The sequence below is a fragment of the Pongo pygmaeus genome, chromosome 6, assembly GCF_028885625.2.
Source record: "Pongo pygmaeus isolate AG05252 chromosome 6, NHGRI_mPonPyg2-v2.0_pri, whole genome shotgun sequence".
Classification (NCBI taxonomy): Eukaryota; Metazoa; Chordata; class Mammalia; order Primates; family Hominidae; genus Pongo; species Pongo pygmaeus.
The window spans coordinates 142,587,469-142,730,429 of NC_072379.2; the positions used below are offsets into that span (position 1 = coordinate 142,587,469).

At 43.7% G+C, this 142,961-nt stretch overlaps 6 protein-coding genes and 2 pseudogenes across 14 annotated transcripts; 4 read left to right on the forward strand and 4 right to left on the reverse strand.

Moving 5' to 3' along the window:
• The first annotated feature begins 253 nt into the window (after window positions 1-253).
• Window positions 254-11,222, forward strand: ZYX (zyxin). Of its 4 annotated transcripts, none has more exons than XM_054494389.2 (10): window positions 254-1,495; window positions 1,643-1,865; window positions 2,334-2,533; window positions 2,679-2,771; window positions 2,887-3,414; window positions 8,346-8,466; window positions 8,616-8,785; window positions 8,874-9,052; window positions 9,962-10,082; window positions 10,680-11,222. In XM_054494389.2, exons 2-10 carry the CDS (start codon window positions 1,658-1,660, stop codon window positions 10,782-10,784), a joined length of 1,725 nt encoding a protein of 574 aa, XP_054350364.1. In that variant the 5' UTR covers window positions 254-1,495; window positions 1,643-1,657; the 3' UTR covers window positions 10,785-11,222. The 4 variants fall into 4 exon arrangements, with proteins under 4 accessions (XP_054350364.1, XP_054350363.1, XP_063523993.1 ...); XM_054494388.2 differs by having other exon boundaries at window positions 1,646-1,865; XM_063667923.1 differs by having other exon boundaries at window positions 1,165-1,495; window positions 9,962-11,222.
• On the reverse strand, window positions 11,178-29,082 carry EPHA1 (EPH receptor A1). Of its 6 annotated transcripts, XM_054494387.2 has the most exons (19): window positions 28,926-29,082; window positions 27,810-27,877; window positions 21,418-21,699; window positions 19,743-20,145; window positions 19,348-19,503; window positions 18,691-19,035; window positions 18,411-18,538; window positions 18,010-18,160; window positions 17,651-17,747; window positions 17,377-17,435; window positions 16,454-16,579; window positions 15,386-15,571; window positions 15,188-15,249; window positions 14,875-15,081; window positions 14,261-14,410; window positions 13,776-13,969; window positions 11,722-11,877; window positions 11,511-11,637; window positions 11,178-11,291 (listed from the first exon to the last, which is right to left on the reverse strand). In XM_054494387.2, the coding sequence occupies exons 1-18, from the start codon at window positions 29,005-29,007 to the stop codon at window positions 11,559-11,561; spliced, it is 2,931 nt and encodes a 976-aa protein (XP_054350362.1). In that variant the 5' UTR covers window positions 29,008-29,082; the 3' UTR covers window positions 11,178-11,291; window positions 11,511-11,558. The 6 variants fall into 6 exon arrangements, with proteins under 6 accessions (XP_054350362.1, XP_054350361.1, XP_054350359.1 ...); XM_054494386.2 differs by having other exon boundaries at window positions 11,178-11,637; XM_054494384.2 differs by having other exon boundaries at window positions 13,776-14,410.
• A 9,274-nt stretch (window positions 29,083-38,356) lies between these two features.
• On the reverse strand, window positions 38,357-41,270 carry LOC129040213 (importin subunit beta-1-like). The gene is given in 3 exon segments (XM_054494390.2): window positions 38,357-38,864; window positions 38,866-41,095; window positions 41,098-41,270. Coding segments are annotated over 3 exon segments (2,607 nt in total). The 5' UTR covers window positions 41,237-41,270; the 3' UTR covers window positions 38,357-38,626.
• Window positions 41,271-58,962: 17,692 nt separating this feature from the next.
• Window positions 58,963-59,901, forward strand: LOC129040214 (taste receptor type 2 member 62). Its single transcript, XM_054494391.1, has one exon. The coding sequence runs from the start codon at window positions 58,963-58,965 to the stop codon at window positions 59,899-59,901; it is 939 nt and encodes a 312-aa protein (XP_054350366.1).
• Window positions 59,902-65,349: 5,448 nt separating this feature from the next.
• TAS2R60 (taste 2 receptor member 60) lies at window positions 65,350-66,306 on the forward strand. The gene has a single exon (XM_054494392.1). The coding sequence runs from the start codon at window positions 65,350-65,352 to the stop codon at window positions 66,304-66,306; it is 957 nt and encodes a 318-aa protein (XP_054350367.1).
• A 39,586-nt stretch (window positions 66,307-105,892) lies between these two features.
• Window positions 105,893-106,816, forward strand: LOC129040216 (taste receptor type 2 member 41). Its single transcript, XM_054494393.1, has one exon. The coding sequence runs from the start codon at window positions 105,893-105,895 to the stop codon at window positions 106,814-106,816; it is 924 nt and encodes a 307-aa protein (XP_054350368.1).
• A 9,647-nt stretch (window positions 106,817-116,463) lies between these two features.
• On the reverse strand, window positions 116,464-117,039 carry LOC129041640 (olfactory receptor 2F1-like; annotated as a pseudogene).
• Window positions 117,040-133,218: 16,179 nt separating this feature from the next.
• Window positions 133,219-134,170, reverse strand: LOC129041642 (olfactory receptor 2F1-like; annotated as a pseudogene).
• Window positions 134,171-142,961: the final 8,791 nt, after the last annotated feature.

Below are 142,961 nucleotides of genomic sequence, written 5' to 3' on the forward strand. Positions count from 1 at the left end.
GTTGCTTCACCTGATATCAGGGGTGCATGGCAACCAGATCTGACACCAGTTTCAGCTTAGATCCTGCCTTTACCTGGGTGTGACCCAGGTCCATCTCTTCAGCTCGGCCTCTGCTTTCTCTTCATAAACTTTTGGGGTTAGTCCTCGGATGATCTCTAAAACATGGTCCAGGTGCTCCTTGCCAGTAGAGTGTAGCCGGATTTGGAGGGACGGGACACAGTGTGAACAAGAGGAAGGCCTCAGGAGGCAGTAAAAGCTGACAAGAGAGAAAATGAAGCGCCTAGGAGTGCATATTGGACTAGCGGGCGAAAGGCCATGACTCCTTAGTTTGAAGAAAGAACTGGGGCCGAGATTGGGTAAGTTTCCCAGTGCAATTAAAAAAAAAAAAGGACTACAAGAATTACCCAGGTCCGGCTTCTTTCGTGTAGCCTGGGGCTGAGTCGCAGTCTGAGAAATCCGGTCGGGCCAGTAGGGGGCTCCACCAAGCGCAGTCTCAGAATGCCCAAGAGCCCCACTGTCGCCCAGGGTCTCCTAGAGGAGTGGGTCGTGGTGGGCGCTGAAGAGCCGTAAAAGACAAGCAGCCCGCGTCCGCGTCTATCCTCCCGGGTCTCCAGTCCGCAGGCGGCCGCCGCCTCGGCCCCGCCCTCCCACCTCCATTCCCCGCCCCGCGGGCCCGAACGGTCCCTCTCGCAACCGATCTGCTGGCTGGGACGCGGGGGATGCGAATTCCTAGAAGCCTTAAGAGGCTGCCCAGCGTTGGAAGTTCGTATCCCCGAGAATGCTGGAGGTTCCGGCTCACACACCCCTCCGAGCACAGAGTCAGCTGGGGGGTGCTGGGAGGGAGAACGCCCCGCTCCTCACCCCCCATCCCCGTGCACCCTGGAGCCCAGCTCCATACGTTCGGCCACCCCAGGCGGATTCGGAGGTGGCCGGGTAGCGGGTGGTGGCAGGAGGTGAGCGAGTAACGGCAGGCCCGAGAGAGGTCGCTGGGCCGGGCCGGAGGCGCATAGGGGCTGCGTGGCTACCTCGGCGGCACCCGCCCCACCTCCGCCGGCTAAGCCCGGAGGGGGACGGTGAGTCAGATCTCGGGCACCCGCGGGTCGGGCGGGGAGGGGGAGGCAGGTCAGGAAATGACATCAGAGGCCTGTGCTCAGGGAGCGGGGGTCTGAGCCGGGCTGGGGCGGCGGGGGCGGCAGTGAGTGGGGTGGGGGCGGGCGGACCTCGGCGGAGCCTCTGGCCTGAGGCAGGATCAGGGCCCCTTCCTGGGGGAGTTTCCTGCCTGGTCCGCCCTTCCCCGCTCTCCCCGCCCCCTCTCCGGGCCGCTCCTTGTATGGTCTGGGCGCCGCTCTCTCCCCGCCCCCTCTCTTCTCCCTCCCTCCTCCTTCCGTGTGTCCCTCCCCGCCCGGCTGGAGGCTGCTCCGGACCGGGACGCAGAGTCGGCGGACCCAGCGCCTAGGCGGCCACCCGAGACGCGGCGCGCACGCTCCGGCCCGCGGTGAGGCGCGGGGAGCGGCAGGGCGGCCCCACGGGGAGGGGACGCGGGGCGCCGGGAGGGGGCGAGTGGGGGTCGCCAAGGGGAGCTGGGACCGCCCGGGGCTCCTGAGCCCGGCTCCGCGCTGCGTAACCCGGCGACCCACCCCAGCAGCCCGGCCCGGCCATGGCGGCCCCCCGCCCGTCTCCCGCGATCTCCGTTTCGGTCTCGGCTCCGGCTTTTTACGCCCCGCAGAAGAAGTTCGGCCCTGTGGTGGCCCCAAAGCCCAAAGTGAATCCCTTCCGGCCCGGGGACAGCGAGCCTCCCCCGGCACCCGGGGCCCAGCGCGCACAGATGGGCCGGGTGGGCGAGATTCCCCCGCCGCCCCCGGAAGGTATGCGGCGGGGCTTGGGGAATGGATCCCGGCAGGAGCCGGGGTGGGGGGCAGTGGTTTCGGGAATTTGGGGATGTCTGGAAAGGTTGTTGCCGAGGGGGCTGGGCGCAGCCACCCTGTCCCGAGCAGATGTTCTTACCTCATCGTGGAGCTCGTGGCTGGGAGCCAGGGCTCCTGGGACCGTTCCAAGTCCCCCGCCTGGGGGTGGGAGGCGGGAATGTGGGGCACGAATCTTCCCCTCCGGGTCCGTTTTCCGAAGTGTAACGGGAGCTGCACCACTCCTCGGCAGTGCCCCCGGCCTTTCCTGACCTGGTACTCCCAGGGCGCCCTGTGCTCCTCCTTTGCTTCCCCACACGCTCTAGGACCCCTGAGAGAGTTCTTGGGTTAGGGGTTAGAGCGGTAAACTCAGGGGAGCTTGGGTGAGGGGTAGAGGGACCCCGGCCGACGTCTTTCTCCTTCCTACCCCAGACTTTCCCCTGCCTCCACCTCCCCTTGCTGGGGATGGCGACGATGCAGAGGGTGCTCTGGGAGGTGCCTTCCCGCCGCCCCCTCCCCCGATCGAGGAATCATTTCCCCCTGCGCCTCTGGAGGAGGAGATCTTCCCTTCCCCGCCGCCTCCTTTGGAGGAGGAGGGAGGGCCTGAGGCCCCCATACCGCCCCCACCACAGGTACGGAGGCCTGGGAGGGGCGGCTGCACTGGACACCCCCAAGGAGAGGAGAAGAGGGCCCTTTCTTCTTACCTCCCCTGCACCTCTGCCTTGGGGGTGGGGGGATAGAGGCATGGAATAGGTGCTCTGACCTCTGACCCTCTAGCCCAGGGAGAAGGTGAGCAGTATTGATTTGGAGATCGACTCTCTGTCCTCACTGCTGGATGACATGACCAAGAATGATCCTTTCAAAGCCCGGGTAAGGGACCGGAGAGTAGGAATAGCAGGGCTCAGGGCCAGAGAGACTGGGTATAGAACTAAGGAGGATGGTGTCCTCCTGACTGCATTTCTCTTCCCTCTCCCACCCCTTGCAGGTGTCATCTGGATATGTGCCCCCACCAGTGGCCACTCCATTCAGTTCCAAGTCCAGTACTAAGCCTGCAGCTGGGGGCACAGCACCCCTGCCTCCTTGGAAGTCCCCTTCCAGCTCCCAGCCTCTGCCCCAGGTTCCGGCTCCGGCTCCGGCTCCGAGCCAAACACAGTTCCATGTTCAGCCCCAGCCCCAGCCCAAGCCTCAGGTCCAACTCCATGTCCAGTCCCAGCCCCAGCCTGTGTCTTTGGCTAACACCCAGCCCCGAGGGCCCCCAGCCTCATCTCCGGCTCCAGCCCCTAAGTTTTCTCCAGTGACTCCTAAGTTTACTCCTGTGGCTTCCAAGTTCAGTCCTGGAGCCCCAGGTGGATCCGGGTCACAGCCAAATCAAAAATTGGGGCACCCTGAAGCTCCTTCCGCTGGCACAGGCTCCCCTCAACCTCCCAGCTTCACCTATGCTCAGCAGAGGGAGAAGCCCCGAGTGCAGGAGAAGCAGCACCCCGTGCCCTCACCGGCTCAGAACCAAACCCAGGTGAGGGATGGTGATAGGACGAGGCACAAGGCTTGGGACCAGGGCGCTGGGGCGGAGCTGGGTCAGGAGCCAGAGCATAAGCATAAGGTGATTGGAGAGTCAGGGTGGACACGGGGGTGGCGGGATAGGAATTTTCATCCTCTGGGGTTAGCCTGGTGGAACAATGGTAAGAACATGCTCCTCTGGAGGAGAGGCCTGGCTGGGTGTGGGGCTGGGTGGGGCCTGGCTGGGACGGCGCAGAGAGCACAGGCTCTGAATTAGGAGGATCTGGTGGACCTTTCCTTGTGCCTTTACCCCAGAAAGTTAAAGGGAGGGATGAGATCACCAGTTCCACCTTGGTTTTTCCCATTCCTGGGTCTTGAGTTAATCTCCCTGCTCCTCTGAGCACTCTTTCTGCCTGAGGGCTTGGAGATAAGAGACAGCCCCAGTAAACACTGGTTGAGCCAGCATCCACCACGTGCCAGGCACTGTGTTCTGTGCCCAGGAGGGTAGGACATGGGAGGGAAGAGATCTCTGCAAGAAGCTCAGCCTTCAGTTGTCAGATGGACCTGGAATAGAATTCTTGGCTCAGCTTCTCTCAAATCCTTAGACTGGGCAAGTTAGGTGAACCCTGAGCCTCAGTTTCTCAATCTTTAACATTCTCTACTCCATACAGTGGTTGTGAAGATTAGGTGAGCTAATACCTAGAGAGTGTTGGGTTCTGTGTCTAGCACAGGAACTCTCAAAATAGAAGAGCTATAATTACAAAATGGTTCTTGCCTTCTAGTTCAGGAAATAAGATCGTCCAATTTCTGGTGACGAAGATGACCCTGATGGTCACCTAGTCCAAGCATCCATAGAGTCCACTGATAGTGATGATGTCTGCCTACACTCAGACACAGCATAGGAAGAAATGCCAAGGGCCAGTGAGCTTTGCAGAATCCTGTGAGTCACAGGCACTCAGACCGGGGAGTCAACTCGGGGCCTGGCAAATTAGGAAAGGCTTCGAAGGATGGGCAGGACGTAAGAATCCAGAGAGGAGAGGGATGTTTGGAGAACAGAAAGTGGAAAGTTCCTGTAGGAAAATGATAGAGCTATACTTGGAGAGGCAAGCGGGGCTGGAGGGCGTAGGAGGTGAAGTGGCTCACCCAAGGAGCTCTTGAGCACTGGAGAGGCATTCATGATTTTTGAGTAGGTGTGGGGTGGGTCAGGAGTGCTGGTGAAAGCAGTGTTTTTGAAAGCTTTCTGGAAAGTTTCGCCAGCAGAGATGTGTATTCGAGGGAGGTCAGTGATGGGTGTGAGTTCACTCTTGGACAATAGTAATGTTAGCTGCAATGAAAATTAAGCCCCGCATGTGAGAGCTGTGTGCTAGAGCTGTCGGGAAGGCACAGCCTCCAGGACTTAGCAAGGGATGAGCAATTGGAAGACAAGGGTGAGGGGAAGAGGAAAAAAAAAAGTCTCCAGCGCGATTTGGAGATTGGGGTGTGGGCGGATGACAGGATTGCTGACAAAATAGAGAAGTCCAAAAGGGGAAATGGTTTGGACGGGAAGAGGAGGGGTCCAGCTGTCAACGTTTTGAGCAACAGGTCCCAGGAGGACTTTCAGCTGGGGCCGTCATTCAGCTAGAAATTCAGGGCCAGCTTTCAGGAGAGGGCCAGAGATGTCTAGCATGGTAGTGGGGCACAGTGACACTGTGATGCCGGAGGGTCAGGGTCGGAGCTGAGGAGCTTCCCAGGGAGTGCAGACAGCAGGGACCAGGAGGAGCAGGAAGAAGAGTCAGGAGGAGAGTCAGGGCGTACTTGGAGAAGAGAGCTGAGCTCCTCAGCGGGGTATTTGAGGGAGTGAGGACTCAAGGCTAGAGATTAGACTGTTGGGAAATCGTCAACGGTCTTGGGATGGCCTGTTTGTGCCCTGTGGTGGGAACACAGCGTGAGGAGTTGAGGAGAGAGTGGGTGGTGAGAAGTGGGGCTGCTGGTGTAGCCTGGTCTTAAAAGGACTAAGGGAAGGACTGTGTGTCAGTGGTGTGAGTGTGGTGTGTGTGTGTGTTTGTATATACATATGTGAATATATGAGTGGCGTGTGTGTGTGTTAGTGTGTGGGTGTGGGTATGGTGTATGTGAGTGTATGTGCATGTGTTAGCATGAATGTATGAGTGGTGTGTGATGTGTGTAGTGTGATTGTGTGAAAGTATGTGTATATGAGTACATGTGTGCATGTGTGAGTGAAGGTGTGTGCATGTGTGAGTGGTGTGTCTGTGATGTGTATGGTGTGTGATTGTGGGTATATGTGTGAAAGTATGCGCAGGCGAATGTGCACGTACATACTTTCACACATATACACACAAGTGGCGTATGTGTATATATGTTAGTGAGTGGTGTGTGTGAGCATGTGGTGTGGTATATCTTTTTTTTTTTTTTGGAGACGGAGTGCAGGCTGTCGCCCATGCTCACTACAACCTCCGCCTCCCTGGCTCAAGCGATTCTCCTGTCTCAGCCTCCCAAGTAGCTGGGATTACAGGCACGTGCCACCTCACCTGGCTAATTTTTGTATTTTTTAGTAGAGATGGGGTTTTACCATGTTGGCTAGGCTGGTCTTGAACTCCTGACCTCAAGTGATCTGCCTGCCTCAGCTTCCCAAAGTGTTGGGATTACAGGCATGAGCCACCGCGCCTGGCCTGGTGTGGTATTATCTGAATGTGAGTGGCGTGTGTGTGTGGTGTGGTATATGTGTGAGTGTGTGTGTGTGGTGTGGTATATGTGTGAGTGTGTGCGTATGGTGTGGCATATGTGTGAGTGTGTGTGAGTGGTGTATGTGTGTGGTCTGATGTGTGTGTGCATGTGACTGGTATGTGGGTATGTGTGAGGGTGTGTGTGTTTGAGTCTGTGGTGTAGCGTGTGTGGTTTTTGCAAGTTAGGGGAGAAGGGCTCAGGTACTGTGTAACCCGGGGAAGCAGGTGATGGAGGGTGAGTGTTGTGGGAGAGCAGGGGCAGGCTGCTTCGGTCCCTGGAGGAGATCTTGGTGATGTCTCCTCCCCCAGAGGCATCCCAGACAGCAAGGACAGAGTGGTTGCAGCGTGGATAGGAAGGACGATGAGGGAGCTTAAGCTGGCTGGCTTCCATGTCCTCAGTCATGTGGGAGGTGAGGTCGTGGTGCGAGCAAGGGGACGAAGCAGGTGGGGGCTCAGGAGATGGAGAGGTCTGGAACAGCTGCTGTGGGGAAGGCCGGGCTGGAGGTCGTGCGGGTGCTGCAGTGTTGTGAGCTCACTCTGCAGTGTTCAGCAATCTCTCCACTGCTTTCTGCAGCTTGGAAGCAGAAACAGGAAGCGGGTGGTGGTGTGACTTGGGGTTGGAGACTGGTCCGGATAGCTGCGGGTGGCTGCAGGCGCCCGGAGGGACAGTGAACCTTGTAGGGGTTAGATGGTCATGGGACCAGGCTGGGGCATGGTGGACAAAGTCCAGGGGTGGGTTGCGGGCGGGGGAAACTAAGGCTTTTCTGGGTTCACGTAGTAGGTGTGGATGGGGAAGAGGAGAGGCAGATAATCGCTGGCAAGAGACTTGGAGGTAAATCTGAGGTCAAGGATGTCCCATGATGGACGATGACTGAGAAGGATGGAAGTTTGGTTTGAAGCGGTGGCATTGGTGCAGGCTGGCAGAGGGGACAGTTCTGGATAGAGTGTCCTGATGAACGGGGATACCCATGGGAGGTGATGCAGATGAGGATTCTGTGCTTCTGAAGGAGGAGCCAGGCATTTAGAATGGCACTGGAGAGCAAGGACTGACTGAGCCCCTTCACTCTGTCCCCAAGATGCCAGGAAGGGAAGATTGGAGGAGACAAAGTTGAAGTGAGTGTTCCAGGGAATGAGTCAGTTAAGAGACGGTAGGATCTTAAGGGAAAATGGCTAAGATCTGGAGAGTTGGACTTATATGGACGCATGCTTCACTGGGCAGAAAGGACGCAACTGTGGGTACAGATGGGGGTCGGGGTGAGGGCCGGTGAAGCCAGGGCTGAGGGGAGAGGGGCTATGGGAGGAGGTAGCAGGGGGGCTTTGGAAGTTCCGGGTGTTATGGGAATGAAGGCATCTGCAGGTAGCACACTCAGTGATGGGGCCACGGTCCTGGGTAGGCTTTTTCAGACATGGAAAAGACTCACCCAGTGCACTTGCTCCTGTGGGCGTGTCTCCTGGCAGTGCTGATGCAGGTCAGACAGCCCTTCCCGGAGTTCTCAGGGTTACCTCTCAGGGTTACTGGCAGCACTGTCCTTAACATCCACCCCCCGCCCCAGTCCCCGGGATCCCCTAAATGGGAAGGTTGGGCTGGCCTAGGGGGTGGCCTTTGGACCTTCTCTGAGGCTGCTGGGGAGGGACCTGAGTGAGGTAGTTCAGAAGCCCCTTACTCGAGGGACAGGGTCTCTGTGTGGGGGTGGGGCTGGGTTCTTGCAGACAGCTCAGTGGGTTTAACCTGCAATTCCTGCCTGTGTTGTATCCTCACGCTGACAGGGGCTGCTCAGCAGCAGGCAGGCCGGGTAGGTGTGTGTGCGCGTGTGTGCACGCCGTTGCGTGCCCGTCCCATGGGGGCGATGTCTGAGCATGCTCTGTGGAGTTGATGCATGGCCCTGGAGTGTCCAGTGCTTCAGTGACCTGAGCTGCTGTGTGCGTGGCCTCCGTCCGCCCAGTCATTCTGGCCTGTCTGTGACCGCTCAGGGGGTTTGGGCAAAGCGGGTGGAAATGTCTTGCTGTATGAGATCCAGGCTCAGGTCCCCTACCCCTGTTATTTGTGTGGTGCTGGGGATGGCGGGGGTAGGGGGACGAGGGAGAAGCTTTAAGGGTCAAGCCTGAGCATCTGGGACACGAGCTGGGAGCTAAGTCCTCATTGGAAGAAGCCGGGTAGGCTGGCCTGGGAGGGTTCTTGGAGGCAGCAGCCCTCTAGAGTGTGAGGAAAGTGTTGGGATTGCAGGTGCGCTCCCCTGGGGCCCCAGGGCCCCTGACTCTGAAGGAGGTGGAGGAGCTGGAGCAGCTGACCCAGCAGCTAATGCAGGACATGGAGCATCCTCAGAGGCAGAACGTGGCCGTCAACGGTGAGCCCACCCCACCGGGACACCCCCACCCTGCCCCCACATCATGGTGGGGGCCAGGGCTGTGGCTCCACTCCCTATCCAAGCTGGCTGATCCCTTGCAGCCCTACATACTTCCTTCTATTTACTGCTGTCTTCTTCGGCCTTCCTAGAACTCTGCGGCCGATGCCATCAACCCCTGGCCCGGGCGCAGCCAGCCGTCCGCGCTCTGGGGCAGCTGTTCCACATCGCCTGCTTCACCTGCCACCAGTGCGCACAGCAGCTCCAGGGCCAGCAGTTCTACAGCCTGGAGGGGGCGCCGTACTGCGAGGGCTGCTACACTGTGAGTAGCGCTGTGCTGGGCAGTCGGGCCCTGGAAGCTTGCTGTGGGGTGCCGGTTCCCTGCCAACCTCCTCCTGCTGCCTCCTCAGGACACCCTGGAGAAGTGCAACACCTGCGGGGAGCCCATCACCGACCGCATGCTGAGGGCCACAGGCAAGGCCTATCACCCACACTGCTTCACCTGTGTGGTCTGCGCCCGCCCCCTGGAGGGCACCTCCTTCATCGTGGACCAGGCCAACCGGCCCCACTGTGTCCCTGACTACCACAAGTGAGGACCTTGCCACCTGCCTTCTGGGTTCCCGCCGTGCTTGGTCTGGTAGCCCGGCTGCTTGCTACCCTAGCCTCAGGACAGCCCCAAACCCCTGGTGTTGTTTTCTGGTCCCACGTCCTGTCTGTAGACAGCAGGGACCAAGTCATCTGGATGTAGCTGTCCAGGGGCCTTAGGCCCGGGCATCGAGTCCTGCTGCTGGCTGGTCCTTCCCTCGCCCTTGATCACTGAAGCTTATTGTGGGTGTATGTCAGCATTTCGTGAAGTGTGCTGGAGCGACTTCATCTCGCACACAGGCTGGGTTCTAAAAGTTCTTTTGGAGATCAGCTGTATGGATTTCTGGTTTCTCCCCAGAAATAGTGTTTAGAAGGTGGCTACTTTCTCAGGCTGACCCGCAGAACCTCAGTGCAGCTGTGGGAACTGCAGAATCTGACCCCCACCTCTGACAGAGTGTTTGGGTAAACACTTTCAGGATTCCATCTGGGGTGGCCACAACTTCACATCCCTCCACAGGGCCAGGCAGTCAGGGCAGAGGCACCGTGCGTGGGGTGGGAGGACTGGGGGAAGGTGAGGGTCAGGGACCCAGGATGGGATGGGAGGGGTACCTCAGTGCTGGCTTTCTGCAGGAGCTGCAGTGTGAATGGGACAGTAAGGATCGAGTGGGAGAGAACACCGTGGCAGGTGTGTGGGAGACTCCCTTGCTTTGGGAGAGTGACTGGTGAGGCAGGAAATTCCCTTTGATGAGGGCCAGTCATGGTGGCTCAGTCTTAGGCCCTTCTGGTGAGCTTCCTCCACCTAGAGATGCAGGGCAGAGAAGTCTGCTTCCTTGCTGCACAAGCTGGCTTATGCGTGCGCACACCGGGGATGAAAGCCCTGGCTAACTCGGCTGGCCCTTTCTGCCCCTTCCAGGCAGTACGCCCCGAGGTGCTCCGTCTGCTCTGAGCCCATCATGCCTGAGCCTGGCCGAGATGAGACCGTGCGAGTGGTCGCCCTGGACAAGAACTTCCACATGAAGTGTTACAAGTGTGAGGTCAGCCATCCCTCTGGACTCCTTGGGCAGGTTCTGACCAGGAGGTGGCGGGAGATGCTGCTTACTAACTGGGTGGTGGAAAGCACCAGCATTCAGGAAACAGGGCTGTGATTTTGAGGGTGGCTCATGGTGGCACCCCATCTGTCCTGCCAGAATGCTTCCTGCCACTGCAGGAAATGGGGCTGTGGGGCCTCTGAGGTCACTTTGAGTCATGGATAAGCCAAGAAACGGGACAAGCCAATAGAAGGGAAGGGCATGGTGTTTTACTGTGGTAGGGGATGGGGAGATAGGAGCTGAGAGAAGAGGTCTTCGAATGGAGGTGAGCCAACCTCTATTTTATTACAGTGATGGTGGGCAGGGCAGCAAGCACCTTGGAAGCAGCTCTCCCCACTGCTTGCCCTCTTGCAGGAAGGTCCTAGTGGGTGACTGGAAGTAGGATAGGGATGGGGAGTTGGATGTGGCTGGAAAATGCGATGACACCAGCTCTGAGCCATGAAGCATCTTTCTAATTCCAAGATGGGGCTGCATGGGGTGGGGTAGGGTGGAGCAGAGCAGGGGCCTTCCGGTCCAGTGCCCCTCACCCTTCCTTCTTCCCAGGACTGCGGGAAGCCCTTGTCCATTGAGGCAGATGACAATGGCTGCTTCCCCCTGGACGGTCACGTGCTCTGTCGGAAGTGCCACACTGCTAGAGCCCAGACCTGAGTGAGGACAGGCCCTCTTCAGACCGCAGTCCATGCCCCATTGTGGACCACCCACACTGAGACCACCTGCCCCCACCTCAGTTATTGTTTTGATGTCTAGCCCCTCCCATTCCCAGCCCCTTCCTAGCATCCCAGGTGCCCTGACCCAGGACCCAACATGGTCTAGGGATGCAGGGCCCCCGCCCTGGAGTCTAGTCCTCGCCCATCCTGCAGGGATTGCCCACCGTCCTCCAGACACCCCACCTGAGGGGGGCACCAGGTTTAGTGCTGCTGCTTTCACTGCTGCACCCGCACCCTCGGCCGGCCCCCCGAGCAGCCTTTGTACTCTGCTTGCGGAGGGCTGGGAGACGCCCTGACCCTCCAGGACATTCCCACCCTCCCCCATGCTGCCAGGTTGTAGCTATAGCTACAAATAAAAAAAACACCTTGTTTTCCAGAATTCTCAGTAGTCAGCTCTTTTGTAGTGCCTACAGCCCTCATGGGTGGGATGGAGGCAGAAAATCAGTTCCTGTTTATTTACAAAAATATATATGTATATGTATGTATATATATTAACCCCTCAACTCCCTCCCGTGATCATCCTTTTACTTCTACCCCCACCTCCCTTTTAAAACAAAGAGGTTTTCTGGGGTGCAGAGCAGGGTTCTCCTGAAAGTGGGCAGAAGCAGCACCAATAGCCTAGTCTGGCAGGTTGTGGGAAGGGGCGCAAGGAGTGACCACGAGCGACCTTGGCCCCGTCCTTGCTCCCTGATTGGGCATGGGATGAGAGGAGGGCTCAGTCCTTGAATCCCTGAATACTGCAAAGAATGCGCTTCTGGTGCCCGGGCAGTGTGATTCCCATCTGCGTCAGGTCCCTGTGGGCAAGGAAGGGTGGGGGCATGAGTCCGGAGGCTCCACCCCCGCAGCCCTCCCCTGCCCAGACAGCTCCAGCTCCTTACTCAGCGGTCAGCTCCAGCACACACTCCATGGTGTCCAGCCCAGCCGAGTGGAAGTGCAGGATGTAGCGTTTCATGCGTATGGACTCCAGCCACTCAGAGACGCTTCGATACGGGATCCCATCTGAGCCGCTCAGGCTGGGCAGGCGGAGAGTCACCCTGTGGGATATGGGCATGTCAGTCACAGTGGGTACAGGGGCTGATCTGGTTGGCCTTAGCCTCTGAGCATCAGCAGCCAGCACTGAAGTTCGGTGTCTGGGCACAGAGATCATCTAGACTGTGGATTGACCCCACCATTATCTCTGAGCCCACTTCCTGGCCTGTTTCCTGGTGTGCTCACAACAGTGGACTGGCTGACAGTCCTGCTATGTCGACAGGCCTATAGAAAGGGACTGTCCTGGGAAGCCCCAACAGAAGGGGATCACCAGCCGGTCTCCTGCTGGAGTGGCCGGTTCTGGGCACCTGACTGAGGGCTGGTTAGGACATGGAAGTCTCCTGTCTGAGAGGAAGCTGAAAGTAGGAGAACAGAGGCCTGGCACCTGGGCGTGGTCCTGCCTTTTTCCATAGTGGCCGCTTGAGTTCTGGGAGCAGTCCTTCCTCATCACCTTCAACTTCGGCTGTTATTCTTGCACTCTGACACCCACAATACAATGAGCGTTCCTGTACTAAAGCTCGCCAGAGCCAAAAACCATTAGCAAAGTAAATCTGCTGGGGGAAAAAATATCCAGCATTCCAGAAAGATTAGCACATGCAGTCTCCAGTGTATGAGGGAGTTGTGCTCCAAAAGATAGTTTCAAAAGTTGGAACTTAGAGCGTGTTTTCTCCCAGAAACAAGGTTATATATGGTGGTTGGATACAGAGGCCAGTTGGCCAGGCTGGCTACCCAATAAAGCACTTGAAGAACAGCCTTGCCTGCTTCCCCAACCTGAGCGCTCCCCCACACCCCCATCAGTTCATTCTCTACACTCAGGCCATATTTTTGGTAAAATGCAGCTCTGACCACGTCCCCCCCGTCCTGTGGACAGTTTTTAAGAATTGGTTCTCCAGGCCAGGCGAGGTGGCCCACGCCTGTAATCCCAGCACTTTGGGAGGCCTAGGTGGGCGGATCATGAGGTCAGGAGTTCGAGACCAGCCTGGCCAACGTAGTGAAACCCCGTTTCTACTAAAAATACAAAAATTAGCTGGGCATGGTGGTATGTGCCTGTAATCCCAGCTACTCAGGAGGCCGAGACAGGAGAATCACTTGAACCCTGGAGGTGGAGGTTGCAGTGAGCTGAGATTGCGCCGAGTTACTCCAGCCTGGGCGACAGAGGAAGACTCCGTCTCGGGGTGGAAAAAAAAACAACTCTGCACTCGTGGTAAAGTCCAAACTTCTCAATAGGGCTGGTCCTCTTTGTGCTGACTGGTTGTCTCTCCAGCCTCATGGCTGCTATTCCTAAACACGATGCTGCAGTCATCCTGCACTATCTGCAACCTACAAGCCCTCCGCTCCCCTCAGACTAGCCATGTGATCCAGGAGCCTTCCCAAACCCTGCAAGGCTGCTCCTGCCTGCCCCACCCCAGCCTGGCTGCCCAGGCTCCCTGGAGCAGGTACCAGGTAATAAGTGCAGCTGTATCTCCAATGTCCAGCAAACAGCTTGCACCAGTAGGTCCTCCAAAACTTCATGAATGGATGACCCTTTCCTTCATATGCAGAAATATTTCTGTGGGGAAGGGGATGCATCCCAAGAATGGGCCACAGTACAACGCAGTGGGATTGGCAACGATGGCTCCAGGAGTGTCCTAGGTGAGGCAGCCTGAGAAGGGAAAAGATGGGCCCCCCCACCCCTGAGCCCAGGTGAAGTGAGGGAACTGGGGCCCAGCAGTAACTGATTTTCTGCAAATATGCGTAATCTAAAGCTGACCTCTTGGACTCTCCCCAAGGGCACGTCTTGCCTCATACACTGGACTTGGTCCAGAGCTCCCCAGGCCCAGCACTCGGAGGATGTGGCTGAATGCCTATTTCCACTCTCCTAGCGCTGCCTCTGGGTTCCCTATTCCTTCCCCCGCATGGTTACCTGGGGTCAAAGTTGGCAATGGTCCGCAGGGAGTGGGGGTTGGCAAGCAGTTGCTCCAGATGTGCCTGAAGCTTCTGGAAGTGTGGCCGGCGGGCACGGTCATATGCCCAGCAGTTCTTCATGAGCTCATACAGAGGGGCAGGGCAGTCCACAGGAGGGGGCAACCGGTACCCATCCTCAATGCTCTTCATAACCTGCACAGTGGGACAGGAGGATGCTGTAGAGTAGCGAGCTAACCTGGAGGCCCATGAGAAACCGACGGTCATACAAGATAATTGCAGTGGAGATCCTAGGCAGGATGGGAGGAGGTGGGAGGAGTAAAGAGAGCAGGGCATGAGGTGAAGGACCAGAGGAGCCAGGAGTACAGAAAAACTGAGGGTCACGAATAAATGAAGATATCTGCAGGAAAAGGCCACGGGAGGACCTTGGGAGGGAATAAGAGGTGTGAGTTGAAGATGAGATGAGGAAGAATATTCTGGGCTCACCTCCTGATTGCTCATCTCCCCATAAGGCTTGTCCCCAAAGCTCAGCACCTCCCACATCACAATCCCAAAGCTCCACACATCACTGGCCGTGGTGAAGATCCGATGGGCAATGGCTTCAGGGGCTGTCCAACGGATAGGGATCTTTCCTCCCTAAGAAGGCACATGGGTCAGGGACGGAAAGTTATGGTGTCCACCTGAGCACGAGTCTTTGTGCTTCTTTTATTGTATTTTTATTTTATTTTTTTTGAGATGGAGTCTCTCTCTCTTGCTAGGCTGCAGTGCAGTGGCGTGATCTCGGCTCACTGCAACCTCCACCTCCCGGGTTCACGCCATTCTCCTGCCTCAGCCTCCCGAGTATCTGGGACTACAGGCACCTGCCACCATGCCCGGCTAATTTTTTGTATTTTTAGTAGAGACGGGGTTTCACCATGTTCGCCAGGCTGGTCTCGATCTCCTGACCTCGTGATCCACCTGCATCGGCCTCCCAAAGTGCTGGGATTACAGGCGTGAGCCACCGTGCCTGGCCAAGTCTTTGTGCTTATATACACGTGACTGTATGAATGGCATGTTATGGGGCAATGTGAATGTGCACTGGGTTTGTACCGGTTTCTAACCTGGGTTTCGTATGTGCCATCAAAGTCATCCAGGAGGCGAGTCAGGCCAAAGTCAGACACCTTGCAGCACAGGTTTTGATTCACCAAGATGTTTCTGGCAGCCAGGTCCCGGTGGACATAATTGTGATTACTGAGGTAGTTCATGCCAGATGCTATGCCCTGCAGCATGGCCACTAACTGCCCAGGGACCAGCTGGTCCTCCCGCTCCTGCAGCAGGGTCAGTGGGTGAGTCAGAGGATGGGCCAGGTCTCCTCCCAGTGCCCAGGGCACCATGGTGCATCCCCCTCCCCAGCTAGTCCTCTGCCCTCCTCACCCTCAGGAAGGCATCCAGGGCTCCATTCTCCATAAATTCTGTGATGATCATGATCGGCTTTCCTAAGACACAGACACACATATCACACTCAGAACCAGGCTTCCTGCCCTTGGCCACACATCCTCCCTCCACTTACAGTGGTTTCGCCCCTCTTTCCTGCATTTCCCGCCCCCAGCTGAGGGAGACCACTGGTCATACGCTTTGTGACAACGCCTTCCAGATGCAGAATATGCGGGTGGCTAAACTGGCCCATGATAGTTGCCTCTCGAAGGAAGTTCCACCACTGGCCACCTGGGGATGTGTCTTTTAAGGTCTTAATGGCCACAGTCGTGCAGTCCTGGCTGGGGAGCCTCAGGGTCCCTCGATACACTTCCCCAAACTCTCCTGGGTAGAAAGAAAACAGGCTGTGGCCGGATGCACTGCAGGGCTCCTCCAGGGGACAGGCAGCAACCCCTCCAGTCCTCCGGCCCTTTTCTTTTCTGGAGAATCAGAAGCATGGAATGCCCTTCCTGGGACAGGGCGTGGGCTGTCCTTCCTGGGGAAGGTCAGAGTCTGGAGCTGGAGTGCAATGCCGTGACCTATTCACCACTGTCTCCCAGTGTTTGCACAGTTCTTGGCTCACAATAGGCGCTCGGCAACCGCAGGGTGAATGAACCCTGTGGAGCGGGACTGGGCTGTGCTCATGAAGAGCAAGCCAGTGCGGGGCTAGTACTCAAGTGGCAGGGACACTGGCTATGGCCGCCTCTCTTCTGTGAGCTCCTCTGGTCCCAGCTTGCCTGGCTCAGCTGCACAATTGGCAAGGACACCACCAAGCTTTGTTCTCCACTGAGATCCATTTCCTCTGGTGACCCAAGGGAACAGGGCAGCCCAAGGACACTGGGCCTCTGATGGGGTGGAATGCCAGGCTAGGGAGGGAATGACTCCTACATTTGGGCATCATCAGAGAACATCCGGACCCTCAGCACAGCAACACCTCTGTGGATGAAAACAATGTATTTAATGCCCTTTATCAGAAACTCCAAAACCACAGAAGCAAGTGTGTAGGAGACAGGGGTTGCTCCAGGGCATCTGATGAGGGGTTTTTAACAAGAACACAATGGTTCAAAGAGGATACAGAGCAGAGCAGAGAGTGAGTACATCTGGAAACTCTGGGACCAGAGAAGCCAGCTGGGCTCCCCAGGGAAGCGCTGGAAGGAAGGGGCCTGCTGGTGGCTCTGTGCTGCCCCACACGGTGGGGGGCCTGCTGCGGTGCACAGCAGGACTCACCTTCTCCTATGACAGTGTCCACCATCAGCCACGCTGGATCGAGCTCCTGGGTAAAGTCCAAGGCTCCCTGTGCAGGGTCCTCGTATGCCTGGAGGTCCACATAGGGCTTCAGCCACAGCTTGTCCTCTATGGGCAGAACATGAGGTTGGGGAGTACCAACATCAGGGCTCAGGAGTATGGGGGTCAGGAGAAGGGCCAGCAGCAGACCACACACTTCTCCACACCTCCCTGTTTCCCAAGGTGACTCCTGTTTGGGCTGAGGTGGGAGAAAGTCTCCATTTAGCAACTAAGCTTCTCTTCTCCCTGTCTATGCTCCAAGCTCTGCTGTCCTCACTCCACAAGGTCCAGGGTGGTGGCCAGGATCCACACCCGAAGAGCACATTTGCTGCCTGAGTTGCCCAATCTTCTCAGCGGCCAGTCCCCACACTGCTCTGGTCAGTCACACCTCGTTCACATTCCCAGACAGAGCCGTGCATGGCTCCCACCCCGGCTGCCTGGATGGACCACTCACTCTCCCCTTTGTGGGTCACCTAATGAGGTGACAAGCAAGAAGCTCATAAGCCTTGGAGGACGTCAGTCCTCCTCCTGCCTGGCCTCGGCCCACAGGCCTGGCCTCCAGGATGGGGAGGGCTGTCCAGAGCCCAAGGTGACAAGACAGCGGCACCAGCAGCGAATGGACACTCACAGATAATTGCACCAGAGCCACTGGGGGGCTATCAGTACAAAGTTAATTAACCAAAGTTAATTAGGTAACAAAACACAAGAGCCCTGGGGACAACAAACCCCACATGTGCCCCCAGAGTTGGCCTAGCAAATGTGTCCCTTGATCCCTTCCCAGTGGCACCTCCCAACACACCCACACACACATGCACACACAGGTGTGCACACGCAGGTGGGGACACACGCAGGTGCACCCAACTCACCCCGATCCACATCGGTGGTGTGGTCACACTGCCTCTGCTGCTTCTGCCGCTGGGTTCTCCTGCGGGGGTTGGGGACCAGCTCCTTCAGGGCCCCAGGACCACCTCAGGGGTCCGAGGGACTCTGGCTGAATCTTCCCCAGAAACGGGGTGGGAGTGCAGGATGGGTGTGAGGACTCACTGAGCTTTGGTACTAGGGGATGGGAGGGTTGTTGGGGCTGCAGTCAGGGGCTTCTGACCCAGGACTGGTGGTTGGGGAGGGGGCAGGAGTTGGCACCTGGACCGGAAAACGAGAATCCCAAGCAGCAAGGCTGCACCAAGCAGCAGCCCAAAGATGACGGCCACAATCTCTCCTCCAGTCAGGCCCCTGGACACTGTAGGCACAAAGGGATGAGGAAGTGTTGGGACTCACAGTCTGTAGGAATGAGGGGGGTTAAAGGGCAGGGCCCTGGGTACCCGTAGGGTCAGATCTTTCAGTGTGCATCAGGTCGGTGTCTGTCCCCTACCCCCGGAAGAAGGGAGTGTGTGTGCATGTGTGTAGAGGAAGAGGAAGGGTCGCTACGTGGAACAGGAGCTGAGTTGCCTCAGTGGGGCAACAGGTGTATGTGTGTTGGGGAAGAGCACAAGATACCCCACCTGGTGGGCTGGTCCGAAACTCATGATCAGGGGAGAAAGGGCCAGGACCCAGTGGGGTCAGCATTCGGACTCTAACGATGTATGTGGTGTCAGGCTGCAGCTCTGTCAGCAAGACCCTGGGTTCTAGAACCATCTGGTACCGTTCTTCATCCTGTGGGTTGGAGTTAAATTAAGCAGGTAGTGCTGAGCCAGGCCCGGGTGGATGTGATGGACAGCATCAGAGCACATGGGGAGGGGCTGGAGAGCAGAATGGTTAGGACAGGGTTCTTCATAGACTTTTGTCCTGAGAAAGCCACACAGTGGACTTCGGGTGGATTCCTCCCACCCCACACCCCAGGCTAGGAATGTTGGGGTGTGCCTGGGCGTGGACACTGAAGACCATCTCTCAGTAGCATCCTGACCTGGTTCAGCACATGCAGCTCATAGCTCAGGTTCGCCCCAGGGCTTCGGGGCCGGGACCCCGCCCAGGTCAGCTCTAGTTGCCTCGGTTCTTTCTTCACCAGTCTCAGAGACAGGCCTGACAGTGACTCTGGGGGTCCAGAGGGATAAGGTTGGATATGTAAGGAAAAAGGAAATAACCTTAGTAACTTTTCTATGGCTTCCTGCCCATCAATTTGTCCTGTTGTCTTAAGCCCTTCTGTCTCCACCAGGTCCCTGTCCCAGCCCCTCTCAGCCTCTCACCTGCATGCCCCATGCTGATGCTGACCGAGGTGCTGGCATGGCCAGAGCTGCCCAGCCCTGACACTCCATTTTGGGCTTCCACGTTAAAGGTGTAGTTGGCGTAAGGTTCAAGGCCATTGACGTGCACTGCAGGTGTGGTGAGCCCCTGGGCCCCCGGCAAGAAGTGCACGCCCACCCCACAGGGCTGGCAGGGCCCCCCGTCCTGTGCTGTGCCCTGACACTGGGAACACCTCACACTGTATCTGACATCCTGGCGTCCCCCCGTATCTGCTGGGGGTTCCCAATGCAGGGAGAGCTGAGTCCCTGAGGCAGAGAAGCTCAGGTTTCGGGGGGCCGAGGGGGGACCTGTGGGAGAAGAGGAGCCATCAGTAGAAGCCGACCTCGCTGTCACCTGAGCTGCTGATCCCTGGCCTCCACCACCACCCAATTCTCGATGTCCTCTGAAGTCCTCTTGGGGAGATTTGATTTCTCCTGGGTTTGACTACATCTCTGCATTCTTCTAGGGAGAGCAGGGTGCCAGGGCAGGGGCTAAAAGTGCCTGACACCCTGGACCATCTCCAATATCTGACAAGCTCTGGAAAAATCCAACCCTGACAAAGTCTCAGCAAAGATCCAGCCCCTCCCTCCAGATGGCCACGCCCCACCCCCTGGACTCACCTGTGCATGCCACCTGGGGGCCCTCCCCGGGAGCTCTGTAATGGCCGCTCTCACAGGTACAGATGGTGGCCCCCTCAGACTCAGCAGTGCTGTGCTGGGGGCATGTGAGACAATGGGGTGTGTCCATGTCCATCCGGTAGGAGCCGCTAGGGCAGGCTGGAGAGAGAACGCAGCAGAGCAGAGTGGTTCTGTAAATGTTTTTACAGGCAGAACCACCACCACCCCTTCCTGCCCCAATCCCTTCTACTGGAAACATCTCTGCGTGTGTGTGTCCGCTGCTCTGGGACACTCAGGTTAAAAACCCACTGAGGCGGAGCACTGGCCTCCTTCTCTGCCGGGGTACTCCTGCAATCCTCCCGAGTGGTTCCTCAGGTTCTCACCGCCTCCATTCTTACCAACACATCCCTCGCCACTGCCACCTTCCTCATAGCCAGGCTCACAGTGGCACCGTCCTACAGGCACCAGCCACTCGCCATCAGGGCTGCAGTGCATGCGGGGTGCACCTGAGGGCCTGGGGCTGGCCCGCGCGTGGGGCAAGCAGGTCCCTGCCACTTCCACCAACCCAGCGGGGCCAGGCAGAGTGTCTGGGAATTGGGCCAAGCCATTCAGGGTCTCAGGACAGCGCTGGTAGAAGACCCGGACAGACACCAGGGCCACACAGGCACCCGGGTTGTGGAAAGCGAGGTAGAGGCCACGGCGGGTCAGGCGGCCCAGAGAGCAGCGCTCCACATTCAGCTTCATGGAGCCAGATGCGAGGTCTCGAATGGTGAAGCTCTGGTCTGCAGCCACCGTGGTTACCTGGGTAGAGGGTAGGTAAGAAAGGGGAGCAATGGCAAAGTCCTGCTTCTTTCCCACATAACAGAAACAATCGTTTGCTTAATACTTTCCGCAACCATGAACAATGAGCCTTGTATGTGTGAGGTGCCAGGCTAAGCATTTTATGTGCATTATGCTATTTAGCTCATGCAATCCTCTTATGAGGTAGGATGGCTTATTGTCTCTATTTAACAGATGACGAAACCAAGGCTAACAGAAGTTAAAGACCTTGTATAAGATCACACAGCTACCACATCATGGGGCTAGGACTGGAATCCAGGCATTGGGACTCTACAGTCCATAAAGTTTCTGCTATTCAGAGGCATTCCCAAACTCAGTGCCAATAACATGATGAGTTACAGAGCATATCATTATCAATTTATTACTAGTAACAAATTTTACAACATTTTCTCTTTGGAAAGAAACAAGAGCATATGCTATCATAAAATGCTCCTTACTCTTTCTGCATCCCAGGATGTTTTTTGAGTAGGAAAGAAAGGGATGTGTTAGAGAGTACCAGCCTGCAGGGAATTGTCTTGCTACATGACTCCAGTGATACTATGGGAGTGGGTTGCTTATGAACATCATGGGTATCAATAGGAAAAGTCTAAATAACTCTGTGCTACACTTCCCTCCTCCACCATGGTATCCTGTGATCTCAGTGGATGCTTATAAAAGCCTATAAAATAGATATAGCTGGCCCTATTATTGTCACTATTTTATGACTAGGCAACAAAAGCTGGAGAGGTTAAATGACACCCCCAAAGTCACGGCACAGCAGAAAAGATACTCAAATCCAGCCCTTCTGATTTCCAATGCCACATTGTTCTTTTTTTCTTTAGAGACAGGATCTTGCTCTGTTGCCCAGACTGGTGTGTGGTGGCACAATCATAGATCACTGCAGCCTCAAACTCCTGGGCTCAAGTGATCCTCCTGCCTCAGCCTCCTTAGTAGCTGGGACTGCAGGTATGGGCCACCATGCCCAGGTGATTTTTAATTTTTTGCAGAGATGAAGTTTTGCTATGTTGCCCAGGCTGGTCTCAAGCTCCTGGCCTCAAGTGATCTTCCCACATTGGTTTCCCAAAGCACTGGAATTACAGGCACGAGCCACCATGCCCAGCCTTCAAGTGCCAAATTCTTTTCATGATTCTACCTCTGCACCCTCTTCCTGTCCCTGCAACCTTCTCTGGCACCCAATAAGGAGCCAGGCAGGGATCTGCACCAGGACCCAGATGGCATGGAGGGAAGCAGCACCTTCTGGAACAAGGGCCGTCGGAGCTGAATGCCCACATCTTGATCACTCTCCATGTACAGAAGGTTGAAGGTCTCCTTGCAACCCAGAGGCCCGGCTCCTCCAGGGAAACTCTTGCAGTCCCGCACGGTGAACTGCAGCTCCACGTGGACACGGGAAGCCTCCTCCCCGCGGTAGATCCAATTGGAGCGAAGCCAGTGGTCAGTGTCTCTGCGTCCTTGCATTGGGCAGTCCTGGTACATGTACAGGGGTGTCCCATTCAGTATCTGTTGCTGTTCACTCCACTGCAAGGAGGGAATCAGAGTCAGGGACCAGATCATTGCCTGCTCCCCAAACCCTTGGTTTTTAGAGCTGATGGAGAAGCAGCTGTGTCAGAGCCCCTCAGGTTTATGCGACTTGTCCTGCCTCTCCCCACCCCTCAGCTCCAGGACAGTAGACTGAGTGTTTAGGGTTGGGGATTTATTTGGATATAAGATGGGCAAGACAATAGTCCCTTAACATCCCTAGTTGATCCTGGTCCCTTCAGTTAGTCTAGTCCACTTATTTCATCAGCAAAACAGTCAGGTTCCCCCAAGGCAAAGCTCATTTACAAAACCCTTCTGTTTGTTCAAGAGGATATTGATGAATTTTTTGTTTTTCAGAGACAGGGTCTCGTTCTGTCTGCAGCGCAGTGGTATAATCAAAGCTCACCATAGCCTCAAACTCCTGGGCTTAGTCTCCCAAGTAGCTGGGACTACAGGTTCCTGCCAACACACTGGGCTATTTTTTTTTTTTCTTTTTTATGGTAGAGATGAGGTCTTGCTATGCTGTCCAGGCTGATCTCAAACACCTGGACTCAGATGATCCTCCTACTAGGGCTCCCAAAGCATGTGAGCCACCACACCCAGCCCAATATTTATTTTTAATTATTAAAACCCCTTAGATTTGGAGGGTAAGAACAAGCACAGAACTGTATATGGGATTCTCATCCTCTCCAATATTTCAATTGTAGCCATCCTCAAAATCAACAATTGACAGATTTGGCTGGACTTCTTGATACTATCTAGTCTACTCCCCTTAACTTTTTGTTTGTTTGTTTGAGGCAAAGGTCTCACTCTGTCGCCCAGGCTGGAGCTAGAGTGCAGTGGCACAAACTTGGCTCACTATAACCTCCGCCACCCAGGTTCAAGCGATTCTCCCACTTCAGCCTCCTGAGTAGTTGGGATTACAGGCATGCACCACCACGCCCGGCTAATTTTTTGTATTTTCAGTAGAGACAAGGTTTTGCCACGTTGGCCAGGCTGTTAGCTTCTTTTATCTGAGAAGAACTTTTAAAAGTAGTAATATTAATGGCTAGCACTAACATAGTGCTTACCGTGGCCCAGTCACCGGTTTAAGCACTTTCCACGAGGAAACTGAGGCACAGGGAGGTCGAGTGACTTGCCAAGGTACTCAGCTATGAGAGGCAGAGCTGGGAAATGAGCCAGACACTCCGGGTTCCAGAATTCATGCTCTTAATCATTATACCTCTGTGTGCTTATTGTGAAAAGTCAAAAAGTAAAGACTTACACAGAATAAAGTTTAATTCCCTCACCCTTATCCTTCCACTCTCATTCTCGAAGGCAGCCACTCTCAGCAATTTTTAGCAAAACTTTCCAGACCATTTTCAATGCCTCCAGAGAACTGCTTGAATGTTTCTGAGTTTTGCTTTCAACACGGGATCATACAAGTGTTATTTTTTAACCACTTTCTGTTTTCACAAATAATAAGTATTTGAGGGCCGGGAGTGGTGGCTCACGCCTGTAATCCTAGCACTTTGGGAGGCCAAGGCAGGCAGATTCCCTGAGGTCAGAAGTTCGAGACCAGCCTGGCCAACAAGGCGAAACCTCCCGTCTCTACTAAAAATATAAAAAAATTAGCTGGGTGTGGTGGCACATGCCTGTAATCCCAGCTACTTGGGAGGCTGAGGCAGGAGAATGGCTTGAACCCAGGAGGCGGAGGTTGCAGTGAGCCAAGATCTCGCCACTGCACTCCAGTATGGGCGACAAAGAGACACTCCCTCTTAAAAAAGTCTTTGAAAGATAGCCACAAAAGTGTATATAGAGCTTTCTTACTTTTTTTTTTTTGAGCAATCCATAAGTAATACTCCATTGTAGAGAAGGCCATAATTTATTTAGTCATTCACCTATTGTTAGACATTTAGACAGCTTCTAGTTTTTTTTTCTTTTTAAAGAAATCATGTACAGATTGATGTAAGATTTCCATGGAACTGCCATATCAAAGGGTAGACATACTACAAGTTTTATAAGATACTGTCAAATTGTCTTCCAAGAAAGGTTTATCAATTTACACTTCCACCAGCAACACAAGAGGGCTCATTTTCTCAAAACTTCATCAACATAGAATACTAATAACCTTTTTGCCTTTTGCCAATCCTAGGGTCAAAACACAGCTTCTTAACATTTTAATTTACATTTCTTAGAGGAGGAAGTTGTATATTTCTCTTTTGTTCATTGGCTATTTGTATGTTTGTGCAATTATCTGTCTATAACCTTTGCATGACATTCTATTATCTTTTGATTACTCAGTTGGATGAGTTTCTTTTTTAAACATATTATAGACACGAATCATTTCCTTCAAATGTATGTTTCAAATATTTTCTCCCTGTTTGCCACACCACTTAGCTTTGCTAATGATGTTTTGATGTGGACATACATTGTAAATTTCTTACATAATAACATCTACAGTATTTCCCTTCATGATTTCTGGGTTGTATATTTGGCTTGGGAAGTTTTCCTATCTCAAGATTATAATGATCTATATTTTCTCCTAAAATTTGTGTAGGTTGGCTTTTAGGTTTAGATTTTAGTTTTCTTAGAATGAATTTTGTGTATAACGGAGAGATATATCTTTTTTTTTTTTTTTTTTTTTTTTTTTTTTTTTTTTTTATGAGACGGAGTCTTGCTCTAATGCCCAGGCTGGAGTGCAGTGGCGCGATCTTGGCTCACTGCAAGCTCTGCCTCCCGGGTTCACGCCATTCTCCTGCCTCAGCCTCCCAAGTAGCTGGAACTACAGGCACCGCCACCATGCCTGGCTAATTTTTTTTGTATTTTTAGTACAGATGGGGTTTCACTGTGTTAGCCAGGATGGTCTCTCCTGACCTCATGATCCGCCCGCCTCGGCCTCCCAAAGTACTGGCATTACAGGCGTGAGCCACCGTGCCTGGCTATGGAGAGATATATCTTTATATTTTTAAAAAAAAATTATGAATATCTAACCATCAGTTTATTGACTAGTTGTTACTTTCCATATTGATTTGCAATTCCGATGCTATCACATACTAAAATCTCATATATGTAGGCTCGTTTTTGGACTTTCTATCCTGTCCCATTAACCTGAGTGATCTTGTGCAAGACATATGTTTTAGTTATAGCTGATGGTTCTGATATCTGCTTGTCAGACAAGTCTCCCATTTCATTCTTCAAAAACTCTTCTCAACCATTCTTATTTCCTCTGTCAGATGAATTTTCAAAAGCTCTCAAATTCTATATTCTATTGATATTTTTGTTGCAACCCCATAATTTAATGCAGAATAGATTGAGGCCCTTAGAAAGTTCACTTTCCCCAGGTTTTTACTCCATTATAATGCAGGGGCCCTCATCCCTATCCTCAGCTCTGGGAAAAGGCAAAAAAAAATCATTAATAAAAAATTTGGGGTTAGGTGGGGCAGAAATAGAAGCTGCTATGAGGCACATATTTCTGCATTATGTTAGGGAGTTCAAAGATTGGGCAAGGGGTGTCTAAAAGGCAAGGAAGCTGGAATGAAAAAGGCACCAAGAGTCTGCTCCTAAGGAAGGCTGTGCTGGGGAAGCCCAAGTGGAAGGCACTGGCGGGGTCTGGTGGGCAGGGAGGTGGGTGGTTAATGTGCAGCTCATTAGCCAGATTGCCGCGGCTGAAGCTGGAGCCAGGAGAAGCAGATGTTCCCAGCTGCGACTTGCCTTTCCCAGTTCCAGCAGTGACAGATGGGTGAGAGCCAGCTGTCCAGGGTCAGCAGTAAGGATCCTTTTGTTTATCACTCAGGCGCTGCTGTCTGCCACATGGGTGCATTCTGGACCTGAATGCCTGCTGTCCAGGATCAGCAGTAAGGATCCTTTTGCTTATCACTCAGGCGCTGCTGTCTGCCACATGGGTGCATTCTGGACCTGAATGCCTGCGTGTGCGTGTGTGTGTGTGTGTGTGTGTGTGTGTTTTTTGAAAAGATGGGGAGAAGGAGGGGGACAAGGTAGATAGTGGGAGTGTATGACTGCTGGCTGTCTCCTTGCCCTCCTAGCATGCAGGACTGTTTTGCCTGAGCTGAGAAAGTGGCCTTGTTGCCATTCCAGTCAAATTAGGGAAGAGTTATTTGGGTGGAGGTGTCAAGGGCCCAAGGAAGGCCCATGGGAGCCAGAAGACTGACCTGCAGCTATCACCATGGGTGATTAGCTGGTTTATGAGATAAGTCACCTATTAGGGCTGGATCTTCCAAACGGCCCCTCCTGGAGGATCTACTATGGTTTAGTCTATTAGCTCTAATTACAGGCTACTCTGTAGGAGAACAGAGAATGGAGCCAGGACTGTACGACCCAGTGGGAAAGAAAGCAAGTAACCCTGACCCCAGAAACAGGTGCTGGATTGAAGTCTCAAGTACTGAGGTAAGGAAGGAAACCCTGAGAGAAGGGGTTCCAGAGCCAGAGGTGTAGATGCTCCAGTAACTTAGGCAGCCTCCTGTGGTTCTGTGACCAGCTGTGCTGCTGGCAGAAAGGGTGCTGTGAATTGTAAAATATATATTTGGTCTTTGTCCACATTTCCTGGCAAACAACCCCTAAAGCCCTCAAAATCCCCGAAGTGACAAATGTCTTTTTATATGCTAATGAGCTGACTGACGGGGATGGGAACTAGACTGGGGTGGGGGAGGCCTGGGTGTCAGAAGGCAACCTTGTGATTGGAGTTGGGATTTTGGCCCCCACCCTCCCCCCGTCCCCGGCCCCGCCAGCTTCCAGGGAAGGTAGAGAGGTTGAAGGTTGAGCTGATAACCAATGGCCAATGATCTAATCAATCACACCTGTGTAATGAAGTCTCCATAAAAGCCCAGAAGGACGGGGTTTGGAGGGCTTCTGGACCGCCAAACATGATTAGGTCCCTGCAGGGTGGCTCGCCTCCTTCACATATACCTTGCCCCATGCAGCTATTCCATCTGGTGTTCATGGTATCATTTGTAATATCCGTTATAATAAGCCGATAAATGTAAGTCAATGTTTCCCTGAGTTCCATGAGCCATCCTAGCAAACTAATTGAACCCGAAGAAGAGGGTCAGGTAAACTGATTACAGCCAATGGAACAGAAGTATAGGTGACAACCTGTTACTTGTGATTGTTGTCTATAGGAGGGCAGTCTTGTGGGGCTGAGCCCTCAACCTGAGGCTATCTCCAGGTAGACAGTGTAAGAACTGAATAAGATTAGAGGACACTCAGCTACTCTCCAGTGAAGAATCTGTCAGAGAGAACTGACTGCAGGCGGGAGGAGTCCCTACACGCATTTTGGTGACCACAGGTCACCAAAGTGATTTGTGTTGAGAGTGCAGTAGGAAAAAACTGAGTTTGGTTTTTTGTACATCATAAGAGGTGCTCTCTGCATTTGAGTCTGAATATGCTCTCTCAGACTCACCTCACAACCTGTTCTCTGAGTCTTAGGAACATCCAAGGAAGGAAGGGAATTGGAACAAGCTCTGACACTTTCAAACAGCTGGAATGCATGGTGTGCATGCAGTCAGCCTGAGGAGGTGTGGAGGATGAGCTAAGGGCTCAGAAACCTTTAGGGGAGCAGCTTTTAACTTTGGAGGAGTCAAAGACCCTTTGAAGAATTTGATGAAAGCTTTGGCTGGTCTCTCTAGAAAAAAAAATGCCCGCTTACATATACAGAATTTAGAGTACACTTTCCTGGGGTTTCCCCACCCCCTGAAACCTATCAATGCAACTTCATTGGGATGAACGGATCTCAGATTGAGGATGCTTTTCTGCCTTTTCTGTCCCTCTCCAAGCAAAGGACTGGTCTCAGCCTTCAAAAATCCCCAGCATGGTGCATTCTCTCCCCGGGTATGTGAGCTCCTCTCCCCCTCACAAGTATCAGCTTGTATTCACAATATTCCCAAGTATTCACTGGAGGAGCCAGGCCATTCAAGTGTTCATCTTGGGGTGAAGTCTGACCCCCCCACCCCTTGTCCCATTGAGGAGGCTCTGACTCAGCCTCCTCTCCCCCTCCCTGAGGAGACACTTCCAGTTCTTCCTGCTCTTTTCTCTGTTCCTCCACCCACCTCTCCACCCCATTTCCCACTGGCCTTCAGGAGTCTTCCAAGATCCTTCCCTCTTCTGACACTTACCCCATCTTTTGGGGGATCCAGCAGCCAGCCCAGCTCTCCCTGTGCCTTGCTTGTGTCCATCAGAGTAACTGAAAGTGGGGAGAAAAGAAGTCTGTCACCTCTGGGGGAGGAGGTGCCCCTGCAGCTCACATTAATCATTCTGGGGCCCCAGCCCCAGGCTGCAACATCCTGTTCCTAAAAGCTATGACTTCCTGAGGCTTAGGGGAGAAAAAGGGCTCAGGACTGAGGAGTGAAGAGCTCCAGGGATTTCACTCTTCTTTCTGTGTGTGAAGGAAGGCAGGCAAAGTGGGACAAGTGTTGGGGCGCAGGATCTTTGACCAAAGTCAATGCAAGAAGAGCAGCCCCACAAGACGCTCAGTTACCCAGGCTGCTGCGGCCTGGGACACCCATCAGCTGCAGGATTGGAACGCGTGGAGGGCAGGAGGAGCTCACCTCTGCTAGCCAGGAGTGGGCAGGGTGGACCGGGGACCCCGGAAGGGGTTTCGTGGGTAGGGAGGCTCACCTCCACTGTCCGCAGCCTGCTTTGGCCTGACCTGGCCAGTGATCAGAGCCGTGGAGTGGGGATAAGAGGCACAGCTGCCTGCCTGGGAAGTGGTGGGGAGTAGGGTCGGAGAGGGTGTTCCAACTTTGACATGGAATATTCGACTCGGACAACTGGGAACCCCTGTGGCGTCAGTCCTAACCCTTCTCCCGGAGGCAGGTCCCTCTGTCCCTGGCCTAGGTTGGCAGGAGGCGACTTCCCACCTTCAACTTCCAAGGGCTCAGATCTCTGGGGTGGGCACCTGAAGCTGGGACTGTCTGGGAATGCAGGCAGGGGTGCGGGTGCAGGTGCTGCTTCCTGGCAAGGGTCCGGAATTCCCTCCCCATTCCCAGGCTCAGATTGCTGGCCTGCGGGAGTGGGGGTGACTGACCCGGGAGAGCAGCCGCTTGGGGTTAAAGACCAAAGATGGGCCTGGCCAGTCGATAGCCTGGCGGTGGGGCACAGCGCGAGAGCTGGCGAGGGTCGCGGGGAACATGGCCTCCCGAGGAATGCCGGCTTCTGCAAGGGGGTGCTGGCCGGGCCCAGGGAAGAGGCGGGGGCGCGGGGGTTGGGGGCGCGGGGGCGGGGGTCGGTACCTTCCTTGGCGCGCGCCCCCGGGGGCAGCGGGGCGCAGAGCAGCAGCACCAGCCCTAGCCCCAGGGGCCAGCGCCGCTCCATGGCTCCGGGCCGGGACCTGGGACAGTGGCCCGGATGGCAGGGCCAGGTTGCAAGGGACTGGGCGAGGCGGGCGGGCCGGGCGGGGGCGGGGGCCGGGGCCAGCGCCGGGGGCGGAGTCCCGGCCTCACCTGGTTCACCTTCTTAAAGGGACAGTAGGGCAGGAAAGAACTTGCTAGACTGGTAATCAAATTCAAGAACCGGAGGCGTCTTGACCCGAATGAGACTGCGGGCGCCGCCTAGTAGGTGGGATTAAGAATTGACGAACCTTTTCCCAATTCTAATCCTAAACTCAACCCAATCTTGATCCAGCTTTTAACCTAATTCTACCTCTGACTTGAGTTACACTCCTATATTCCTCTTTCTCTCTTTGTGCAGGCCCCACAGCTGGGTAATAGGACCGGGGAAGGCAGGGGTAAGAGTCGTATCTTCACCCTTTAGCAGGGGAGGCTTAGATGACCGCAATGCCAGGTGGGGTACAACCCGCAGTGAAGCATCTGGAGGTTAGAAGAGGAAGAAAGCCCAGTCATCGGGGCACATTAGTTGAGTCTTCAGGGAGAGCTGGTGTGACCTGGGTTTTCAGTGGTAGAGATTGGGAAAGGCAGCAGCAAGGGCCTGAAGGCAGGGAGCCTCAAGGTGCGCCCAGGGAGTGGTGAATGGACCAGTTTGACTGCTGGGGCGCAGGATTTGTCTTGGGAATCAGGGCAGAAAGGCAGGTGCGGGCCAGGGCTGGGTAAACAAGAAAAGGAGTTTGAACCTTGACATGTGCTTACACAGCAGATATGAATATCTGGTTAAGGTTCCAGCCACAGGTGGCAGGGAAGGGTATTTTAACCCGTCTTAGTGGTGTCAAGCCACGTGCCCTCTCACTTTCTTGCAGACTTCCTTATATTCTTTTTCTTTTTTGAGATGGAGTCTCGCTCTGTGGCCCAGGCTGGAGTGCAGTGGTGCGATCTTGGCTCACTGCAACCTCCGCCTCCCAGGTTCAAATGATCCTCCTGCCTCAGCCTCCCGAGTAACTAGGATTACAAGCGTCAAGCGTGCACCACCACACCCAGCTAATTTTTCTATTTTTAGTAGAGACGGGGTTTCACCATGTTGGCCAGGCTGGTCTCGAACTCCTGACCTCAAGTGATCCCTCCTGATCTCAAGTGATCTCCTTGCCTCTGCCTCCCAAAGTCGTGGAATTACAGGCCTGAGTTACTGCGCTCTGCCGAGACTTTCTGATATTCTATTCAGTAAATGTTTGTTCAATTTCTACTATGCATGCAGGAAGCTCTAGAAGCACCTAAGAACAGAAGGACAATGTCTTGCCCTATATAAGCTATTACTTTGGGGATGCTGGGGGTTGAGTCATAAATAATTGCACAGATGGTTGAAATGGCGGGCAGGAGTGGACCCCAGGCAAGGTACACACAGGGGTCACGGTGGCCCAAAGGGAAGTGATGCATTTACTAAAGAGGCTGGGGGTCCACTCCTGGCCCCTCCTTCTTTCACCCCTCCTTGGCTCCATCCCATTTGGGTAAATTGTTCATAATTTTTCTATCATTTACATTGTTGCACATTTCGGTACTGTGAATGAAGGGAGGTGGTGGATTATAGGTGCTTTTTCTCATTTTCAAAATTTAATGCTTCTCAGGTTTTTTTTTTTTTTTGCTTTCTTATGCAGATATGTATATGACAAACACAGCCCATCAGTTCTTGGCTCAGACTATCCTTATTTGCATAAATAAATGTAATTCATGTACATTGGTTAGGAAATTCATGTTGAACATACAGAAACAAAATGGAAAGTAGAAACCTCTGCCCTCCAACACTCTAATTTCTGTTCCCCAAGTTAACCACCATCAACTGTTTCTTGTAAGTCCTCCCAGGATTACTTCCTTGCTGTGTACACACCATCGTGTATTTTTCCCTCCCTCTCTCCCTGTACTCCCACACTTATATGCTTTTAAAATGTGTATACAGAGGGGCCATCTGACACACATTGCTCTGCACCAGAGGCCTCTTTTCTAATGTTAAGGACTCCAGGAAGGAGGAGGAGGCTCACGCTGGCTGGTGGGGGTCAGAGCTTTGTGATTTCAGCAGGGAGGAATGGGCGAAGGGTGCAAAGCCAACAGAAGGGGGGAAATGGAGCAAGCTTTGGACAATTGCTGCTAGGACATAAGCCAGACTGTGGTGAGGTAATGCGTGTGCTTGCTGCTGCAGTTTGTTAAAGTTACAAGACCCTTGGGACTCCAGGGGGTGAGGGGTGGGGGGTGGGGGGTGGGTGGGTGGGTGGGTGGAGTGGGGGAGACTGTTCCATGCAGTGAGACATGGAGTCTAGAGCCCTGGAAAAAAAAGTCTTGCTTTTTGTTTTAGGATAGGCTCTTTATCCTGGTCTGAACGTCTCTGCGTATGGGGAATGAATGTCCACTTTCTGTCTCCTTTCAGGATTATCTTGATTTGACATTTTCTGGTTAGTTTGTCATAAGAGGAGGCACATCTTCAAGTTTAGTCTCTGTTCTTAACTAGCAGTACAACTTTTGTCAAATTATTTATGTTCTCTGGACCATGGTTTCAGTTTCCCTAGACCTGGATGATTTCTGAGGCTATATTCAGGAGTGGTCTCAGAAAATAAAAAGCTAGCAGGATTTTAAGTCAGGAGACTTTGGCCAGTTCCCTTAGCCATAATGTGCCTCAGTTTCCTTAGCTATAAAATGAGATTAATCATGTCCACCCCACAGAGCCGGTGTAATGATCAAAAGAGGAGAAAGTGCTTTATTAACTGTAAGGTACTGAGCAACATTAATTGGCTAGGAGAATGGTGGAGGCTAGGAATTGCTGGAGTTCTCCAGCAGGCCTCCCAGCTTGCTCCCAGAGCAATGATGACTAAGACATCATTATTTTTCCATTCCAAAATCAACTTTATTGAGGGACAACTTGCATAAAATAAATTGCAGCCATTCCAAGTGTATGGTTCAATGGGCTCTCACAAATGTATATGCACCACCACCTCAGTCAAGATGCAGAGCACTTTCACCATTTAAAAACATTCCCTGGTGCTCCTGTGAATCAATCCCACCTCCAGCCTTAGGGTTTCTGTCCATTTGGGTAAGTTTTATCCTTTCCAGAATTTTATGCAGTCTCTGGACTCTGGGTCTTTCTCTTTAGTACAATGCTCCCAAGATTCATCCTTCTAAGACTCATCCTTCTAAGATCCATCTTTCTGGTTGTGTCCATCAGCAGTTTCTCTTTTTCGATGCTGGGCAGTATTCCCTATAGAGATGCCCTAAGACATCATTTAATAGTAAAAAATCAAACCCCAAAACTCCTCCTTTTGTTCCCCTAGGAACCATAGGCCTCGTAGCAGACAGGGCCTCCCAGAGGGACACCTCTTTTCCCTTCTGACGTCTGGCCCTGTTCTCATTCTGCAGTCAGAAAGGAAAGCCTGCAGAGTCCCTGCAGCCCAGGCTGTGGCTTGTTCTTGCAAACTTGACCTTAACACTACCCTGTTCATATTATTCCCCTTCTACTTCCTACCCAGCTCCTTTCTGACTGAGGATAAGGTGAAATTACACCCAGCCTAGGTCATGGTCTTGTATATCCATAGGCTCTGGTCAAAATGCAACCAACATCACCAGCAGGGTGACCCAGGATGTTGCTAGCAACTACTGAGAGAATTAGTACAAATTAATTTTTTTGACTAGTATTGTCAGAGGCATGTGAACCAGAGCAACTCCATCTTGAGCAGGGGCTGGGTGAAATGAGGCTGAGATCTACTGGGCTGCATTCCCAGACAGTTAAGGCATTCTAAGTCACAGGATGAGATAAGAGGTCGGCACAAGTTACAGGTCATAAAAACCTTGCTGATAAAACAGGTTGCGGTAAAGAAGCTGGCCAAAACCCACCAAAACCAAGATGGCCATGAGAGGGTCCTGGGGTCGTCTTCACTGCTACACTCTCCCCAGCACCGATGACAATTTACAAATGCCATGGCAACGTGAGGAAGTTACCCTATATGGTCTAAAAAGGAGAGATGTGAATAATCCACCCCTTGTTTAGCATGTAATCAATAAATAACCATAAAAATGGGCAACCAGCAGCCCTCAGGGCTGCTCTGTTTATGGAGCAGCCATTCTTTATTCCTTTATTTTCCTAATAAACTTGCTTTTACTTTACTCTATGGACTCACCCTGAATTCTTTGTTGCATGAGATCCAAGAACCCTCTCTTGGGATCTTGATCCAGACTCTTTTCCTGTAACAGTATCAGGTCCCCTAGCAAGGGCCCGCATGGATGGGACCCAAACGACTTTGGTTGGCTGTGTTGGGCCAGCCCAAACTTGCAGGCAGCAAAATCCAGGAGACTGTGTGGGCTGTGGGAGGGAGGAAACGGCACTTGCCAGTACAGCCTTCTGGTGGATTCTGCACATCTTTAATCATAAGCCTAGTTAGGTCCTTCCCTTTCCTTCTTGTCTGTGCTCTTACCTATCTGTTCTCTGATCCCCATTTACCACCAGGCAACAGGGGCGGGGATAATAATAGTTACCACTTATTACAGCACCTACGCAGCTGCCGCATTTCACATACATCGTTTCATTGACTTCTCACACCAACCCTCGGAGGAAGGTATCATTAGTCTCATTTTATAGGTGGAAAAATCTGAGACACCGGGAATTAAAGTAGTTCAAAGTCACTCAACTGCAGAACCAGGATTTAAATCTAGTTCTGTCTGACTCCCAGTCCTGTGGCCTAACCTCTATTCGGGGTTTCAAGAAGCAGAGATGTTAGCAAACACTTCACTTTTGTTTTACTACCCCGCCCCCAACCTGAGAGTAATATCCTGACTTAAAACACCATGGAGTGGATTTGCCTGTTTTTAAACTTTATAAAATGGAATCATCTGATATGCATTCTTTGGTGTCCGAGTTCTTTCATTTACCATTACGTTTGGAAGATGTATTCCTTGATTGTGTGTGGATTCATTCTCATTGCTGTATGGTATCCCACTGTATAAAGAACACCTTATTTTTAAAATCTTCTTGACCTGTGATTAAACAGGTTCAGGTTCTACCCTTGAATTGCTACATTGGGCGACTTCCATGGTTTATCCGGCTTATCTGTGTGTCTCTGAGAGGTTTAATCTTTCCAAACAAAACGTACTTCCTTTTTTTTTTTTTTTTGAGGCGGAGTCTTGAGCTGTCGCCCAGGCTGGAGTGCAGTGGCGCGATCACGGCTCACTACAAGCTCCGCCTCCCTGGTTCAGGCCATTCTCCTGCCTCAGCCTCCCGAGTAGCTGGGACTACAGGCGCCCACCACCACGCCCGGCTAATTTTTTGTATTTTTAGTACAGACAGGGTTTCACCGTGTTAGCCAGGATGGTCTCGATCTCCTGACCTCGTGATCCGCCTGCCTCGGCCTCCCAAAGTGCTGGGATTACAGGCGTGAGCCACCGCGCCTGGCCGTACTTCCTTTTTTAAAGTAGACTTTTGCTAACCCAAATGACTCTCTCTCTTTTTTTTTTTTTCTTTTTTGAGATGGAATCTCACTCTGTTGCCTAGGCTGAAGTGCAGTGGCACGATCTCGGCTCACTGCAACCTCTGCCTCCCAGGTTCAAGTGATTCTCCTGCTTCAGCCTCCTGAGTAGGCGGGATTACAGGTACCTGCCACCATGCCTGGCTAATTTTTGTATTTTTAGTAGAGATGGGGTTTCACCATGTTGGCCAGGCTGGTCTCAAACTCCTGATCTCAAGTAATCTGCCCGCCTTGGCCTCCCAAAGTGCTGAAATTACAGGAGTGAGCCATGACACCCAGCCTCCTAACAACTCTTTAATTGATTAAAAGTATGCAGAGGCGTTCTGTGAGCAGTGCCACAGGTCCCAATTATACACCCCCCCCCCCCCCACTTAAACCCTGCATGTTCTCCCTTCTTCCAGTCAGTTTGCTAAGAGGAAGACACCCGATGTTGTTTAGGAAGCTGTCTTCTTGCTAGAAATAGAACTATTTTGAGATAGAAGTGGTTGGAAGTTTTCTCTGAAGTGTCAAAAGCAAAGTTATATTTTAGAAGATTTTAATATTGTCACTTCGTAGCCAAGTGATCTTGGGCAAATCACCTAGCTGTTTTGAGCCTCCGCTTCCTCATCTGCAAAATGGGGGACATGATGATAATATTGTTGGTCATAGTATATGAGGAAAGTACAAATATGAGAAAGTGTACAAGCAAAAGCTTCTGGTGGCACCATGCAATTTAAGGATACATGTTTTTTTATTTTTGTGTCCTCCCGTACAGGTTTATTTGCAAGATGGGTTTGAGGGAATTAAGGATAAAGTCTGCTGAAAGTAGAACCAACACCTGGATTAAAAGGGATGTTTGGATGAAGCTTCAATCTCAAGAAGAGGCAAGAGAAAACTAAAGAAAAAGGTAAAAGAGCCGGATGTGGTGGCGGGCGCCTATAATCCCAGCTACTCAGGAGGCTGAGGCAGGAGAATTGCTTGAACCCGGGAGGCGGAGGTTGCAGTGAGCCGAGATCGTGCCGCTGCACTCCAGCCTGGGCAACAAGAGCAAAACTCTGTCTCAAAAAAAAAAAAAAAAAAAGAAAAAAAATGCTAAGAGAGATCACTTTCGACCCATTTACATTATGATGCAATATGAAAATAAATACCACTCTAACATTTTCAGGACATATGGCAATTCTCCGTGCGCTGATTTTTTTAAAAAAATCTATCTCTGCAATATTAACATCCTCTAAATCATTCTCTTTGTTTTAGAGACAAGAAGGTAGTTGAGAAGCTGTGAACCTGCATTGCATTCTAGTGGTGGGACACACGGAAGGGGAAGCTGAAGTTGAAGGGTGGATGGTAGTAGCCGCAGGGAGTGAGATGGGCTTGTTTCTGGAGCTGATGGGAGACAAAAAGGGAGTCAAACGGGAATTCACACAGGGTTGTGCATTATATCCAAGTGTGTATTCGGATACAAGCCTTCATCTCAATACCTTCCTTACCCCCATTCTGCACATATTTCATACCAAAGTACAAATAAAACCATTCCCAATTGTTCTAATATTTCATTTGATTTCTTGAGTCATGAAATGAAAATGTGGAGGGGTTAGTCATGTGAAGTGGCTGTGACTCAAATATCTTACGATGATATTTGTGCGTGTCTCATGAGAAATCATTGTGTTTCCACCTGAACTTGTTTGCTTGACTGCCTGAGAAGATAGTGTTGCTAACCTGAGAAGTTAATATGCTGCCTTAATGCTTGGGCAGGCAGAAGTGAGGGAGGGAAAGGAAGAGAACAAATGTGTCTCAGTGAACTGGGGCATGAGAGAAATTTAATAAGAACAGGTTGAGACAAGTGTTAAATACCGGAATCCCCCGGGAGCACAGCGATAGCTTGGTCCGTGTCAAAAAGTGTACTGGTTGGAGCTCAGGAGGGAAAGAGAAAGTGATAAATCAGCCATGTCTTGAAGTCCATTTTAGTTTAGCTAGCCTGCGAGAAGAGAGGGCTGAAATAAACTATCAGCTTTGTCTTCTGCATTAAGCAAGCATCATTTACTTGAAAAACATTCAGTTTTACTTCTAGCTAGGCTAGGAGTTCTTGTAACTTCTACAGAGGGTTGGGAAGAAGATCGGCATAACCCATGCTTACTATTTGAAGTTACTGGTTTTGTTGTCAGGAGGTAATATTATATTGTTGTCTTATAAAAGAAGTATTTGATAAGTATGGGACCTCTTAATTGGGCACAGATTGGATTTCTTTTACATTTTGCTTTGAAGAATTTATTTATAAAGGGACCGTAATAGGGTAATTTATATCTTTTTCTAACAAGTTCTAGTTAGAAAGTATTATAAATCTACTTACCCAGACACAGACACATTTGAACATATAGATAACAACCACCTCTGTTAAGAAATCAATGTACACATTTCCAAATCTATCCCCGAGTTTAGGAGACCCAGGCCATGGGTCATAAAATATGAGAGCCACCTAGTGGGAAAATTTGATAATTGCACCTGTATCTTCAAATTCCGGGTGTGAGAACCACAGATAATTTCTGTTTATAAAATCTTAGAATACCATGGGAATATTTATCAACACGATATGAAAGTGACAGCGATTTTTATATATTCCTATTATTATAAAGATGGTAGGCTCTTAGGCTAGAAAGTAGCTTTCTTAACTTGACCTAGTCATCACAGTGATGATAGACTTTTGACCAGGTGAGGAAGGGAGGGAGGGGTGTGCCACCATGTTGTCTCACTTTTGGGCTTTCTGCTTTGGATACATACAAAAAAACCAGAAACCAAGTCACCTAGGAGGCGCTGGCTGGGAAAAAAATGGTGCCCACTGTTTGTAGTGTGTCTGTTAAGTTGTAAGCTAGAGAGAGATGCTTACACTCTGATTAACTTTTTTTTATTTTATCAGATTGTTTGAACATTTAATTTATCCTGTTTGCAATCCAAAATAGTTACCTGAAGTTTGCTGTTTTGTGTGTACGTGTTTACTTTTATTGTATATTTATTTTTCTAAACTCTTTGGCACAATTTTCTGGGGGCGTTCAGACTGCCACAATACAAGTCAGGAGAGGGCGTTTTCTTTGTGCTGCCAATTCTGATCATTTAAATTTTGGTTTGTTTGGGTTGTGACTTTTTTGTTTTTGAAGTCTGCGTTATTTGTAACAATTGTACTTATATTTTTCTATATTCTCTAACGCCAGAGTTTTCTTTTTCTCCCCCCTCCCCCCACTTCCACATTCACAGTTGAACCATATTATCAGGAAAGGCACCTTGATGAAAAGATCAGGATAGGAGCTCTGACCATTCGTCAGTGTTTTCCCTAGAGTAAAAAAAACAAAAAACAAAACCAAAAAAAATCAAAACAAAACAAAACAAAACCTAAAGAGCGTCTTTCCTCTGTGTATTTTTTTTTTTTTTTTTTTTTTTAACATCTCTTGCGTTGCATCAGTAGACAGAACTTCGGTTAGTTTTATGAAATGCAACATCTAACCCCTTGTTTTCTGGGAAAAAGAAACTGCAATGACTTGAAGTTGAGAATGTGGATACTGCCTCACTCACACACACTCATTCTCAGACTGTAAAAAATCCCTCACCCTCCTTCTAGCTGGCAAGCATACAGTACCATGTGGCAAAGGTACAGCGAAGGTTGGCTTGAGACCCAGGCTCCATCTTTCTCCTCAGTAGCAAAGGCCAGGCTGCCTTTTACAACAAAGCACCACAGCTGAACCCAGTCCCTCCTCCTCCCCCAAACCAGGCATTCCACTCGGCACCGGCCAAAAGACAGAAAAGCTACTTCTAGCCTCTCCTGGGAAGAGATAGCTTTCTTTCTTTCTTTCTTTTTTTTTTAATAAGTAACTCCATTGTTTTTCTCTTTTCCAAGATGGCCGATGTTATGGTTTTCTACGAAGTCAGTGCTTACTTAGCTCACTAACAGCGCTGCTGTTGGCGGCTGCGGCTGCTGCTGTGGCAGGATTTTCAATGTGGTGTGTTTTCAAGCCTCACTCACTCACTCATCCTCTCATTCCCAAACATTCAGCATCCATGCACACTCCTCACTTCCAGGTTTTTCAAAAGATTGGAGATTTCCAGTGGGGGTCCTCAGGTTATCATCCCAATGGTAACAGATCAAGCTTGGTTCTTCAGTTTCCTCAGTTCTTTTGTTGCCCATGTAGCAAGGGTTTTTGCTTTGTTAGTCTTCGATCTCCGCCCTTCAGTTAACAATTCATGGATCATTGGCCTAGCTTCTACTAATTTCAGTACATCCTTCCCAAATGCTGTACATAAGTCCCCTATTAGTCCAGCAGCACAAGCTACTACTCCATCTGTATGATCCTCATCTCCAGCAATGTGGTCAACGAAAGAGAATAAATTCTACTCTGGGTTGTACCAGCATCACATCCGGGTGTACGTTCTCCCGATCCCCCTTTAATCCCTGGACGATTCCGGTATAGGCTTCCAAGCAGCTTTCCCTTAGCTCATTCAGATAATCCATGATGTCATAGTCTGACTTGTCCACCTGGGCTTGGGAGGCCTGCTGAAGAGTATTCAATACAACCTCTAAGTATTTTTTAAACTCTCCACCAATAGCAAGGGCAATATCACCAAACACTGACAGAATCTGCGGCTTCACAGACCTGTGGACGTTCTCATTCCCCAAATTTTCCAGAAGCAGCTGCATCACCTCGTCACAGAAAGGTATGATGTTGGATTGCAGGGCACGGCACAAGTCTCCCACTAAGCCCACAGCTGCCAAACAAACCTGGTACTGAGCATAATTTCTTAATCCAATGCCCAGGAAGGGTTTAAAGGCCTCCATGTACTTGAGGAATTCACCACCCAACACTTCCACCAGTGTGCTAACTGCCATCAGGGCATCTTCTTGTACTCCCCCAGACCCAGCTGTGCTTTGGAACATCCTTAACAGGGAGGCCATAACCACATCAGAGATCTGCAAAGCATCTTGATGTTGCACTTTCCGAAGAACATTCTGAAGAGTTGCACAGAGTAAAGACTGAAGGTCATTGAACTGGATTCTATCGGATGTGCTCTGGATATGTGACTCCATCTGAAGAACCTGTTGCAGTCGTTCCATGATGACCAAAGTCGTTTTCTGGACAGCAGGATAACAATCCTTGGCACTGTTTTTCACAATTTCCATCAGAGATTCATATGCAGAACTCCTCAGGTTGTTCTGATGTCCATCAGGTCTGTCTGTAGTCTCTAGGAGCTTCTGAACTATAAGTTCAAATGAAGAAGACAAGCAGTAAGTAGCTGGTTCTTCCTGATCATCAGCAATGTCTGCAGCTTCATAAGCAGCTTCAGCCAGACTGGAGAAAGCCCAGCACACATTTGAAGCCACTCTGGGTTCAGCACGGAGACCCTCAATCAGACACTGTAGCAGGAGAGCCAAGTAGACATCATTGATGGCAGCTTCAGGAAGCAGCTCACAAATTCTGCCTACAGTCCATGCAGCTGTATCTCGAACAACTACACTGGGGTCTTTCATTAATTCTATTAGGGTGGGCATAGCCTGTATAACTAGTGGTTTGAGCTAACTGGGCTCTGGTCGTTCCAAGATACAACCAAAAGCCATCACTGCTGCATCCCAGTACCACCAGTCTGGGTTCTTGATGTGTTCTTTAATGAAGGGGAGGACATGTGGGACAATGTCATCTTCACAGCAGGTGGCCAGAAGCATGAGGCACACCCCTGCTGCTTTGCAGGGGTTCCAGTCATCGTCATCATCATTTTCATCCTGTTTAGTTAGTGTCTGTGTGAGGATTGGAACCAGATACTGTAGTGCTCCCTTGGCATAAAACTTGCTGGTGTGCTCAGGGGGCCGTCCTTGTTCTGCTGCCAAATCCATTTCCTCATCACAGACATTGGACCAGAATTCTATCCCTTGTAGAGCCACCTCATCAATGTCACTTTTCATTGCTTCGATTGTGATTGCAAAAAGAGCAGGACCCATATATGTCTCCATGTACTGATAATATAAGGACATTATCTTCACCAGATTCTGTAAAGCAGCCACTCGTACCCTCCTCGTATCTGGACACTGTGTGGCTTCACAGACCACCTGCATAATAAAGTGCCTTTCAGACTCTTTATCAAAGTTTGCTTTGGTGAACTCCAATGAGTTCAGGAGTGCATTAGTAGCAGCTAGCTTCACATTATTACTAGGCTCTTCTTTCCTCATCCCCTGGATTATGGCAGTCAGAATCTCATTGGATTTATCTTGTAGCTGCTCTGGGTCTATATCTTGGCAAATATAACCGATGGCTTCTAATGTCGACTCCTTCATGTGCTCTGTGCTGTTGGGGTTTTTGACATTGGCCACCAGCTGAAGAATGAGTTCTGGCCACTGGTTTACTGGGATCTCTGCACAAGCAATACCAGCCACACACTGTGAGGCAGAACTAGGCCGGTAAGTTTCTGTGCCCAATGTCTGCAAAACATAGTTCTTGACTTCTCGTCGAGCATTAGCATCAATAGCAAGCCACCTCTGCTGATATTGTGCCTTGATATCTGGATCTTTAGATGTCAAAGAGTTCTTGATTTGTAGACCAGCTGCAACTCTGGCAACCTGTGTCCTGGATTTGCCAGCACTCTGGACAGTTCCACAAGGAAAGTGGGCAGGTTCTCCACGGCCCCACGCTCCAGGAACTTCTGGGCCGCTTCCAGCTCCAGCCGATCGGGAGACACGGTCTTCTCGAGGATGGTGATCAGCTCCATGGCGGAGGTGGCGGCGGCGACTCCTCCTAAGACGACGGCCCGGCCTTTCGGGCGACGGCTCGAACTGGGGATGGGGGTTGGGGGTCTGGTGGGAAGGGAGGATGGGGTGGGGGGCGGGGGTCACCACAAGCCCATTCACCACCTCTGTCTGGGTAGTTGCTCTGGCTCCCCTTCCTCTCCTCTTCCCTTACTTCCTCCCTCCCTTTTTTTTTCTTAAGAGATGAGCTCTCACTATGTTGGCAGACTGGTCTTGAACTCCTGGCTTTAAGCAATCCTTTTTTTTTTTTTTTTTTTTGAGACGGAGTTTCACTCTTGTTGCCCAGGCTGGAGTGCAATGGCACCATCTCGGCTCACCGAAACTTCCACGTCCCAGGTTCAAGCGATTCTCCTGCCTCAGCCTCCCAAGTAGCTGGGATCACAGGCATGTGCCACCATGCCTGGCTACCTTTTTGTATTTTTAGTAGAGACAGGGTTTCTCCATGTTGGTCAGGCTGGTCTGGTCAGGCTGGTCTATGAACTCCCGACCTCAGGTGATCCACCCGCCTCGGCCTCCCAAAGTGCTGGGATTACAGGTGTGAGCCACCGCACCTGGCTCTGATTAAGTCTTCTTACACTGAAGCTGCTGTGTTGTCTGAACAGAGCTTCAATTAAGAAGTGACTGAAGTTTTTCCCCTCCCTCCCTCCCTTCCTTTCTTCCTTCCTTTCTTCTTTGTTTCAACAGTTCTGGGGAAGTACTAAATATTAGACCAAAATTAAAACCTGATACCCACGGTACTGAGTGTTTGCTTAGAAAGTTCTTGTTTGTTTTTGAGAAGCACTAGGAGTTAATGGAATGGGTATTTAGTAGCCTTTGGATTCTGTAGACTCCTAGCTTTCTGCCTCCTATGTGTAAGGCCTTGGACATTTCTCTTAACCTCTCTGAGACTGAGCTTCTTCACATGCAAATGGACTCATTTACCTTCCAGGAGCACCTCTGTGGGAGGGGGATGCACCATGTGAAAGGGGTAAGCCCTAAGGTGGAGGCAGAAGCAAGTGGTCAAGGGAATACAGGAGGCTAATTTTGACAGGAACAGTATGGGAAAAGGTGGCCTTTGTGTTGAGCCTAGTAGAATGACTTCAGTAGGCAGTTTTTATTCATTCATTCAACAAAAATTTATTGAGATCTTATTATGAGTCAGACACTGTTCTAAGTGCTGGGGATATACCAGCAAACAACAAAATAGAAAAAAAAAAAACAACCCAAACCCCACCCTCCCTGAGCGTACATTCTAAGGGGAGGAGCCAGACAGTACATAAAAAAACAACAAAATACATTCTTCAGATGGTGAGACATACTGGGAGAAAAATTAAAACAGGGTTAAGGGAATAGGAATTACATAAGGAGGGCTCTATTGTACAGATATGGTAACTTTTGAGCAAAGAATTGAAGGAGGGAAAGAATGAGCTACAAAATTCATGGGAGAGAAGAGCAATCCAGGCCAAGGAAACAGCCCTAAAGCCCAGGACAGGCATGCATGGGGTTAATGGAAGGACAGGGAGGCCAGAGCTTTAGGAGGGAGATGGTCATAGGTGTTGGATGGGGAGCAGCACACCTAAGGCCTCCCAGGCTATTTCACAGATTTTTGCTTTGACTTTGAGTGAGATGGAAACCATTAGAGGGAGTCCAGTGAAAGGAGATGCATATTCTCTGACTTACCTTTGAAGAGATCAACCTGCCCAGCGTGCAGAACACAGATGGGGCAAGGCAGGGGAGGGCTGAGGGCAGAAGCATGGGTAGGTTAGGAGGCCGTTGTCTTAGTCTAAGTAAGAGATGAGAGGGCTTGAAGTGGGGTGTCCAGGACTGTGCAGGGGCTGGGGAGAGTCAGCTGTGCAACAAATGTTTCAGGCCCACACAAGCATCAGCTCGATACCTGTATGAAATGGGAAAACGGCTTTTGTCCAAGGAATGGCGTGCAGGGTGGTGTGACTGGCTGAGTTGGGCTAAAGAGGGGGGACTGGGAGATGGGCTAAGGCTGGAGTCAGCCTCAGTGACCAGACTAGACTCTGAACTTTCTTCCCTATCTAACCTGGAACCAGTAAAGGTTTTGAGTATGGGAGACACGTGCTCAGAGGAGCATTTTGGGCTCTGGTGGCTGAATGGGGGAAGAGCTGGAAGAGGCAGCGACTGGAATCAGAGAGATAATGATCCAGGGAAGAAACAGTAAGGGCTCAAACTTGGGCAATGAGTGGATAGAGGGAGGCGATGAGTGACATTTCACTTGTAGTATGACAGGGTATGTTGGCTGCTTAGACATGGAGGTGAGGGAAATTAATCAATACCCATATTCAGATTGGTAGTTATATTTTTGGTTCAAAAAAACCTTATCTCAGTGTGAAAGTAGGGGTGCTGGAAATAAATTTCTGACCTCTGGGAAAATGCTTTAGAGACAATGGTGATGAATTAGGATTTTGTTTGGCCGATGGGGGACTTTGAGTGATGGGGTTGGCAATGGAGACTGAGAGGCAGGGAACCAGAAAAGCCTGGATGAGGATTGTTGAGAAAAGGTCAGAAAGCAGGCAGAGACATTCAGATGCTCAGGAGGAGAGCGTTGGTTAAAAACGGCCAAGATACAGAAGGGGCATTTATGAAGATTTGCAGTGAGCTGTGGGATGGAATGCATCCTCCATCTCTGTCCCCCAGCAATGCCTTCTGTAAAAACTATATCATCATGTGGTGCTTTTGGATTTAGAGTCTTGATTTTCTTGGAAGGATGGGATACCAAAGACTAAGGACAGTTACCCATGACTAAGGCAGTCTTTTTGTTTTCCTCTGCTGCTTGTCATCTGGTAGAACAAAATGAATGAAAATTTTAGTTAGGTCCTGATATTTTTCTTTCCTTTTCTCTGTTTGATGTGTTCTCTTCCTGCTATCTGTTCTTCTAATCCTCCTATTTTGCTCTCTGCTTCTGCTCTGTGACGTGAATTTCACTTTGTATCTCCTAATAGTCCAGCAGGATTAAAAATAAGAGTCACTTTCTGATGGTGCCTTTGCTCTCCAGTTCTATCCAGCAGCACTGACACCTTCCGCTGTCCTCCCTGAAGGCCTGGCCTTCTGCCAAAAGGTTGTATTTGTTCAGAAGGGGCTCTGAAGTTCACTCAGTTCTTTACTGGTCTTTTATTTCCTCATGAGGATTTGTTCTGTTTTTCTTCATCACTCTTCTTCCAGCTTGAAATGCATCCCTCACTGCCTTTTTGCAACTTTCAGAACTAAAATACATAAATAAAACAAACAATAGGATAATAGAAAGATAGCCCCTTGTTATTATCATAATTAGTGTTACCTTTATCACCAAGTCTTTATGAAGCACCTAATTGTAAGTGGCTGGTGAAGAGAGCAATGGACAAACATAACTACTTTAAGAAACTCTCATGGCACTTAAGGAGTTAAGAGTCCATCACCAAGAACCATGGACACTCACGTGCATGAAAATGACCAAATGTCCCAATTTTCTTGGGTAAATCAAAGCCTTTTGGCTTTGATCCCTCAGCTTTTACTAGCCATGCAATCTTAGGCAATTCTGTTGATTTTGTTTGGCTTTGAGTGGGGATAATAAGATCTTATCTAAAGTCAGGGGCAGGACTACATAATCTCCCAAGGGCCCTTTAGCATTAAGATCTAAAATTTTGTGAATCCTATTGTATTAGTCTGTTTTCACACTGCTGATAAAGACATACCCGAGACTGGGCAATTTACAAAAGAAAGGTTTATTGGACTTAACAGTTCCATGTGTCTGGGGAGGCCTCACAATCATGGCGGAAGGTGAAGGGCAAGGAGGAGCAAGTCACGTCTTACAGGGATGGCAGCAGGCACAGAGAGCTTGTGCAGGGAAACTTGCCCTTATAATACCATCAGATCTTGCAAGACTTACTCGCTATCATGAGAACAGCATGGGAAAGACCTGCCCCCATGATTCAATTACCTCCCACTGGGTCTCTCCCACAACACATGGAAATTCAAGACGAGATTTGAGTGGGGACACAGCCAAACCATATCAGCTATTTACTTGAAGTTCTCAGAAACAAAGTCACAATTGATCCAATATAATTTCTTTTCTTTCTTTTTTTTTGAGATGGAGTTTCACTCTTGTTGCCCAGGCTGGAGTGCAATGGCACAATCTTGGCTCACCACAACCTCTGCCTCCTGGGTTCAAGTGATTCTGCTGCCTCAGCCTCCTGAGTAGCTGGGATTACAGGCGTGCACCACCACACCCGGCTACTTTTGTATTTTTAGTAGAGATGGGGTTTCTCCATGTTGGTCAGGCTGGTCTCGAATTCCCGACCTCAGGTGATCCACCCGCTTTGGCCTCCCAAAGTGCTGGGATTACAGGCATGAGCCACCAAACCTGGCCAGATCCAATATAATTTTAGAATTCTTACTCTGAAGAAGAGTTCAGAGATAAGAAGGCAATACTAAAATGAAGCCGTATATAAGGCATAATACAGCCTTTAGGATGCACATTGCTGTGTGGAAAAGTTAGAACAGGGCCTTTATCTGCATGCCTCTCTAGGTGCTTCTGGGACAGAACATTGATAGCTGTTTTGCAGTTCTTATGTGAACCAGCACCGTGTCAAGCCCTTCACATACATTGCCATTCAATCTTATAAGAACTCATGTGGTTTGCTCATTTTACTGATAAATAAACTGAAATCAAGGTTATTCAGCTAGGAATAGTCAAGGTGACCTTTAAACTCAGAAGGTCTGACACGAGAACTCACACTCAATTGCTGCATTTAACTCTCATTACTCTGTGTAGACACCAGGAATCTTATTTATGCAAAGGCTTTGATAGTGATGGCTAGGTTCTGAAGACTCTGGGGTTTAGATGGTGTACAAAGTAAAGGGGCATTAAAGAATGTTGCCTGATTGGATACTTGGAAGGTAGGGAACTTGCATCCAGAGTTGGAGAGAATGCAGATGTGTGAGCTAAAAATGCAACACTGGCCTTGCCATCCAGGAAGTTTTCTCGGGGTGTCTGCTTTCTGAGATACCCAATGAAAGTGTATGTTCTATGGGGAAAAAAGGTCTGTGTGATCCCTTAAAGACTTGACTACCTAAAGCTGATGGAAAGAGCACAGTTCTCAGAGGTAAGACCTCTCCTCTAAGGCTGAGAGCTGCAGGAGGCTGGTGGCAGGTCACGGGCAGGCCGAGCAGCAGTGGAGACGGACAGCAACAGCAGGCAGCAGAGCCGCTGTGGGAGCAGAGTCCGGGACAGCTGTGCAGGGGCTGGATGCCCATGAGAGGGCTGGGTCTGGAGACCCACAGACCAAGCTGGCAGGGTGCACAGGGCCTAGTGCCATTGTGATGTGTCATTTGTCCCCCAGGCTGGGGGGACCTGGGGAAATGACTGTACAAATTGGTCTTTTATGTATAAAACCTCTTCCTCCAAACTGGGCTTGAGAAATGTGCTGGTCTGTTGCTGTAGCTGCCTTACCAAAGGTGAGTTCTAATTTTTCTGTTATACTTGATATTGACAATGAGCCCCATGAGCTTCTGTAAGGGGGTGCTTTTTGCTGACCATAACCCCTGAGATGGCTATGATGTAGTCACGTAGGATGAGGTGCCTCCTTCTTCCTCAGAGTGCGTCAAGCCCTCCACCTTACAGCGATGACAGGAGACCCAGGAGTTCACTCTAACCCTCATCTGGTACTCCCATCCCCATCCTGTTATGTCTCTGGGTCTCCTAATGCTTATTAGAGTCTTGGTCTGGAAGAGGGTGGGAGCCCAGTTTGACGGCTGCAAAGTAATTGCCTTAAAACCCAAAAGCCGGGTGAAGCTTCATGCCTCCTTTATGGCTAATGGTGATAAAGCATGCTGCTCACTGGCCTGGCTAACCTCAGCACTGGATTGCCCCCTTTCCCCAAGGTTATACTCAGTGGAGGGCGCCACCTGGACTAGGCTGGGTTTTAAGTCAAAGTGCAGTGTGCAGAAGGATGCAGGGGTCTTATATGGCTGCCCAGTGCTGTGGGGCATCAGGGTGCTGTGGGCTGGGCTCAGAGAGGCTCAAGAATGCCAGGCTCGGTGAGCTCCCTCCAGTAACCCGGAGATGTTGAGCCCAGCATCTCCTGGTGGACACTATGCCAAGAGCCTGTTCCTATAGAAAGCTACTCTACAGTGGAACTGTTTCCGTCACCCAGGAATACTGGGTGACAACCACAAAAGCTTGGGCACAGCTTTTTTTTCCTGGCAATTCTTTTCAACATTTCTATTTCACCAGTATTTTTTTTTCAATTGTGTAATGAATACCTGCATATGTTCTCTTTGTACACATTCCAGCATTACATGTAAAGCAGAAATTCACCTCGACTACCATTCCTGATTCAGTCCCCTGGGTATCAGTTTATTTTTAAACTTTCAGACTTCCCCCCATGCTTTTTCTTTCTCTCTCTCTCTCTTTCTATAATTACACATAGCATGTTTTTATATGTGTAGATTTTTATATAATTGATATCAGCTGTACACACTATATACATTTTTCCGAAACAACTTTCTTCACTCAGCTGTCTTGGAGCTTTCTCCATATCAGTATGTATAGATTTAGCTAATCCTTCTAACTGTGGCAGGGTATTCCACAGTATAATGTATCATATTTTATGTAATTAAACATAATATGTCTGGGCTGCGTGTGGTGGCTCACACCTGTAATCCTGGCACTTTGGGAGGCAGAGGTAGGTGGATGGCTTGAGGTCAGGAGTTCGAGACCAGCCTGGCCAACACGGTGAAACCCAGTCTCTACTAAAAATACAAAAATTAGCCGGGCATGGTGGTGGGCACCTGTAGTCCCAGCTACTCGGGAGGCAGAGGCTTGAGAATTGCTTGAACCCGGGAGGCAGAGGTTGTAGTGAGCTGAGATGGTGTCACTGCACTCCAGCCTGGGTGAAAAAGCAAGACTCCATCTCAAAAAAAAAAAAAAAAGATACTGTGTCTGGACCAATGCCTCCTTTTACAAAAATATTGGGGGAATGACCCCCATAATATGGTGAACTGAAATTCGTAAACTATATTAATTTACCTAAAATGACTAAAAATCAATATGATGTGCTAATTGAATATAAGAATGTAAAGGAAAGCAATTTATAATAAAAATAATTTGCATTTTGATATATAAATAGTTCACATTTGATAGGTAAGTGGTGCACTGTAGTAGATAACATAATGACATAGACAGGTGCTTGCCCCTATATGGAGACACAGGGGAATGTGACAGATCCAAATCCAGACAAATTTAGGTGTGTTTTGTTACTGATTTAAATAACGTGTGTGATGTTGCCATCAACTTCATGATTTTTCTGAGATGATAAATAACTCATGGTAAAGATTCAAATTAAACAAATTTCCAGAGTCTTTCCATTTATTTGATGGTTTCATTTTTAGAAAAGTCACTGTATATTAAAAGTGTGCAAAAATTACTTTATATATAGTGTAGTTAAATTCTTGGCTCAGATATTTTTCGCCCACATGAATGCCTGGCAGGACACCCAAAGTCCTTGCTGGATGGGGGAAAATTCTTCATTTTTTGGGGTGCATCCTGGCTGCAACCAATAAATGTCAATAGTAATCCTGAAGACGGTGACCACCAAAAACACTCACATAAATTTCCTAAGTACCTTTTAGAAGGGAGCACTATTCACATTAAGAACCAATGACATAATGATAATGCTTATGCTTTCTCCCCTCTCTAGATGTTTTCACAAGGAGCACTTTTCTCTAAGCCTTTTTGTGCGCATGTTGCAACAATTCCTCAGGGAAGAATATTGTTTCAACTTAGGTGCTCTCACTAGGCGGGTGCGTGAAGTGTGACTTCTCCAGAGGATGGCTGTTTCATTTTCTGTTTCTCTTCTCTATGTGACCTCCAGACCTGGGTTGGAGCAAATTCCAATTCACTCAGAAAACCCAGAGCTATGACCTTTCTTTTATCTCTGGGAATCCAGCCTTCCTTAGGGGAGGTCACGCTTACTGGGCCTTCTCAGAACAGTGTTTCACTCATGATTTCAAAGAGCTCACCCTACTCTTCCAAGAAGGCCCTCCTCAGCTAGTCTGACTTGTTTGTAAACTAAACACATTGTGAGATTTAACCTCTGGTAAGGCAGCCCTTTGGTGGGGACGCCACTACTTAGACAAAGATCAGATTCAGAATAGGAACAAAATAAGCAGAAGGTATTATTATTAGATTCATTGATTAACAAGGTATCTTAATTTAAAATTGTCAGTAGCTTGAAGGCATTTCTTGAAGTGATGGTAAAGTTGGACTTCGTCCCAGAGAGACTGATGAAAAGGAAAGAGGTAAGTACTGAGAAAGAGAAAGTCAGAATCCCGGAATCTTAGGCTGGCAGGGAACTTTGAAGATATCTAGTTCAAGGTGTTTGATGCCCATTGCAGGATTCAAAATATTAAGACGATGCTGTTACGAGATTTGAGATATGTTTGTTAGCAAGAAATAAAAATACCTCCTTCTTTATTATTTTTATTTTTATTTGAGATGGAGTCTTGCTCTGTCACCCAGGCTGGAGTGCAGTGGTGCTATCTCAGCTCATGCAACCTCTTCTTCCAGGGTTCAAGCGATTCTTCTCAGTCTCCCGAGTAGTTGAGACTCTAGGCATACACCACCACACCTGGCTAATTTTTTATTTTTTATTTTTTTTATTTTTAGTAAGGTCAGAGTTTTGCCATGTTGGCCAGGCTGGCCTCGAACTCCTCCTGACTTCAAGTTATCCCCCAGCCTTGGCCTCCCAAAGTGCTGGAATTACAGGTGTGAGCCACTGCACCCGGGCCCCCCTTTTTAAAAATTATTTTTATTTATTTATTTATTTATTTATTTATTTATTTATTTTTTGAGGCAGATTCTCACTCTGTCGCCTAGGCTGGAGTGCAGTGGCTCAATCTCGGCTCGCTGGAACCTTCATCTCCTGGGTTCAAGTGATTCTCCTGCCTCAGCATCCCGAGTAGCTGCGATTACAAGCACATGCCACCACGCCTGGCTACCTTTTTCTTTTTTTTTGAGATGGAGTCTCGCTCTCTCGCCCAGGCTGGAGTGCAGTGGCGCGACCTTGGCTCACTGCAAGCTCCGCCTCCTGGGTTCACACCATTCTCCTGCCTCAGCCTCCCGAGTAGCTGGGACTACAGGCACCTGCCACCATGCCTGGCTAATTTTTTGTATTTTTAGTAGAGACGAGGTTTCACCGTGGTCTTGATCTCCTGACCTCGTGATCCGCCCGCCTCGGCCTCCCAAAGTGCTGGGATTACAGGTGTGAGCCACTGCGCCCGGTTCCTGGCTACTTTTTGTTTTTTTAGTAGAGATAGGGTTTCACCACGTTGGCCAGGCTGGTCTTGAACTCCTGAGCTCAGGTGATCCACCCACCTTGGCCTCCCAAAGTGCTGGGATTACAGACAAGAGCCACCGTGCCTGGCTACACAGATGTCTTTATATATCTTGCCTTATCGAATGTTCCTGATGTTGCCAAGTACTTCTTATTACATTTGTACACATCAAATTTGAAAAAGAGGGAGCGATTTATCTTAGGTTACATATTGAGAAAGTGACAAAAGTACAACTGAAGCCCAATTCTTCTGAATCTAAATTATGTGCACTTTGTAGCAGACCAATGCTAAATTAATTTAAAATGGTAGAATGTCATGATGAGCATTTTATTTTTGTAACTTTGCTTGGAATGTCACCTTATTTTCTGATTCTTTTTAATATCTGCCTGCATGGGCATATTTACTCATTGCCATCTGGTGATAGAAATATGAAATATTATGGGAAAAAGGAGAAACACGGAAGGTGAGAAAACACTTGTTAATTATTCAAAACAGCAATCTTGGTTCTGAAGTTTGAGGTTTAATCACAGAGAAATGGCACAGAAATAAAGCTGGTTTCTTTGGGTTCCATCAGGCAATGTGAAATATCGTGAAGCGAGGTGGTATCACGGAGTTCCATCCGGGGCAAATGTAGAATGGCAGCAGCTTCACTACATTTTTCTGAGAAAAACAGAGGCATAGACAGTGTATCTCATAAAAAAGAGCAAAACCTGGAGTGCATACGACATCCTTAAACAAGATTACAGGAAAAAATGATGGATGTGAATGTGTTTAGCACAATGTCAGCTTCATATTAGATTTTTAATTAATGTTAGTTTAATTTGAGGTTGTATCTCTTTTCTAGAACTTCTTAATATCTTGTGGTTTTTGATTTCTTTTCTTTTCTTTCTTTCTTTTTTTTTGAGACAGAGACTTGCTCTGTTGTCCAGGCTGGAGTGCAATGGTGCAATCTCTGCTCACTGCAACCTCTACCTTCCGGGTTCAAGCAATTCTCCTGCCTCAGCCTCCCAAGTAGCTGGGATTACAGGCACCCACCACCACACCCGGCTAATTTTTTTGTATTTTTAGTAGAGATGGGGTTTCACCATGTTGGCCAGGGTGGTCTCGAACTCCTGACCTCAGGTGATCCACCCGCCTTACCTCCCAAACTGCTGGGATTACAGGCTTGAGTCACCGTGCTTGGCCTTGTGATTTTTTAAAAAACTTTTTCTTTCTTACTTTTGTTCCCATTATCTGATGGAGGAAAAAAATGAACTCATCTATCAACTGACTTACCTGGGAGCCTGGTGCTCATTTCCTGTTGGTTCCACATTCACTCCCTAGTGCTCCTGCAACCACTCTGAAATCCCTTCCTAGTTTTACCCAGCTGGAAACGCCACCACCTTAGCCATACTGAAGTTCTTTTACCTTCTTCATTTCTGCACGTGCAGGCAAGTAAAATGATAGGGATTTCTGTGGGCGTTGTCAGGAGCTGAAAGATTGGGAATGCTTTTGAAAACTCCTTCTCCATTGAGTTTAAGAGGAAATGGGTGAGTTTTCCCATTATTTTGGGAAGATAGCAGATGCCTCTTCATTTACCCCTTTATTTTACCCTCCCATGCCCAGTACTGTCCTACCACTAAGAGTGAGTATGTAGATTGCCGCATTCTGGCCTTGTCCTAAGAAGTGTTTCACAATCTAACACCACCAATACTCCCCTCACTGCCGGTGCCTTAAGGAAGGGCTGGGCTGCTGAGTGACAGGTGGGGGCTGTCTGAGGATGGGAGGGGGAAATAAGATGGAACGGGATGGACAGAAAAAAAATCAGGAGAAAAATTATTATTTGAGAAATGGAAACCTTGGATTAGAATTTTTTTTTTGCAAGATGATTAAGCCATTTTAGAAACATGACTCATATTGTCTTCTGCCCTTTCTTCCTCTAAGTAATTATGAAGAACACATACTTGGAAGATTTTAATAAAATTATGAGTAATATTAGATCACTTTAATTCCTGTTTATGGAGGACAACCGTCAAGTACCTAACTGTGAGAGGAAAATGAATCTTTGCTTCTAGGAGGCAGCATCATTTACAAAAACCAAAGAGGGCCAATTTGACTGTTTTTACTCGTACCCCTCTCCTTGACTTTTCTCATTTTTTCTTAAGATTTTATCAAAGTGATATAGGCATCTAGACTAAAGAGCCAGGTATTTCTACTTAAAGGGCCAGACATTTCTCTGTTTGCTTTTTTAAAAATAGAGGCTTTCGTTTCCATCCTCTTCCAATTCCTGTTTCCCAAGGCGACTACTTTCAACTCTTTTACCTGGTGTGTGTGTGTGTGTGTGCATGTGCACGTGTGTGTGCATGTGTGCGTGTGTGTGCTTTCCACTATGGAATATTAACCTTTAGTTCTTCCTCACCCTCATTCCCCTGGCAAGCCGCTTCTGTCTCCCACTTTTCAATATAGTCTTATTGTAATGGTAAAATCAATATTTAGTGTTTAAAATATTATGCCAATGCAAATGCTATTCATGGTGAAACCATGTATTAAACTGCAATTAATTTTTCTTTCCTGTACACATTTTTGTTTCCATTGATTTAACAATTACCTTGTTTTGTTTGCTTTTATTCTCAATTCCATCATCAAGTATCCTCAAATTTTATTTGCCTGAGAAAATTTCTCCTGGGGCTTCATATCCTGCTCCAGTCTGGACTTATGCTCAGGCCTTATGCCCTCCCTCCATCCTGGGTCTGCCTTTACAGTCCTCCTGGTGGCCTCCTCTGCCTGTCTCTCACCTCTCACCTCATGTTGCCTGGACTCATGTCTCCGTTTATCATGCCTACTCTCCCGCTTTGGAGGGACACATTCTCCAGTATCCTCCAGAAAAAGAGAACATAAAAAATTAACTTTATCTGGAGACTTTGCTTGTCTGAAAAGGCTTTATTTTGTCCTTGTTCTTGAGTATCCAGATAGAGAATTCCAAGGTAGAGATAATTTTCCTTCTGTATATTGAAGACATTGCTCTGTTGCCTTCTAGCTTCCAAAATTACTATGGAAAAGTCTAAAATAAAATTCGTAATATTATATTTTGAATTTAGTATTTTTCCTCTCCTTTTCCTCTCTAAAAGCTTGTAGGAACTTCTCTTTGTTCTCAGTTTTCTAAAAGTGTATGAAATGAGACAGATACTTGGTGAGTCTTTCTAATATGAAGAGTCGCATCATTTAGCTTTGGGAACTTTTCTTCTATTTTGTTGATTTTTTTCCCGCCATTTATGACATCTCTCTGTTTAGAACTCCTATTTCTTGGTTATTAGACATCCCGGATCGGCATTCTCTTTTGTTTTTAACCTATGGGTTTATTTCTTCTCTTTTCTGAGGTATTTAATAAATTTTAGCTTTCAACTCTTCTATTGACATTTAATCTCAGATATTGTCATTTTAATTCCAAGAATTTTCTTTTAAAAAATTTTGAGTATTTCTTTTAAACAGTAACCTGTTGTTTTGTATGTTATTATTATATTCTCATAACTCTGAGAATACTGATATCATTTTGGGAAAGCTTTCTTCTCCTTGCATTGTTTTCTTCCTCCAAATACCTGTTTTGTTTTGGTCTTATTTTCCATGCTAGGTGCCATTCTCAGGTGTCCCAAGCTCCTCGTTGTCTGCTGCTGTTGCAAAAGAGATGGAAAGGCTGATTGGAAACTCTGAACTCTTGAATGGGACTTGTTAATTATGGGCTTCACTGTAAAGTGATTGTCTGGACTAATAATTTGAGGAATATCTGATATTGTCTTTATGTCTTCCTTTTAGAATGTTTGAGTTCTTGGAAAAGACGATACTCATCTGCCTGTAGGATAAAAGCCTGGTTTCCGGAGTTCTAAAAACCATGTGAGAGGAGAGCATTTGTTCACCTAATGTCCCTGTTTCAGTATAGTACCCTTGTCTCAACTGTGCTATAGATATATCCAGCTCAGTGATCCTGTTTTATCCTTTCCAGACAATACTAGGGTGAGAGAGTGGTGGTTGCCCAGGTATACAAAATGGGAACAGTGATTTAGGAATCTGAATCTTAAACTGACTTTTAACTAATTTTTCTTTAGAGGAACCTGGTATGGCAAATCTTGGGTAAAAGTCAGGTTCATTCTTGACTTTTCCTTCTGCTTCGATAGGATTCTGTTTTCTTAGGGCTGTTGTGTCTTTGATCACTCTTCCATCTATTTTATTTGGATTTATGCCTTAATTTCAAATTTTTTTTTTTTTTTTTTTTTTTTTTTGAGATGGAGTCTCTCTCTGTAGGCCAGGCTGGAATGCAGTGGCGTGATCTCAGCTCACTGCAACCTCCGCCTCCCGGGTTCCAGTTCAAGCAATTCTCCTGCCTCAGCCTCCCAAGTAGCTGGAATTACAGGCACACGCCATCACGCCCAGCTGATTTTTTTTTTGTATTTTTAGTAGAGATGGGATTTCACCATGTTGGCCAGGCTGGTCTTGAACGCCTGACCGTGTGATCCACCAGCCTTGGCCTCCCAAAGTGTTGGGATTACAGGGGTGAGCCACTGCACGTGGCCTCAAAAATCTTTCACAGTTAATTTAGAAGAGTTTTGGGGAGCAAAGGAAAGAAGGTGGGTTGATGCAATCTGTCCTTACCTCTCTTGTTGACTTTGGATCTATCTATGGCAGCGGTTTAAATTTGTTTCTTGCAATGGAGTTCTTTCTTTGAAATAGTATGTAGAAGCTCAGTATATAAAATACATATAAGCAGGACTGCTCTGTTTGAAAAGGAAATGAGAGTTTATGGTTCTACTTTCTCAGTTCTCCTCTTACCCTTTCCCTACCACGAGAACTCCCTGGAAAGCATAATTTGTAAACCACTGATTTAGAAATTACTGAACATAACTTATCCCTCCTGTAGATGTTAGACATTGAGTGAAGTTCATGGCATTATGGGAATAACATTTGATTTATTCCTTTAGAGATTAATTTTATTGCTTCTAAATGCTCGAATGGAGCAAGGCAAAGAGAAAGATTCATTCTAAAAATCTTTTAGTTGAAATAGAATTGGACTCAACTTCCATGCAGGCTAACTTTATAATTACAAAAATAACTATCAAATGCTATTTTTTATTTGAGAAGAAAGTCTGTAGATTTACCTGAATATTAAATGGTATTCAACTGTACATTCACATTTTGATAATGGAAGATGTTAGAAATTCCCAAATTTACTTTCAGAAAGCTAAAATTCTCTATTATGCTGGATTGCTATTAGAGCCAATGTTTATTCTAAATTACTTACTTAAATATAAGAGTCAGAGGAAGTCTTCAGGGTGAGAAAAAATATTTAGGGCTTATCTTGCAGGGAAATCATTATTAAATTTGTGCATAGTTTAGCTTAACATTTATGTGCAGTCTAGCCATTCAAAACATTGTTATTTCCTTTTTCCTCCGCCGTTCCCTGGAGTGGGCCATCAGTTACCTGATAAAGCCATGGAAATATGTGGAAGTATTTATGCAATGCACATCACTCAAACGTCCAGTTGGGAATGGGCGCCAAGATTGAGAAACCTTGTCAAATGAAATGTATTTTTGTATGTCTCTAAGATGAACCAATGTATTCTTGAATGTGATAAGAAAAAGAAAATAAAAACAAAAAACAAACAAATCAACAGAAACCAAAAAGCACTTTACTAGTGTAGAGGACTAACGTGAGGGAAGTGCGTGTAGCTCTTTGCAGAATCTTCCATTTTAATCCAGTCTTCTGCTGTTACCTGTTTACCATTACTACCATTTCACAGAAGACTCAGACTTCATCCTAAAAAAATATCTCCAGTCATGCTGCAGAAAATAATTCGTTAGCTTCAGCTGCAGGAATGAGACACCTTTAAAAAAGAGAAATGTGACCCAAACTTTTGTGAGAAACACCTTGTATTTTGATTGCTATTTCATACTCGAAGGACTCTTGAAAAACGGAAAAAACCTAAAACATCATCTTGCTTATGGTCTCTTTTGGTGGCAGACTATGAATGGGACATAGGACCCCCATAAGATATATCTAGTGAAGCATTGAGAGATGGATAAACAGGTGCCTGCGGGAAAGGTACTCTTTTAGCCTTCTTATAGAAGAGTATTGAAACAGGAGAAAATGTTTACTTTCTAGAGCTATCAACTGTAGAAAGGAAAAGTCCTGGGGAAGACTTGTTCTGGCAAAGTGCATGCTTTGGCACCTCTGCAGAGAACATGCAGGTTGCCTGCAAACATTAAATGTCTACTTGGTGTACCATGGCCTCAGCTCGCTTCTTGATGACATCATGAATCTGAGCTCTGGCCAACGGATTTTGAGACGAGCCAAAATGCTGTGGAGCATGCAGAAGCCACTCATTGCTGTTGTCTTCAAGAAGCCAGAGGAAGACATGCAAAGAATTAAATAAAGACACTGAAGCTGTGTTACAAAACAGTTGATCAGGTTGAATTATCCGCTCTCTAACAATATTTTGAGAGTTCAATAAAAACTAGCAGCTCTTCAATTAGCCGGGCATGGTGGCAGGCGCCTGTAGTCCCAGCTACTCGGGAGGCTGAGGCAGGAGAATGGCGTGAACCCGGGAGGTGGAGCTTGCAGTGAGCCAAGATCAAACCACTGCACTCCAGCCTGGGCGACAGAGCGAGACTCCTTCTCAAAACAAACAAACAAACAAACAAACAAGCAGCTCTTCAAGCAATTGCTATATTCGAGAGCTGAACCTCTTTTTCTTGAAGTTGCCACTATAAATGTTTGTCCTTGTTTTTATTTCTCTTTAATCTTTCACACACAGGCCTCTCTCACCTGTAGAATCTTGAGTAAGACCATGGGAAGTAGGCAAGGCTATTTTCTATGACTCAGCTTGGTGGAGAGCCCTGACTCCAAGATCTGAGACATTTGCCGGGGGATTCCCTTCCCTGTTTTTCTATCCACACCTCTGCTTTCTTCTACCCTCCTTCTCTCTCTTCTCTCTTAACCCTTTTGTTTTTACTTTTTCCACATTCATAGGCATTCTTTCCTCAGTTGAACCTGTCCTCATGGCTCCCTGAGCCTGGGTTGGCTGATCTGAACCAGTGTCATTTTGTGTGGTTGGTGGTAAAGGCAAAATGTAATATGTGTGAAATCACTTTAAAAATGACAAGGTGGGGCCCTATGCGGTGGCTCACACCTGTAATCCCAGCACTTTGGGAGGCCAAGGCGGGCAGATCACAAGGTCAAGAGATCGAGATCATCCCGGCCAACATGATGAAACCCCATCTCTACTAAAAATACAAAAATTAGCCAGGCATGGTGGCGCATGCCTGTAGTCCCAGCTACTCGGGAGGCTGAGGCAGGAGAGTTGCTTGAACCCGGGAGGCGGAGGTTGCAGTGAGCCGAGATCACGTCACTGCTCTCCAGCCTGGCGACAGAGTGAGACTGTCAAAAAAAAAAAAGACAAGGTGTTTCAGCGGGGTGGTTTTTACTATTATATATTCAGTATTGTTATGGGACAGGGCTCACTCCACATAAAGCAGAACTTCCCTGTGGCTCAGCTTTGCCCTGAGCTCCTCTTGTCATTCCACCAACTCTTGCTTCCCCCGGCTCCTATGGTGATGTCCTCTCTGGGTCAGTTTCCCTTCTCTGTCTTTCTCGTCTTCTCATTATAACTTATCTACTCTGTCTCATTTCCTCAGAGGCTTCTTAGGAACTGATTACTTTTGGTTGATCAAGCACTCTGGAGCCAAGGGGATAACGGTTAACAGATTTGATGGTAACACATCAGAGATATCCACATTTTAACTGGAGATTCCATGAACTCCAATATGGAGCATGACAGTGAAATTTTAGGCAGCAATGTGAAGCCTTGTGCATGTGAATGATTTTTCTGTTCCACCCATTCAGGAGGTGAGCTAAGGCCGTGTATAGAGGCTACTGAATAAAATATTGAGGCAGGATGCGAATGGAAGGTTTGTGGTTTGGGGAGGGCAATAAGAGTAACAACGTCTTTTAAAGAAGAGTTAGGAAAGAAATAGTACAGTTAAGATATCACGTACAAAATGTGGGTATTTTCAGTCACCCCAGCAGCCTCTATTCTGTTAACGTTTCTCTGCATCTGGCTCTGAGAAAGGATAGGCAAATACAGGTTATGCAAATGGAGATGGTGTCATTGAGCTGGGAGTGATTTGCATGCCAAAGGAGATTGCAGAAATTATCCTTTCAAATTCTGGGGACTGGGGGTGTTTGCTGGTGGCTGAGATTTTCTATGAATCCAGGGACAAGGACTTCTGAGTCTCTGGTGTCAACAGGGTGGCTTGACTCAGCCAGAGAGGCTGTTTTTCCCTGCAGATGTGTCCCAGCCCTCTGCAGTAGGAGCCGAGACTTAGCAGAACCTCCCTGGAGAAGATGCCCTCCTTGCCCACGTTGATCTTCATAGCCATCTTTTGCCTGGAGTCATTGGCTGCAATGCTGCAGAATGGCTTCTTGGTCACAATGCTGGGCAGGGAGTGGGTAAGGTGCCGGATGCTGTCCACAAGTGACATGATTGTGGCCTGTGTCGCTGCCTCCCGGTTCTGCCTGCATGGGGTAGCCATGGCGAACAACCTCCTGGCCTCCCTAGATTTTTGGCGTGCAGTTCCCTATATGAACATCTTCTGGGACCTTTTCAGTGCCCTCACTTTGTGGTTTACTGCCTTGCTTGCTGCTTTCTACTGTGTGAAGATCTCATCTTTCTCCCACCCCACCTTCGCCTGGCTGAAGTGGAGGATCTCTCGGTTAGTGCCCAAGCTGATCAAGGGCTCCCTGATCATCTGTGGCCTGCAAGTCATCTCATCAGCCACTGGGAACATACTGTTTGGTCAGAGGAAGGTCTTCCTGAGTTCCTATGGAAACGAAACTCTAGTTTATAGAGTGCAGGCTTCATTTCAGCGCTACTTTTTCTTTCATGAAGGGTTTGTGTTATTGATTCCGTTCCTCCTGTTCTTAGTGTCCACCGTCTTGCTCATAGTCTCGCTGTGCTGGCACTTGAGGCAGATGAGGGACCTCAGGCCTGGCCCCTGTGATCCCAGCACCCAGGCTTACACCATGGCTTTAAAGTCACTCACCTTTTCCCTCATCTTCTGTACATTGCACTTCCTGTCCTTGTTTGTTTCTGCTTTGAAAATCATAAACTTTCAGAATCACTGGCACTGGGCCTGGGAAGTGCTAATCTATGCCAACATCTGTCTGCACTCTACTGTCCTGGTGCTGAGGAGCCCCAAACTGAAAAAGGGCCTGAAGACATGGCCTCAGCTCCAGTGCCCATGTGCTGCTGGCTCACAGGGCTTTGGAAGGTGCTGGCCATAGGGTGGTTCTGCTCCTGAGTTATCCATGTCAATAACCAGTCCTGGGATGAATGATCCTGGCAGGAATGTATAAGGTTTGGGTACTGTCTTTCTCTTTCCAGTTTCTTCTTTCTCTCCCCCTCTGTCCATGCCTCAGAATCCCTTTTCCATCTTGCTCTCTGTGTTCTTACCATCCCCTCCACTGCTGTGAGTCTCTAGTCCTAGCCGTCAATCACCTTGACCTTTGCTGGTGGCCTCATTTCCTCATGGGGCCCCAAGAATCTATAGGTAAGCAACCCTAATATTTGCCAAGCATCATTTTGGTCTGTATGCCCTTTATAGAGAACGTAACTGTCGTCAGTTGTCTCTGTGGGCAAACTGAAGCTTATTTTTCATATATTTTATTTTACTTTTAAGATGGAATCTTGCTGTGTTGCCCAGGCTGGAGTGCAGTGGTGTGATCTCAGTTCACTGCGGCCTCCACCTCCCGTATTCAAGCAATTCTCCTGCCTCAGCCTCCCGAGTAGCTGGGACTACAGGCGTGTGCCACCACGCCTGGCTAATTTTTGTATTTTTAGTAGAGATGGAGTTTCACCATGTTGGCCAGGCTGGTCTCAATCTCCTCACCTCAAGTGATCCACGCACCTGTGGGATTACAGACGTGAGCCACCACACCCCACCTTGAAGCTTATTTTTTTATAGTGACATAGATTGTGCAGCACCATTCACTTGACATCGCCTGCCCTTCTGCTCCACACCTGTGCTCTTGGCCTCGTCTCTCCACTTCAGCCCAATAAATCTTCTTCCCTTCTTCCCCCAAGTCCTTTTCTTCTTCATGTGCTTCTTGGGCCCACCCAGTACTTCCTTCTTTCCTTTCTCTGCCAGTCTCCATCATTTCCTTCCTTTGTGTTCTGCTTAAGACTGATTCCACCCAGGGAGCTTTTCCAGCCTGATCTCACAGAAGGCTAAGGACACACAGGAGTTTGGTGCCACTGTATGTCACATCCATAACTTCATGTGCTCATGTCGAATGAATAGGAATTGTCTGATGTAAAAATGCTTTTAGGTTTTGACCAACAGAAGACAGATGGAAAACAAAGGAAATGTCCTACAGTTCTTAATTTTGATGATCCTACTCTTCCTGTCTGCTCACCCAGGAGGTGGATCCCAGAGGCTGCTGCTGAGGATGGGAATCTCCAGATTGGGATGTCTGCATCCCAGAGCTTGTGCAAGATGATCCACTAGGCCTGTAGCAATTTCAGTTTCCATTTATTTTTATCTTTTCCTTTTAATCCCTTTTTTTGGGTTATTTTATGATGCATATAACATATTAGTAAAATGTACATGCATATAATTAAAAATAAATATGCACATGGTAGTATCTTAGTCAGCCTAGGCTGCTGTGACAGAATACCATAAACTGGGTGTTTATGCAGCAGATATTTATTTCTCACAGTTCTGGAGCCTGAAACTGAGGGTGCCAGCATGGTTGGGTTCTGGTGAGGGCCCTCTCTGGGTTGCAGACAGATACCTTATTGTTGTGTTCTCACGTGGCAGAGAGATTTATCTTTCTTGTGTTTCTTCTTATAAGGACACTAATCCCATTCATGAGGGCTTCACCCTTATGAACTAATTACCTCCTGAAAGCGTTATCTCTAAATGTTATCACATTGAGGGTTAAGGTTTCAGTGTATGCATTTTGGGAGGACACAAACATTCAATTCATAGCTGGTGGGTTGCATGTTCATATATATATATTTTACCGATGGAATTCATGATAAAAAAGTATGGAGACTGATAGACTAAAAGAGATTGGGAAAAACACTGCACATGGTTAAGAGAGATTCATATGTTCGAACTAGTCAAAATAGAAGCAGTAAATAACAGGACAGAACAGAGGTTACAAAGAATTTTCAAATAGATAAATGCATGTAACGTCAAATGTCCAATAATACTGGGAAGCTGAGGCCCCAAAACATTATGCTACAATGCTAGCTGGAGGCAAGGATAGCAAGAGAAGAGAGAGGGATGACCAGAGGCAAGATAACAAGATCAGGAATTTTCTCTTGCAAGAGGATGGTTAAAGGTTTAAAAGAGGAGATTCTCAAGTTGCTGGTTAGAGGGTAGAGCGAGGGTGAGGCAGGATGGAGGAACCTGTGGGAAGCTGGCACTGTGGTCGGGCTTTAAATTAAATAGACACCTAAAGTCTGTGAATTATCCCACCTAGAGAACATGTATTATCCTCATCATCAATCACGAAGAATTTTTCTTTTTCTTTGTAGCAACATGAGCGAGCTAATGACTTCCTACAGGTAGATTAACAATAAATTATGAGACTGAGCCTTGGGGCTCAAGCCACAAATTGGTTGGAGGCAGGGAAGACAGGAGCATGGCAGGAGTGGGGAGATCTTTCTCTTCTATCCCTTCTACTCTTCTATGAGCACCTGGAAGACTGCTCTTCCCTAGGGCTGAGCTCCAGAAGTTTACTGAAGGTGTTTGGGTGGGGAGTGGGTGGTGATTCAACTCTCACATTCTGCTCCATCTTCACAGCCCTTCGAGTGATACAGGTTAAGTGGACTTGTCTCAGGAGTTCCTGATTAATCGATGTTCTCAATCTCCTTTTTAAAACTCTAGCTCATAAAAGCCCCAAAACACTTGGTGGCTCTGTCTTGACTAAAGATACAATCTAACATCTCATCAAGGCTTCCAAAATTTTCTGTGACCTCTCTCCAGCCTACCTTTTTTGCTTGATATGTCATCTCTCTATGTAAGTCCTCTGTTGTAGCTAAATGTATCTAATTGTTCTGGATGTAGTCATGTATCCCCCTCCTTTACTGATGCCTCATCTTTTTCCTTCCAACATGCAAGACAGCATCTTTGTTGTCTCACAATTATGGGGCTGTTACTGCTCAACTCTTCTGAGAAATCTTGAGCAAGATCCCTAACACATAGAGCCACAGACTGGGAGTCACTTGTTGAGAGTACTGAGTTGAAGGTTTTCCATATAGAGAGCTAACTCAGGATCCCTGTCCTACTACCCTCATGATTACATTTATAAAGACTGGTTATGAAAAGTTAAAAACTCTCAGACTTGGCTTTTACCTAAGAAGATAAATCTAGACATGAGAAAGCCAAATGCAACAAACAAACAAACAACAAAAAACAGAAGAATCACCACGAAACACATTGCATATTTAAATTCAAATGATTATTCCCTCTTTTGGATTAACTTACTCTGCACATAGTATACATCCAGTAAATGTTTGTGGTTTATGTTTAGCCCGTGAAAGTGCTTTGAGGGCAGATATCTAATTCATTGTTGTAGCCCAATGTCTTTCAAAGGGTTATCATGGCATATAGGATATGCTTAATAAATTATTATTAAATGAATTGAAGGTTAAATGCACATCTTTGTCATTGAAGGTGTGGGAGGTGGATGAAAAAGATTCAAGTTTTCCATATTGGGCGGTTTGTAGGTGGCCATACTCCAGAGCTATAAGCCCAAAGTTTGCCCCATTTCTCCAAGTTCCAGTAGAAAACAGCCAAATGTCAGCCAGAAGAACAAGGGCAAGGAAGAGAGCAGTTGGGAACTCTATCTCCTGGAAATTTGCATCTTCACAGAAAGGCAGAGTGAATTACCTTAGTTCATCTTCTTTCCTTTACTCAGAAGAACTATGTCCACTATGGTTGGCCTATGTGTTAAAGAAACAATTCCACCTGGAAGTGGACTACTGGGAAGTAGACTGGGAACTGGGAAGAGATGCTGACATGTGTTCTATTCCCTTTTTGTGGGGGTCCTATATATGGAACTGGTAGGTTGTGGTGTCAGAAGATGTGTATTCTATTACAAATCCCCTTACTGTCATGTTACTTGATCCTGAGCCTTCAATATTGCTGTATTTGACCCAGAACAATTTCTGCTTTCCCATCTCCCTGTGACACGTTAACCTACTTACACTCACCTGGGTGTTGATTGCTGATTTTTTTGACTCTTTGAAGCTAATTTCTATAAAGAATGTGGTCTTTTTTTTACTCTGTCCTTCTCTGGTTGATGTCAATGGTCTGACATTTGGTGCCCTGAACTTCTGTTGCATCCCTGATGCTCTCCTGAATTCTCCTTATGCTACTTATTATGCCACAGGATGGATGGAATAGAAGATAGCCATTCTAATAAAGTCATTGTCATCATCACCATCATCGCTGCTTGTCCATATGCAGAGGTTTATAATTTCCAATATATTTACCATATTTATGGTCATATTTATTTGTGATCCATATTTTTTGTAGGTGAAGAAAGGGGGGCGTTCAGAGAGGTTAACTGCTTGAGGATCCGTAGTGATTGTGACAAGACTCAAAAGTTGGGCTTCCGAGTTCAGCTGGGGATGAAGAAGATGGAGGTGTAACATGTATTGCTAACCATGGCAGAGATTCCTGGTCCTGGAATCAGTTTCGATTTTGGTCTCTCCTCTGCATAACTGTGACTTTAGGTGGGAGTCTTAATATATAATTTGGGGCCTTATTTCTTTTATCTGTAAGATTATCTTTCGTGTCTTCTTTTGTTCTAAGCCTAGATTCTAAGACATCTTTGTGAATTAGAACATAGGATACTTTTCATATTTTATAGATGGACAAAATGAGGTGCAGAGAGGCTGACATATCCAACGACTCACAATAAGGGGTGAAGCTTGGACTAAAGGCTGTCTCGACTCCTAGCACAGGGCTCATTCTGCCATATCCCATTGGCTTATCACTACTGGGGGTTCCTCTGTGAAGTGCTATTTTAGAGGCTACCAGTTATAAAATATATATTTTTAAATTTTGAAAAAAGTTGACTGCCTCATTATGTATAATTGTCTCCTGTGTTCTTTTTTTATGATGATGGTCACTGTGAGTAATAAGACTTGAATTAATCTTTCTCTATAAAGGTTTGCTTAGTTTTCTCTGTCTCATTTAAAGGGGTATTGCCATACCACTCCCCTCGTAGAGTTGTTGTGAGACCTAAGCAGAGCACTCAGAACAATGCCTGCAACACAACAATCACCCCCCCGCTGTGGATGTGAGCACTGTCTCAGTAGCGGGTATGCCCCATGGATGATACTACTGAGCCAGCAGGTGCATGGTCCTGTCGTAGGTGTCCGCTTAGAGAAGTATAACCTCCTGTGTAAGGACACTAAATGCCAGGGCCTGATATATTATCCACTTTGATGTTGACATGCGCAGAGAATAGGCAGAAGAGCAGGCAAATTTTTGGGCAGGTATGGGGACTTTGAAAATTGAGCCTTGACAATATTTGCATCTACTCTGAGAAGAAAAAACCTCTTACCCTCCTCTGATAGCCTGCATCCTCTACTCTGGCCTAGCCTCTGCACTTGGGGCAGCTGGAAGGACAAACTTATCCTACAGGACCTTCCAGAGCAACCCAACAGAAATAGCCCTTGAAGCTTTGGGACCAATCTTGTCCATCAGAGAGATGAATGGAGACCACATGGTTCTAGGATCTTCGATGACTGATGAGAAGGCCATCATCTTGGCTATCATTTTACTCCTTTTATGCCTGGTAGCAATAGCAGGCAATTGTTTCATCACTGCTGCTCTGGGCATGGAGTGGGTGCTACAGAGAATGTTGTTGCCTTGTGATAAATTATTGGTTAGCCTAGGGGCCTCTCGCTTTTGTCCTCAGTGGGTGGTAATGGGTAAGACCACTTATGTTTTCTTGTATCCGACGGCCTTCCCATACAACCCTGTACTGCGGTTTCTAGCTTTCCAGTGGGACTTGCTGAATGCTGCCACCTTATGGTTCTCTACCTGGCTTAGTGTCTTCTATTGTGTGAAAATTGCTACCTTCACCCACCCTGTCTTCCTCTGGCTAAAGCACAAGTTGTCTGAGTGGGTACCGTGGATGCTCTTCAGCTCTGTAGGGCTCTCCAGCTTCACCACCATTCTATTTTTCATAGGCAACCATAGAGTATATCAGAGCTATTTAAGGAACCATCTACAACCTTGGAATGTCACTGGCAATAGCATATGGAGCTACTGTGAGAAATTCTATCTCTTCCCTCTAAAAATGATTACTTGGACAATGCCCACTGCTGTCTTTTTCATTTGCATGATTTTGCTCATCACATCTCTGGGAAGACACATGAAGAAGGCTCTCCTTACAAACTCAGGATTCCGAGACCCCAGTGTGCAGGCACACATAAAGGCTATGCTGGCTCTCCTCTCTTTTGCCATGCTCTTCATCTCGTATTTCCTGTCACTGGTGTTCAGTGCTGCAGGTATTTTTCCACCTCTGGACTTTAAATTCTGGGTGTGGGAGTCAGTGATTTATCTGTGTGCAGCAGTTCACCCCATCATTCTACTCTTCAGCAACCGCAGGCTGAGAGCTGTGCTGAAGAGGTGCCGTTCCTCAAGGTGTGGGACACCTTGAACCACAGCTGATGAAAAGCTTCAAGGAGATTCTTGTGGAGAAGGCATGGACTCAAAGGGACATAGCTTCTCTCTTTGCCACATTGAATGTTCTCTTCCTGTTGCTGCAGTTAATGATTAGAAAAATAACTTCAACGAAATAGGATACAAGGTGAGAGTAAAGGTCCTGAAATATGGGCTAGTGTCACTTTAATGTACTCAGGAAGTGCATAGTTCATGTGGCCATGGTTCCTGTGGGACTTGATGTGGTCAAAGAATCCAGAAGCCTTTATTTTTCCTGTGATCGATCTCTTGGTGTTTAAAATAATCGTTCTGGGAACTGGTTGCAAAGATCCTCAAACTTCATGCAATATTTTATCTGTTGAATCGAACTCGGGCATGCTTATGGAACTGCAGTTTTCGCAGGCTTTGTCCTGTGAACCACCTTTCCCTTCTCATCAATTCAGTTTTCTGGCCATCTAATGTGGTGCCTCTCTCCTTCTTTCCCTGGAAGAGTTTCTGGTGTCTAAACTCTCTACACAGAGCATAGTGTAATTGGTGCATGTGTGTGGCAGTGTGTGTTGTCAGGGATGTGTGTATTCTCCCATGACCTTTGGAGATCCCTCCGAGTGCTGGGGGTCTATGATTTGTATGTGATTCATGTTCTCTATAATAGCCCAGCTTGTTACTCTCTTCTGTATTTGTTAAGGTCTGTGGGTTCAGATGTAACTTCTTTTGATTGATATTGGGACCTATTGTAATTCCCCTACTGACATGGGGAAGTTTATCTATATCTGTCTAAGACCTAACATTTAAGAAGAAAAAGCCTTTGTGTTTGGTGAACCATGTTCAGACTGCCTTTCTGCTTTTCCAAGCTCCTCTCAAACGTTCTTTAAGTTCAGTCCAAGCTCCTCTCAAACGTTCTTTAAGTTCAGTTACTCCTTGAATCATTCAAACGGGACAACCCTCAACTTTCCTCCATTCACTTTAAAATCTCTCCCCCTCCTTTCCTAGTTTTTACCTCCACCACACTCCTCTACATTAGAGGACTGGTCTCTGTTTTTGGCTTTTCAAGGCTGACATCTGTGCTCCTAGCCCACCTGCTCCTGCCCATTTTCTCTCTGCTGCTAGGTCAAGGATTTCTACTTCTACACAAATCTTCCAACTTTCCCTCTTTATTGTCCTTCCCTTCTTCAACAAATGTGCCTCTAAATTTTTTCCTGAAAACAATCCCCTTATCTGTCTCGCTCCTCCCCCCTCCCTATACCCCTGTGCTGCCAATGAGTCACTTGCAGGGTCCTCCTGTGTGCCTTCCAATCCTCTCCTGCTTCCCTGTTCTGTTGAAACATGTTTGTTTCTACAGGGACACACACGATCTCTTTGTCACTAAATGTGATATTGTCCCCAGCCCTTATCCTCCCATGTCTCTGTGGTATCTGCCTCTGTTGATAACAAATGATTTCCTTAAAATAAACTGATGAAAAATATTTTTACAAAAGTACTGCTGATCTTGGTGAAAGGTTTTTTTAAAAGGGAAACTAAACATCACCCATAATTACCCATCTGCACATCTTTCTAAAAGTTGTTCTCTTGGCGACGGATGCTAGGATCTCCTTCCAGTTCCCATCACTTCTTTTTGTGTCCCCTTCACTAACCACTCATCCTCCTGCCCCTTGGTTCTGTCCTTAGCCAGCCCTCTTCTTCCTTTGAGATGATATCTAATCTCTTTCCTTTGTGTTTAAATCTATTCACATAGCTTCAGTTATGCCCTTCATGTCGATAATTACCAAAGCCTTGACCTTTCTCTAAACTCCAATCCTATATTTTCTTCCACTTATTGGACATTACCACCTGATAGTACCATGAGCAAATTTAGCAATTTCAAAGTATTTCCTTCTTCTTTATTTCCTCCTCTTCCTCTTCTTCTTTTCCCTCCCTCCTCTTCCCACCAGCCCGTCCCCTGCTTAGATGAATCTATTCATCTATTACAGCTATTCAGTAAATCAGGCTATCAACCTCTGAGTTAATTTTCACCCCCTTCTCTCTACTGAGCCCTTGTACCTAATAGGTAACCATTTTCAAATTTTACCTCTGTGATGTCTCCATCATCTGTCTCCTTCTTCCCATTCCTGATCTTTGTTGAGATTAGACTATCTTCCTCTCCCACCTGCACTGCTGAGATTTCTTCTTTACTACTTGCTTCATTTCATGGTTCGCTACCACCCCAGTCAGAACTATCATTTCCAGATTAATCTCCTGAAGGTGTACCACCCGATCATCGCTCAGTGCCTTTTTTCTTTTTTCTTTTCTTTTTTTTTTTTTGAGACAGAGTCTTGCTCTGTCACCCAGGCTGGAGTGCAGTGGCTTGATCTTGGCTCACTGCAACCTAATTTTGGTTCACTGCAACCTCCACCTCCTGGGTTCAAGTGATTCTCTTGCCTCAGCCTCCTGAGTAGCTGGAATTACAGTGCATACCATCATGTCCAGCTAATTTTTGTATTTTTAGTAGAGACAGGGTTTTGCCATGTTGGTCAGGCTGGGCTTGAACTCCTAACCTCAAATGACCTGCCTGCCTCAGCGTCTCAAAGTGCTGGGATTACAGGCATGAGCCACCACACCCAGCCTCTCAGTGCCTATTAAATGAAGCACAGGCCCCCTAACTGTGGCATTCAAGAACCTCCACAGTCTGGCAACAACTTTATCTTTCACTGCCATTCTAGTAGATCCTATTTTGCAGCAAATTTGGATTATTATTCTGAGCATGCCTAAAACTTCCTCCCTGATATCCTGAAAAGCACTCCCTATTCCCCCACGTACCTGTCAAAAACCCTACTTAACATTTTTTTTTTCTGTTTAACTTTTATTAATTCAAATGGTGTCTCTTCAGTGAAGCTTTTCTGGATGCTCCCCAAGGCTTAATCTCTTCCTCAGTTGTGACATTAGTCCTGCCTGTGACGCTGTTGTTTGCATAGTTGTCTCTTCCACCCTAGAAGATCTTAAACTTCTTAACGGCATGGGCTGCCTCATGCTCTTCCATGCATCCTCTGAAGCACTTACAAGTACTTGCGCTGAGCAGAATGGTTCTATAAGCTGGAATCCAGCTACAAACACATGTACTTTTATCTGTACATTTATCTCTGGGGTACCTACTATATTTTTATGCCTATGTTTGAGCTGCATTCCCTTTACTGTCTGGCTGGCTTATCTTTTGGAAGTCCCACTTTGACTTATGCACAATGTAGAAACAATAAATGGGTGAGTGAGAGAGTAAAATTTCCCTGATTTTATGATGTCTTTGACATCTTTCTTGTACATTTGCCTGTTGCTAAGCAACTGTGAACAGCAGGCTTTCAGTCCTTCCTATGGGAAACTTAGTGGAGTGCCAGCTCTCCTCTTTGTTACTGACCCAATCTCCCTTTCCATAGCGTCCTACATAAGCTACTCTTTGTTCCTTCTGCTGTTCACACCATTAGCCTAGGAGAACAGAGCATATTCCAGAATCTGAATGATCTCCCCACAGGGACAAGTTGCCTTGGAGCTTAAACACACAGGGAGAAGTAACAGAGAAGCAAGGGTAGTTGTATTTTTAAAATATTTGGTAACTTATTATCATAAATTTTTGTCCATAGCCTAATCTCATCATGAATTATGAGTTGTAATAAAAATTATGAATTATAATATAACTAATTATTACCTGTGTTATATAATTATGAATTATAATATAATTCGTTACTACCTTCATTATATAATTATGAATTATAATAACAATTATTTATTGAACGTCTATTTTGTGTGAGGAACAGGACTAGAGCACTAATTTCTTAGTCTTTTATGTATGGTTTCTTAAAACAACAATGTAAAAAAAATGAGACTTACAGAGGTTTACTGAGGTCCCATGGGCAGTCAGTGGTAGAATTTGGGATACTTTAGTGCTGTAGTATTTAAAACGGTGTGGTACTGATGTAGACAACAAGGTAATACAATATAATAAAAGATGTGAATAGACAAACACATCAACAGATAGCCCAGACAATAGTTACATGAAAAATTACATATATGATAACTAAAGCATTTTAACTCAGTGAGGAAAAGATGGCCATTTAGTGTTGTGGTATACTGGTACTCCAATTGGAAAACCATAAAGTTAGAGCTAACATTTCATCATAAATTCCAGATAGATAATCTTTTTTAAAAATTTTATTTACTTATTTTTAAATTTTTTTGAGACAGGGTCTTGCTCTGTCTCCCAGCTGGAGGAGGTGAGAAAATAAGCATTCATTCTCATATATTGCTGACATAAGCATAAACTGGACCAACATCTTTTCAGAGGACAATTTGGTAGTACCCACCGAAAGTTAACATGTACGTCTTCCTACACCCAGCAATAACAAAAAAAAAAAAAAAAAAAAAGGCCAGGAGTAGCTCATGCCCGTAATCCCCACAGTTTGGGAGGCCAAGATGGGCAGATCTCTTAAGCCCGGGAGTTTGAGCAACATGGTGAAACCCCATCACCTGGGCAACATGGTGAAACCCTGTCTCCACAAAAAACACAAAAATTAGCCAGGCGTGGTGGCACCCACCTGTAGTCCCAGCTACTGCAGAGGCTGAGGCAGGAGAATCACTTGCACCCGAGCACCCAGGGAACACCCGTGCAGACATTGGGAGAACTTGCAAACCCTACAACTGGTGGCCCTGCCGGGGATCAATATTTTTTTTTCTCATAAATGTTATAACAAAACAACATTATTCAAGGACCTGCTGTATAGACAAATAAGTTAGCTTTTATTGATAGTTATTAAACTCTGCACATGCCCAGAAAATACAACCTCTTTGCAAATATCAATGAAATAGTCATGAAAACTGAGAAAATGAAAACTGCATAAAAGGGAAAACTACAATCGAATCTCACTTATGCATAGAAAATCCTAAATAAAATATTAGAAAACACAGTCCAACAGTGCATTACACATTATATCATTTCCAAGTAGAATTTAATTTAGGAATTTAATGATGATTCAATATTAGAAAAGTCATTAACAAAACATATTGATATTCCAAAGATGTTAAAAGGCAATTAAAAAATTTAATACTAAGTTTTGATAAAATGCTCAATAACATAAATATTTAATAACATGAAAAAATATATCCACTGTACCCAAAAACTTGCAACCTATATAATGCATCCAGAGACATTCTTATACAACTCAAAAATATGAAAGGAATGAGCATTATCACCACAATTTGTATCTTAATGGTGAAAACATTTGATTTAATTAAGAGAAATAAATTATAGTTCTAGACATTGGAAAGGGGAGCTATATATATTCTTGTTTAGTTGGAAAATCCAAACAATTAACATCAACATAAGAGCTACTACAGACCGATATGAACTTAGCAAGGTGGTGGGATGCAAAACAAAGATATAGAAATGAATATTTTCTAATATACAAAAGAAACCACCAGTTAGAATAGAGTGAAAGCAAAGATTTTATTGCAATAAGAACAAAAAAGATAAAATACTAGAATTAAATTTTACAAAAAGTGTATAAGACCAACCTGAAGGAAACCTAAAGATACTCAGAAAGACATGAAAGTCGACATGAACTAATGGAATCCTACATTGTCTTCTTAGATAAGAAGATTTGGTACCATAAAGATGTTAAGTATTCTTTCCTCTCTTCCTTTCTTCCTTTCTTTCTCTCTTTCTCTCTTTCCTTCCTTCCTTCCTTTCCCTTCCCTTCCCTTCCCTTCCCTTCCCTTCCCTTCCCTTCCCTTCCCTTCCCTTCCCTTCCCTTCCCTTCCCTCCCCTCCCCTCCCCTCCCCTCCCCTTCCCTTCCCTTCCCTTCCCTTCCCTTCATCTTTCTCTGTTGCCTAGGCTGGAGTGCGGTGGCATATTCTTGGCTCACTGCAACCTCTGCCTCCCAGGTTCAACTGATTCTTACATCTCAGCGTCCCAAGTAGCTGGGACTGCAGGCATGGACCACCATGCCCAGCTAATTTTTGTATTTTTAGTAGAGACAAGGTTTCACCATGTTGGCCAGGCTGGTCTCGAACCCCTGGCCTCAAGTGACCCCTCTGCCTTGGTCTCCCAAAGTGCTGGGATTACAGATGTGAGCCGTGGTGCCCAGCAAGCTGTTAATTATTCTTAAGTTAATTTGTTAATTTAGTATAAGACCTACAAAGTACTCTTTTCCTCTTTTTAAACCTATAAAAATAAGACTAATATTGTTTAAGCTTATAGAAATTGAAAGAAGTCAGAAAAGGTAGGCAGGCTCTATTATGTCTTAAAATATAGCATGAGCCTCAAAATTTAAATATGTGTGTGAATATACACCGTAGAATAGATAGTCCAGAAAATGAATTCATATACATATGGTAATTTAATATAAATTCACTATAGATAAAAGTAATATTTCATATCAGAGAAAAATTCAATAACTGATGTTGAGATAACAATAGTCATCTAAAAAAATGTTGCCGTACCTCAAATCCTATGCCAGGATAAAGTCCAAATATATCAACGTTAAATGTTAAAATGAAACAACACAATTGCTAGGAATAAATGGGAGGAGAGGGATTCTTTTAATATCTTGGGATGTGGAAAGTCTTTTAAACTCATAAAGAAAAAGATTAAGAATGCTTGTGATTTTTGTACATTGATTTTGTATCCTGAGACTTTGCTGAAGTTGCTTATCAGCTTAAGGAGATTTTGGGCTGAGACGATGGGGTTTTCTAGATACACAATCATGTCGTCTGCAAACAGGGACAATTTGACTTCCTCTTTTCCTAATTGAATACCCTTTATTTCCTTTTCCTGCCTAATGCCATTTGACCCAGCCATCCCATTACTGGGTATATACCCAAAGGACTATAAATCATGCTGCTATAAAGACACATGCACACGTATGTTTATTGCAGCATTATTCACAATAGCAAAGACTTGGAACCAACCCAAATGTCCAACAATGATAGACTGGATTAAGAAAATGTGGCACATATACACCATGGAATACTATGCAGCCATAAAAAATGATGAGTTCATGTCCTTTGTAGGGACATGGATGAAATTGGAAATCATCATTCTCAGTAAACTATCGCAAGAACAAAAAACCAAACACCGCATATTCTCACTCATAGGTGGGAATTGAACAATGAGAACACATGGACACAGGAAGGGGATCATCACACTCTGGGGACTGTTGTGGGGTGGGGGGAGGGCGGAGGGATGGCATTGGGAGATATACCTAATGCTAGATGACGCGTTAGTGGGTGCAGTGCACCAGCATGGCACATGTATACATATGTAACTAACCTGCACATTGCGCACATGTACCCTAAAACCTAAAGTATAATAATAATAAATTAAAAAAAAAGAAAAAGATTAATTTTAATTTTAAAAATTCTGCATGGCAAGAATTTATAAGAAAATTACAAAAAAAACAAGCTGGGAAAATACTTGCAACCCATATTATAATAAAAATTTAATTTCCAATATATAAAGAGCTCTTAGAAATGATAAGTAAAGGATCAACAATTCAAAAGAAAGAGAAAAGGCAATAAATATGAATATGAACTTCACAGAAAAGGAAATACAAATGGCTCCTTAAACACAGAAAAGATACTCAACTTGATTTACAATAAGAGAAATACAAATTAAAACTATATTGGGCTACAATGTTTAAACTATCCACTTGGCAAAACTGAAAACATGCTCTTTTGCGAAGTTATTGGAGAAATATGTTCTTTTCCACGTTGCTGATGGAAGCATAAATTTGTATACTCTCTTTGGAGGGAAATTTAGCAATACACATCAAATTTACTAATGCATGCACCCTTGGATCCAGCCACCCTCCTTGGGATTATGGTGCATAGAACACCCTCCACGTGGGTCACAATTTGGCCTCACTCTCTTGGACCAGCTGGGACATGAGACTGGTCATAGGTCTAGAAACAATGTGGGGTGGGAGTGTGATCATTTCAGGATCCATAGTGCCTTGCAAAGAAACTACTTGAAGTAAGTCCCTTACAGGCCTTCTGGAGGAAAGAATGATCTATCTCCTCAGATAAAGTAGGAAGGGCTGCTTCTATTGGTAAAGAAGATTTGGCAGAATTTAGGAGTTCATGTTTCTAGTTTTATTGGAATCTGCCCATTTCTCTCCACCCCAGTTTTCTGGGCCAGACCCCTAGCTGATGAATATCCTAACTTTTTCAAGAGACCCTGCAAGGTTGGAAGCTCATGTGACATTGTAATTCATCCACCCACAGAACAGATTTTAGGTTTGTTTTTCAGAAATCTCAGCTCCACAATCAGAAGTGAAAAGGGATTTTTTTGTCACAGTCATAGAAATTTTCTGGTTCTTTGCTGGATCTTGAGCTGGGAATTCCAAGCCCTGCACCACCATTTTCTCTGTGCCACATTCTCTAGCATACTTGCAGGTACCAGCCATACCAGTTGGAAACGGCCTGTTCTGAAAGAGCTGGAATGACCTTTGGAATGTGCAGCTGAGGCACCAACTTCTAGATGACATTTTTTGTGGAGGCGAGTTGTTGCCCTTAAAATGTGGAATATACTGTAAATGAATGGCCATTATTTTGTACTGTGTCTCCAACACACAGACCACATGGGTCTAGGACTCAAGGAGTGGAAGTAGAAGTGTCCCTGCTCACCATATCTCCTGGAGACCCTCTTGGAGGATTTGTGCTTCCCGTGCTTTTAGCTTTATGCTTTGTGCTTTTAGCTTTATGCTTTGTATGTATAGAGGTTGGTTCCCAGAGTGGGGAGCATTTTCAAAAGGGGACACAATAAAAGTCCTAGTAAAATAATAGTTGCCACCTGGTCATTTTGAGCTCCCGATCCCACAAGACCAGGAGGCTAGGAAAAGAGTTACCAACTGGCAGGAGTAATTGACTATGATCATAATGTGGAAATAGGGGCTAGGAAGAGTATGTGAAGCACTCATGTGACCATTAGGTCATCTCTTAGCACTTCCATGGCCAATTCTTCTACAATAGGCAGGTACAGCAAGCACTGCTGATAAGGACATGGCAGTCAGGACTTAGATCTCTCAGAGATAAGGGTTTGAGACTCCTCATCAGGACAGCCCCTTACACTGCATTACATGCTAGCCAAGAGTAAAAGATATTTGGAGTGGGTAGTAGATGAAGACAGTGATGTGTATTAGTCATGGCCTCATGATCAGTTGCAGCAGTTGGGGCTGTATATAGTTTGCATCACTAAATCTCTCTCTGTCAGTTTCTCCAGAAATTTCAGCTGGCCAGAATCCTAGAGAAGGTTTGACCAGGTGGAGTGAACCTAATGTGAGAGTAGGTTAGGTTAGTTAACATTACGTTAACTGGTGTATGCTAAAACTGAGTGGTACAAGGGGTAGATTACAATAGATGCTCTTGGTGCACCCTCCCTCTAACCGAATCCACCGAATTTACAGGATTGGTATACCCATTGTCACCTTCCAGATGTTGGCTGCTAATGACTGCTAATGGTTCCCAAGGATTGCTTTTGATTGATGGAAGCCACTTCACCCAAAGAAGTCTGATTGTTCCATTCCCCTCTTTCTGCAGTTCTTGGCTAATGACTGTGTAATGCAGGCTTATAACAGCTCCACATCCTTCAATGGGGCAAACTTTGGTGTCAAACTACACTCCAAATCTCCCCATGGGATCAAAGTGACTGTATATTGATCTAGAAACTACTTAAAAAATTTAGTTTCTTCTCTTCTTCTATCCTGTGTATCTTATTTTCCTATAGTTTTTTTTTTTCCTGAAAACAACTACTCAAAATATAACTTGCACAAGAATCTCCATCTCAGACTCTGCTTCTGAAAAGTGTGATCTCAGACATAAAGATGGGAACAATGGACGCTAGGGACTTCAAAAGGAGGGAAGGAGTGGGGGCAAGGGCTGAAAAACTTCCTGTTGGGTACTATGTTCACTATCTGGGTGACAGAATCAACAGGAGCCCAAACCTCAGCATCATACATTATACCCTCATAACAAACCTGCACATTTACTCCCTGAATCTAAAATAAAAATTGAAATCAAAATAAGAGACACATACAGAGATTTACATAGTCTCACTTGAACCTCTGCTGGAGGCTAACAGGCATGCAAAGCAAAAGACCACTCACACACACAAAAATTAAAATTAAAAATTAAACTAAAAAATAAATAAAAAGTGTAATCTAAGTGGTCTGATTTTCAGGCTATATCTCTGTGATTCACACTTGTATATCCCTTCTTCACATGTGTACATACATGTCTGATTTAAAACTTATATCTAAAACTGAACTCCTGATATTCTCTGACCTCCCACTCCAACATGCTTCTCTCACTATTTTTTCTGTTTCTGCCACTCCATTCTTCTAGTTTCTCTGGACAAAACCTTTTGCATTCCATGAACAATCATTCAGCAACCCTGATGCTAGACCATTTAACCTAGAGCTAAAGCATTGGTAGATGACCTGCTTCTGGGTTGTGGTTTCATATGGAGAAAGCTGTCCTTTCACTCCAGTCTTTTGAAAGCCAGACCTTGACACAAGGGTTTGAAAAAGTCAGGGTTAGAGTTGAGGTTGTTAACTCAACCTTCAAAATGAATCTATAACTCTACTGCTTATCACCACCTCCATTGCTACTGCTCTGGTGCAAGCCACTATAACTCTAGCTTGGATTATTGCAATGGCTTCCTAACTGGTTTTGCAGCTTCTGCTCTTGTTTGCCTTTGGTCTATTTCCAGTACAACAGCCAGCAGGATCCCTGAAAAATATAAATCATATCATGTCACATCTCTTTCATAATTCTGGATTTGCTTTTCATGCTAGAGTGAAAGCTTAAATCTTCATAATGAACTAAAATGCCTTCTATAATCTATGTCTCCCATCTCACGTTTCTGAAGTCATCTGTTGCTGTTCTACCGTCCTCTCACACTGAGCTCATTCCTTTGGCTTTCTTGATGTTCCTTGAATTTGTCCAAAGTCTTTGCATTCTCTGTGCTTGGAATGCTATTCCCAGATATTAGCATGGCTCACTCCCTCACTTATTTCAGGAATTGTCATTGCTACTCTATCTAAATTGCAATACCCCGTACTACTATTCCCTGTCCTGTTTTTTTCTCCTTAGTATTACCTCTATCTCTTTTACTTATTTATATTTTTTATGGTTTATTTCCCCCACTCCAATGTAAGCTTCTCGAAGACAGGGATTTGTGTCTGTTTTGTTTTTACTGGCAAATTGTAGGCACTCAATAAATATTTGCTGAACACATGCATACATTATTCTATTATAATTAATTAGACTACTATTGTTATGCAACAGGTCATCATTTCTATGCTTGTAGAAATGGGCGTGGCTGCTAGAAGCTGGATCATTAATTGATATTCTCTTATACATTCAGAAACTTTGGTGATTTTGCTGGTTCACTGATACAACACTGAGCCTCCACATTTTTTACAGTTTTTGTTAGAGAGGAGTAATTGCTTCCATGTTCATATACATCTTAACAAGCATTTATTGATCACCTTGATATGGAGGTCTAGGTGTACATCCCTGCTAAGTGCAATGGGGTTATAAAAGTAGGATCTTAACATTCAAGAAATTTACCATGCAACATATATACACCAGTTAAAGGAGTACGAAGCAGTGAAGAGCTAAAGTGACCACTAATGAAGTATAATAGTTCATATTTGACCCTAGTACCGGGAGAATTATAAAATGGAAACTAATCGGATACAGTCCATTATTTAGTATTACTTATTTGTAATATTTTGCTGCAAATTTTGTACTTTTCAAATACTTGATATTGGGCTTTCTGTTTATCTTTGATAGTAATCTATTAGGTTTGATATTTCTTAAAGTCACGCATGGCCTCCTTTTCTGAACTCTTGTATACTTAGGCCCGTATCGCTGGCCACTCTATTGTGAGTCACTCAAGTGAATGGGGGTAATCTTGAGATTAAAAAAGTCACAAGAACAAGACATCAGGTAGGAGGAGGGTTGTGAGGGAAACTGGATCTCTGAAGTGAAATCAGAATTGTGAGGCAGAGAGGGAACTTCTGTTCATGGGGTTGGCCCCTGTCACAGGTTTGTAATGAATCTGAGTTTCAATGGTTTGGATGGCTGGCCTTGGTGACAGATAAAAGCTTTCAAAACTGAGCTTTAGCAGTAGGCAGCTGAATGCATTTGGAACTTTAGTTAGCTGAGCTGACTGATGCATCTTTTAACTATAAATAATACTTGTTCTGGACTATAGTGATGGAAATCGAAGGCTAGTTGGGGCTAGGGGACTGTGTGTGGGGACAGTTCTTTTTGAAAACTTTTATTTTTCTTTCAGTAAGTCAAACAATTTTTAAAAAGAGGTTGAATAAACTATTGAAATACACTATTTACATAATACTTTCATTATCTATTTTGCTCAAGGTGATTTTTTTCAATATGAAACTGCTCGTATGTCCTCAGATTGTTATACCTTTTACATCAAAACTAAATTGCAATAGTTTGTTTGTTTGATTTTGAGACAAGGTCTCACTGTGTTCCCCAGGCTGAGCATAGTGGTGCAATCATGGCTTACTGCAGCTTCAAACTCCTGGGCTCAAAGGATCCTCCCACCTCAGCCTCCTTGAATAGCTGAGACTATAGGCGCATACCACCACACCCTACTAATTATTTTTCATTTTTTTTTTATAGAGATGTAGTTTTGCCCTGTTGCGCAGGCTGTCTCAAACTCCTGGTCTGAAGTGATCCACCTGCCTCTATCTCTCAAAGTACTGAGATTATAGGCATGAACCACCGTGCCCAACCAAGTGCAATAGTTTTTGAGGACAAGATAGATTTCTGCCTCTAGTGGCACTATAATTTTCATAAAATAAGGGATTAGGACTTTACTTGCAAAAGTTGGTGACTTCCAACTCTGCTGACAAACTCCTTGAGGGGCTATGATTTGGGTCCACACCAAAAGCAGCATCTGTTTAATTCTGTAGGGATCAAGTACAAGAAGACTATTGTCTTTATTGTTAGAAAGTTTCAAATGGAGAAGAAAAGTAGCTGATCCTAATTGGTCCAAATTGGACCAGCTACTTTAGAATTGGGAAGCATTTAAATTTTAACTCCTCTATACTGTAATTGAGGAATCTGTAAGAAAGTTGGGGGAAAAGCTGCATTTCTCAAGTTAAAGCCAATGGCTTATATTTATCCGAGTCAATAACATTACAGTTTCCATTATCTGTGTTTGGGAATTTTTATTACAGGTATTCTTATGGTGCATTTTTACTGATCCATTATTTTTTAATTTTAGTTTTGAAAAATGTCACCACCAACCTGTGGTGATGGGACCAGATATATTCAGGGGTTCCAACAAGTAAGAGTGAAAATGTCTTTGTATGTATAACATACTCTGCAGTCATTCCAATAGCCCATGGCTTTAGGTGAGGAGGATCATGAAGATGAAAATGTATATGTTTCTTCTCAACATTTCCAAGCTAAATGCAAGCTTTACTGCTTCTATCATAGCATCTATTTAAAGTTTTGCCAACTCAGTCTCCTTGAATAACCAAATATTGAAAGCATCTGTACCAAAATATGTAGTGACACATCAAGACTACTTTAAAAAGGAAAAGCAACTAACCTCATTCATTCAACAAATATTTCCTTTGGGTCACTATGTGGGGGATGCAGGGGTTGAAGAAGATCCTTGTCCATTGAGAGAACAACGTGAGTCTCCCTGTAAAACAAAGAGAAGTGTCTGAAATTAAAGCATGTATTTAAATGATTAAGACCTTATACTGTGTTCAGCAAACATTCTTTGAGCAAATCCTTTTGAGAATCAGAAGATGAATGATCATGAACACTTTGTGAGGAAGAATCAATGAGGCACAGGTGCTGATGAGTGAAAGAATCATAAACTTTAGAAATTCTTAAACATTTTTACTAGAGCAGTGAAAGAGAGAAATATTGCATAGTATTGGCTATAAAGAATGTATAGTCCTTCAGATACAAGGAGCAGCTCAGTAGTTGCTTGTGGAACATTTTAGAACTACAGAATGACCCAGAGGCAGAGCCATGTGCCTTGCTGCAGTTGCAGGTACATGCACTCAACAGCATGTCCATGAACCCTGTTCTCTTCTGGAGGGTCCACATGGCAGAAGCTCTGGCTCTCTCACATCAAGAAGGACCTTAAATTCTGGAGCAATGGCTCATGCCTATAATCCCAGCACTTTGAGAGGCTGATGCAGGCAGATAGCTTGAGTCCAGGAGTTCTAGGCTAGCCTGGGCAACATAGCAAAACCCCGTCTCTACAAAAAGTACAATTAGCCAGGTGTGGTCACATGCGCCTGTGGTCCCAGCTGCTCAGGAGGCTGAGATGGGAGGATTGCTTGAGCCCGGGGAGGTCAAGGCTGCAGTGAGCTGTGATCACACCACTGCACTCCAGTCTGGGTGACAGAGTGCAGTCCCTGTCCTAAAATCAACAGCATTCTCATTTGAGTAAAAAATAATTAAATCTTGAGATATTTTCCTCTGCTTTCCTATACTCTCCATTCACATTTCTTTGCTGAGTTTAAACTTTGGACTCTAAATTCTGCTTAAGTTCTACTGTCTTATAGATAATCTGAAAAGTGAACTGGTTTCCCAAAGAGGACTCTGCTCCTGGCCTGTTTGCTCCAGCTTGGTCTAGCCCTATGATTGTTGTCTTTGACTCCCTCCTTGACTTGCAGTATTGATCTACATTGGTCTGTGCTTGTTTTTGACATCATCATACTTTATGAACTAGCATGGTTTCGATTCCATTTTCTCCAGACCAGCCCAGTCCTGCAGCAACCGGTAGTAACCCAGCTCTGAGAAGTAAAATTGCAAAAGCCTCAAAGAAACTTCCTTTCTTTTGCCTTGACTTGAAATTTGTAAATGGCTTTCCTCAACTTAGAGAATCCTGAGTCAGAACCCAGAAATTTGGAATAAGTCAGTCAAGTGCCCTAATCACAGCCAGATGCCCTTCTAATCACTTATTCCCAAGACCAAATGAGGGTCAAACACTTTCTTGCACCACCCCTGGCATTCTACTGTAGGCACCCTCCTCCTTGTCCTACACTAGCAGAGATTTGGGAAAAGGAGGCTGTCAGGGTTCTAATTTTGGCCTTTATCTTTGAAATTAAAAGGCTTCCAAGGCATGAAATTGGTGATGAAAAGAGCTAAACCAGATGACACAACGACTCTTAAAGAATGTGTTAGTGTCTTGGAGTCAAGACCTAAGTTTAAGTGTTCATTCTCTTCTGCCTCTAATTTTGTGGCTTTGAGAAGTCATTACCCTTACAGGGCCTCATTTTTTATGTCTGTAGGATGGGAATGGGGGCTGAATTCCTCAGGTTACGATGGTGGTGGCAAGATGGTCCTGCTGGTACTAGTAGTGGCAACATGTGTTTGCAGGAAAAGGCAGGGCAGACGTGCTGAAAGGTTTAATTGGATCAATCAGTCAAACACTCAATATTTATATAGACGATTCTCCAGAAGACAGCAGTAATTACGTCTTTAGAAGATTAATATACAACTCTGTGTAATGGTGAGACTTTAAATACTGTGACCGGTTCTGTCTTGCTCTGCCCTTCCTCCATCCAGATATCCTCCAAGCCAGATAAATCAGTTCTTAATAGCCTCAAATCTAGTCTTGCAGGTTAAGGCTAATGTGGAGATAGAGTTATTTAGAGTTCCTTAACAACACCTGTCTTAGTCTGTTCTTGCTGTTATGACAAAATACCTGAGACTGAGTTACTTATAAACAACAGTAATTTATTTTTTCATAGTTCTGAGCCTGGGAAGTCTAGGATCAAGGCACTGGCAGATTCAGTGTCTGGTGAGGAACTGCTCTATCGATGGCATCCTGTCTTGGTGCCATTCTCACCTGGCAAAAGCGATGTAAGAGCAAAAAGGCAAAAGGCAAAAGGGCAAAAGGCATGTGGGCACTCCCTTCAATTTCTTTTGTAAGTGCACTGATCTGTTCATGAGGCTCCACCCTCAAGAATGGATTAGTGCTCTTATAAAATCGACTTAATCACTTCCCCAAAGGCCCAGTCTCTTAATGTGATTGCATTGGCAATTAGGTTTCAACATGTGAATTTTGAGGGGCACATTTAAACCACAGCAATATCACAAAGCATTCATTAGTTTTGAAACTTAAATATTATTTTTGGTAATACATGATTATTGCAGAAAATATGGAAAACAGACTATTATTAAAAAGTTCAAAATCCCTCACATTCACTATACACAGATAATCATAGTTGGCATTCATAACTCCTTCCAGATGTATTTTCTCACCCTGAATTATGCTCATTGTACAAAAACATACAATGCCAATATATCAATCATAAAAACATACTTTTACAAAATTAGAATACTAAATTTATATTTTTTTCATATATTGTGACTATTTCCTTTATCTATAATGATAGACACAAGGCCTTTCCAAAGTATAAAAAGAGACTTTGAAATAAAAAATAGATGAAAAAGCATGAACAATATAAAATGATGAATAAGCAAAGGAATTCTTACCATATCACATGAGAAATCATCATTAGTTTTCACAGATTGCAAACTTCTAGAATACCCAAATATAGGAAAATATGAAATAGAACAAAAAAACATAAACCTTAGGAGTAAAATATTTGATTAAATTAGTTACTAAGCAGAATTTTATTCTAGGTCCTTCACAGCAATTTTAAATGGACCAGGATAAAATAGATTTGGTAATGTTGTTTCAGAATTATTCTACCATGATGATGTTCCCCTCTCCTAGGTCCAGCAGGATAGTCTGGACAGGGATAGAATCTGAACATTTTATTTCTGGCAAAATCTTTATGTCTTTGCTCATTGTTTTCCTATCTATGTCGTGACAACTGTTGTTGTAAACATTCCATTCTTTTCTGTTCAAGGCAGAAATCATAGGCCAGTCCTATCCAAGGTTCTCAGTAATACTATTCTGCATTATAACATTACCTTCCAAGGAGCATGCTTTCAATATATTGGCTTTTTACGTTTACTATTTTTAACTACTATGGACAAATTTTATATTATGTAAGACTGTCTCAGGCACGATATTCGTTGATTCTTAGTTACTTTGGGGAAATTTATTATAACCATTTTATTTTGCATAGTTTTGCATAGTTTCAGTGGTTTCTCTCTCTCTCTCTCTCTCTCACACACACACACACACACACACACACACACTCACTGTGGTGGCAGATTACATGAGATTGAAATGGCATCATTCATCTGGGGTAATACCTGAGGTTTGTTGTATCACAGCCACGGAAAACTAGGACGTGGACACACAAAGAGTGAGGTTCAGAGTGGAAATTTAATAGGCCAAAGAAAGAGAAGTGCTCTCTGCTGCAGAAATGGGTCCCCAAAAATGGGTTGTCAGTCCCGCAGTGAAATGTAGGGGGCTTTATAGATGAGCTTGAGGAGGTGGTGTCTGATTTATATAGGGCACAAAAGATTGGTCAGACCTGTTGTGCCATTTTCACAGGGCACAAAAAACTGGTTAAGGCTGCCTGGCTGGCATCATGTTGCCTGTTTCTTTATTGTACACATGGTAACAAAGAAAAGGGAAGATAGAGCCTCCATATTGGACAGGCCTGGCCCCCAGGTAGCCCTTTTCTCTGGGCATAGCTGTTGGCATTCCCCCATGCAAGCTTCCAGCTTGCTTATGTATATTTGTAGTTCGGTTTTTCAGGTTGCCCTTTGTTGGAAAAAAATAATTTCTTGGGCTGCTTTTTGTTAAAGGGGAAGCTCTGCTGAGGACTCTTTTACCCTCACTATCTGCTTAAATAATTTCTGTCTACCTCTTGTATCAATATTGATGTGTAGAGGACAGAACACAGGACTCAGAATAACATCTTATTCAGAAAATCTTCCTCATGCAATCTTGAATAAGTTACTTAAACTCTGAGCATACATTTTCTCTTACATAATTATGATAATTCTTATTTTGCTCTTGGTTGTGAGAATAAAATGTGATGGTGGAGATGAGATGCTTAGCATAGTGCTTGATTGATATGATAAGCACTTTATTTATTATTAGACTCTAGACGATGAGATTTCCAAATTAAGGTATACCTGTGTCAATACCCTATCAAAGCATCTAAATAAAAATGTTTGCAAAATTTACCTAAATTTTAATCTAAATATTGGGGGCAACAGATAGGCAACCAATATACTCTATTTTTTTTGTACATTCTTAGAACCAATCAGGGATAAAATTAAGGACTGTAGTGTAATTCTGCAATGGGTTAATCTTGCCCACTTCCCAGAAAAGCCAGTGCATTAAGAAGAGCAGATTTTTTTTCAGTAGAGGAAGTTTAATTAACATAGAGCTAGCCAAATGAAAGGACAGGAGTTTGTTACTCAAATCAGCCTCCCTGAGAACTCAGAGGCTGGGGATTTATGAATAATCTGGTGGGCAGGGGGCTAGGGAATGGGTGCTGCTGATTGGTTAGAGATGAAATCACAGAGGTGTGGAAAACAGTCCTCATGTCTTGAGCCCACCTCTGGATAGGGGCCACAGGACCAGTTGAGTCATTAGTCATTCCTAGAGGTGTCAGTCAGTGCCCAGAATGCAAAAGTCTGAAAAAATAAAACATCTCAAAAGGCCAATCTTAGGCTCCACAGTAGAGATGCTATCTACAGCAGCAATTGGGCAAGTCACAAATCTTGTGACCTCTGGCCATGTGACCCCTGAGCTGTGAGGGGTTATAAAAACTATGCCTATATCTTAGCAGAACTCAGGTCCCCTCCCGTAGTTCTAATCTCGTGGCCTTTAATTAGTTTTACAAATGTTGTTTTGGTCCCTGAGCAAGGAGGGGACCACTTTTTAGGGAGGGACAATTATCATCCTTACTTCAAAGTTAAACAGTAAACAAAATTCCTGCCATGGTTAGCTTGGCTTACACTCAGGAATGAGCCAGGACAGCCAGCTTGTGAGGCTAGAAGCAAGATGGAGTCAGCCATGCTAGACTTCTGTCTCTGTCATAATCTTTGCAAGAGTGGTTGCAATTGGCTTCAGAGAACCTGGTAAGGAGACTGTATTAGTCTTCTATTGCTGTATAACAAATTTCTACAAATTTAATGGCTTAAATAGCACTCATATTATTAGCTCATATTTCTGTCAGTCAGAAGTTCAGGTCCTGCTTGACTGGAAGCCCTGCTGTAGGGTCTCTCTGGGTTGAAATTAAAGTGTTGGCTGGAATTATGTTTTTGTTTTTTTTTTCCAAGGAATTTTATTTTATTTTTCATCTTTTATTTTAGTTTCTGGGGGCACATGTGTAAGTTTGCTACATGGATAAATTGTGTGTTGCTGAGGTTTGGTGTACAATTGATTTTGTCACTCAGGTAATGAGCATAGTACCTGATAGGTAGTTTTTCAATCCTTACCCACCTTCCACCCTCAAGTAAGCCCCAGGATCTATTGTTCCCTCTTTGTGTCTACTCAATATTTACCTCCCACTTATAAGTGAGAACATGTGGTATTTGGTTTTCTGTTCCTGTGTTAATTTGCTTAGGATAATGGCCTCCAGCTGCATCCATGTTGCTGCAAAGAACATAATTGCATTCTGTTTTTATGGCTGCATAGTATCCCATGGTGTATATATACCACATTTTCTTTATCCAGTCCACCATTGATGGGCATCTAGGTTGATCTCATATATTTGCTATTGTGAAAAGTGCTGTGATGAACATATGCATGCATGTGTCTTTATGGTAGAACAATTTTTATTCCTTTGGTTATATACCCAGCAATGGGATTTCTAGGTTGAATGGTAGTCTGTCGTAAGTTCTTTGAAAAATCTCTAAACTGCTCCCAAGGCAGCTGAACTAATTTACATTCCCACCAGCAGTGAATGAGTGTTCCCTTTGCTTCACAACCTTGCCAACATCTGCTTTTTTTTTTTTTTTTTCCACTTATTAGTAATATTGGCTGGGAATTTGATTCTTATTTGAGACTTGTGGTCATCTTCCAATCTCACTGATTATTGGAAGAATTTATTTCCTCATTTGTGAGACCAAGGTCTCCATTTTTTGATAGCTGTTGGACAGAAATTGCTCTAAGCCTTTAGAAGCCACCCTCAATTCCCTGTAACTTGGCTCTCATGGGCAAGTTACAACATAAACGCTTGCTTTATTCCAGGGCAGACTGAGTGTGTCTTTCTTACTTCCTCTTCTGCCAACAGCTGGAGAAGATTCTCTGCTTTTAAAAGGCAAGTGTGATTAAGCCATGCCACCTTGATAATCCTATTTTAAGGTCAATTGATTTGGACATTTGATTACATCTGCAAAATTCCTTCACAGCATTACCTAGATTTGTGCTTGATTGAATAACTGAGAGAAGGTGTGTGCAAACCAGGAGCCAGAAATCTTGGGGTCATCTTAGAATTCGGTTTACTGTAGAAGCATAATCTTAGTCTTTTTTTTTCATGTGTTCTACTGTTTATCTCTGGGTAAATTTAGAGAAAATATTTTTTTTCCTTGGGTATTAGCCAGAGCTCTTTTAGATACAAGTGGCAAAAGAATTTTACCTCAAGAAAGCAAGGGAATTTTTGGACGTTCATAGATTGGAAATCTAGACATGTCATTCTGTTATGAACATGACAGTATCTAGTGGTTCACACAGCATCTTCAGGGCTTTGCCCTTGCCTTTTCTTTGCATTTGGCTTTTGTCAAACGCATCTTGCAGATGCATTCTTCCATGGGGCTAGGGAAGATGGTAGCTGGCAGCTAGAATTCACATTCCCAAAGGGAAAGAAAACTTCTCTCTCAGCAGGACTAATATAGCAAATTATAGGGAAGCTCTAGATTGGCCCAGTATGGAATAGATGCCCATTCCTGATCCAGTATCTCTGCCCTGGGGCTAAAATATTCTGATTGGCCAGCCTGGGTCATTGCATAGCCAGAGTTATGATTGGAGAGTGGGGCATAGTGGTAGAATTCTCAAAACCAGTTGGAGGGGTGGTGAGTTTCCCAAAGGCAAAGCAGAATGCTGTAATCTTGGAACTCAAATTGGGTACTTGTTGTGAGGAGATTATCAGGGTGGGAACCATCAATATGATAGTGGCCTTTCTGAAGTAGAAATTATTTCCATTCCTACAAATGATGGATCCATCCTGGTTGGAATAGTCTTGGAAATTATAAACATAACTAGTAGGTCTAGAGCTGGCAAATGTATGACTATAAAATAAACTGTCATTAACTATTAATGCCCAAATTATAATGGCTAATGCAGCCATCCTTAATTTCTGGTCCTCAGTGCTCCTGCCCTCTCTCCTCTGTAAACTATTTCTCCAGTTACTTTTGTAATGGTGGTGGGTAGAGGTGGTTCCAATCATCTATATTTCATGTTTTCATGCAACAGGTACCTTATGGTATATTCTTCCTCTCCACATCTGTCTCTCTGGTTGACATCCAAGTCCATGAGCTCCCTAAAGGGGAGCTGTCCCTATGGGACATCTGCTTGTGAGACCACCAGCATCCATATCACAGGGGCTGTGTGGCAATGTACCTGTATCACCAGTTCCCAGGATACTAGAGCAATGCTGGCTCTGTGCAGCTGTAGCAAAATGACCCTGTTCAACTGGACCCCAAACTACCCTTCCCTTGACTGTGCTGGGAGAGTTACAAATGCAAAGAGTTGGCTTCAAATCAAAATTTTCTTCCTTTGATTGATCATGTTTCCAAAAATGATTTTCTGTAAACTTCAAACATGTGATAACAGCATGCCAGGAGTTTTGCGATCTGGCCCCTGCCTACCTCTCTAGCATCACCCCTTGACATCTGCTCCCTTCTTCTCCATTTTCATATAATTCACCTCCTGTCATTCTGAACTACCTTGATATCTCTCCCTCTCTGCGCTTTTTCCTATCATGATCCTTTTCCCTTAGCTTACCTCCTCTCCTTTCCATCCTCAGTTGCCTTGCTAAATATGCGAAATTCAAGATTCACGTGAAGCATTATACGTTCCTGCAAGACCTCACCAACATCCACCTTCTCTTACCCTTTCCCCTCCACATCCTACTAGATTTTGTGCATTTTTAAAAATGCTTTCAGAGGTAAGACAGGATATTGCAATGGTGGAAAAATACAGGCTTTGTAGCTAGAGTGCCTGAATTGAAATTCTAGTTCTGCCATTTATTATAGGTGTGACTATGAAAAGTTACTTCTCACTTGCCTGTGTTTCCTTATTTGTAAAATGAGGACCGGAACAGTACCTACCCCACTTGATTTCTTTTATATGCATTATTTTACATTTCAGTGCTCAATTTTCCCCAAATTTGAGCAGTAGGCAGGCTCCCTGTGTCTTTGAAATATGCCCATCAGCTTTTTATAACAGTTTTATTGAGATATAACTTACATGTAATGCAATGTTTCCATCAGCATTTCATTTCTTTTTATTGCCAAATAATATTCTATTACATGAATGTACCACCTTTTGTTTGTCTGTTCATCAGTTGATGAAGATGTGCATTGTTTCCACTTTGGGGATATTGTGAATAATGCTTCTGTGAACATCAATGTACAAGTTTCTTTTTTTCTTTTTTTTTTTTTTTTTTTTGAGATGGAGTCTCGCTCAATCTCCCAGGCTGGAGTGCAGTGGCACAATCTTGGCTCACTGCAAACTCTGCCTCCCGGGTTCACGCCATTCTCATGCCTCAGCTTCCTGAGTAGCTGGGACTGCAGGCACCCGCCACCACGCCCGGCTAATTTTTTTTTTATATGTTTTAGTAGAGACGGGGTTTCACTGTATTAGCCAGGATGGTCTCCATCTCTTGACCTCATGATCTGCCCGCCTCGGCCTCCCAAAGTGCTGGGATTACAAGTGTGAGCCACCATGCCAGGCCCAATGTACAAGTTTCTATGTGGGCATATGTTTTCATTTTTCTTATGTGTATATCTACAAATGGAATTTTTGAATTGCAGTAACTCTGTTTGACATTTGAAGGAGCTGCACCCAAACAGCTTTCCAGAGCAGCAGCACCATTCCATAATCCCACCAACAGTCTGTTAGGGATCAGATTTCTCCCATCTTTGCCAACTCTTGTAAGTATCTGTCTTTTTGGTTTTAACTACGATAGTGGGTGTGAAATGGTATCTTGTGGTTTTTATTTGCATTTTCTTAATGACAAATAATCTGGAACATTTTCCAGGTGCTTATTGGGTGTTTTCTATAGCATCTTTGGATAAATGTCTATTCAAATCCTTTGCCTATTTCTTAATTGAGTTACTTTCCTTTTTGTTTTGAATTGTAAGTGTTCTTTATATTTTTGGATGCAAATTCCTTATCAGATATGTAATTTGTAAATATTTTCTCTCACGATGTGGTTTTCACCTTATTAATAGTGTCCTTTGATGCACATTTTTAATTTTTATGAAGTCCAATTTGTCTATTTTTTTCCTTTAGTAACTTGTACTTTTGGTATCATATCTAGGAAGGCTTTGTCTAATCCAAGATTATGAAGATTTATTACTATGATTTATTCTAAGAGTTTTAGAATTTTAGCTCTTAAATTTAGGTTTATGATCCACTTTAATTTTTATGTATGTTGTGAGGAAACAACTTCATTATTTTGTATGTGGATATCTAATTGTCCCAGAATCACCTTTGAAATTCATTTTTTTGTGAGAATAACAATATTAACACATTTAAAGCACTTAGAATAACACATGAGGATGCATAGCAACACTGAGTAGATATTAGTTATTATTTTATCATTTATTACACTAAGTTGTCATTATATGTCTACTTGTCTTTCTTCCTCAAGACACTATTTTAATCTTTGTACCTATGTGCTTGATCTAATGTCTGTCAGATAGTGTTATATATGGTAAGTAGGTTTTGTTGAATGAATGGGTGATGAATAGGCCTTCTTTGCTGAGGCAAGCAGTGGTAAGCACAGGGCAGATGCCAATCTTAATGCTGATATGCTACTGTGCTAAATTTGGGTTGCAACCCAAGGATCTCTCAAACATTAGAACATGTTAATGGTGTGTAATTTCCCTAGTGAGCATAGCACACAACTCCTGGGTGCAGATCATCCTGGAGATCTAGAATTTTTTCAGTGTGTTTTTCATTCCAGTGTTTCCATGCTTACCTTTTTACTTCCTCTTCCCCTTGTCCCTGAATATGAGCCCAGGGAATGGAATTACTCTCTAATATCAGTCTCAGCCAAATCTCCTTTGCAGGGAGGGTCTCTTGGCTTTCAACCCCCCAAAAGTTGAAGGTGCAAGACTTGCTCTCAGCCTTTTTGCAGTCTCCATCTATATTCTTTCCCTAGATGATCTCATCTAGTTTAATGGCTTTAAATACCATGTAAGTATAGATGACTCCCAAACCTGTTCCTCCAGCTTTAACTCTTCATTGGAATCCAGATTTACATTTCAGTTGTCTACTTCATGTCTCAACTTAGGAATCTGATAGACATCTCAAACTTAATATGACCAAAACAGATTTCCCCCATCAATATATTCCTCTATCAGTCTTCCTCATCTCAGTAAATGGCTCCATAAAATTCTTCAGTTTACTGAAATTAAAAAGGTAGAATCTGTCCTTGATTCCTCTTCCTCTCACCTCTCTTTATCATGCAAATTCTATTGAATTCACTTTCAAAATATGTCAGCATCTTATCACTTTCCATGACCTTCAGTGTTTCCACCTGAGGACAAGCTACCATCTACTTGTAGATGGTCTAATGCAGGAGACTCTACTGTTCTCTTCCACCTTTACCTCTCCCCAGTTCTATTCTCTATATAGACAATAGAAGATCTGTTTAAAACCATAAATTAAATCATGTTACTCCCTTACAGTGGCTCATGCCTGTAATCCCAGCACTTTGGGAGACAGAGGTGAGCGGATCATGAGGTCAGGAGTTCGAGACCAGTCTGGCCAACATAGTGAAACCCCATCTCTACTAAAAATACAAATAATTAGCCGGGTGTGGTGGTGTGTGCCTGTAATTCCAGCTACTTGGGAGGCTGAGGCAGGAGAATTGCGTGAACCTGGGAGGTGGAGGTTGCAGTGAGCCGAGATCACGCCATTGCACTCCAGCCCGGGTGACAGTGTGAAACTCTGTTTCAAACAAAATAAAACTAAACAAAACACCCCAAAAACAACAACAAAAAACCCTCCAATACTTTCCATTATACTAGAATAATATCCAAGTTTCTTTCTTTTTTTTTTTTTGAGACAGTCTTAATCTGTCGCCCATGCCAGAGTGCAGCAGTGTGATCTCGGCTCACTGCAACCTCCACCTCCCAGGTTCAAGCAATTAATTCTCTGCTTCAGCCTCCCGAGTAGCTGGGCCCGCCACCACGCCTGGTTAATTTTTTTTTTTTTTTTGTATTTTTAGTAGAGATGGGGTTTCACCATCTTGGCTAGGCTAGTTTTGAACTCCTGACCTCGTGATCCACCTGCCTCGGCCTCCCAAAGTGCTGAGATTACAGGCGTGAGCCATTGCGCCCGGCCCAGAATATCCAAATTTCTTACCATGACCAACGTGACTTTGTTGATCGTTCCCTTTAAGTAACAGGTGGTAAAAGTTGAGATTTTTTTTTTTAAACTAGGTACAGCTATTTAATGATATGAGATTTCCAAGTGAGCTGCCAGTTCACTATATTCAGATTTTCAAAGGAAATGGACATAACCCTGTTATATAACTTTTGAAACTCTTTGATAAAATGAAAGAGTTTAGACAGTTGAGGAAAGAGAATTTTATGAGAGTAAATATTTAGAAAAATTCACGCTGTGAGTCCTATCTGATACTCCATTGAGAAGGATGAGAAATTTCTTTACCCTCACCTCAGGAGCTTCCATGAGGCCACTCACAAAGCTCACCATGCTATTTCTTTAGTTGAGAGGCATAGCAAACTGGGGTCTTGCTTCTTCCTGGCAGATGTAGAGGATGAAAGGCAGACTGACTAGCTAACTTTTGGGAAGAGGCAAAAGAATGTGGCTACATTAGGACTGTTGGAGCAAGGCTAGGAGACCAGCTGTGGGCCATCAGAGGGTGCTATGATCTGAATATCCACCCAAATTAATGTACTGAAACTTAATCATCAATGTGACAGTACTAAGAGATGGGGCATTTAGGAGTTGATTAGGTCACAAGGGCTCCACCTTGTTAGGTGACATTAATCATGTATAAAAGGGCTGGAGAAAACTAGATAGAACCCTTTTTGCCCTTCTGCCTTCTACAATGTAAGTCTGCAGCAAAGAGCATCATCTTTGAAGCAGAGAGTAGCCCTCAACAGAAGCCAAATCTGTTGGCACTATAATCTTGGATTCCCCAGCCTCCAGAACTGTGAGAAAAATACATTTCTGTTCCTTATAAATTACCCAGTCTCAGATATTTTGTCACAGAAGCACAAATAGACAAAGGCAGGGAGAGAGCATGTGTGTGAGGCTGTCTTGAGACTTGACTGATAGAAGCGCCCCGTGGACTGTGAAAGCTCCAGCAGCCAAAATTTCGTGGCATATGCCTAGGGGCTGAGAAAGGAGTCACAAAGGATCACCCCAAATAGAGATGCTTTCTCTCTAACAAACAGAACTGCAGGAGAGAGTGCCCTGTAGGAAACATCCAGAGCTCTGAAAATTTCACATGAGGGAGAAAGTCAGCACTAAATAATTGCCAGGTCCAGAAAGCACAAAGCCAGATTCTTTTTGGACTAATCCAAGTGAGACCTTTCCTGCCCCTTTTCCAATCTCCTTATGCATCAGCCAATCTCAGAGTGGTTGAAGCTACTGTTATCTTGTTATTTTGTATTCATAAACTGGACTGGAATCTCTAATTTCTGATTTGAGGCTGTTTTGTTACTTGAAGTGATCTTGTGATTTGAAGTAATCTTGTAACAATCTGTTTGATAAGAGTGAAAAAAGGTCACCCATCCTGCTGGAATTCTTATTCTTTAGCCTAAGCAGTTTCCCCTGTGAATAAAGTTTGAAGGAATGGTGGAAGAGAATGAATAAAATTATGATTTGATAATATTATCAGGGAAATACATACAAGGCAAAGGCTCTAATTGCTTGGGCTCCTCAACCCACATGTCACCTCCTGAGAAAGCTGCTTTCAGCCCTCAGGTGTATGGGGGCAACATTTTCTTCTCCAGCCAGTCTCCAGAAATCTAACCCTTCTATTGTCTTCATAGAATTGATTATTATCTGAAAGTATCTTGCTTTTGTTGTTGCTTATTGTCACTTACCTATCGGACTGCAAGTTCCATAAAAGCTGGGATCCTGTCTGCCTAGTAACTGGAATAGTGTCCAGCTAATATAAATGCTCAATAAATATTTGATGAATGAATGAATGAGTGAATGAATGAAAACAGTAAAAGAAACATACACCTGAAGTGAGAAAAATGCATGTACACTCAACGTCAATGAGATCTCTCTTTTTTATTTTTACTATGTATTATTAATTTTAATATGACTATGCATTTCTGCTGTGGTAGTAACAACTTTCACATTATTTGTATGACTAGTTTTCTCAGTTGAGTCTTTTATAACAAAGGCACAGTTCAAAAGGATACACTAACCTTAAAATAGTTTTAAACAAATATGGAGAAAGAAGATATTTGAAGTATTAAATAGAAAACATTTAAATATGGATCAACTTGAATGTATTTTTATTCAAGAAAATATTTTTAGAGCAAGATGGTCAACTGGGAGTCCCAACTTTTGTCTCCCCATGAAACAACAATTTAACAACTATCCACTGATGAAGATAGGAGAGCTCTGGAATACTGTGAAGAAAATGCAGCAACCCAATGGAGCATAAACGACTAGGATGGCTACATAGAAAAGCATAGGAATCATTTTACCTTGTCAGTCCTTTCCACTGCTTGGCACAGCTCAGTGCCAAAAGGGATACATTTAGCTGCACTCTTTCCCCATTGGGGTAGAGGAGGGCAGGAGGATCTCAGCAGCCTTCAACACTGAGGACTCCAGTAGCCTTTGTTGTAACCACAGACACCTGCAGCTTTTCCCACTAAGGACCCTTGCAGTTTTTGCCAATGATGATTCCAGCTGATAGAGCTATCTGGAGTCCATACCATGTGATACTCCTCTCTCACACTGGGCCCAAATTTACCATACTACCTTGAAGTTGGAGCTACCATTTCTCCTACCCCAATGTGGGAGCTGCTGCATGCCACCCTGCCAGCACCCTCAAACCCACCCATATATAAAGTTCTTTCTCCACCAAAGCCAGTTTTTAGAGTTTAGAAAAGGTTACTGCTCCTTCAAGTGTGCAGTCATCAACCTGAGGCTAAAAGGAACATAAAAAACCAAGGAAACATGCCATCACAAAAGAAACACAATAAATTTCCAGTAACCAACCTCAAATAATTGGATACAACCTACCTGACAGAGAATTCAAAATAATTATTTGAGAGAAGCTCAGTGAGCCACAAGATAACACAGACAATGCAACAATATCAGGAAAATAACACATAAACAAGTTCAAAAAAGATCCAGGAATCATAAAAAAAGAACCATACAAGAATTCTAGAGCTGAAGAATATAATTAATGAAATGAAAAATGCAATGGACAGCCTCAACAGAAGACTTAATTGTGGGAAAGAGAGTTTCTGGGGTGCCAGTTGAGTTGGTCTCCCATGTATGAGACACCCATGGGCTGCCCGAGAAAAGTCTCCTTATTGCCTTCATGTCTTTGTGCCCCGAGAGCATAACTGCTCAGCGGCATTCCACAGGTTGCTCAGGGAGATAACACTCCCTTGAAGCAGTGGAGTATAATCAAACATCTTGGCTCCTCCTGAAACCTGCTCCCACCCATTTCAGTCCTGATAAGTTAAAGATCTTAAGTAGTTTAGACACACGCCTTTGCTCAAGGAAATTCACAGAAACTGCCACTGCTATACATCTTATCGAATGACTCACAAGTTCTCCTTCACTGATTAATCCTTTTCCTCATCCCTTCCTCCCCCTCCCATCTGCCCTAAGAACAAAGAGCTTGTAAACCAATAAATTGGGTGGAGCCTGAGAGATCTAGGCCGTGAGCAAGCCTCCAGCGCTCCAGTCCCCTGGACCCATCTTTTAAACGTTTATTCTGTCTCTTTCTAACTCCTTTGTCTCTGCCGGACTCGGGGTACCCTCTGGGTAGTGTGGGGCTGGTTTCCCCAACACTTAATCAAGCAGAAATCTGCAAATTGGAAGACAGATCATTTGAAATTATCCAATCATAGAAGAAAATAGAAAAAAGGAATGAAAAAGAGTAAAGAAAACCTATGAGATTTATGGAACACCATCAGGTAAACAAATATATACACAATGGTAGTCTTGGTAGGAAAATAGAGAGAAAGAGAAAGGTGACAGAAAACATATTTAAGTAAATAATGGCTGAAAACACCCCAAGTCTTGGGAGGGAAATAGACATCTGGATTCACAAAACTCAAAGAACACTAAAAAATTTCCACCCAAAGAAGACTACATGAAGACAAATTATAATCAAATTGTTAAAAGTCAAGGACAAAGAGAATTTTGAAAGCAGCAAGAGAAAAGCTATCATACTTAACAGTACACCCATAAAACTATCAACAATTTTCTTAGCAAAGGTCTTGCAAGCCAGAAGAGAGTTGGATGATATGTTCCATACACTGGAGAAAAATTCCAACTAAGAGTACTACATCCCACAAGACTATTTTGTTTTTTTTAAATGAAGAAGAGGTAAAGTCTTTCTCAGACAAATACAAACTGCAAAGGTTCATCACCACCGGATCTGCCTTACAATAAATGCTTAAAGAGTTCTTCAAATTGAAATAAAAATGTGCTAAACAGCAATGAAAAAAATATGAAAGCATAGATAGCACCAGTAAGGGCAAATATGTAGACAAATACAGAATAACGTAACACTGTAATAATGGTATAGAAATTACTTTTAATTCTAATATAATAGTTAAAAGATAAAAATTTGTTAATGGATACACAATATAAAAAGAAGCAAACTGACTACAAAAGCACAAAGTATGGGTGGGGGAAAGTAAAAATGTAGAATTTTAATATGCAATTGAAGTTAAGTTGTTAACATAAAATAGATAATTATATCTACAAGGTATTTTATGTAAACCTCGAGTTACCCACAAAGAAAAAAAACCTATAAAAGATACACAAATATAAAGGGAACATAAAAAATGAAGAGTTAAAGCAAATCACTACAAAAATCATCAAATGACAAAGCAAGACAGCAAAAGAGGAAGAGAGGAACAAAACAACTGCAAAACAAATAACAATTATTGCTATATTTGATATTATTGCAAAAGGGTCCTCAGCTGTCAATAATTACTTTAAATAAAAATGGATTAAACTACCCAATCAAAAGGCAAAGAGTGGCAAATGAATTAAAAACAACAAGATCCAAAGATATGCTGTCTATAAGAGGTCACTTTAAGGCACACATAAGATGAAACTGAAGGGATATAAAATATATTTCATGTAAACAGTAACCAAAAGAAATCAGGAGTAGTTATACTTATACCCAACAAAATAGAATTTAACTAAAAAACTGTCTCTAAAGACAAATAAGTCATTACATAATAATAAAAGGGCCAACTCAACAGGAAGATAAGACAATGATAAAAATATACGTGCCCAACTTGAGAATATATAAATATATAAAACAAATATTGACAGTTCAGACAATATTGACAGCAATACAATAATAGTGGGAGACTTCAATAACTGACTTAACATAATGAATAGAACATTCAGACAAAAATGAATAAGCAGTTTACTCGAACAACACTACAGACTAAGTGGACCTTTTCACCCAATAACAGCAGAACACCCATTCTTGTCAAGGGCACATGCGACATTCTCCAGGATAGATCCCATCCCAGGTCACGAAATAAGCCTTAACACATTTAAGAAGATTGAAATTATTCCAACTATCTGGTCTGACCACAAAAATTAAACTAGAAGTCATTAACAGTAAGACAACAAAAACACTCAGAAATACATGGAAACTAAACACATTTTGAATTATCATTGAATCAAAGAGAGAATCAAAAGGTAATTTGAGAAGGATTTCAAGACAAATGAAAACAAAAACACAACATACCAGCACTTATAGGAATGCAGTACTAGAGGGAAATTTGTAGTGATAAATATATTAAAGGAAGAAAGATCTCAAATAAACAACCTAATTTTACACCTCAAGAAAGTAGGAAAAGAGCAAACTAAGCCCAAAGTTACCAGAAAGAAGGAAATAATAAAGACTAGAATAAAAATAAATGGTGTAGAGATAAAAAACAATAGAAAAACTAAATAAAACTGATTGTCAGGTGTTTTAAAAAGAAAAACACAATTGGTAAGCCCTTACCTAGACTACCTCAAAAAAGAGAGAGGATTCAAATGAATAAAATCAGAAATGAAGGAGGAGACATTACAACAATTCATCAGAAATGAAAAGGATGGTGGAGTTGCATTACCATCATGGTGGGACAGAAAGCTCCTGACTCTCCCTCCACCCTGGATGCACCAAATACACTTCTACCCATAGATCAGTTTCCTCTGAGAGAAAATCAGACACCAGTTGAGTGACTTCTGTCCACTGGACAACTGAGAAAACATTCATATTGAAGAGATAGAAAAGCTGTGGTACATTTGAACATGGACCCCAACCAGGCATTGTGCCATAAAATCAAGAAAGGAATCCCCAATACCCAGCTACTCTCTGTGCAGAGAAGGGTTTAGACTTCATATATGACACTTAACTCTAAAGTTCTCTGTGGTTTGATTCTTAATTAACCAACTCTGTGAGCAGAGGGTATTAGACACATGTGAGTCTCTCTAAGCATGCCTTGATTTGATATGGATACTCAAGCTTTTCCAGGGGCTTTACTTCCTGGGAACAGTGCAGAGACTGGGCTTTAAAAAACGCAGCTTTCCGTTTCTTGTTAGAAGTGGTTTACAACACATTCTTCCAGTGGCTACTTGTTGGCTTGGCTCTTAACTAACTTGCCCTGGGGAGTTAAAAAGGGAGACAAATATTAACCCACTGCTGCCGACCTGAGAAGTAGATACGTACTTCCTTCCAGAGTCTTCTCTCCTGGCTCACATCAGTGATAACTCCAGGTCTATTAGTCCTTCCTGGAAGAAGTCTGTCCACACATTGAATGTCTCAGCTTTTACAGATTCCATCCAAGGGACTACATTCCTAGCTCTGGGAGCAGAGGAGATGGTCATATACATGTTTGTCTAGACCACAGGAAAAAAGTGGCAATTTTATGTGGGTGCACAAGCACTTATAGGTGCTTCTTTCCTCAGGAGCAGTGCAGAGAAGAGGCTTGAAAAATGCAGCCCCATTTCTCCTTGGAAGGGGCTTATGACAGTCTTTCAGTGGCTACTTGCTGGCCTGGCTTCTAACTATCCTGCACTGGGGAGTTAAAGAGGAGCCAAATGTTACTCCTCTGGCAGTCTGAGAAGCAGACTGGTACTTCCTACAGGTCATCCAAGTGATAACTCCAGGTCTGTTGATGTCTTCTGGAAGGAGTTTGTCCATACATTGAACACCCCAACTTTTACAGCTTCTAACCAAGGGATTGCATCCTAAACCTCTTAGCTCTGGGAGAAGAAGGGACTAGGCATATATGAGTATCCCTAGATTACAAAACAGAGGTGGCTTTAAACAGACATACAAACACTTCCAGGAGCTATGCCTCCTTGGAACAATGCAGAAAAGGGGCAGGAATGTGCAGCTTTCATTTTCTCCCTGGAAGGGGCTTATGAAACACATTTCCAGTGGCTATATGATAGGCTAGCTTCTAAAAAATTTGTATTGAGGAAGTAACAAGAAGCACTAAAAATAGCCCTCCTGCAGCTGGAGCCAGAACTTCACAGGCTTCTCTCTGGCTTATGCACCCCAGTAATAAATCGGCTTACACATTCTTCCTGGAAGAAGTTTGGTCTTGCACTGAGTGCCACAACTTATATAGTTCTCACCTAAGGGATCATCTTTTTAACAACCTCGCTTTGGAATTTGATGGAGCTTTGCATTTCTGAGTGACATTAGACCACAGAAAACAAGGAAGTGGACATACATACGACGGACCTCTTTTCAGCAGCTGTCTTCCCAGGATCGGAGGGTGCAGCTTGAATTTGAGTACCGGCATTTGCCACAGATTCTGTCCTTGACTTACTGCAGAAAGAGTGGGAGATAAATGCCTGTGCTTAGCTTCACCGTGAAGATAGAAAGAACTGAAACACACACCCAACAGCCCAACTTTTCCAGCTACATCTAGAGAGTTTGGCTCCTACTCTACTGGTCTCGGGGTAAAACAGGATGTGGTTCATTCTAAGCCCCAGAGGCCTACCAAACACTAAGATTTAAGAAATAGCTTAAAATATTTCTCCAGTTGGATTGGTGTGGTACTTCTACACAAGGCCTTTGTGATACTTCTACACAAGGCCTTTGTGATACTTCTATACAAGATACTTCTGACAAGACTTGGAGAGGTAGTTATCTTATCTAATGCATAGAAACCAACACAGAGAGTCATTGAAAATGAAGAAACAAGGAAATATATTCCAAATAAAAGAACAAAATAAATCTCCAGAAACTGACAATAAAGGAAGGGAAATAAGTGATTTACTCAACAGGAAATTCAAAATAATGGTCACAAAAATACTCACCAAGATCAAGAGAGCAATATAAGAACAAACTGAGAATTTTAACAAAGAGATAAAAATTATTAAAAAGAATCAAACAGAAATCATAGAGCTGAAGAACAGTGTAACTAAACTGAAAATTTCCAGTAGAGGAGTTCAACAGCAGAATAGCGCTTAAGAAGATTGAAATTTTATCGGGTATCTTTTCTTACCACAATGGTATGAAGCTAGAAATCAATAACAAGAAAAATCATGGAAAATTAACAAATATGTGGAAATAAAACAATGTGCTCCTGAATAATTATTGGGTCAAAGAATAAATTAAAGGGGAAATTAAAAAATAACTTGAGAGAAATAAAAATGGAAACACAACATACCAAAATTTATGGAATGCAGAAAAAGCAATTCTAAGAGGAAACTTTATAGCAATAAATGCCTACATCAAAAAAGAAAAAAGAGCCAGGTGCTGATGATATGTGCTTATCATCCTAGTCACTGTAGAGGCATGGGTGGGAGCATTGCTTGAGTCCAGGAGTTTGAGACTAGCATAAACAACATAGCCAGACTCCAACTCAAAAAAAAAAAAAAAAAGAAAGATGTCAAATAAACAACTTTATTAGTCCATTTTCACACTGCTATAAAGAACTATCTGAGACTGGGTAATTTATGAAGAAAAGAGGTTTAGTTGACTCACACTTCCACAGGCTTAACAGGAAATATGACTGAGAAGCCTCAGGGAAATTACAATCATGGCAGAAGGTGAAGGGTAAGCAAGCACATCTTACCATGATAGAGTAGGAGAGAGAGAGAAAGCGAAGGAAGTGCCGCACACTTTCAAACAACTAGATATCATGAGAACTCACTCACTATCATGAGAACAGCAAGGTGGGGGGCCCGGGTTTGATGATTCAATCGCCTCCCATCAGGCCCCTCCCCTGACATGTGGGGATTACAATTTGAGATGAGATTTGGGTGGGGGCACAGAGCCATAGCATATCCACAACCTAATGTTACACCTCAAGGAACTAAAAAAATAATAACAAACAAAGCCTAAAGTTAGCAGAGTGAAGGAAAGAAAATAACAAAGACCAGAGCAGAAATAAATAAATAGAGAATAGAAAAGATCAATGGAACTAAGAATTGTTTTTTTAAAAAAAGGTAAACAGCTGGGTGTGGTGGCTTATGCCTGTAATCCCAGAACTTTGGGAGGCCAAGGTGGGCGGATTACTTGACGTCAGGAGTATGAGACCAGCCTGGCCAACATGGTGAAACCCTGTCTCTACTAAAAATACAAGAATTAGCTAGGCATGGCAGCATGTGCCTGTAGTCTCAGCTACTTGGGAGGCTGAGGCAGGAGAATCGCTTGAACCCAGGAGACAGAGGTTGCAGTGAACCAAGATTGCACCATGGCACTCCAGCCTGGGTGACAGAGTGAGACTTCATCTCAAAAAAAAAAAAAAAAAAATTTACAAACCCTTCTCTAGACTGAGAAAAAAAGAGAAAAGAGTCAAATAAATAAAAGCAGGAATAAGAGTCATCACCATTAATAACATAGAAATACAAAGGATCATAAAAGACTACTATAAACAATGTATGCCAATGAATTGAACAACCTAGAAGAAATGGATAAATTCCTAGAAACATATGACATAACAAGACTGAGTCATAAATAAATTGGAAATTTGAACAGGCCAATAATGAGTAAGAAGATTGAGTCATTATTAAAAGTGTCCTGTCAAACAAAAGCCCAGGACCATATGGCTTCACAGCAGAATTCTACCAAACATTTAAGGAGAGCTAATAACAATCCTTCTCAAGCTTATTTAAAAAATTGAAGAGGAGGAAATACTTCCAAATTCCCTTTGCAAGGCCAGTATTATCCTAGTACCAAAACTAGACAAGACAATACAAAAAAACTGCAGTCCAATATCACTAATGAATGTAGATGCAAAAATTCTCAAAAAATACTAGCTAATCATATTCAACAGCATATTCCAAGGATTATTCACCATGATCAAGTGGGATTTATCCTTGGGATGTATGGTTGGTTCAACATACAGAAATCAATACATGTAATTCACCATATTAATACAATGAAGGATAAAAACCTGATGATTATTTCAATAGTGAGTCAGACGAAGCATTTGATAAAATTTAACATCCTTTCATGGTAAAAACTGTCAACAAATTAGGTTTAGAAGGAATGCTCCCATGCCCGGCTAGTTAGCTGGGCATGGTGGCAGGTGCCAGTAGTCCCAGCTACTCGGCAGGCTGAGGCAGGAGAATGGCATGAACCCGGGGGGTGGAGCTTGCAGTGAGCAGAGATCGCACCACTGCCCTCCAGCCTGGGTGGCAGAGCGAGACGCTGTCTCAAAAAAAAAAAAAGAAGGAATGCTCCTCAACACAATAAAGGCCATATATGATAAGCCCACTACTAACATCATACTCAACTGTGAAAAGTTGAAGACTTTTCTTCTTATATCAGGAACAAGACATGAATGTCTTCTCTTACCATCTTTGTTCCACATGGTAGTGGATACCCTAACCAGATCAATTAGACTAGAGAAAAATAAAAGGCATTGAAATAGGAATGGATGAAGTGAAATTTTCTCTGTTTGCTGATGATATAATCTTACATATGAAAAATCCTGCAGACACCACCAAAAACTATTAAAATGGAATGAATTTAGTAAAGTTGCAGGATATGAAATTAGCTTACAAAAATCAGAAGCATTTCTATGCACTAGCAATAAACTGTTTGAAAAAGAAATTAAGAAAAAATCCTATCTATAATAATGTAAAAAATAAAATACTTAGGAGTAAAGTTAACCAGGGAAGTGAAAGATCTGTGTACTGAAACATAAAACACTGATGAAAGAAATTGAAGAGGACACAAATAATGGAAAGATATCTTATGTTCATGGAATGGAAAAATAAATATTGTCAAAATATCCAAACTATCCAAAGTAATCTACAGATTTCATGTAACTCCTATAAAAATTCCAATGTCACTCTTCACAGAAATTAAAAAAAAATCCTAAAATTCATGTGGAATCACAAAAGACCCTGAATAACTAAAGCCATCTTGACCAAAAAGAATACAGCTGTATGTATCACACTACTGTATTTCAAAATATATTACAAAATGATAGTAATCAAAACAGCATGGTTCTGGCAAAAAAACAGACACATTGACCAATGGAGTAGGATTGAAAGCCCGTATATAAAACTACACATCTGTGGTCAATTGATTTTTGACAAAGTGCCGAGAATACACAATGGGGAAAAGATAGTCTCCTCAATAAATGAGGCTGGGAAAACTGGGTATCCACATGCAGAAGAATGAAATTTGATCCTCTTCTTACACCACAGGCAAAGTTAAATCAAAATAGATTAAATATTTAAATGCAAGACCTGAACTCATAAAACTCTCAGAAGGACACATAGGAAAAGAGCTTCTTGACACTGGTTTAGGTAATGACTTATAGAAAAGTACACCTAAAGCACAGGCAAAAATTCAGCTAAATAAAAATAGACAAATGGGATTGCATCAAAATAAAAAGCTGCAAAGCAAAGAAAACAACCAGCAGAATGGAAATTGGGAGAAAATATTTGTAAACAACATATCTAATAAGTGTTAATTTCCAAAATATATAAGGAACTTTGGCTGGGTGCCCTGGCTCACGCCTATAATCTCGACATTTTGGGAGGCCAAGGCAGAAAGATTGCATGAGCCCAGTAGTTTGAGACTAGCCTGGGCAACATAGTGAGACTCTGTCTGTACAAAAAATAAAAAAAATTAACCGGGTGTGGCAGTGCATGCCTTTAGTCCCAGCTACCTGGAAGGCTGAGGTGGGGAAGACTGGATCATCCTTCCTACCTTGAGGCTCCAGTGAGCTGTAATGGTGCCACTGCACTCCAGCCTGGGTGACAGAGTAAGACCCTGTCTGAAATAAATAAATATGAATAACAAAAATACAAGGAACTTATTCAACTGTAGTGCAAAAATAAACAAAAAACCTAAATAATCTGATTTTAAAATGGGCAAAGGGCCTGAATAACATCTCTCAAAAGAAGACAAAAATCATATGAAAATATGTTTAATATCACAAATCACCTGAGAAATGCAAATCAAAACCATAATGAGATATCACCTTACATGTGTTAGAATGGCTGTTACCACAAAGATGAAGGATAACAAGTGTTGGCAAAAATACAGAGAAAAGTAACTCTTTCACTCTGTTGACAGGAATATAAATTATGGAAAACACTATAAAGATTTCTCAGAAAATTAAAAACAGACCTACCTTATGATCCAGTAATTCCACTTTTAGGTGTATATGCAAAGGAAATGAAACTAGTATTTTGAAGAGATATCTGCACTCCCACGTTCGTTGAAAATTATTCACAATAGCCAAGACATGGAAACAATCTAAAAGCCCATTAACAGATGAATGAACAAAGAAAATGTGGTGTGCATACACAATGGAATATGATTCAGTCTTAGAAAAGGCGATTCTGCCATTTGCAACAACATAGATGGAACTGGAGGACATTATGCTATGTGAAATACTCCAGACACAGAAATATATATATTGTATGATCTCACTTACATGTGGAATCTGAAAAAACAAACCCACAGAAGTAGAAAGTAGATTGGTGGTTGCCAGCATTCTGGAAGGGGAAATGAGGAGATATTGGTCAAGGGGTATGAAGTTTCAGTTATGCTAAGTGAACATGCTTTGGAAACCTAAGGTATGGTAGTATGAGTATAGTAAACAATACTGCATTGTATACTTGAACTTTCACGAGAGGGTAGATCTTAAGTGTTCTCACTACACATGAAGAAATTGAAAACAGGAATTATGTGAGGTGATAGATATATTCTAAAAGAAAATATTTTTACTTTCAACATGGTCTCATAGGGACCTCTTTTTGATGTTGGTGTTAGACAGGACTCACATATGCCTTGGGTATCTCAGGGTGGCAGACAGACTGTAAAGTGGCCCTGCCTGTCCCTCAACCCTGGTGTTGGGCCTTTGTGTAACCTCCTTCTTTTGAGTGTTGTTGGTGACTGTGACTTGCTTCTAGCCAACAGACTATGGCAAAGGTGATAGGCTGTCACTCCAATGATTGTGTTATGTTATTTAAGACCCCATCTTGTTAGCAGACTCCCTTTAGAGACTGCTGACTTGACGTGAGTGGCCATGCTGAAACAGCTCACCTGGCAGAGACTGTGAGAGGCCTCTAGGACCAGAGAGCAGCCTCCCACCAACACCCAGCAAGAAACAGGGGCTCTCAGTCCTGCTTCGGAAGGCCCCTCAACCACATGATAATGAATTCTCTCACTGGAAATACAAAACCCGTTTAAACCATTATCATTTACATCTCAGGATTCACGGAGGATCTAAGTAGAGATCTGGATGGAGAGGTAGATGAAGTGTTTGATTTTGAAGGGATTTGTGGGCAAAGGCAGTAAGGTAAGCGTGGATGTGTAACAGGGAAGTACTGAGACAGAATTCTTCGATGTCACTATTTTTCCTATGTATCTCCTATACTTGTCTCTATATTTAAAGTCTTAAGAATGTTCTGATAAGAGGAGTGTTCGTATGGCCTGAGGATGGAACTCAGTCACAGAGACCCGGAAAAATCATAGACATTGATACTAACCATGGCAGCATGCAGGCAAAACTGGACAAGGCAAATTAGGGTAATTTGCAGGCCTAGTGGTAACTGACACTAGGATAAATTTGCATCCTGTCTGAGCCAAGAGCATACCTCTCCTCTTTAGCCTGAGCATCCTCCTCTCTAAGTGAGCTCTGGTTCAGATGCAGAGCCTGACCACTCTTTAGCACTCCTAGGAAAGATTAAAAGCAGGACTGTGGCTAGGGGCAGGGAGGAGGCCAGGGACCAAGGCACTCAAGTGGGGACTGCAGGAGGGGTCAGAATGCAAGCAGCACTGACGGCCTTCTTCATGTTGTTCTTTAGCCTGCTGAGTCTTCTGGGGATTGCAGCAAATGGCTTCATTGTGCTGGTGCTGGGCAGGGAGTGGCTGCAATATGGCAGGTTGCTCCCCTTGGACATGATCCTTATTAGCTTGGGTGTCTCCCGCTTCTGCCTGCAGTTGGTCGGGACGGTGTACAACTTCTACTACTCTGCCCACAAGGTCAAGTACTCTGGGGGTCTCAGCCGACAGTTCTTCCATCTACACTGGCACTTCCTGAACTTAGCCACCTTCTGGTTTTGCAGCTGGCTCAGTGTCCTTTTCTGTGTGAAGATTGCTAACATCACGCACCCCACCTTCCTGTGGCTGAAGTGGAGGTTCCCAGGGTGGGTGCCCTGGCTCCTGTTGGGCTCTGTCCTGATCTCCTTCATCATAACCTTGCTGTTGTTTTGGGTGAACTACCCTGTATATCAAGAATTTTTAATTAGAAAATTTTCTGGGAACATGACCTATGAGTGGAATACAAGGATAGAAATGTACTATCTCCCGTCCCTGAAACTGGTCATCTGGTCAATTCCTTGTTCTGTTTTTCTGGTCTCAATTATGCTGTTAATTAATTCTCTGAGGAGGCATACTTGGAGAATGCAGCACAATGGCCACAGCCTGCAGGACCCCAGCACCCAGGCTCACACCAGAGCTCTGAAGTCCCTCATCTCCTTCCTCATTCTTTATGTTCTGTCCTTTCTGTCCCTGATCATTGATGCCACAAAATTTATCTCCATGCAGAATGACTTTTACTGGCCATGGCAAACTGCAGTCTACCTGGGCGTATCTGTCCATCCCTTCATCCTCATCTTCAGCAACCTCAAGCTTCGAAGCGTGTTCTGGAAGCTCCTGCTGTTGGCAAGGGGCTTCTGGGTGGCCTAGATGGCATGGTCTCCTTATCTAGACCCCCGGAAAAGAAAGGTGAGGATGGCAGAGCTGTGGCTAACCGACATGGAGGTGTTTTCATAGGTAGATGAATACTGGGGCCTGCTATGGGGTTCCTCCTCTGGGAAGCGGAGGAGACAAGGAAATCTGGGAACTCTCTGAGCATGCTTCCCTTCTCTGGAATATTATTAAGATGCAGTCCCATGGATCCCAGAGAGCCAGTATTGCCCAGAAGTTCAGAATATGTTAATACGATATCGTGCTACTCTTTATGTTTGTACCCCTTTGTTATCTGGAAGGCTTAGATTAAAAGTGTTGATTAACTGTGCCGTCGCATCTCCACTGCCTTTCAGAAAGTTAAGAGCAAATATTTGTCTGTATGGCTGAACTGAGATGTGGATAGTGAAGCGACAGCCTTCTTGAGGACAAATGTCGGTTACTACGAGAGCCCCAAGGGACAGGCAGTTGTGGCAGGCAGTGGCCTGGGCTGTGAGTTCTGATTGCCCTTTACTGCATGAAGATACTTTGTCTCCACACAAACTTGGATAATCTGGTTTTAATTTTATTAAGTTTACTGGAAGGTTTCTTTACACCACCCAGTTTCTTTTCTCACTAACATTTCTGACTTAAATTTTCTCTTCTCTGAAGTCTGAGTAGTAGCCAGACTTTTTTCTTGTTTATCATTCCTTTAGAAAAAGACACATTGTGACTTCCTTTTCTTCCTCAAGCATATGTCACAGAGTCACATCTGCATTGAATAAACACGTACTTTTCAATCTGAAAAACAGACTCAGAAATTTCATTAGACTGGGAGTGGTGATGTCCGTAATCCCAACACTTTGGGAAGCTGAGGCAGGCAGACTGCTTGAGCTCAGGAGTTCAAGAGCAGCCTGGGCAAGAGAGTGAGACCTCCTCTCTACTAAAAATTCAAAAAAATCAGCCAGGTGTGGTGGTGTGCACCTGTGGTCCCAGCTACTCGTGAGTCTGAGGTGGGAGGATCACTTGAGCTCAGGAGATAGAGGCTGTGGTGAGCTGTGATCACACCACTGTACTCCAGCCTGGGCAACAGAGTGAGACCCTGTCTTAAAAAAAATTCATTAGTTTGTGTCTAAAAACTACTTAAATATTGTTTTAAAAGAACCACGCTGTTCAAAATTTTACGTTTAAATACTGTTTAAAAATAACTTGCTCCAATTACTATGGAAATGATTTTAGAAATACTTTTGGAAAAAATTTTATTTAGAGATGAGTGCCTCTAAGATAGCTTAAACATTTTTGCTAAAGGGCATCAATGTGCAAATTTCAGAGACTAGCTTGCAGCTGAATCCCTGATAGGGAGAAATTGTAATTTCCTCTAAGAGTGAAGACTTTGATTAGGGGATGTACCAATGAGTGGATGAACACTCATGAACAATAATCTTTGGGCACATGGCTCTACATTTTTAATTTAAGCATTTATTTTAAAAAATACCTAATATATTTTGATGGCTGAAAATTCAAAACCTATTGAAGAGTATGTATAGAAAATCTCCCTCTTATCTGTTCCATCCTGAGGTATTCTTACCAGTTTTATGTCTATCCTTGTAGAGATATTTTATTCTATCAGAAAGCCACTAATACCTAATGAACCAGTCAACTAACTTATGCACTGGTATATTTTATACTAGTACCTAACTAGCTACCAATCAAATAACTTATAATGTCTCCATCTTTCCATAAAATGGTTGCAGAATACACACATTGTCCTGCCCCTTGCTCTTTTCACCTTTTCACTCTTTTTACTCTTTATCTTGGAGAGCTATGTGTGTGGATATGCATAGTATTTCCTCACTTGTAAAATTTTTTGCACTGATGACCACAATTTCTTTAACTAGCCATGTGTTTGTGGTCATTTAGGTTACTTCCTGTTTTTTGTTGTTATAAGAATGCTATAATGAATAATCTTCTGCTTATGTAATTTTCCACATGTGCCAACTAACTACAGGATAAGTCTCATGAAATGGAATTACTGAGTTGAATGGAATGTGCATTTCTGATTTTGACAGATATCACCCTTTATTGGTTTGCATCAATTTACTTTCCCACCAGCAATTTATTAGAAAACTTTTTTCACACTTTCCGATTTTGCCAACCTGTTAGGTTAAAAAAAACTAGCTGTCATTTTCATGACTCTTACTATTAGTGAGTCTTTATAATTATTTTATATGTTTAGAGCCATTTATGTTTATTTACTGTGGACAGTCTATATCTTTTTTGGATTTGGCTTTTGGCCTTTTTCTTATTGGTTTTGAGGAACCATTTATATCTTAGAGGAATTAGCTCTTTATTTGTGATATAAGCAGCAAAGCAATTCCCTACTCCCAGTGTTTTTTATTTTATTTTTTCTTAATTCTAATGTTAGTTTTAAAAGCTCTTTTATTTTGAAATAATGATAGACACACATGAAGTTGCAAAAATAGCATAAATCTTCATCCAGCTTCCCCCAGTGGTGACATTTTATATAGCTGTAATATGATAACAAAACTAGAAAATTGACATTGCTACATTACTGTTAGTCTACAGAACTTATTCAATTTTTACTATTTTAAAAACTTACATTTGTGTGTTTGTGTGTGTAGTTTTATTCAATTTTATCCTAGTTAGAGATCTGTGTAATTATAATCAAGATACGAAACTATTCCATCAACATAAAAGAACTCTTTCATGCTACCTCTTTGCATTTGTACCTACTTCCTTTACCATATGATATGGTTTGGCTCTGTGTCCTCACCCAAATTTCATCTCAAATTGTAATCCCCATGCATTCAGAGAGGGACCTGATGGAAGGTGATTGAATCATGAGGGTTGTTTCCCCCATGCTGTTCTCATGATACTGTGAATTCTCACAAGATCTGATGGTTTAAAACTGTGGTACTTCCTTCTTTGCTCACCCATTCCTGCTGCCACGTGAAGAAGGTACTTTCCTCCCCTTCACCTTCTGCCATGACTGTAAGTTTCCTGAGGCTTCCCAGCCATATGGAACTGTGAGTCAATTAAACCTCTTTCCTTTATAAATTACCCAGTCTCGGGTAGTTCTTTACAGCAGTGTGAAGATGGACTAATATAGATAATTGGTACCAGGAGTGGGGTACTGCTCTAAAGATAACCTGAAAATTTGGAAATGACTTTGGAGCTGGGTAACAGGCAGAGGCTGAAACAGTTTGGAGGGCTTGGAAGAAGACAGGAAGATGTGGGAGAATTTGGAACTTTCTAGAGACTTGTTGAATGGTCTTAACTAAAATGCTAATAGTGATATGGACAATGAAGTCCAGGCCGAGATGGTCTCAGATGGAGATGAGGAAATTATTGGGAAGTAGAGTAAAGGTCACTCATGCTATGCTTTAGCAAAGAGTCTGGTGGTATTTTGGCCTTGCCCTAGAGATCTGTGGAACTTTGAACTTGAGGGAGATAATTTAGGGTATATGCTGGAAGAAATTTCTAAGCAGCAAAGCATTCAAGAGGTGACCTGGCTGATTCTGAAAGCATTTAGTCATATGCATTCATGGAGAGTATCTTAAACTGAAACTTTTATTTAAAAGGGAAACAAGCATAAAAGTTTGGAAAATTTGCAGCCTGATCATGAGGTAAAAAAGAAAAATCCATTTTCTGGGAGAAATTCAAGCTGGCTGCAGAAATTTGCATAAGTAATGAGGAGCTGAATGTTAATATCCAAAACAATAGGGAAAATGTCTCCAGGGCATGTCAGAGATCTTTCAGGCAGCCCTTCCCATCATAGGCCTGGAGGCCTAGGAGGATGATATGGTTTCATGGGCCAGCCCTAGGGCCCTGCTGCTGCTCTGTGCAGCCTCAGGACTTGGTGCCCTGCATCCCAGCTGCCCCAGTTCCAGCCATGGCTAAAAGGAGCCAAGGTACAGCTTGGGCTGTTACTTCAGAGGGTGCAAGCCCCAAACCTTGTCAGCTTCCACATGGTGTTGGGTCTGTAGGTGCACAGAAAGCAAGAATTGAGGATTGAGAACCTTTGTCTAGATTTCAGAAGATGTATGAAAACAACTGGATGTCCAGGCATAGGTCTGCTGCATGGATGGAGCCCTCAAGGAGAGCCTCTACTAGGGGAGTGCAAAGGGGAAATGTGGGATTGGAGGCCCCACAGAGAGTCCCCACTGGGCCACTGCCTAGTGGAGCTGTGACAAGAGGGCCACTGTCCTCCAGACTCCAGAATGGTAGATCAACCAACAGCTTGTGCTGTGGGCCTGGAAAAGCTATAGGCACTTGATGCCAGCCAGTGAAATCAGCCACAGGGCCTGTACCCTGCAGAGCCACATGGGTGGATCTGCCCAAGGCTATGGGAGCCCACCCCTTGCATCAGCATGCCTGGATGTGAGACATGGAGTCAAAGGAAATCATTTTGGAATTTTAAGATTTAATGACTGCCTGCTGTGCTTTGGACTTGCATGGGGCCTGTGGCTCATTTGTTTTGGAAAATTTCACCTGGAATGGGAACATGTACCCAATGCCTGTACCCACTCTTTATCTTGGAAGTAACTCACTTGTTTTTGAATTTACAGGCTCATAGGCAGAAGGGACTTGCCTTGTCTCGGATGAGACTTTGGACTTGGACTTTTTAGTTAATGCTATAATGAGTTAAGACTTTGGGGGACTGTTGCAAAGGTGTGATTGGTTTTGAAATGTGAAAGGGACATGAGATTTGGGAAGGGCCAGAAGTGGAATGATATGGTTTGGCTCTGTGTTCCCACCCAAATCTCATCTCAAATTGTAATCCCCATATGTCAAAGGAAGGGACCTGGTGGGAGGTGATTGAATCATGGGGGTGGTTTCCCCATGCTGTTCTCATAATAGTGAGTGAGTTCTCATAAGATCTGATGGTTTAAAAGTGTTGCACTTCCTTCTTCACCCACTCTCTCTTTCCTGCCACCATGTGAAGAAGGTACTTGCTTTCCCTTCACCTTCTGCCATGATTGTATAAGTTTCCTGAGGCCTCCCGGCCATGTGGAACTGTGCGTCAATTAAACCCCTTTCCTTTATAAATTACCCAGTGTCAAGTAGTTCTTTATAATAGTGTGAAAACAGACTAACACACCATCTATATTTTTGTTGGTTTTTACTTTTACAGTAATGGCTTGTGATATACAGAAATTTTTTCTGATTTCATCCAAAAAAGTTTAATGACTTCTGGGATTTTGCCTCATAATTAGCAGGCAATCCTCATGTTGTTATCATAAATATTCTCTTTTATTTTCTTCTTGTACTTTTACATTTTCATTCTTACACTTAAATATTTTAAATCCTGATATAAGGTATATATTTTTTATAAATTTCATTTTTTTCAGATTATTAGCTTGTTGTCTTAATGCTATTTATTGAACATTTTTTCTCCACTGATTTAAAGTGCTACTTTTTATGATTTATTAAATTATTGCTTATTTTGGCTTATTTCTAGACTGTCTATTCTGTTTCCCTGCCTTGGTGTAAGCATGTGCTTTGACTCTAGCATTTTAATTGTTTTAGTTTTAAAATATGTTGGAAATATCTGGTAAACTAGTCCTTCTTCATTAATCTTTTTCAGAAATTTCTTGGTTATTATTTTTAGAATAATTTTGTGTGGTCTCAAACATGAATTTCTTTTAAAAAATTAATTGGGATCCTGTTAAATGTGCAATTTAACATAAGGAGATGTGTAGCTCCATTATGTTGACTCTTCCTATGTAAGAACTGGTCTGCCTTTCCATTTTTTCAGATTTCTTTTTTTATTACTTTCAGTAGGTTTTAATTCTTTAAAAATGTAGATCTTATAATGTGTATCCTTATACATATACATCATGTCTCAGTTTCCTGATATGTTAAGTGGAGTAGCAGCTGTGAGGATGAAATAAATAATATATGTACATGACACATAAGTAGTATTCATTATAGCTTTTTAATAGTAATTATAACTCAAAATTATTATTATTATTTTCCATATCTGCATCAGTATGGAGGGAGCAAAGAAACCACAGTTAGGCAATAACTTTTCTAGTTATTCTAGACTAGGCTAGCAAAGACTAGTTATTCTTTTACTTTTTCTTTCTCTGATATGTTTTTTCCCCAATTTTTTCAGCATTTTCCAGTTTTTTTCAGTTGTCAAACAGGGCAAATATGCTATATGTGACTGAGATAAATAAACAAAAACCACTCATGATGGATGAGTAATCACTGGGCAGGAATTCTGACACTGAAATCAACCCGGAGCTCACTAGAGGTTTACTCAAGGGTGTGGTTCTAAGAGAGTAATTCACTTAAGTCACATTTTTATATCAGCTGATGGATGTGAGAGAAAAGAGCCAAGGTGGTGTTTTTTGTTTTGTTTTTTTTTTTCTTTGAAGGAAGGGGAAAGGAGGAAATTATAGGAATATTACGAGAGTTATTAAATTTCACCTAGCTATTATCTTTAAACTTTATTCTCTATCATGTTGTGTGAGTTTGCTATATTGAATGGTTATATTTAGGAAAGAAATGAAAAGACTAAGAATGCATTGGAAATCACATTAGATCAATGGTAAATCAGGTTTACTGATGGACCCCTGACCATGGGCTAGAAGTTCCACTGCCCTCTTGTGGTAGAGTTGCCTAATGGCAAGACCAGTTCCTGGGTGTCTGGAAAGCTTACCTAAAACACCTGTCTTATCAGTCAGCATCAAAGATCACAGTTGACTACTAAAGGTTTTCAAAAAGACATGTTATACAATGTAAAAAACATATTCATACAGACCAATTTGTAAATCAGAAGGTGTTCACCACAGATTGTTTGAGAATTGATTAAGTTAAGTTAACAATACATTTAAAAAAGAGTTTCAATAGGGTTTTGGGGAACAGGCAGTGTTTGGCTACATGGATAAGTTCTTCAGTGGTGATTTCTGAGATTTTGGTGCACCCATCACCCAAGCAGTGTACACTGTACCCAATGTGTAGTCTTTTATCCCTCCCCTCCCACCTACCCTTCCCCTTAAGTCCCCAAAGTCCATTGTCTCATTCTTATGTCTTTGCATCCTTATAGTTCAGCTCCCACTTATAAGTGAGAACATACAATATTTGATTTTCCATTCCTGAGTTACATCATTTAGAATAATACTGTCCAGCTCCATCCAGGTTGCTGGTGGGTTTTTGAGTGATTATGTGAGGGCAATTCTCTATACTGGAAATAAAGCGGTGAGCATCACAGGCACAGCCTCGACCCTCCTGGAGTTTGCAGTCTTGTGGGGAGTCAGGGATAATGCATCTAGTCATACCAGTAAGCCTATTGTTACAAACTGGGAAAAGTCTATGAAGGGTAAACACCAGGGTCTATCCGTGTGTATAACAGGGAGCAATGGCGTTATTTGGCAGAAACTTGGAGTGAGGACAACATCAGAGTCGGATTCCCTTACGAAGTGGTGAAACTGTAGATGAGGTAATATTTTAAAACATAATTCCCATAATCCATATGCTGAAACCTATGAATACCTTTAGGCCAAGAATCCCTGCTCTCTGTATTGACATTTTTTGGTCCTGTGATTTATGTGGAACAAAGTGTGCTGTGTGGGGAGATTTTGCTTTGGATAGAAGAGGTGGGGTTGATGCTCTCCTGCTCTTCTCGAGGAGCAGTGGGGTCCTGCTGTCAGGGAGCCCCTACATGTGAATTCCCAGGCATGTTCAGAATGGCCATGGGACACGGTTTGGTCATACCCATTTGCTTTCTGCCTCGTCTCTAAGATTCTAGAGCCACTCTCCTAATTCTACTTCCTACTCCCTCCCTTCCCTTCCTTTATTCTTCAGAAGACAGAGCCATTATTACTCACTGTGTGAACTTGGACCCTGAGTTTTGCTCTCAGGGGTATCATGCATTGATTTATTCTTCATTTAAAAATAAAAAAGGTTTGAAGGCTTTCCCAGGCTAGTGCCTTTGGTGAGGTTTAGACTTTGTTTTATGATTCAATATCAGAAAAGCCAACTCAGAGTCCCTCCCTAACCAGAATGGGACCTGTCTAACCAGGGGTTTGCCTTTTGAGATGTGGCAAGAGATCAGACATGGGTTGATATCATAGATGACACTTACAGAACACACCAAGTAAACTCAGTTTATTTTTGAGGAGTTTTCAGAGTGTTACTCAGATGGCATGGCATCCTCTTCCCTTAAAATAACAGCAACAAAAAATGAAACGGGAAAGTAAAAGGCACTTTGTCTACAGTTACACCCTTTGTCCAATTCTCAACCTCAATATTTGTTCATTAATTTTTACTTCTAACATTTCTCCATGTTCTAAATAACTTCCCTTGTAGATACTCTGGCTTCCAGCTCTTTAGGCTTTGAACCCTGCCTTAAACTCTGCCAGGTCTACAAAGTCTGCCTTAATTACGGAAAGCTGCATTATAAATATGAATTACTCCTTCCACTTAAGCATGAAATAGTTAATTTTTGTCTCAATTAGTCTAATAGGCCTGGTAGAGAGAAAGAGGATAGCTTCTAGAACACTGTATTCAATGTGCTATTCCCCGTATAAAAAACCCCGCTCTCTTGCCATTGCAGCTTCCTTGGCTTTGTTTTCAAAGCCCTCTTTCCAGACAGCTCATTTTCATAATGCCTCAAAATAAAATCTTTGCTCTAACCAAACTGGTTTGCTTTCCTGGGTTATGTCATTCCCCCACTTACCAAGAATGAATTATTTCTCTCTACTCTCTCACCTATCCAAATTTTACCATTTTTAAAGACCTGATTTAATTTTTTTCTTCCCCTTTAATTCCTTTGCAAACCGTATTGATTTCTCCCCTCGGTAGGATAATTCTATGAATTCAATAGGGTTTCTAATCTGTTTCATATTTGGAGATTAATCAAATTTTGAAAACGCTGTACTGTTTTGCATTGTTGGAGTATGTCATAATTTATTTTTTTTTCAGTTTTTGATATTTATCTCTTATCTTTCCAAATAATCTCTTGGTTGTGGGGAAGGATCTCCTATTAGATGTCTTGTGTCTCTTGCAGCACCTGTCACAGTGTGTTGCTTCATGGGACTTGACACAATTTGTTTACTGATTGTTACTTCTTTCCAAGATCCGCATGATGTCCCAGCCTCTATGATGCTTTCAGTACTTAGGAATAAGGAAGTTGACACCGGAGATAATGGGAAACAGCGTTGAGTATAGAAAAAAATGTTCATTAAATGTGGTATTTGATTGATTTCAGATGATGACATTGATACTTAGGACAATGATAACAATGATTATGATAAACATGCTTATGTTCACTCGGTCAACAAATACTTAAAATTTCTGATAGGTGTAGATTGCTATTGAATCTTGTTGGAACGAGGCTGGTGCTACCAAGAAGATTCCAGAATCATAAAACAAAGTCTAAGACATTATTTATTAATGCCTTCAAAAGCAAAGAGTACATCTTTCCAACACACACAAAGAAACAGACACACACACACACACACACATGCACAGAGACATACACTTGCACAAACACTTTATCCCTTAGTACATTTTTCAATGTACTGCTATGTACTACAAAGGGAAAACCTTTTCTTTTCACTTCTGAGTTCTTATGTATTTTTCTCCTTCTAAAACTGAATTATTACCCAGCGTTCAGCTCAGGGCACAAGCAGCCACTACTACACTGGAACCCACCATGACAACCTGATGAGCATGACATGCTCACAGGCTATGTAGTTCTGCACGTTGTGGCTGCAGGTGGGCAGGTGCATGGTGACTGCCGTCTCTATAGCAGAATTAGCCAGGCTCACTAGCTAAGAGACAGCCGCCAGTGCCATGTGTAACCTTGGGCTCATCACTGCCAAGTAACACAGGGGGTCACAGACAGCCACGTAGTGGTCATAGGCCACTGAGGCAAGCAGCAGGAACTTGGCACCCCCAAAGGCCAGGGAGAAGAGGAGCTGGGTCCCACACTGGGCAAAGATGGTCTTCTTCTTTAGGAGGAAGTACACCAACTCTGAGGGACCCTGCTGGAGGTGTAGCAGATGTCCATGAGTGAGAGGTTGCAGAGGAAGACGTACATGGGTAGGTGGAGCTGCACATCCAGCCAGATCAGGAGCAAGATGAGCCCATTTCCCAGTAGGGTCAGCAGGTAGGTGGCCCCAGATAAGATAGAGTCCAGCTTGGGTCTGCCTGTCATTGGAGAGACCCATTAGTGTGAACTCATTTACCCACGTCACCTTGTTTCTTCCCATGGAGCAGGTGGGTCAGGCTGCTAGGGAAAAAGGTGGGTTAGAGAGGCCTAATCAGAATCAGAATTCACAGTCTAGCACTGAACAAAGGACTGTAAAGAGGACTGCGAGTACTTGTATACTGTATCAATTAGATTGTGAGCTTCTTGAAGTCAGAGATCTTTTCTGATTTTTAAAATGTGAAGATTCCTAACAAGTGTTTCACAAATAATGTTTGTTGGGTCCATAAATATAAATGTTTAAAGTGTTTTTGAGGATTATTCTCTGATCCCAATATGTAAATGTGTGTCGGGGATTCGCCCTTGTTCTTATTACTCAGGCTGGGGCCGGTGGCTCTTCCTGCTTCTCCCATAATCCAGGTTGGGCCAGTGATAGAGAGAATTGCTCACTTGGTTCTCAGTATACTGATTAATCAGGTTTAGTTTTAGGTTGATAAGATCAGGACCTCATTGTAGAACATTATATCATCTATAATTATGTCCCAACTTCTTAAGATAATGCTGTTTCCTTGGTGAAATGTTGGCATTTGTTTAAATGTTAAAGTAAGTAATTAATAAAAGATGAATGCACACATCACTTATTTGCAGTGACAACACTTGGAAACTGATGGTGCCCACAGATGAAGTCAGTAAGAGAGTGCCTGTGCAATCCTTTGAGCTTTGTTCTGGGTAAACCCTTCTGTCACAGCAAAGACATGTTTGCCTTTGGAGCACCTCCCTGTTTACTTTGCTTGTCTGCAGCCCCTCTCAAAAGATGCAGATGTCATTTTCTTTTCATGTGCTAAGAAATTTTATAGTTTTTATTTCTTTAAGAATAGCAAGTTCCTCTAGCCCCATTTCAGTATTCACCTTGTTTCTTTGCAACATGGTGTGAGAAGGTAGTGCTGATGATTATTATGAGAATAAAGAGAGACCACAGTGATGCAGAGAAGAGTCTGACAGGTGATACAGCCCATTTGGATGCTCATTACGGGAGGATTGAGAGAGAAGGAAAAAAAAAACTCCAGGAATTAGGATTGCCTCTGAAAATCCCACAGGACCCAATGTGGATACCAGGTCAGAGCTTTCAGCATTGGCTGCATGTTAAAATCACCTGGGAGGCTTTGAAAATTTTAGATTCCCAGATTAAAGTCCAGAGACATTAAGCCACCATCTCAGGTGGGTAAAACCCAGATATTAGTATATTCGTAACTTTTAATGTTTCTCAGGCAATTACGATGCGAAGCCAAGTTAGAGGATCACTGCTTTATTTTAATCTTTCAATTTTTTAAGCAGCCTCATGCTTTCTGGTGTGGAGAGAATCACTGCTTTTGAGGGAACACTTAAACTTATTTTTGAAGACTTAAGACATGGTTTTTTGAGAGAGGAATATGTGTTGAGATAAAGCTAGAAGAGTCTTTGAGAAGGAATGATCTTTTTGACTGAACTCCTTATTCTTCATTTGAAAATGTTGAGGGCAAGAGAATTTAAATAATCTGCCTCAAATTACGCTGTGAATCGGTGAAAAAAATTATTCTGGATATCTTGCCTTCATGTGCTGGGAACCTCTTAGCCTTAGTTACTTAAAAATTTTTTTTTTCAACTTTTATTTTAAGTTCATTGGGATATGTGCAGGATGTGCAGGTTTCTTACACAGGTAAATGTGTGCCATGGTGGTTTGCCACACAGATCATCCCATCACCCAGGTATTAAGTTCAGCATCCATTAGGTATTCTTCCTAAGGCTGTCCCTCCTCCTACCCTCTACCCTCCAACAGGCCCCAGCATGTGTTGTTCCCTACCATGTGTCCACGTGTTCTCATCATCCAACTCCCACTTATAAGTGAGAACATGTGGTATTTGGTTTTCTGCTCCTGCATTAGTTTGCCAAGGATAATGGCCTCCAGCTCCATCCATGTCCCTGCAAAGGACATGATCGTGTTCCTTTTTATGGCTGCATAGTATTCCATGGTGTATATGTACCACATTTTCTTTATCCAGTTTATCTTTGATGGACAGTTAGATTGATTCCATGTTTTTGCTAATGTGAATAGTGCCCTGCAAAGGATATGATCACATTCCTTTTTATGGCTGCATGGTATTCCATGATGTATATGTACCACATTTCCTTTATCCAGTTTATCATTGATGGGCATTTAGATTGATTCCATGTTTTCACTATTGTGAATAGTGCTGCAATGAACAGATGCATGCATGTATATTTATAATAAAATGATTTATATACTTTGGGTATATACCCAGTAATGGGATTGCTGGGTCAAATGGTATTTCTGCCTCTAGGTCTCTGAGGAATTGCCACACTATCTTCCACAAGGGTTGAACTAATTTACACTCCTATCAATATTGTGAAATCATACATTGTTCTCTACAACCTCACCAGCATCTGTTGTTTTTTGACTTTTTAGTAATAGTCATTCTTAATGGTATTAAGAATGTGGTTTTGTGGTTTTGATTTGCATTTCTCTAATCATCAGTGATGTTGAGCTTTTATATGTATATATATATATTTTTAAGCTGGATGTATGTCTTCTTTTGAGAAGTGTCTGTTTGTGTCCTTTGCCCACTTTTTAGTGAAATTGGATTTTTTTCTTGTGAATTTAAGTTCCTTAAAGATGCTGGATATTAGACCTTTGTCAGATGGATAGACTGCAAAAATTTTCTCCCATTCTGTAGGTTGTCTGTTTACTCTGTTGATAGCTTCTTTTGCTGTGTAGAAGCTTTTCAGTTTTGTTAGATCCCATTTATCAATTTTTGTTTTTGTTGTGATTGCTTTTGGTGTCTTTGTCAGGAAATCTTTTCACATGCCTATGTCCTGAATGACATTGCCTAGGTTTTCTTCTAGGGTTTGTATAGTTTTGGGTTTTACATTGAAGTATTTAATCTATCTTGAGTTGATATTTGTATACGGTGTAAAGAAGGAATCCAGTTTCAATTTTCTGCATATGGCTAGCCAGTTCTCCCCGCACCATTTATTAAATAGGGAATTCTTTCCCCACTGCTTATTTTTGTCAGGTTTGTCAAAGATCAGATGGTTGTAGGTATGTGGCCTTATTTCTGGGTTCTCTATTTTGCTTAATTGGTCTATGTGTCTGTTTTTGTACCAGTACCATGCTGTTTTGGTTACTGTAGCCCTGTAGTATAGTTTGAGGTCAGGTAGTGTGATGCCTTCACCTTTGTTCTTTTTGCTTAGAGTTGGCTTTGCTATTCTGGCTATTTTTTTAGTTCCATATGAATTAAAATTTTTTTTTTCTAATTCTGTGAAAAGTGTCAATGGTAGTTTAATGGGAATAGCATTGAATCTATAAATTGCTTTGGGAAGTATGGCCATTTCCAACATATTTCTTCTTCCTATCCATGAGAATGGAATGTTTTTCTATTTGTTTGGGTCATTTCTGATTTATTTGAGCAGTGGTTTGTAGTTCTTCTTTAAGAGGTCGTTTGCTTCTCTTATTAGCTGCATTCCTATGTATTTTATTCTTTTTGTGGCAGTGGTGAATGGGAGTTCATTCATGATTTGGCTCTCAGTTTGCCTGTTGTTGGTGTGTAAGAATGCTGGTGATTTTTCCATGTTGATTTTGTATCTTGAGACTTTGCTGAAGTTATTTACCTTTCAGAAGCTTTTGGGCTAAGACAAGGGGGTTTTCTAGATATAGGACCATGTAATCTGCAAAAAAAGGTAGTTTGACTTCGTCTCTTCCTATTTTAATACTGATATGGTTTGGCTGTGTCTCCACCCAAATCTCATCTTGAATTGTAGCTCCCACAATTCTCATGTGTTGTGGGAGTGACCTGGTGGGAGGTAATTGAGTCATGGGAGTGGGTCTTTCCCATGCTGCTCTTATGATAGGGAATGAGTCTTACAAGATCTGATGGTTTTATAAGCAGAAGTTTCCCTGCACAAGCTCTCTTTTCCCTGCTACCATCCAGTAAGACATGACTTGCTTCTCCTTGCCTTCCACCATGATTGTGAGGCCTCCCCAGTCATGTGGAACTGTGAGTCCATTAAACCTCTTTCCTGTATACATTACCCAGTCTTGGGTATGTCTTTATTAGCAGCATAAAAAGGTGCCAATACAATATCTTTTATTTCTTTCTCTTGCCTGACTGCCCTGGCAAGAACTTCCAATACTACATTGAATAGGAATGGTGAGAGAGGACAGCCTCGTCTTGTGCTGGTTTTCAAGGGGAATGCTTCTAGTTTTTGTTCATTCAGTGTGATATTGGTTGTGGGTTTGTCATCTATGGCTCTTATTATTTTGAGTTATGTTATTTCAATACCTAGTTTATTGAGAGTTTTTAACATGAAGCGATGTTGAATTTTACCAGAGGCTTTTTTTTTTGCATTTATTGAGATAATCATGTGGTTTTTGTCTTTAGTTCTGTTTATGTGATAAATCACATTCCTTGATTTGGGTATGTTGAACCAGCCTTGCATCCTGGGGATGAAGCCTACTTGATCATGGTGGATAAGCTTTTTGATGTGCTGCTGGATTTGGTTTTCCAGTATTTTGTTGAGAATTTTTGCATCAATGTTCATTAAGTGTATTGGCCTAAAGTTTTCTTTTTTTGTTGAATTTCTGCCAGGTTTTGGTATGAGGATGATATTGGCCTCATAGGATGAGTTAGGGAGGAGTCCCTTCTTTTCAATTTTTTGGAATACTTTCAGTAGGAATGGCACCACCTCTTCTTGGTATCTCTGGTAGAATTCAGCCGTGACTCTGTCTGGTTCTGGGCTTTTTTTTGGTTGGTAGGCTATTTATTACAACCTCAATTTCAGAACTCATTGATCTAGTCAGGAATTCAATTTCTTCCTGGTTCAGTCTTCAGTGGGTGTATGTGTCCAGGAATTTATCAGTTTCTTCTGGATTATCTAGTGTATGTGCATAGAGGTGTTTATAGTATTCTCTGATGGTTGTTTGTATTTCTGTGAGGTCGGGGTGATATCCTCTTTATCATTTCTGATTGGGTCTATTTGATTCTTCTCTCTTTTCTTCTTTATTAGTCTACCTAGTGGCCTATTTTATTATTTTTTTAAGAAAACCAGCTTCTGAATTAGCTGATTTTTTGAAGGGCTTTTTGTGTGTCTCCTTCAGTTTATCTCTGATCTTGGTTATTTCTTGTTTTCTGTTGGTTTTAGGGTTTGTTTGCTCTTGGTTTTCTAGTTATTTTAGTAGTGATGTTAGGTTGTTAACTTTAGATCTTTCCAGCTTTATGATGTGGGCATTTAGTGCTATAAATTCACCTCTTAACACGGCTTTAGCTGCATCCAAGAGATTCTGATATGTTATATCTTTGTTTTCATTTGTTTCAAAAAACTTCTTGATTTCTGCCCTAATTTTATTATTTACCCAAAAGTCATTCAGGAGCAGGTTGTTCAATTTCCACGTAGTTGTATGGTTTTGAGTGAATTTCTTAATCTTGAGTTCTAATTTGATTGCACTGTGGTATGAGAGAATGTTTGTTATGACCTCAGTTCTTTTGCATTTGCTGGAGGAGTGTTTTACTTCCAACTATGTGATCAATTTTAGAGTAAGTGCCATGTGGCAATGAGGAGAATGCATATTCTGTAGTTTTTGGGCAGAGAGCTTTGTAGATATCTGTCAGGTCCGCTTGATCCATAGCTGAGTTCAGATCTTGAATATCTTTGCTAATGTTCTGTCTTGATGATCTATCTAATATTGTCTGTGGGGTGTTAAGGTCTCCTACTATTATTGTGTGGGAGTTTATAAGTCTCTTTTTAGGTCTCTAGGTACTTGCTTTATGAATCTTTATATTTTGGGGGCATATATATTTAGGATAGTTAGCTCTTCTTGTTGAATCAAACCCTCTACCATTATGTAATGCCCTTCTTTGCCTTTTTTGATCTTTGTTGACTTAAAGTCTGTTTTATCAGAAACTAGGATTGCAACCCCTGCTTTTTTCTGTTTCCCATTTGCTTGGTAAATTTTCCTCCATCCCATTATTTTGAGCGTATGTGTGTCTTTGCATATGAAATGAGTCTCTTGGGGGCAGCATATTGATGGGTTTTGATTCTTTATCCAGCTTGCTATTCTGTGTCTTTTAACTGGGGCATTTGATCCATTTACATTTAAAGTTAGTATTGTTATGTGTGGATTTGATCCTGTCATCATGATGCTAGATGGTTATTTTGTAGACTTGTTTATGTGGTTGCTTTATAGTGTCCCTTTTTTGTATACTTCAGTGTGTTTTTGTAGTGGCTGGAAATGGTGTTTCCTTTCCATATTTAGTGGTTCTTTCAGGAGCTCTTGTAAGGCAGGTCTGGTGGTCATGAATTCCCTCAGCATTTGCTTGTCTGTAAAGGATCTTATTTCTCCTTCACTTATGAGGCTTAGTTTGATTAGATATGAAATTCTGCATTGAAAATTCTTTTCTTTAGTAACATTGAATATTGGCCCCCAATATTTTCTTTCTAGTAGGGCTTCCACTGAGAGGTCCATGGTTAGTCTGATGGGCTTCCCTTTGTAGGTGACCTGGCTTTTCTCTCTGTCTTCTCTTAATATATATTTTTTCTTTCATTTTGATCTTGGAGAATCTGATGATGATTATGTGTCTTGGGGATGATCTTTTTGTAGAGTGTCTTACTGCAGTTCTCAGAATTTCCTGAATTTGAATGTTGGCCTGTCTTGCTAGGTTGAAAAAGTTCTCCTGGATGATATCCTGAAGTATGTTTCTGTTCTTCCCATCTCTTTCAGGTACTCTAATCTGTCACAGATTCAGTGTCTTTACATAATCTCATATTTTCAGGGGTTTTATTCATTTCTTTTCATTCTTTTTTCTCTATTCTTGTCTGCCTGTCTTAATTCAGAAAGCCAGTCTTCAAGCTCTGAGATTCTTTCCTCTGCTTGGTCTATTCTGCTATTAATACTTGTGATTGAATTGTGAAGTTATTGTAGGGTGTTTTTCAGCTCTAACAGGTGAATTATATTCTCTCTAAACTGGCTATTTTGACTGTCAGCTCTTGCATTGTTTTATCTTGGTTCTCAGCTTCTTTGCATTGGGTTACAACGTGCTCCTTTAGCTCAGCGAAGTTCATTTTTATCCACATCCTGAAGCTTACTTCTGTCATTTCAGCCATCTCAGCCTCAGCCTAGTTCTGAACCCTTGCTGGAGAGGTGTTGCAGTCATTTGGAGGAAAAGGGCTGCTCTGGCTTTTTGAGTTTTCAGCATTTTTGTGTTGATTATTTCTCATCTTGCTGGGCATATCTACATTCAATCTTTGAGGTTGCTGACATTTGGATGGGTTTTTGTGGGTTTTCTTTGTTGTTATTGCTTTCCGTTTGCTTGTTTTAACAATTTGGCCACTCTTTTGCAAGGCTGCTGTGGTTTGCTGGGGGTCTGTTCTAGCTGCTGGTCACCTTAACTTTTCTCGTACCTGGAGGTATCACCTGTGAAACATCAAAGATGGTAGCCTGCCCTCTCCTCTCTGGAAACTCCATCCCAGTGGAGTACTGACCTGTTGCAGGCCCTGAACGCACCTGTAGGAGGTGGCTGGAGATTGCAGTTGGGAGGTCACTCAGTCACAATGAAGAGGATCAGGGACCCACTTAAGCAGTCTGGCTGCTTTTTGGTACAGCAGCTGTGTTGTGTTGGGGATCCCTTCAGCCCCCGGTTGGTTTGGGCTCTCCAAGGCCCACAGGCTGGACTGGTTGAGACGCCCAAAAGCCAAGGTGGAGGCCTGCCCCAACCCCTGGGCACTCCATCCCAGGGAGAAATTAGAACTCTGTCAGCTATAGAATATGGGTAAGAGTGGCTGAAGGCTTCAGCTAGGAGGTCTCCCCCAGTGGAGAGAAATGGATTGGGATTCTGCATAAAGAAGCAATCTGGCCACACCTCAACAAAACAGTGTGTGGTGTGAAGAACCACCTCTGTCCCTGTCAGCTTGGACTCTCCAAAGCCTGCAGGCTGGAGTCTGAGTCTTCCAAACAGCAAAGATGGTGGCTCTCCCTTCCCCCTGGGGGCTCTGTCTTAGGGAGACAGCAGAGCTCTGTCCATAGAATATGGGTAGGAGGGTTGGCTGGAGTCCTAGGTGGGAGTGGCTGGAGGCCCCAGCAGGGAAGTCCTCCCCAGCATGGAGGAATGGATCAGGGTCCCACCTAAAGAAGCAGCCTGGCCACCTTCTGGCAAAGCAGCTGTGTGTGCTGGGGGAACCCTTCCTCCTGGATCATTTTGGCTCTCCAAAGCCCACAGGCTGGAATGGCTGAGTTGATCAAACAGCAGAGATGATGGCTTACCCCTCTCCTGGATCCTCCATCCCATCTCAGGCAGGCACTACCCTGTTGCTGGTGGTTGGCTGGAATTCCAAGCCTGTGGGTATTAACTTATGAGGTGCTGTGGAAGTGAGGCTTACAGACCGATGCTGCTCAGCTCCCTGGATTCAGCCCCCTTTCTAGGGGTATGCACTGGTCTCTGGCCTTGCCTGAGCTGCAGACACCCTTGTCAGGGATCCCAGGGCAGGAGTATGTAAAGCTCTTGGGTCTCTGTGTGTGTCTGAGCAGCTGCTCTGCAGAGACTTCACACAGCTCTGTGTTTGGAACCAAGGCCCAGATGGCATGGGCCCATGAGGGGGCCTCCTGATCCATGTGTTGCAAAGATCCATGGGAGAAGTGTGGTTTCCCGGAATCACACAATCACTCACTGATTCCCTTGGCTGGTGGTGGGCAGTTATTTTCAGTCTGGTCCAAAAATGATGTTTTAATATATCTTAGACCAAAGGTAAGAACATTGTAAGCATTAGTGAGTATCAAATGAGGTAATGTGTAAAAAAACCCTTTGTAAACACATTATCTAAATGAAAAAGCTTTGTATGAAGGATGAGAGATGGAAAACAGAATCTAATGAAACACACATGACAACAACTTAACCCAAGTCTTTCTAATAGGTTTGGGAGATTGTGACTGCAGGGCAGAGCAGTTGGATGCCATCCTCTGGCTCTCTGGTTGGAACCCTACTCTTCTCTTTCTTTCATTTCTTCTGTGGCCAGAAGAAGTCACTGTAGAAATTGCCAAGAACAGAAGCTGGCCCTGATACCTACCTAGCTGCTGAGTTCCTGAGCTCTGCACCTGGGAGCCCATGGCTTTCCACAGAGCCTGTTTCTTTTGTCAGCACTGTCAAGAACCAAGCTTTGGTGACTCCTGAGTGCTCCTGATATTTTCACAACTGAAAGGAGTAAAATGCAAAAGAGAATCATAGGAAAGAATAAAACCTGGATGGAACTTTTAGGATTATCATTTCAACCTTGTCATCTTCCTCAAGAAATGAGGAAACTGAGGCTCAGAGAGCAAGGGTGATTGACTCAGGGTTATTGGCTAGTTAGGAGCAGGACTGGAACTGATCTGGAATCCGAGGATCACAAGACCCATTTTCTTCCTGCGACATCCCACTGGGTGATCACTCATGGGCATGGGGAATGTGTTACAGTGGCTAGTGAGGGAAGCACAGGACAAGTTTAACTTATAGGTGAGGAGGAGGATGCCAACAAAGGCTTAGTGTTTGGGATGTCATTCCAGGAGGTCCAGTGGGAGGCCTTGGACTGACACCAGACTTTGTGGGAAACCAGGTTGAAGAGTGCTTGGCAACGGCCAGTGGCCTGGAGGTCCAGTTCACCAAATCAGTTTTCCTCTTTTAGTTTTATCTGCAAAAGGGAAACACCCACCCCATGGTTTTAGTAAGGGTATGAATCTCACACACCTGGACTTTCTACTTTTTCTGCAGCCAGGAGGTAGAGCTGGAAAAAAATCTCTACCAAGTCAGACTCCTTTGCTTCTCTTTTCTCACTTCTAACAAACTAACTGAAAGGTAGAGAGGGCGTTTTCTCTTTTTATTGTATGCTTTTCTAGTTTCTAAACTGAGCCTGATATCTAGAGTTGGGGGACTAACTGACTGACTGAACATCACACTGAGTAGTGGCTTCTTAAAATTCACCCTCTCATCTAGGTGGTGGAGGAAGCCAAAGAACTATAATTTGTGAGGGAAACAGGGGTGGGAATCCTCAGAAAATCCTTTCCCTTATTGGCCCCCACCTTATCTGTTCCCAGGGTTTGTATTCCTTTGTGCTGAGATCTCATTCTGAAAGAAGTGTGAGCCAGCACATTCTACAGAACCTGTATTTTAAAAGTTTATTCTTATTTTTATGAAAGTAGTAGAATCTTGGTTAAAAAAATTATAAACAGCACACAAAAATTTAAGGAAAATAAAATGCCTCCATCCTTCTTCATTCTTCTCTCCATTATATATTTTACCAGAAGTAATCAATGTTAATATTAGGTTGGTAATATATAGTACAATCATCCATATATTGAAATATACTTTATGGGATTGTATACAATTTTTTTCTTTTATGGTTCATGATTTTATGTCTACCCCAAGAAATCTTTGCCATCCTAAGATCACAAAGATTTTCTTGTTGTTTTTCTAGAAGCTTTATGGTTTTACCTCTTACATTTAGGTTTTTTATCCATTTCATGTTAATTTTGTATATGAAGTGAGGTAAGGATTGAGGTTCATTTTCCCCATTTATGTATATACAAATGTTTTAGCACTGTTTGTTGAAAAGACATACCACAAATTTTGATAGACAGTATTGTGTTTTCATTTTTATTTAGTTCAAAAGATTTTCCAATTTCCCTTTTCATTTTTGCTTTGGCCAATGGGTTAACCAAACAAGTAGTGTTTAATATCTAAATATTTGTGAGATCTTCCAGTTATCTTTCTGGCATTAATTTCAAATTTAATTCTATTGTGATTAGAGACATAGTCTGCATGATTTCAGTCTTTTAAAATTTCTTGAGATTTGCTTCATGGCCCAGTGGATTATCAGTCCTGATGAATGCTCCATGTGCACTTGAAATGGATGTGTGTTCTGCTGACGTTGGATGGAGTGTTCTATAAATGTCAGCTAGGTCCAGTTGGTTGATAGCATTGTTCAAGTCTTCTATAACCTCTGTATCCTTACGGATTTTCTGTCTACTTGTTCATTTACTGAGAGGCAAGTGTTGAATTATTCTACTCGAATTGTGTATTTTTTTATTTTTAATTTTAGACAGAATCTGGCTCTGACATGCAGGCTATGGTGCAGTGGCGCAATCACAGCTCACTGCAACCTCTGCCTCCCAGGCTCAAGCAATCCTCCCACCTCAGCCTTTGCAGTAGCTGGGACCACAGGCATGCATCACCATGCCGGGCTAATTTTTTAATATTTTGTAGAGGCAGTGTCTCACTACGTTGCCCAGGCTGGTTTCGAACTCTTAAGCTCAAGAGATCCACCTGCTTTGGCCTCCCAAAGTGCTGGGATAACAGGCATGAGCCAATGGGCCTGGTCTGATACCTTTTTAAATTTTTGTCCTTTTTTTGCTGCATATATTTTGAAGCTCTGCTGTTGGATGCTTATACATTCAGGAGGTCAAGCTTACTATTATTTTATTTTACAGTGCCTAAACTATTGTTAATTCCATCTAGTGAAATTTAAATTTTATGTATTTTATTTTTCATCTTTACAAGTCTTATTTAGTTACTTCTGTTTCTAGGCCTGTATTTGTTGACCAATCTGTTCCATGTTATGAATCTTATTTTCCTGTTTTTTTAAGGTCTAGTAATTTTTTTATTGAATGTTGTAAATTAGAAATCTTAAGTTATTTAATACTTGGTTTTGTTGTATTCTATTGAAGCATTTTAGACTTTTTCTGACAGTTACTTGTAAATTAGTTTGATGCTTTTGATTTTTTTAAAAGCGAATTTAGGGTAGGTCTATGGCAGTCTTTTTCTAGGGCTACTAATTTTGCTCAACTTCTAAGACGTAGCATCTTTGCAACTCATATGGAGTGCTTTGTATATTCAGTAACGTTTCTTCACTCTGGCCAAAGAGTGCTAAAATGAATCCTGGCCCCGTAGGAGTTCTGGGAATTGTTTGTTTTATAGCACTCCAGCAATTTTTCTTTCTTTGGAGGTTGTTTTTTTCTCAGTCTTATAGGGTTTCACACTACTCACATACGGATTGGTGTTTAGCCAAGGACTCAAAGACTGATTTCTGGAACCATTTTCCTGTGTAGCTTATTTTTCCCTCTAATCTCTGCATCCTTCACTGAGTAAGATTTCCAGGTCTGTTTAAATTCTCTCTCTTTGTGCTACAATCTGGATATTGCCTCCTGGCAGAAAGTCTGGGTGATTGTAAGAATCACCTCATTATTTTTCCTTCTCACAGGAATCACAGTTTTGTGCTGTTTTTTTCATATCTGAAAACAATGTTTTTAAACGGTTTTCCAGTTTTCTAGTTGCTTGTGGTAGCTGGGTAATTCTGTCCTGTTACTTCTTCACATCTGGGAGTAGAAGGCCTGTATTATTTTTCAAAATCGATTATTCTATATTCTTAGAGAGTTCTTTCACTTTATCTTTCAACCATCTTACTGATTTTTTAAAAAAGATTTCAGCAATAAGAACGTCCTGTTTAGCCGGGCGCGGTGGCTCACGCCTGTAATCCCAGCACTTTGGGAGGCTGAGGCAGGTGGATCACAAGGTCAGGAGATTGAGACCATCCTGGCCAACATGGTGAAACCCCGTCTCTACTAAAAATACAAAAAATTAGCCAGGTGCAGTGGCAGGCGGCTACTCAGGAGGCTGAGTCCCGGCTACTCAGGAGGCTGAATCCCAGCTACTCAGAAGGCTGAGGCAGGAGAATGGCGTGAACTTGGGAGGCGGAGCTTGCAGTGAGCCGAGATCTAGCCACTGCACTCTAGCCTGGGTGACAGAGTGAGACTCTGTCTCAAAAAAAAAAAAAAAAAGAAAGAAATACCCAAGACCAACTCTTGCCTCTTCTACCTTCTGGTAGTATGATCTTTCTCAGAATAATTAAAAGCACCATGTTATAGTATCACCCCTCTTCTCTTATTCTTGACTGCCCTTTTAGTCTCTTGAGAATTGCTTTCTCCAGTTGTTTATGGGATACAGTCTGCAGAGCAATGTCTCAGCTGCCTTAAAAAGCAGAAGTCCAAAGCAGAAGGACAAGTGTTATGTTCTTTGATTAGTAGTATCCTTGGGTTTCTGTGAATTATTTGGATATTAGGAAAAAGTCCTCTCAGGATATAGTAATTCACTGGATGATTATATTTTAAACATTTTTACAAGTGTTTATCTTTCTTGGTGTTATCACATAGCTTGTATTAGAGTTAAGATCTTTCTGGGGGATCAGATGACATTTTAACTAAAAGTCAGAGCATGAATATCTTTTTAAGATTATTTTTGAGTCAGGGTCTAGCTATGCAGCCCTGGCTCAAGCTCAGTGGCATGACCGCAGCTGACTGTAGTTTGAACTCCCGAGTCAGGCAGTCCTCCTTCTCAGTCTCCTGAGTAGCTGGGACTGCAAGTGCACCACCACACCCGGCTAATTTTTTTTTTTTTTTTTTTTTTTTTAACTAAGTCTCGCTGTGTCGCCAGGCTGGAGTGCAATGGCGCAATCTCAGGTCACTGCAATCTCTGCCTCCTGGGTTCAAGTCATTCTTATGCCTCAGCCTCTTGAGGAGCTGGGACCACAAGCACGTGCCACCACACCCAGCTAATTTTTGTATTTTTAGTAGAGACGGGGTTTCACCATGTTGGCCAGGATGGTCTCGATCTCTTGACCTCATAATCCATCCACCTCAGCCTCCCAGCAGGCTAATTTTTAAAATTTTTATTTTTAGAGACAGGGTCTTGCTATGGCGCTATGGTGTTCAAGCTAGTCTGAGGCTTTTGATAAGTATAATTAAAGTATCCACTGTCAATATTTTCTTTGTGAATTAAATAGCTTAATATAGTTTATTATTTTAGTTTGTATTTCTTTGTTGTTGGGACTAAATATTTTTTCATATGCTAAATGTTATAGAACAAGTTCTACCTTTGTATTTATTTTATTTCTCCATTTTTCTGTTTGCATGTTCTCCATTTTCCTATTGATTGGTAAGTGCCCTTTAAATTAACGTACAGTGAAATTGACTTTTGGGGGTGTATTAGTTCATTTTCACGCTGCTGATAAAGACATACCCAAGACTGGGAAGAAAAACAGGTTTAATTGGACCTACAGTTCCACATGGCTGGGGAAGCCTCAGAATCATGGCAGGAGGCGAAAGGCAGTTCTTACATGGCAGCAGCAAAAAATGAGCAAGAAGTAAAAGCAGAAACCCCTGATATACCCATCAGATCTTGTGAGACTTATTAACTACCATGAGAATAGCATGAGAAAGACCAGCTACAATCAACAGAACTGAAATAGTAAGTATTGGTGAGGCTGTGAAGAAATTGGAATCCTTGTTCATTGCTGGTTCTTTGCTGGTGGGAGTGTAAAATGGTTCAGCTGTGGTGGAGAACAGTTTGGCAGTTTCTTAAAAAAGTTGAACTTACAATTATCATATGACCAAGTGCTTCCACTCCTGGGTAAATATTCGAAAGAATTGAAAACAGGTATTCAAACAAAAATTTGTACATGAATGTTCATAGTAGCACTATTCACAATAGCAAAAATGTAGAAACAATTCCAATGTCCGCTATCTGATGATTGAATAAACAAATGTGTTATATCCATACAATGGAATATTATTCAACCATAAAAAGAAGCGAAGCACTACTACATAACTACAATATGGAAAGACCTCAAAAACATTATGCTAAGTGAGAAGTTAGACACAAAAGGCCACATACTGCATGATTGATTCCCTTTATATGAAATGTCCCAAACTGGCAAATCCATAGAGACAGAAACCAGGTTAATGGTGGTCAGGACTGCTTACAGTGTGTGGGGTATCCTTTTGGGGTGTTGAACGTGTTTTGGGGCAGATAGAGATGAGGTTGCACAACACTGTGGATTCATTGACTAGATGTCAATGAATTATCCACTTTAAAATGGCAAAAACTGTGAATCATGTGATATGTGAGCTTTACCTCAATTAAAAAGTTTTAATAGCAGTTTTAAAGGGTGCTCTTCATTTCCTGTTTTTCAACCCTTTAGCTTTGTTGCAACAGATTGAGTAAAAGTTTGAACTGTTTTCAATTTATGTTTTTTCGTTGCTATTGTTTCTTTGCTTGTTTTGGTTTGTTTGTTTTCTTTTGTGGTCAAGACAAACCAGAGATTCATAATGTTTAGTTAAGGAGATGTTTTAGTCTGATTTTTAAAAGATTATTTTAAACATTTTTCAGAATAAAATCATCACTGCTTTGCTTTATGATCTAGGATTTTAGAGCTCAAAAATGTGTGTATTAAAAGAGTGGAACAAAACTATCCCCAATGAGGAAGCAAGATTCTTTCTTTGCTGAATGCCATGGGTCACTCTAATCATGCATAGCATGGCCTCCCAGTCAGGATGAGCTCTGAGCACAGCCCTCGATGTTCACAAGGGGATATTCTTAGACCTGACTGTGTACAAGATGTTTGTTTGAGGTCCCGCATATCTGACTTTCTGGCCAGCAATTTGCCACCACTGCAAATTTGAAAGGGAAACAAGCAGAGGGATGCTCACGTGACTGGCACACAGCCCAGTCACACTCATCAGAGCTGAGAGATCATTACTGTGACTTTGGCTCCAAACCCATGGGTGAATCCCCCACCCTAGTGAGCTGGGCTGGATGGACCATGTGTGAGTTACTAGGGTGGCCTTTGCACCTCTGACTTAAGGCCTATGGGCACAGTGAATTTTGTAACTTAAAGCTTTCTTCCCTCCTTTTCTCACTTACTACAGAAACATATATTTAAATATTTTTACCAAGAAATAGACTTTCTTGGAAGACATTTTGTGCACTGCCCTGACTTCTAATTTAATCTTTCTTCCTAATTCATATACACTGGTATATCTTTTCTTCTCCCTCCCCCTTTCTTTCATTTGAGAAAATGAATATATTTCATTTAACTTTCTGTAGGGTGCGTGTATTTTTAAGTTGTTGTAATTCACATTGGGAATAAGGCGTGGGCCAAAGATAAAGTCCGGATAAAATCCATTTTTCTATTACCTCAAAAGAGAGTAGTACAGATTGTGGTCCTCCCACCTGTTCCCTTACACACACATATACACATGCACACACACACACATGCACACACACACAGATGCATACACATACACACACATGCGTACACACGTTATACTGGAGAGCACAGTCCAATGCCCACTGTTTTCAGAGTGAGGCCCTCTTGTTACTCAAACCACTCTCTAATGTTTTAATTCAGAGCTCCTCATCAGAACTCGACTCAGAGCTGCCTTTACATCCTTGTTCCGCAGACTGTAGATGAGAGGATTCAACATGGGGGTCACCACAGCATAAAAGAGTACCACCACCTTTTCCTGCTCAGCTGAGGCCATGGAGCAAGGCTGCATGTAGGTAAAAAGGGGCCATCCCATAGGATATGGAGACCACAGTGAGGTGGGAGGCACAGGTCTCAAAGGCCTTGTGGCGCCCCTGGGTGGAGTGGATCCGCAGGACGGCAACTACAATGAGCGTGTAGGACAGCGAGACGAGGCAGCAGGGCACCAGCAGCACCACCACACTGCAGGCTACTATGACCACCTGATTGAAGGTGATGTCCACACAGGCCAACCTGACCAGTGCCAGTGTCTCACAGGCCACATGGTTCAGCACGTTGTGCCCACAGGTGGGCAGGTGCAGGGTCAGAGCCGTCTCCATAGCAGAATTAGCCAGGCCCACTAGCCAAGAGACAGCTGCCAGTGCCATGCAGAGCCTTGGGCTCATCACTGCTATGTAACACAGAGGGTTGCAAACAGCCACGTAGCGGTCATAGGCCATTGTGGCCAGCAGCAAAAACTTAGTCCCTGCGAGGGCCAGGGAGAAAAAGAGCTGGGTCCCACACTGGGCAAAGGAGATGGTCTTCTTCTCCAGGAGGAAGTGCACCAGCATCTGAGGGACCCCGCTGGAGGTGTAGCAGATGTCCACGAGTGAGAGGTTGCAGAGGAAGAAATACATGGGCAGGTGGAGTCTCACGTCCAGCCAGATCAGGAGCAGGATGAGCCCATTGCCCAGCAGGGTCAGCAGGTAGGCAGCCCCAAATAAGACAAAGAGTCCAGCCTGGATCTGCCTGTCACTGGAGAGACCCATTAGGATGAACTCACTCACCCAGGTTATGTTGTCCCTTCCCAGTTGGGACATTGAACCTCATTTCTTCAATCTAGGTGGTTAGGAGGGAATGCAAAGGTCTTGGAGAAAAGGACATTTGGTTTCTGACACTAAACCAAACTCTGAGAGGTTCTGAAGGACAAAGTCCCTGTTTTGGCCATCCTTTCACATCTAGGACCGAGCACAGTTACAGTTGTGTAGGAGGTAATCTATCAATGTAGAAGGAATGATAGAGAAGAAAGGATGAGAGAAGCAAAGAAAAACTAAGGAAAGACAATAGGGAAATGGAAAAGGAGGGTAGGAATGTGGAAGATAGGAAAGAAAGGAAGGATTCTTCACTGTGGGGAAGCAGTGGGAACTTGAGAACCGTAGGGATGTCCTAGGGTTTCTCAGCTCATTTCTTAATTCTGGATTGAGCTGCTCTTCCTGCTTCTTCTAGGGTCCACCAAGTCCAGACAGGAATCCTCTCACACCCTTTTCATTTCTCCCACAAGTCCAGATAAAGCTTTTATACTTTACAAAGCACATTCATATTCATTTGTTCATCTGATCTTACTTAAAATGTTGTCAGATAAGTATTATTATTATTCATGCATTTCAAATGAAGAAACTGAGGCTCAGAGAGGTCTAGTAAGTTGCACATAGCAGACTAATGGAAGAGGCATAAGTATATGGAAGAGGAAAAGTATAAACTCTTTAAAATGGAAGTCCTTGAAACCAATATCTACTAATCCCCTGCTGGTGTGCCAGGGTCTGTGCCAGGCATTGGTTACCTGCCTGTAAATAAGAAAGATAGAAACATGGGCTCTTGCTTTCTTGGTTCTTATAATTTATCTAGGAACACAGAGATTACATCAATAATTACAAATAATTAATTAAGTATAATTGTGCTAAGTGCTATGAAGGAGAAGAACAAGGTTAGTATTTGGCTAATTAAATTTGGAGCTTTGTAATTAAATTATGATAGTAGTTATGCCTTACTCCTTAATAACATGCAATTTATATAGTGAGTTTCAGGCATTTATTTAGATGTTTAAACAAATGATTAACAAAGTAATGTTGTGATGCAAGCGTTTGAAAACCAATGATACTCATGTATTACTACTGAGTATGAGGTGATGGAAACCCACTGAATCTTTTCAAACAGAGTGAATTCTCCCTTGTCAGCCAAGGTTGTACCAGGTCATCTCCCTTCTACCATGCTGACTGGTCCTCTTGAAAAATAAAATTAAGTGGCATCACTTTTTCTTAATAGAAATATAATCTCCAGATGTATTTCCTGCTCTTAAAAAATTTAATTAACAAACTGATTCATTTATTAAAACATTATTGAGTATATCAGGCACTATACTTTCAACCAACCTCTAGGAAATTCCACCTTTCAATGTTAGGGATTTGTGTTTAGAAAATCAGCAGTGCCAGAGGATCAAATAATAAATTTAAAAAAATGGATTTTGGTCAAATCTGAGAATCTAATGAGAGCATGTTTGTGCAAGCCACTACAGCCAGAGGACAAATGCCATACATCTGCATTAAGAAAGCAAGAGCAGAAACACAGAATAAAATGCAAGAAAGCTGAAATACATAATTCAATTTATGTTTCTTCTGGCTGGAAACATTGGTGGAGGGAGAGAGCAGAGAGGACCTGGATGGAGCTGGCATCTTGTTTCTATTCAGCCCTGGCCCTGCAGTGGCCAGAAGGTCTCACTGTAGAAACTGCTAAGAATAGAAACTGGCCTTGGTTTCTCAAGGTTGGAGATCAGGTTCTAGGGTCAGAGCCAGGAGCTGGAATTTTGACTACTGCCCTAGGGAGATGGTTCCCTTGTATCAGCAGAAGTAACTCAATGCTGACCTACTGTGATCGGTATGCTGCTTGTTACTATAGACAGAATCTTCACCTTCAGAGTTGGCCTCAAGGATTGAGATACCCTCCAGAAGGTAACCACAACTGTTTAAAATGAAAAGAAATATAGAGGCTAAGTGTTTCATTCCTTTCATTTTATAAACTAGGAAACCAAGGAATAGGGCTAAGGTGATTTGCCCAGGTCTCAGATCTACCTGGAGACTAAGCTGGAACAAGTGTCAAGGCTGCCCTGCACATCTAGCTCTCCCCAAGCCCATGAGTGAAGGGTGGGAAGGAGCTCTGAAAAGCTGTAGTCTAGGAAGGGAGGCACCTGAGGAACCTCAGACAGGAAGCTCAGGACAGCCATCTATCCTTGAAGAGAAAGACATGTGGTGTGGGGGTAAAGCTTTAAATGAGAAGTCAAGGGGTCTGAGTTTGAGTTTGCCTCTTCCATTAGTCTGCTATGTGCAACTTACTAGACCTCTCTGAGCCTCAGTTTCTTCATTTGAAATGCATGAATAATAATAATACTTATCTGACAACATTTTAAGTAAGATCAGATGAACAAATGAATATGAATGTGCTTTGTAAAGTATAAGTAAGCATAAGTGGCTGTTACTAAGCTCAACAAGTCCAAATTATGGAGGTAAAGTCTACCCAGTGCCATGGGGACAAGAAACAATAGAATATGTGCTATAAATGTCAGAAAGTTAACAGAATGTGGGTCATAAAGCCCCTTGAAATAAATTATATTGCTTAAACCACCTAAGTACAGAGACCCTGTTAAATATAGTGAAGAATCAAAGTAGAGGGTTCACCTGTACTCAGTGAGTAGGTAGTACATGCTCTGCACACAGTGTGAGCTCAGTACTATTTTATTCCAATACATTTTGGTGATGTTTTTAGATGATGAAAAACTATTTTTATTCATAGATGGCCTTGTTCTTAGCTTTTTGGGACAGAGAATTTTATTCCACTTTTCTCACCTTGGTAAACATGTACTGAGCACTGATCAGCGCCTGGTCTAGTGGAAGGTATTGGGATAACAAATCAATCGGTCTGGTCTCCCGCTTAGGAACTCAGCCTGCAGGGAGAATAGAAAGAGTGAGTCATCATGACCTTATCAGAGGAGTTTTCAAAGGAAGCTTGATGAAGACATCTGGTAAGAGGAGACATAGAGTCTGGCTATGTAATCAGCTCAACAGATCTGTAGAAATAATAAAGTAGAAACAAAAAACAAAATAAAACAAAAACAAAAAGAAATAGTGCTCTTGCCTCTTGAAAAAGTAGATGAGGTTTAAGGTATGCTAAGATTCATATAAGGAGGCCTGGGCTTCAAGTTGTAGCAGTAAACCATCTACGTATCCATTGGGTACATTGCTACATTTTAAAGCCACAGTTTCTTCATCTACAGAATGAGCAAGTTAGATTAGGTATGTTAAGATTTCTTCCAGCTCTAAAGATTTGTGATAAGTGAATACACATAATCTGTGGTTTAAAGTAGTATAGAAGGGAAAAGTAGATCCTTTGGTCTTTGATTGCTCTAAGCATGCATAGCTAGTGGGACTATAGGCAATGAGATATGAGTTAGTGGGTTTTGGGTTCAAAGGATTCAGATCGCACACATAGCTGATTGGGGAGGTGTCAATGAACAGGACTAATTGACTCAAAACCAGAGACTAAGGAAATGGGGAAGAGGACTACACCAGTAGAAATGGCAAAACTACTTGGGCCAAGGCTGAAAGGCTAGTAGCCTTCTGATACATAAGCCTCCTTCCAAAGCACAGCAAAAGAAACTACCATCAGAGTGAACAGACAACCTACAGAATGGGAGAAAATTTTTGCAATCTACTCATCTGACAAAGGGCTAATATCCAGAATCTATAATGAATTCAAACAAATTTACAAGAAAAAAACAAACAATCCCATCAAAAAGTGGGCGAAGGATATGAACAGACACTTCTCACAATCTTCTTTATCAAGAAAAGATGAAGGTCTTTGTCTGTCTTTGGTTCTTATACCAATCCCAGCCCTTCTCCATTCCTTCTTATCTCCAACTGAATAGAAATGCCTCAAGGCCAAGAAAAGAGTCATCTCCCTTTTGACTTCCATTCTTTAGTTTTTAAAATGTATATCTACATATACTGAGCACTTCAGTTTATGCTGTTGATTTGATGACTGACAAGAACTAGGACTCTATCAAGTGGCTTGAAAACACTGATTTGCATCATCTAGGTCATGGGAGGAATTCAAAGAGCCTCCAACTACAACCAGTGAGAAAAACACAGTGGAGGATCACAAAACAGTCCCGGGTGCTCCCAGGAATTTGGGCTTTATCCTCCTACCACCTCCTCTTAGCCTTCCTTGTGGATGACTCACCAAGGCTGAGTACTCACTTCATGCACAGGACATATTGAGTGTGGAGATGTACGTCTCTTAGAAAGTCCTTGATACAGTTGTTCATCCTCTTCTTGTGGATGCAAGTTTTACTTTGTCAGTATTAGCTAATAACTTTTCAGAATTTAGGCATCCCCAGAGGGCAATTACTTGCTCTTGGTGTGTTTCTTACTCATTCTTCCCCACAGCTACTTCTCTGCAACCACAGCTCCCTCCTCTGCTAAGTTCCCTGTGGAATACATATTCTAAAAACATTTTATTTCAACTTTTAATTGTCCTTCTAGTTCCTAGCATAATGAGCCCTTCTGTGACTCTTTTGTATCTTTTACTGCTCTTCAATGCTGTGGCATCACTGAGGACTTTTGGTAGAAGTCGGGGGTCAGAAACATTTACTTTTCTGAGCTGGTGGGAAGGGACTGAAAGTAATTGAGATAGGAAAGAGAAACTAAAATTTTAGAACTGGTCTCCTTCCTAAAGGAAGAAAATGAAAGCACCTTCGCCCCTTCTCCCACACACCTAGTTTTAGTGACAGTGACATCTAGTTTTAGAGTGGTGAGGATGCATCGCACATTAGAATCATCACATCCATGGCCTGGGAGCCATTGAGAAGTCTCAAGTTCACAGTCATTAAAATAGTTCTGCAGGTTCCTTGATGGTCTCCTACATCACATTCCTGTTGTGTTTCCTTTGCATATTTTCATATTACTAGAAGTTTTTTCTTTATCAGCTTTCCTAATACTGATCTCCTGGTTCTTGGCCATCTTCCACAAAGTTTTAATTTCTTCACTGGAATTACTAGAAGGAGCATAGGAAACAATGGGTCAGGATGAGGTTTTATTCCCAATATTTAACTATTTATTTCTATGGTAATAGAACATGGGTCTTTGGTAAAATGGGGAGAAAAAAGAGAGACATCAGTGTGTAACCCATTAAATTTTTTTATAACAATTGGCCAATATTGCAAGATAAAGGTTTACTTACCTGGAAGGTTTGTCATTGTAATGACAATGGACTAGGGAACTGTTGTTTAACTTCATGCTCTTCCCCTTTGGGCGAGACCTGAAGAATCTTGGGTTTATCTCTGCTGCTTCCACTGCCCAGGTAAGCTCAGGACCTCACAGGGCCTGAAGCTTTCCCCACCTCAAGGTCTGTGGATGGAGAAAACTGCTAGAACTTCTGACTGAGAGTTGTAGCCAAAGGTTAAGAAGGAGAGTAGCAGTAAAAAGAAAACCAAGGGCACCATGAGGGGGGAAGAAGAAGAGAAGGACACCTGAGAGGTGGGACTCCTGATGCACTTCAAAGGCAGACTCGGTATGAGCTGACACAGGTGACTCCAGTGTAAACGAAAAGAACTGTTGGGAACCATCCTCCGCACTACCTCCTACTCTCATCTAATAAAAATGTTTCCCTGCTGGTAAAAAAGAAAAATGCATCCTTCTTACTTTTCCAAGCACTAAGGTTACAGAAAATATGTAACTAGATTTTTTTTTTTTTTTTACAAAGTAGGTTAGAAAATAGTAGGAAAAATAATATGTATACAGTTGGATGTATATAAAGATTGAAAAAGTAGAAAAAGAACAGGCAGGATGACCATAAAATGTCAGTGGGTTAATCTCTGGGTGATAGGATTATAGATATTTTTTTTTCTTATTTTTAGCTTATCAATATTGATATGGCTTGAATTTGTGTCCCTGCCCAAATCTCATGTCAAACTGTAATCCCCAGTGTTGGAGGAGGGACCTGGTGGGAGGTGATTGGATCATGGGGGCAGATTTCCCTCTTGTTGTTTTCCAATAGTGAGTTAAGTTCTCACAAGATCTGGTTATTTGAAAGTGTATGGCATCTCCCCGCTCTCTCTCTTCCTCCTGCTCTGGCCGTGTAAGATGTGCTTGCTTCCACTTCGCCTTCCACCATGATTATAAGTTTCCTGAGGCCTCCTCTCCATGCTTCCTGAACAGTCTGTGGAACTGTGAGTCAATTAAACCTCTTTTCTTAATAAATTACCCAGTCTCACGTAGTTCTTTATAACAATGAGAGAACAAACTATTTCAAATATTTTTAAATGTTTATAATAAACACATATTTTTTCTCTCATAGGAATCCAAAGGAAATTTTAAAAATTCACATATCTGATATAGACATATCGCATTGAGATAGTGATATTAGGAAATCAACTTGCTGTCTTATTGCCTGGCACTACTGAATAGCCTTTGGGCAACATAAGTGAGCATTCAAAGAAAGATACAATTAAAATTGTATCTCAGCAAAGTAGATATAACTATAGGTTTTGGACTACTTATACCATAAAAGATAAATCTGGAAATATTCTATGGTGGCAAACACCCTGGACTAGAGGCAGGACAATGGGTTTTACTCCGGCTTTGGTACAAATTGCTCTATGACTTTTGACAAGTCGTCTAATCTCCCTGGGTCTTAGTTTCTTTGTTTGTAAAACAAAATGGTTGGATTGGACCTAAAGGTCCTGCAGTTTTCGAAGTCTGTGTTTTTCAGTGTGTGCATTACAACATTTTCCTTTCATTCTAGGTACTAGATTCTGAGGTCTGAGACTAAAGTCATTCCATAATGAGTTCCAAACTGGACTTAAGGAGACGGGAAGAATTATTTCCTTTGAGATTGACCAATACGAGGAGTTTCATTGAAGAAGGCAATGAAAGACCCACAGCCTTGGACATAATTGATTTCCTGTGATATCTGTGTGGGCCCAGGCCTTCTGCTTACCTGGGTCTTTCCCCTCTTTCACTCCTTTGGAACTGCCCCACCACTACCCACTTTCCTACTCTCTCCTTCCCCACCCCAGTATCTCCTTGCCACAAGACTTTCCTGTTACTAGCAATAGTTTAGTTCACTCCCAGGGAACTACTATTTCTGGTTCTCAGTTACTAACCTTTCCATTCAGTTCTTTCCATTCCATTTTTACCAGAATTAACGTTTCTTCATCTTTCCCAGTGAATGTAAAAGGTACCTTCTGGGAAGCATTTGACTGGAACTGATGACTGCTATGCTTGATGGCAGCTTCAACAGCCTCGGATACAACTCATCATGAATTAGCTCTGCCATGACTGGGTTAGAATACTGTTCTGTTTCCTATCTCTACATGTAGGAAAAATTTAAAGTGGCATTTCTATGCTTTGGTCTTTTCTTATAAATGACTTAGGGGAAAACACTTAATGGGGGTGAGTAACTAAAATTCAATGAATACTAAAAGCTTTATAAGAATCATCTCATTGAAACTTTACATAATTTCCTTATTATGTATCAACATTGAATGGGCACTATACATTCCATTTCTAGAAAAGAAGTCTTTCCTTAATAAATTACAAGTGCAAACGTGAAGTCCAGGACAATTTTTACTTCAAGATCAACTTGTCTATATGCTAGGATGATGAATTTGAATACTCTTTACTGATGTTCCCTGAAGACATAGCTATTTTGTTTTCTATAACGATCTTATTTTCTTGAGTCTCCATTCTGTTGGGTACTGTAGAAAGAAGACAAAAAGCAAACAATATAATATAACAATTAAAAGTATCTTAGTTTTTTTTACAGTATAAGTGGTCTCTGTTAACTTAAAATGATCTTTCCAGGTAAATATTTAATTAATTTGAAGTTCTACCTTATATCGGAGTGGTATATTTCTTTTTCTTCTTTATCAACAGGGCTTCTGGGTATAAGACAAAACCTGATAGTACTGACTCATGGGGCTTTGAATGGATGTGTAAAATCACTCTTGTTTTGTGCTGGTCCTGGTGCTGGCTTCTGCAGCTGGACAACTACTCTTATCTTTGCATATTCATGTGGCAGGTTTCTGTTGAGACATAGTTTATGTGGATCCAACCTGTGTCATCCACTGTTGGAGGCTGTGGCCAAGGAACCCATAGGACTGTTTGTTTTCTTGGCTTTGTCAAGGCTTGGTGGCAATCTTCTTGTTGAAATGGTCCCACTTCTGGTTTTCCGATGCTGTGATTCCCCCAAACACACACATATCACCTCCCAGACATGACTGATTTCTTCTGGAGCCCTGAGTTGGGAAGTCCATTCTGTAGCCCTCAGTGATATGGGCCCATTTTCTGCACCAAGCTGATCCCCTCTGGCATGTTCTTTGGTTGAGCTCCCAGCTGCTTCCTGTATCTGTACCTCCCATTCGAGACAAACAGGAACTTGAGGGATGAATTCCATATTCTAGGGAGCCAGGAGCATGCTCAGATTGGCTTGCCTGCCACCCTCCTTCACTGCTGCTTTTCTATCGTCCCTCAACATCTGTGGAGTTTCTGGGTCACCCTGAACAACAGTCTCTTGGTAGGGCTCTGAATGGGGATCAGGAAAGTATTTCCACCTTTGGCCTCTTCTTATCCTATCTCTTCATCCTCAGGGCCTCAGTCCCTTGGAGGGCTGGTTAGAACACATATATTTGATTGTCTGCTTCTTCTACTTTCCTCTTCCTTTATTTATTCCCAAGTCTGTGGCAGAAAGAGAAGGTTTTGCCCCCTAATAAATGGAAGATTTCCCTTATGTCATATCCTGAGTTCCCTAGTTTATCAAAATCTCAGTGTTCAAATCCAAAGG

Coding starts and splice junctions, on each gene's coding strand:
- ZYX (XM_063667923.1), top strand. CDS start 1,658: ATGGCGGCCCCCCGCCCGTCTCCCGCGATCTCCGTTTCGGTCTCGGCT. Junction 8,786..8,873: donor ACTGCGAGGGCTGCTACACT/GTGAGTAGCGCT, acceptor CTGCCTCCTCAG/GACACCCTGGAGAAGTGCAA. Junction 9,053..9,961: donor TGTGTCCCTGACTACCACAA/GTGAGGACCTTG, acceptor TGCCCCTTCCAG/GCAGTACGCCCCGAGGTGCT.
- EPHA1 (XM_054494382.2), bottom strand. CDS start 29,007: ATGGAGCGGCGCTGGCCCCTGGGGCTAGGGCTGGTGCTGCTGCTCTGC. Junction 15,572..16,453: donor GGACACTGTCATAGGAGAAG/GTGAGTCCTGCT, acceptor CTTTCTACCCAG/GAGAGTTTGGGGAAGTGTAT. Junction 15,250..15,385: donor GGAAGGCGTTGTCACAAAGC/GTATGACCAGTG, acceptor TCTGTGTCTTAG/GAAAGCCGATCATGATCATC.
- LOC129040214 (XM_054494391.1), top strand. CDS start 58,963: ATGCCCTCCTTGCCCACGTTGATCTTCATAGCCATCTTTTGCCTGGAG.
- TAS2R60 (XM_054494392.1), top strand. CDS start 65,350: ATGAATGGAGACCACATGGTTCTAGGATCTTCGATGACTGATGAGAAG.
- LOC129040216 (XM_054494393.1), top strand. CDS start 105,893: ATGCAAGCAGCACTGACGGCCTTCTTCATGTTGTTCTTTAGCCTGCTG.